We start from the raw sequence: 144,179 nt of genomic DNA, 5'->3' as shown, positions 1-144,179 counted from the left end.
GGACACAAGATTAAAATTTCAATTTTAATTACAAATACGTTGGTCTATACCAATTTGCCTCCTAAAGTTGTTTAACTTATACATTACATTTAAATTGTTGAGGTTCATTCTAAAGGAAACATGAAGTGGAAAATGAATTTGGAGAAACCAACCGCTCGATGGAGATATTGTAATTTTTTATGGTGATTGTAAAAATTTCAGCCAATTTGGTTCTCGTTTCGAATTCGATCAAGTATGTCAAACTTAGTTATTCAACCTAAATTTATATATCATACACTCTAAAGAGCAACCTCTATTAGTTCAAAAAAAATGGAAAAACCAACCGTTAGATATGATTATTACAATAAATTATGAGTGTGGTAAAAAATTTAGCCAATTTCACCATATTTTCGAATCCAATCGAAAATAAATATATTTCATGTCCAATATAGGTGGAAACCTCCAAACTACCTACAATTCAATCATTTGCTTCCTTGGTTATGATGTTTTAATGTTTGATATATAGGATTGATTACTAGCAGTCCATTTTCTCTTTAACACAAAGGTCCACATTTCTCTTTCAAAATGAAAACACAGAGCATAACTAAATCAAAGCTATAACCTCTAATCTTATTCCTTTTTCTATCAGTTGCATAGTTTGGTCATCAAGCAAATCAATTAACTGGAGATAAAAATGCGGAGATTATAAGAGCAAGTCCACTGGGCTTGTTTTTGCAATGGCACCAGCTCATTTCCTGACCCAGGTTAGTGAAAAATTGCATTTCAAGCTTCCACTGGGCTTGGGGCAAGAAAACAGTAGGTGATCGGGTCAATTCTCAGGTCATGCTGCTAACCCAGCTCTTGACCCACTGACCTGGGCTTCCAGCGTGGCCCAGCTGACGTGTCTTGTAGCCATTGCACTATGCCAAAAACATTAACACACTACACTTTTTGCACAACGAAAAAAAGAGTGTTGTGTGACGAAGGAAATTGCATCAGACAACATGTTTACTAAACTTACGTTGTATAAGGTGGTTAAAATTCTGAAGTTTTTATCTAGAAGATCATTGCTCAATGGTTACAAAAATAATCTATTGTGTGAATCAAAAAAAAATTGCGGCAGATTTCCTCCTATATAGACTCAAATTTGGCTCCAAATTGTATCCTAGATGCCACTAAATTCTACAACAGTTTAGTTACTTGTGTTGTAGGAGTATACTTGCAAATCATCATACAATGGTTTTTTAGTGTGCCGTTGTGCAAATGAGTGGCCAAATTTGGAGAAGTCTCCAAAATGGCATTCATTCCCCCCCAAAACGAGCAAATTCGGCTTCAATGGTTTGTCATGCTTGCAATTTCCTATAACATAATGAACTATTTCTGTTGTGTGAATGAGAAATGCCTAGCCTAAGCACCAAAACTAACATTTTGATTGCACAGGCGGAAAATTTCCATCTTTTGTTCCCTCAGCTATCTAGCAATTCAGACAACGTAAATGTATCTATATGTTGTCTGAGTAAGTTAAAAAAAAAAAAAAAGAGTTAATGCTTAATGCCTTAAGAGTCTTAGGCAACTCGAGGGCACACTCAAACAAAGTTTTCCTTCGCCGTTTTTCATGTCTGAGAGAAAAAACAAGAGTGTTTCTTCATTTCAAGGCTTCGAGCCAAACCTGGAGCTTTTCTTCACCATCTTCTCACCATCTTTCAAGTATGGATTAGGGTTCAATTTGGGGTTTTTCGTTCTGCTGAAAAGGGGGATTGGTTTCTCACCAATCGAGTTGGGTTCTACTCGATTTGGGGGTTTTTCGTTCTGCTGAAAAGGGGGATTGAGTTATCACCAATCGAGTTGGGTTCAATTTGAAGGATGAGGAAATGGGATTTAATGGGCTTAGGGATTGGTGCTCAAATCCTTTCGATTGGTGAGTTAAATTTGGGATTTCATTGCTCTTCTTCATTGTCTTCATTTGTTTGGTGCTCAAATCCACTTTGAGTTTTAAATTTTGTGAAGAAGTTCATTGTCTTTGTTCGTTTGGTGCTCAAGAGCATTCGATTGGCTTAAGTTTATAACCACTTGTTTGTGTTACCTTTTTCGAGAGCAATTAAGAAGAAGAAGAAGAAGAACAGATAGCTGCGAAGGTGGAATGAAACCCTTGATTTCATAGCTCCTCACAGTGCTCTCTATGGTTGCATTAGTTTCCAAAGCCCTAAAGCCAAGAAGAAGAACAAGATGGTGTTCTACTTCAAAGGTCAGCGATTTCACTGTCTTCATGGGCCTCAACAAGTTCTAGAACGAGGAGCTCATCAAATATAGCTTCCTCGAAGACATTTAGTAACCTCTAATTTTCCCTAAATCAATTACAATTCTATCTCAAAATCAAGGATTTATTGCTTAAGTTCTTAGATTTGCTGCTGAAAAATTAACTTTAGGGAATAGATTAGGGTAAATTGCAGTCTTTGTATTAACATGGAGTGTAATTGTGGTTGGTTAATTTGATCTATGCTCTTTTTGACAGGTTGCATGTGCATTTGAATGAAAAGATCAATTGAGAATGTTATGCTGTTATTGTAAATGTTGAGTAGAAGGTTAAGATTTTCGTGCTATGGGGTTGGTGGTGTAATACCTCTCTAGATCTGGTTTTTCTTTTGGTGAGTATGTGGAAATTTAACTTCTTCTTTTTTTCTTTCTGTTTTGCTGAAAAATTGCAAGTCATACTTAGGATTGGACTTTTTATACTCTTTCCCATATGCTCGTTTCAGGTATACAGTCCCTTGCTCATGCAAATAACTGATCTCTATGAATGACTTTTATGTGTCTTGCTTAACCTTATAGCTGTGCCATCACTAATCGGAAGTTATATTTATTTCATAGAACTTAGTTTAAGTTGTTCAAAGTGAATGTTGTTAACATTAGTTAGCTGTGTCACAATGTGGAATGTCAAAGGAAAGACACTGAAAGTTGAACGAGGTGTAAAGAAACTCAATGGAGGTGGGTAATTTGGGGCAAATATATATGTAAGGTGTGAATTCGCATGTTACTAATTAGTTTTCTCAGCAAATGTGCTTTGTTTAAATTTCTTTTCATTAATAGTCCTAGTTTGAATTGGTCAGATCTGATAATAAGGATAAGAGAACTTGGGTATTCCAAGCACCTGGAATAAATAGTGGTGTACTCTTCTGCAAGAGCAATTTCAAGCTGAATTTGATAAATTGATTGTTTTAGTGATTTGTTATATACTCAGATGGATATTTCAGTGAACTTTTGGTTTATTTTAATTAGGTCCTGTGGTGGTGGCGGTGGCGGCGGCTTTGGCAAAGATAGAGTTGGTGCACTCGATATATTATTGTAAGTGCTATAATATTCTCATGTTCCTTCCTTTGTTTTGTATTTTTTAATTATGAATTGAGGTATTGGATGTGCATGAAACAGTATGGAGGTTTATTAAGTTAAATGGACCTAACATTAAATATTTCCAGTAGATCATATTGTGCGAATTCAATTCTTTTATGTGGTTTTGGAAAAAAAAACCATGGGAATATAGGAATATTCATTTGGAAATGTGTTACATTGTAGATGCATATATAATGTGTATGGGAAGGGTAATGCACCTGATCGGCATAGGTTTTTTTTTTTATATTTTACATTGTCCTCTGCTAATCCTTTCCTTTATGTCCAGGTAATTGCTCTTCTTTTTGTTGAAATTTATTGGCTGTTGTGCAGATACTATGACTTGATTAATCCTTTATGTTCAGATACTATGACTTGATTTAATCCTATAATATATGCACTAATTGAAATCATGAGATTATACATTTCAACAGGAACATCTTACAAGTATCCAGCTGCACAAATGGTATTGTTGTTATAGCTTTTTTCTTTTTTCTTTTTTCTTTTTTTCTTTTTGTATGAGATTGGAAGGGTTCTATTATTCAATAGACTAGATTACATATATTCCAAGCCAAATCTAAATATCAATGTCTAAGTATTTACAGTGTAGCAAACTACTAACTGCATTTTTCAGAAACTTTCATAAGAGCAACATTTTTCTAGTATATATTTGTATATAAAAGGAAAGCAGAATCTTGTTTCACTTCTCCTGGGATACTTTGACTTATTAATTAAGGTGTGCTGTCAAAGCGTGACTATATTGTTATGTTTTGAAAGATCACCTGTCTTCCAAACTGGGGTTTGCATTACCAGATGTAAATATAAGTCTTTTTATTTTGTCTTTCTCTGAAACAAGTTGATGTGGTGGCAAAAACAGAAGAAAAAAAGAGGAGCAGCAGGAGCAAGCATTAGTCGTGGTCGAAGTGGGCAAGCAATCATAAATAGTCCAATAATCACTGATCCATTTCTAGCACACTAATGTTTTTGTCCCTGATGCAATGTTAAACAATAACTTGTCACCGATTCATGATTTTGTGAAACAATGACCAATACGAATTGTATCTTGGTGGATCCAATGTATTTTGAAGTTTAAAATATTGGTTGGGGTACTATTAGTTCATTTGATTGTTTGCATCAAATTTTATTTCATTTAATCACTACTGTTCATTAGGAAAAATGGATGTTTAAATTATCATACAACAGATTTCTCATATATCAGACAATAGTTTTTTCAAAAAATAAGTCTTCTAATTTACTCTCACACAACAAAAAACACTCGAACTCCGTTGTCTGACAAGCTTAACAAACAACGGATTTAAACAAGTTCTGTTGTCTAAAGGCAGCGTCTCAACTGCTGCGCAGCCACGCCTGGCATCTACCGAGCCATCACACAACAGTTATAACACATACACGTTGCCTTTGTGTTTCTCAGACAATTGTGTTCCACCGTTGTTTGAATTTTCAACAGACAACAGCTCGCTCTACAACAATGGCACTCCAAATCACACAACACTTTTCTCCCGTTGTTTGATAAGGTTTTTGGCATAGTGTTGGGCTGCTTTGATTTTGAAACCAATGATAATTAATTTGGAAGGTTGGTTTTGATAACTAAACAGATTTGATGGTTTATAATTAATGTGGAAGTTTTTTTTTTTTGAATCGAAATAGGTCATCCAATTTTATAATATTGAGCAAGCAGTACCAGAAACACACCCTTGAGGGGCCGATAGAAAGAGCTGTCTTTTAGAACATACAAAGGACCTATTATAGAGAAAACAGAACCTCACACTCTCGGGTACACACACCTTTTAAAGAAGTTCACGCACCTTTATTCTAACAAAACCTAGAAAACTCAGAAGCAGTTTAAATAAATATAACAACCGAGCAACTAGATTTTGTGACCCAAATGAAAATTAAATATTGCTAATAGAGGAAGATGCTCCTACATCTCTCGCATAGCTCCACCACCTTTTGGTAACTCCTCCATCAGATCAGTTTCAGCATTCCCACCAACCAGAAAAGCCCTACTGGTCTTTTGGACTCGAAGCAGCCCAATCCAAAAACCAATAGAGAGGCCCACATCCACAGCAGCCCATTTGAAAGCCCAAATGGGAGAAACCTTAGTAGAAACCACCATAGCATAACCACCGCCAACCTTCTTGCTGCATCCACCATCGACAGCAACCTTGCCTCTGCGGGCGTCCAACGTACCCAGCCTCTAGATTAAGGCCTTCAACAGGCTTGCCTTCGCCTGTAACTACTTTATCAAAACGAGTTGAGCCTGTGGTATTCCAAATCTCCTCTTCACCACCAAAGCCAATAGGCGACGCGATAGAAAAGCAGAAGGTGAAACTTTCGCCTTGCTGAGTCCCACCCGAAGCCGGCAAGAAGGAAAGTGAGAAGCCTTGCTTTGTCGCCTCTACCACCTCATCAATTGAGACCCCTTCGAATTTCCAAGCCCGAGAGCCTAACACCGAAAGCTTCCGGTCCAAAACTAAGAGATTTTGATGATCAAAACCGCAGTCATCTCTGATGCATTTATAGACGAGAGAGAGATGAAACATCCTTCCTAGTCAAAGGTACAACGCCGCCGCCTACCGAGGTTTGCCGCCGCCACAAATTCTCTCTTGCGAGAGTCAGAGAAAGCATTTATTTATTTATTTTATTAATGAGGAAGCTTGCCAAGTTTGGGAAAGTGAAAAAAAAAATGTACAAATAATAATTGTTAGATTACAACGATAGGAAAAAAAATATACACAATTTTCTATAAATACTTCACTTTCTATTTTACCTCCCACACCCAAAATGTTCATCCCTACTATTTATTTACATAATATATTTCTCATTTACACTAAATAAATTAATAGAATATTCAATAAATAGTAACTGACCCAGTGACCCAGACAAAACGGTTGGAAACAGATGTCCAGTGGAAGTGAACAGTATATTGACCCAATGACCTAGTGACCTTGACCTATTAACCCAAAGGGTGAACTTGCTCTAATAAAAGGAGGAAGGGTCGTTGCATATGATCGACCTCATTACATCTTTGTCCAAATAAAAGTCAATGGGAATAGAAACTATATTAAATGTATTGATGGTGTAGGATTTTTGATTTTCAATTTTATAAATTTATTTATTTATTTATTAAAAAAAGATTTGAAAATTTACTGATGATGTAAATACCGTACAATGCATTTTGAAATACATGCATGTATCAAGTACTGTAAGATATCAGAGAAGAATAATTCTGTACTAGCATTATGTGTGCAATTAATAATAGATATCAAAGGACTCCAATTGTATTGTCCAAGTACTCTCATCCCAAAGAGAGATCATAATATTATTGAGAGATCATAATATTACTGAGCCTCCTTCTTGGCTAATTAACCTTATAGAAGAACAGAATCTAGTCATCAAGCAAATTGGAGAGAAAATGACTCATATTTGCTTCTTGGAGCCTGCTCATCTTACAGTTACATGTTCTACTTGTTTTATTGATAACTAAGCTATATATTGTTTTCCTTCGGTTTTCCTCAAACTGATCTATTTTGACATACTTGGTGGACTTGAGCATTAATTTGCATGCAACTTGCTTACTATTTTTAAAAAAAGAAAAAAAAAATCATGCCTTTGATTTGTGTTTTACTAGTTGTGTTATTGCAAAATGGGGGGTCGTTTAGGGTACCTTGATGTATGTCATACCCTTATTTTTGATTTTTTTTTAAATATTTTTAATAAATTAATGTAGTGGAAACCTATTGAACTGAATAACAGATTATGTGGCGACCCGAAGACCGGACTACCACAGCGCCGCCTCCCCAACGAACCGTATACCCGCGACACTTAGGGAGTAAGTGCTTTGGACTTATAATTCCTTAAAGAGACAAGGCCTTTAGGTTGAAAAACAAGAAATCTATAAGCCCAAAGTTCTTAGGCTTGCATAGTGGGCTTGGCTCGTAACCAAAGATTACGAACTAGGCAAGGAAGAGGAAAGGAAGGTGGTGTTGTGTTGAATTTAGAACCTACGTCATTTTTTTGTTCTTAGCCCAAGTTTACTTTAGGTTCATTGAATGGTAATTTGTGCGAGTCTTCTACGTTTAGCCCACTAGGACCTAAACTCAAGTGGAGGTTCTAACCCTAGGGTTCCACTTTGGTGGTAAGCAATCACACGCATCATCAACCATACATATCTTTACAAAAATCTGACGGGATCAAACATGCCAAATAAAGAGAAAAATAAACTTTAAATAAAACAATTTGTGGCCTCCAAGAATAATCCTCTGTACCCAAGCTTCGACAGCAACGGCCTGCAAAACAAACTAAAGTAGGGGTTAGGCTCCTATATCCAGTCATTGCCCATGCCCGCCCCCATATCTAAGTTTGAAAACATAATTTATCTTTTTGACAAAAAGGGTAGTAGATAAAACCGGTTTGCGATTCCACGTGATCGTCACCATGTAATTATAATTCCACAGCAATTGATCTCCTTCAACAAATTCCATCATAACCGTCAATCTAGCCAATCAATTTCCGAAATTCAATCATTATCACAAGACTAGAGACAAATGAGATAATCAAGAACAAGGGCATGGTGCACACTGCCCACCACCGTTGGCTCGGGATTTTCAATCCCCAAGGAGGAACAAACCATCTCTTTATATCCCCATCAATTGTCAACACATCATTTCAACCACGCAAACCATTTCAAGTGTAAAAACAGATAATTTCCCAAAAACATGCAAGAGGCCTCATATAAAACATAGTATATGCAAGAAAAGCATAGATGGAGTTAAAGACATCCCCTACCTGGAACTCGAGCTTTCTCTTGCAGCACTTGGCCTCAATATAACCTTGTAGCAACCACCAACTTCACAAGAACCTACCAAGATATCAAGCCTAAATCAAATAAGCGACATAATTTACTCTCAATACTCTCTGACGAAAACCCCTTCTTTAATCTAATTTACTAACTAATAACCAGACCATTTGGGTTCTAAGAAGGAGTTGGTTTTCAGGAAAAAAAGAAGGTAAGAACACCTTTAAAAGACAAGTAGTTAAAAGCTGGAAATAGAGTTTAAAAAGGAACTGTCAAGGGTCCAGGAAAATTGTTTAAAATACTGGAGGTAAATTCTTGGAATTTTTTTTAAAGGAGGATGGTTTAACAACCAACTCAGTAAGATTGAAATGGTAAGTGAAGCCATTTAAAGAGTAAAGGTTTTAAAGGCTAAAGTAAAACAATGTGCAGATTCTTTCCAGAAATATCAGCTTCTGTACACATATTTCAAAATTCCAAAACTAATTCTAGAAAAATGATTTTTGAGCGATTCAAATTCTGAAACGTTCATCTTTGTGTCTATTATCTTTCTATAGAAGGAACTAATCCTAAATTCTCAGTGGTTCGGCACCAGTTTTGAAATGAATACAGCTGGGTCAGATTATACTGAAAACTGAAAAACTGCAGAAAGTTGTTCCTTTTTTTATAGCTGTTTTGGTACCCAATATGGCTAGTTAAGTAGACTCTAAGACACTTACAGAATTTATCTAAAGCTTCTAAAGACCTAGAATTTTAGTCAACCTCTAATATTATAAAGGAAGGTCTTGTAGCTCAATAACATGATGTTTTGAAACATGATGTTTGGACAACCGTAAAACAAATAAACTCTTGGACCAAGCACGATTTTAATGTTCAAGATATAACCATGGTCTAGCGTAATTCCAACCCATCAGAATGAATGAGAAGATCAAAGTTAAAGCAATAAGGTACCAACAACAATAGTGACAAGTTGTAATCTACAAGGATTCGTAATAACAACCAAATCAAACATAGTATTAAGGAAAGCATGATACTCACCAAAGACCAACCAAAAAGGTGAGTTTTCTTGAGGGCTTCAACTGGAAAGAGAGCTAAGGGAGTTTGATTTGATCGAGTCCAGTTGCAGGCCAAGAAGTTTACTCGATCTCAGACACGTAGAGTGAAACAGAAATTTCTCAATATGTAGAAGAGTTGTTTGAACGTATTGAGCCTAAAAATTGAAGAAAGTGTTGAGAATCGGTCAATATGTGAAGTCGAAAACCACAAATAGGCACAGCACACCAAGAGAAACAACCACAGAGATACGAGCACAAGAACACAGATTTAAGGTGGTTCAGCAAAACTTTTGCCTACATCCACCGGGCAAAAAAACAACCTTCCACTATATTTATAATGGGTACAACCAGAAAGAATAAGAAAACAAGGACTCTCTCTTCTCTTCCTATCTCTCCCTTCTTTGCCCTCTCTCACTCTCTAACTCCGAGAATGGAATACACTTTGCTCTCTATGTTTGTGATGAAAAACCTAGAGCAGAACCCCTCCTTATATAGCCATAAGGATATCAGCTTTCTTCACCGATTAGGAAACCTATTCCTATTGGTGGTAGGCAATTATGCCTTCCCCTTCTCAATAATAAAAAAGGATTACAGGTAATCCTACATCAATAAGGATTTTCATTCCTCATTGGAACTCCATTCATCAGTAGGAATCCATGCCAAAACCTACTGGGTAAACAATTTTCATACTCTAAGACAATTGTCTTAAAGACTCATGGGCTGGAGACCCAACAGAAAGAGATAGGAACTTGATAGTTCGAGGATCTTACCAACTATTGGTATCAGTCTCAAACAAGATGTGGGGGATTCGGGTAGAGCAAGAGAAGGAATTCAAGCAGAAATCCGGAGCAGGCTCGCTTCTGAATAGCTCCCACTTCGATTGGTGTATAGGTCTCAAAACTACTCCAATAGAGCTAAAATTTGGAGATTAGACAGAAGAGACAGAGGTGAACAACTTTGATGAAGAAAGAATTTTGATCGGAGGTCCCGAACTAAGCGTTTAGGGGCACGGAAGGGGACTGATATGCACAAGAACAAGAGGAAGGGTGAGAAGAGAGAGGTGAATGACAATCTCTGGCTTGGATACTCCCTTTTGAATGTCTTGGATGGTTTTATAGGAGAGGTTACCCTTTGCATGGTGGCAAATGGAATGGAGGAGCTGAACGAGGTTCTCCTTTCTCTCTGCCCAATTTTGACGTGAACAAGAAAAGAAGAAGGCTGGGCTTTGCATGTGAGGTAGGAGGCTCAACTTGGGGAAAGTAAAAGAATTGAATCAGATAAATCATGGGGTAAGAAAATAGGTTGTAAAAATCAAAATGATGGGGAAATAAATGTAGAATAGATAAATACTAGAGAACTCAAAATTAAAATGTTGGCAAGACTAAATAAGAATTGGGCCTTACCAAACTTGTATTTAGATAGAAAAATGCAAGATAAGTTTTGTCGGAAGTTTGCTCGAGTTTGAAAAATATATTGAGTAAATAAATAGTATTTTTTGAAAGACAGAGGGATGGTTGAGGAGTAAGCGTCGGGTAAGGGAAGTAGAAATTCCACAAATTGTTAAGAAATAAGGTAAAATAAGAAAATCGTAAATGCATGCACAAGTAGATTTCAAGATTATGCAAGGGTGTTGTCATGAGCTACAAGAATCTTATTGGATCAAGGGGGATGTTCGGGTCAAAGGTCAACTAACCTATTGGGCTAGGTTCACTAGCATACCCGTTTATTGGGTGTCCAAAGTAAACTATGGACTCTAACATTAAGCTATGTTTGAGCCTAAGGCCCAAAACCAAGCTATTACCAAAAGTCTTTAGCTAAACAGAGGTCGCAAAAAATTATCTCGTCCAAAAGTGATGTTTGGAATTTCACGGGGCCTACAGGTTATCTACTTAAATATTGACATGTGTTATTTTTAAAAATAAAATTTACCCTATTAACAACACATTCTATTTTGATATGCAATATTGTTCAGAAATATGTAACAAATATTGTCAAAATAATAACTTACAACTAGTAGAACTAAAATTAAGACTTATGACCACACTTATTGCGATTATTGTAATCGAGTAGTCAAACATGTAAATATCATAGTTGGACACTATTATCAAGGAGAACATTGATTATCAAATAGAGAACCTCCTTACAATATTGAGTACTTACATATCTTTTGGTCTAATATTAATTTTATCATATATGTTCACCACTACAAGAGAAAATGTTATCGGCAACAACCCAAAGTTGTCGTAAAAAGTCAAAATTTCTCGCTGAATTGAAAATGCGACGATTTTGGGTTATCGCAACCAGTTGTCCCCTTATGTGTTTTACTGATTGTCAAAAGCGACGAAATTACACGGTTGTCGCTTTTTCAATATGCGACGTATTTGGTTCCTCGCATATAACAAATTGTGAGACACATAAGTATTAAGTACTTATGTGTCAAAATAGTATTAACAACACATTCTATTTTGATATGCAATATTGTTCAGAAATATGTAACAAATATTGTCAAAATAATAACTTACAACTAGTAGAACTAAAATTACTACTTATGACCACACTTGTTGCGGTTATTGTAATTGAGTAGTCAAACATGTAAATATCATAGTTGGACACTATTATCAAGGAGAACATTGATTATCAAATAGAGAACCTCCTTACAATATTAAGTCAAAATTTCTCGCTGAATTGAAAATGCGACGACTTTGGGTTGTCGCAACCAGTTGTCCCCTTATGTGTTTTACTAATTGTCAAAAGCGACGAAATTACACGGTTGTCTCTTTTTCAATATGCGACGCATTTGGTTCCTCGCATATAACAAATTGTGAGACACATAAGTGTGTTACTAAAAACTATATGCGAGACTTTATATTTGTTGCTATTTTTAATATATGAAACTTCATTTATGTCGCATATTCCATATGCAGGGCTTGGATGTTTGTTGCATTTTCAATAAGCGACACAATTTGTTCCTTGCATATGACATATAGTGAGACAAGTGAGTGCGTTACAGAATGCTATAAGCGAGACTTTATGTTTGTTATAATTTCTAATATACGAGACCTCATTTACGTTGCATATTCCGTCTGCGAGGCTTATATATTTGATCAAAAATTTATATGGGGGACTTTTTTTTGTTGCAAAAAGTAAGTGCGAGGTTTCATTGTTGTTGCATATATTAATATGTACGTGACACATATGTTTTTGTTGTAGAAACTTCTAAGCGAGGCTTCTTGTTTGTCTCATATAATTTCGTTGAGGAACTAATTGTGTTGCATATTGAAAAAATGACAAGCCTGTAATTTTGTCACTTTTGACAATCAGTAAAACACATAAGGCGACAATTTGTTGCGACGACCCAGAGTCGTCGCATTTTCAATTTAGCGAGAAACTTAGACATTTTACGACAACTCCGGATTGTTGCCAATATCTTTATAAAGATATGTCAAATCAGCATAGTTGTCGAAAATATAAAATGCAAGATTAAATATTTGTTGGAAAAAATAATAGGCGAGATCGCATATAATGATTTGCAACATATGCAAAATAATCATTGTTTGTTGCAAATGACTTTAAATGAGGCTGGATTGTTTGTCTCATTTGATAATTATTTATTTAAAAATTTAAAAATAATTTGAATATTAAAAAAATTTAATTTATTAATAATAATCAAAGACTTATTAAATTATAAATCAAATAGAGTTTACAAAATTCAACTCAAAAATAATAATAGCTAATAAAAAGAAAAATTGTTTGCCATGACTAGCTAAATCCTAAACTAAAAATTACTGAAAAATGAAAATGACTTTATGAATCACAAGTCTTCCTCCAAATCCTCTGTTTCCGAATTATCTCCATTGTTTTGGACACCGTCTTCATCTCTTCCAAAGACATCATCTTCTTCACTGTTGGGTACCGCGATGTTCATGTCAATGTGCACAACACAAATATTGTCAAAATTGTAAAATGGTTGTCACACTTGTTAAATTATCCATAAACTAGTACATTAGTTTAGGTGGAGTAATTACTACAAATAGAACAAAATTTTCCGCTTTTACATCAATTGACGTGGATTGTGGTAAAATGAATGGTCATTGAATTAATCATTTCATTAATGACTTAAACATAAAGATTTACCACTCCTACAACAAATTGGTTGTCACACATGTTAAATTGTCCATAAACTAGTACATATGTTATAGACTTATAGGTGGAGTAATTACTACAATAAGAACAAAAATTATCGTTTTTACATCTCTTGTTGTAGTTTGTGGTAAATTATGTCAATTGAAAGTAATTACGATTTCGACGATGAAAATTACACAATATATTACTTTAGTTACGCAAGGGAGAACTTCATTACACCAGTGAGGACATATGTGGTTTTAGTCCAAATATAATGGTTTACCTATATGATAACACATTGTGATAATATTTGTAAATTAGTTCAAAAATCAGTAATAACAAGTTGTACGTGAAGTAGTTACTACATCTAAAACAAAAATTATATATTTTTACATTAATTGTTGTGGTTGTCGTAAAGAATTATATTTGGTTAAGAAAACTACTAATGATATAACTAATTAGTAATAAAGACTATTTAACTAATACTAATTTCGTGAGCTTAGGTTAGAAGGTTTTTGTTTTTAATAAGGAAATAATGTAATTGTCAATTGATAATCAAGCATTAATCAAACAGTAATTGGCTAATGATAAATTAATTAGTAATAAAAACTATTTAACTAATAGTAATTCGGTGAGGCTAGGTTAGAAGGTTTTTTTTTAATTTTTTTTAAAGGAAAAAAATGTAATTGTCAATTTATCATTAACAATCAAATAATAATTGGCTAATGGCTAAATAGATTACCAAATTTTAAATATTTTGGACCATTAGATATATTATTAATCCAATTGTCCAAAATATTTAACAAAATAGGTGTATGGCAAACACCCGGGTATCAAAGAAAATTCCTTGCAAAATGTATGTGCATGTTCTCTAATAATAATTTTAGCTTTGTCTCTGTCTCTGTTCGAGTTCTGTATATTTTTTTTCCTTTCCATTCTGAATGATTAGAGTTTGAATCAAAGACGATCAGATTGCAGAAGGGAATAGTGCCAGGAAGATCAATTATGGAAATGGGGATGGAACATCTACTCCTATCAACCCATGATCATGATCATGATAACTCATCAATAATCATCATCTTCATGACTCACATGGACCCTAAATGTTTTCTTCAAACCAGAACATCTCAGGCTGCGAAAAACAATGCCCATATATTTCAAAAAGAGACCCGGCCCTTCTTATCCTCCCAAGATACTTCCTAAACAAGAAGCTGATTCCATACCATTTCTCAATCTCAAACCTTCCATACCTTCTTGAATTCTTCTCATTCCCCCAGGATTCCCCCCAAGCCAAAGCCATTGAATACACACTAACCCAATGTGACCTTGAACCCATCAAAGGAGAGTCCAAGTTCTGTGCCACATCCCTAGAATCCATGCTTGATTTTGCAACTACCCTATTTGGATCAAGCACCCAACTGAAGGTCCTGACCACCCCCCCTCTCTCAAACCCTGCGACTCTTCTGCAAAACTACACCGTTTGGAAACACCCAATGAGATCCTTGCTCCCAGGATGATTGCCTGCCACACCATGCCTTACCTTACGCAGTTTTCTCCTGCCATAGCAAGAAAGCGAGAACAGGCTGTATCAGGCTTTGCTTGGCGGGGAGAACGGAGAGAGAATTCATGCTGATGCTTACAGCCACATGGATACTTCTCAGGGGGACACTGGGACAGGAGCCACGTGGTGTTCCAAGTGCTTAGGGCTGAGCCTGAAATATATTTCTCCGGTCTGCTATTTCTTTCCTACAGATATCAAGATATCTGAATTTATGTATCTTTTTTACGTGATTGTGTGTACGTTTCTATATGCGAATGACTATGCAAGTATGTTTTCTCGATATAGTCAAGTAAAGTAGTAAACCCATACCTGCATCATATACATGCATGTGAATGTTGTATTCTGAAATTAATTTTAAATATTGGCTAAGTAGACACTTTGTTAGGATTTGTGATGCTAACTAGATGGATTGACCGTAACATAACATGTACGTATCTTTCCTACTTATAAAGAATAGCTATGGATTGCTTATTTTACTTTAAATTGTAAAGAAATCCATACTACATGACAAGCACAGTTTTAATTAAAATTTTGGTTTTTTTTTTTTTTTTTGGCAAAGAGCAATCTAATAACATTAAAGTGAAGAAAGGTTACAGAACCCAGAAACTGGGTTGGAACAACAAACAAACAGGAACAAGAAAGAACAAAGCAACATAAAGCAAACCCAGACTACAACACAAACACATAACACAGAGACAAAGACAACAACAACAACAACAACAAGGACTCAAACTAGGGGAGCCCAATCCATCCAAACCACAATCTAGCCAAGCAACGGACGCTGCCACAGCGATAGCGCCACCACGAACAGAATTCGCACCAATTTTGAAGAACATCATCGGGCCAGAGTTGAAAAGCTTGGAAAGAGCCAACAACGAACTCGAACGAGAGCACCGGAACAACCCAATTCCAAACACACAAGGAGCCACAAATCTCAGATCATCTCCGGAACGGAGAACATCTTCCATCGCCAAAGTAGAAACCACAAGAACCGAAGCAAGACAAAAAGTAAACAGATCCACAAAGGGATCTACTAGACAGCCACCCAAAGGATGAACAATCCTGTGTTGCACAATTGGGATCCAACCCATGTGCGATAACGGGCACACCCTGTTTAAAAGGGCGACTAAAGGCATCAGAGGAGAGTCACTGGAAACGGCAACACCCGAACAAGGAATTGGATCTGAGCGGTAATTGAATTTTGGATCGGAAAAGGGAGGTACCGAAGTTGAAGAGAACAGACCATAACGAAAGGGAAACACAAAATTGAAGAACAGAATTGAAAAAAGAAGGCAAGAAGCCTCAGAAACAGGCCATCGCCTGAGCAAAAGCGCCCATAAAGGGCGGAAGTTCTCGCCACCGACTCTCACGAGAGGAGAGAGGAAACCCAGAGGAAGAGGAAAGGAAAACCAAGAAGCATTTATCTAAAAAAAAAAATAAGTAATTAAAATTTTGGTTTGAACTTGAACGTTTTGCTAGCTAGCTTTTTAATTATATATATCAAGCAATTCAATTCATAAACCAAGTCATGGCTTGCCTGCGATTACATACTCAGCTTACATACATAAATTTCAGCGTGGTCGCTGTGCTAGGTCTTAAATTTTGTGAAGTCTATCAGGTTTTGCATTAGATTTCGTAGTGTTACAATCTGTTGGCATTTCCAGGATGCAATTTTCTCTCAAATATTGATCCCCTAGATCTACACTGTCTACACAGGAATATGAATTCTTCTATTCAGTGGGTCTATATCACTTTTGCCGATAGTAATAATCGACAGCAACAAATAGAAATTAGCAAACAACAGAAATGAAAATAGCCAAGAACGCGAGTCCAAGTAGAACTTTTGGAGTTTTGGTTTTACTAATTAAACATAGTGGAATAGTACATGACAGAAATAAACAGAAACTACAAATGACTGAATGAGCACCAATTAACCTGACAACTACTATAACTACAAATGCAAGCTTTGCTCGCACGCAAGCAAGCTACGATGTGATTTTCTATAAATAACAAGTTAACAACCACCATAACTTTGTTAGTCAAACCTGAAAATTTTGACAGATTTAATCCTGAAATATTAAAAAACGTTAAGAATAAATTAAATCACAAGGATAAATAAGAAAATTATAAAATAAATTTTTATTAAGAAAATTAAAAAAAATGATTCTACAACCTCCACTTTTCTGTCCAACTATTTTCTCTCTGCAATAACTACCACTGAATCTATTTCTTCTGCAATAATTACCCACTTTTTTTTTTTTTTTAACAATGAAATTTTTTGCAAAGCATGTGATTGCAGACTAGTATAATTAAACATATATACTTACTATTCTGAGAGTATTTAATATACTATTACACTTATACTTTAACTAGGTCCGGGTCTAAATTTTAGCCCTCAAAATATAATTGTTTAATAAATGGTCTCCAGCAATGCAAGACCAAATTTTAGCTCTTTCTAGTTTCTAATATTTTATTATTGTTTGATTTTTTTTTTAATTTATGATCTTATTAGTTGTAATTATTCTAAACTAGATTATATTTTGAGATGTAAATATTTTTTCTAACGTGCAAAATTTCGACAAGATAAAATATCTATGTTGAGGTGAATGATAAAAGGAAAATAGAAGGTGTGAAATAATAGAGAAATGATGTATGTATTTATAGGAAAAATGAGATTTTGAAAAATTTTACTGTTTTGATATTTAAAAAAAAAAAAAAACTAGTTGTTGTATGTAATCCTAGCCATTCATTTGGTCCTTTTAAATTTGGCATGGGCTAGCCAAAGAGCTACATTTGGCCCTCTTCTAAGCCTTTTGGTCCTTTTATGGCCCTTTAGCCATTTTCTTGGTTGTTGTTGGAGATCAAAAAAGGGCTACAATTTAGGGAATTGCCTTTTAGACCCAATTACTGGAGAGCCTAAGGGGTTCCAATGCTTCCTAACTTGTGCAAGTCTATTATCATTAAAATGTATAAGGAAAAGCACATTATGTGCCTTTGTCAAAGCAACTGACGAGAAGGGAATCAAGGAATTACAATTACAGCTCAATCAGCATTTAGTATCATTAATGTAATCGATATTTCCGTTGTAATTCTCTCCCTATATAAAGGAGCTATGAAATGAAATGAGTAGACCAATTCCAATTGTCATTTTACTTTTATACGTTATCAGCACGCTCAAAGCCAATAGCCAATAGTCAAAAAAAAAAAAAAAAACCTAGCTTCGGGAAAAAAATTTCTTCTCCCTGCCGTCAACCCAACAGCGCCTCCATGTCCTCACGCTAGCATAGCAGCACCATGCCCAGCACGCACAACCCACACGTGCCACCAGAGATCGGATACCTGTGACCTTGAATCTGATTCTTCTTCATCCAGCCCTTGCCTTGGTGCCCCCGTCAACCTACTCGGGCACTCCAGCCCAGTCCACCTGACCTCGGCGCTTCCTTAGTCAGCTGGCATCCATCACCACATGCGTTAGCCGGCATCCTTACCCTCCGCTACTACCCCCGCATCCACTGGCTTCCCAGATCACCGGCGCCGCCCTTGAGACCCACCAATCTCGACCTAGACTCACCTTCACCATTTGTAAAGCAGAAAAAAAAAAAAAAAAAAAAAAAAGGAAGACAGAAAACTAGAAAGGAAGAAGAAGACGAGAAGAAGAAAGAAAAAAGAGAAAAAAAAAAAAAGAATCCCGATTCGTGTCCATTTTGGGTTGTTGACCCAATCTAAAAAAAAAGGCCCAGCAAAAGAAAAAACAGGCCCTGTGGCCCAAGAAAAAAGAAGAAGCAAAGAACAGAAAAATAAACAAACAAACAGGCCCTGAGGCCCAAGAAAAAAAAGCAAAGAAAAAGAAACAGGCCTTGGGGCCTAGAAAAGAAAAAAAGCAGGCCAAGAAAAAAAACAAAAAAAAGGTCTCGTGGCCCACTATTGCAAAGAGGGAGGAAGCGGCCGAGTTTTTTTTTTTCTCAAGTACAAAAACATCGCTACGCACGTATGCATCAACACGTGCGTGAGTTTGGATTGTTTTATTTTCTCGAAACCAAGTATGTTCTCTTTTATTTATTTTCATACTATGGTATATTTCATTATTTATAATTAGAACTTTTGAGCATGTTTAGTTAGATAAATTTGATCCTTTTAAGCATGTTTTGTTATTTATGTTTTACATAATTATGTTTAAGCATGTTTTAATTATGCTATAGTTTATACTTTATTTGAACATGCCATATATATATATCTTGTTATATATTATTTATATAATTTTGAGATTGTTTTGTGAATTTTATTTACGCCTATATGATTATTCCTAAGCATACCTTTATACTATGCTATCGTTTGTATTTTATTTTACGCATGATATATTATTGCTACAATTATGTGTAACATATATTTTGGTATATATTTGTGAATTTGAGCATGCCATGTAGTTTATTTTTATATATGCTATGTTTAAATGTGCTATGGTTATTTTAAGAATGCCACATATATAATCCGCTTTGCCATGATAATGAAAATTCATGCGCATTATACACACACTTACTGTGATAAAGTATTTTCACATAGCATCGAAAAAAATATGACCATTACGAATTTTGGTCTTGAAATCTAATTCATATGTTTGGAAAATAATTCACGTGGACGTCTTTATGACTGTGTAATTTATATCTTCCCTCTTGTTTATGTAGATAGCTGATCCAACTCGACCTGAATTTGACATCTTGGACTCAGAAGAACTTAAGTGCCATCGTTGGGTTTCCGATGTGGAAACTGCCTTTGTAGCAAAAGACTACACTACCACCATTACCAACCCCAAAGATGATGAACTATCTAATAAGGTGAAAGCAGATGCCTTAATGTTTCTGAGGCGACATATTGATCCTAGCCTACGCTGGGAGTACCTTCAGTTGAAGACACCCAAAGAACTGTGTGATGCCCTTAAGGGACGTTTTGGGAACATTCATGACATTTTGCTCCCAGAACTGGCCCTTCAGTGGAATGGAATCCGCTTACTTGACTACAAAAGGGTCAATGATTTCAACAAGGACATGTTGCGCCTAAAGTCACGTCTCAATTTATGTGGAAGAAAAATCACAGAAGATGATATGATCTACAAGACTCTTTCCACCTTTCCTACTTCAGTGCTTATACTAGCAGACCAGTATAGGCTGGAGTATGACAAAAAAAGAATCACAACCTTCAATAAGCTGATCAGCCTACTGCAAGTGGCTGAGAGACATAATGAGGTTCTCTTGAACAATAATGCCAGGCTAATTATGGAAAAATGAAAGGTGGAAAGAACTCCAATGCAAGGGGGTTTAGACGTGCTGATCCCTACCCACGTGGCAACAATGCACCATGTGGAAAGGGACGTGGGGATCGTGGAAACAAGATGCAAAAGGAAAGAGTTGACAATGAACCATGCTATAGGTGTGGATTCATTGGACATTGGTACAAGAACTGCCAAGCAAACAATAGAGTAGCAGCCAATTACAAGAGGTATAGAGAGTCTAAAGAACAAGAGCCTCACTATATGGAAGAAGGAGGTCATGACCTAGACGTCAACCTTACAATTGCAGACTTCAATGGAAAAGAAGAACTTGCTAAGTCAATGGATGCTCTCAATCTTGACTGATCTGCTTTATTCATTTTATTTTCCAAAGACAATTGTGAAGGCATAATGCCTCATTTTTAATTAGACTACTACTTGGTCTTAAAGTTTATTTCAATAATGGTTTGATAAATTAGATTTCTGAACAAGACCTTATTGGATTATCGTTGGCTTACTAATAAATTTCAGATTTTATTCTGAAGCATTGAATTTATTCGATTTTATTTACTACATACATGGTTCAAAATAGCACTATAAAGATGTAAAGCAATACATCTAGAAAAAAGAAAAATTATTAGAATGAAAAGAATACCATTCTACGCAAATAGAAATACTCTAAAGAATATGAGTTATATTTTCTAAATACCTCCCATTTATTTGTAGAAATGAATGGAGGAGAACTTGAGTGCTTAGTTGATAGTGGGACTACCCACACAATATTAAGAAATAGGCAATTATTCATTGAATTAATAGCCTATAATTTCTCTGTGACTACAATGATTGGATCATCACAAGTAAAAAAAGGGCAAGGAACTGCCAAATTTTTTGCTGCCTAATGGCACAACATTTCAAGTCACAGACGCTCTATATGCACCAAGAGCTAATCGAACCTTATTAAAGTTTCAAAGATATTCATGCCAACGGTTATCATGTAAAAACACTGTGAGAATGGAACTGAATACTTTTATATTACCTCTAATAAATGTGGAAGGAAACACATTTTAGAGAAACTTATGAGTCAATCTAGTGGACTGTACCACACTACTATTCGGATCATTGGATCCTATGCTATCACCAATAATGAAATGTGGGACACTGACTCATATAGGCTTTGGCATGACCGCCTAGGGCACCCCGATCATGACATGATGATCTGTATTTTAAAGAACTTAGATGGACATCCCTTCTTTCGAGTGAAAAATAAAATGGGACCAAAATCCGTCACGCTGCAAGGTGTCGGTCCTAGTACTACTCAAATGCAGTCATTGCATTCTGAAGTACCAGAAGCACTACCTCCCTCCCATTATGCCTCATTGACTATTTCAAAGGCACATCACTCGTTTTGCAAAGCCTGCTCTTTAGCAAAAACAGGATCGAGAACTTCCTATGCTAAAGATACAAAACAAAACATTCCATTCTTACAAAGAATACAAAGAGATATCTGTGGACCTATCCATCGAGAATGCGGACCATTCAAGTACTTTATGGTTCTGGTGGATGCCTCGGCACACTGGTCACATGTCGTTTTATTGTCCACAAGAATGCTGCATTTGCAAAACTCCTAGCACAGATTATACGTTTAAGGGCTCACCACCCTGATCACCCTATCAAGTCTATAAGGAATGATAATGCTGGAGAGTTTACATCAAAAGCATTTAATGATTATTGCATGTCTATCGAGATCGATGTAGAGCATCCTGTACCCCATGTGCATACACAAAATGGTCTCGCAGAAGCCACCATCAAAAGGCTACAAATGGTGGCTAGGGCATTGGTTATGCGCACCAACCTGCCTATATCTGCCTGGGGTTATGCAATATTACACGCAACTTTACTTATTCGTTTCAGACCCACTGCTAGACAACCATTTTCTGGTACCAGTTGGTAACTGGATAAGAGCCTGACATTTCACACTTACGCATATTTGGTTGCGCAGTATATGTGCCTATTGCGCCCCCACATTACACCAAAAAGGGTCATCAGAGACAATTAAGTATTTATGTTGGATACGAATCCCCAACAATTATCCGCTATTTGGAACCCTTGACAGGTGATCTCTTTACCGCTGGATTTACGGATTGTCACTTTGATGAGACAGTCTTCCCGTTGTTAGGGGGAGATAGGAAAAAGGATTTTCCAAGGGAACGACATGAATTGTCATGGTTTGTCCCCACTCTATCTCATTTTGATCCCCGCACTTCACAATGTGAAAGTGAAGTGAAAAGAATAATCGATCTTCAGAACATAGCAGATTCGATGCTTGATGCGTTTACTGATATTGCAAAAGTGACGATATCACATATACCAGCTACAAATGTGCCTGCAAGGTTAGAAGTCCCCAACAAGGGGCACGGTGCTGCAGATAGAGGCACTGCAACCACACTTAGTGGAGGTGTGGTTGAGGCCGTGTCTCCCCAAAGGAAGAGGGGGAGGCCACTTGGTTTGATTGACACTCACCCAAGGAAGAAGAGGGCGAGTAAAGCACAAACCGATCCATTAATCATCAATGTAGAGAATCTCGCTCATGAGATTGTCTCTGATTACAGTTATGTCCATGAATCAATACTGGAGGACGCTCCAATGTTTTGAAATGATTCCAGAGAACAAAGAAATCTCAATGGATTATGAGAGTGCGTATGAGTTGATAGAAAGATCTTCCATACACATTGATGATAAATTTGCATACACTGTTGCTCAAGAAATCATAGAGCATGATGATATCGAACCATGGCCTATTGCAGAATGTTAACAAAGAGCAGATCGGCCTAAATGGAAAGAAGCAATCCAGGAACAATTAGATTCTCTGATAAAGAGACAGGTATTTGGTCAGGTAGTGCTAACCCCACCAAGTGTAAAGCCTGTAGGACATAAATCAGTCTTTGTCAAAAAGCGTAATGAGAAGAATGAAGTCTTAAGGTACAAGGCTTGCCTTGTGGCGCAAGGTTTCTCACAACGCCCTGCAATTGACTACGAGGATACTCTCCTGTAATGGACGTTATAACGTTCCGCTACTTAGTTAGCTTAGTAGTTTTCGAAGGACTGGAAATGCAGCTCATGGATGTGGTTACTGCATATCTCCCTGGGATCTAGATTCAGAGATATATATGAAAGTGTCTGATGGCCTTGCATTACCCAAGTCAAGTGACTCTAAACCACGGAGTGCGTTTGCAATTAGGTTGAAACGCTCACTTTACGGATTGAAACAATCCGAGCGGATGTGGTATACCCGTCTAAGTGACTACTTGATTGGGAAGGGATATAAGAACGATGAATTATACCCCTGCGTATTCATAAAGAAAACAAGTTCCGGATTTGCAATTGTAGCAGTATATGTCGATGATATGAACATAATAGGTACTCTTGATGAAATAAGAGAAACCGCGAGCTATTTGAAATCCGAATTTGAAATGAAGGATTTTGGGAAAACTCGATTCTGTCTAGCCCTTGAACTAGAACACCGAGTTTGTGGAATACTATTCCACCAGTCTGCATATGTCCAAAAGTCAGGCAATTTAACATGGACAAAGCGCATCCTTCTAGCACTCCCATGATCGGTCGAAGCTTCGATGCAAAGAAAGATCCATTTCGTCCAAAGGAAGATGACGAAGAGGTGTTGGGAGCTGAAATTCCCTATCTAACTGCAATAGGCGCATTATTGTACTTAGCCCAATGTACTCGACCAGACATTGCATTCTCAGTGAACTTGTTAGCTAGATTTAGCTCAGTGCCAACGCAGCATCACTGGAATGGTATCAAGAACATTTTCGATACCTAAAAGGAACCATTGACTTGGGACTATTCTTTCCCTACAGAGAAATAAGAGGAACCGCAGATGGAACTGCAATCCCTAAAGGAATGTTGATGGCGAAAGCGCCACTCACTACACTGAAACGCCAAATAACGTGTTGGTTGGTTTTGCTGATGCTGTGCACCTCTCTGACCCACATAACGGTCATTCCCAAACTGGTTATGTATTTACCATTGGGAACATGGCGATATCTTGGAGATCAACCAAGCAAACCCTTGTGGCTTCCTCCTCGAACCACTCAGAGATCATTACTCTACATGAGGCGGTTCGTGAGTGTATATGGTTAAGAGCTATCATTACACATATTCGAGGGACTAGTGGTTTGAGTTCTACCACTAAAGAGCCTACTTGCATTTATGAAGATAATGCAGCTGGCATCAAACAGATGAAGCTAGGTTATATTAAGGGTGATAACACAAAACACATATCGCCAAAGTTGTTCTACAATCAGCAACAACAGGCTCTCCTCAAGATTCAAGTGAATCAAGTAAGGTCTGAGGAGAATGTGGCAGATTTGTTCACCAAATCATTGTCCAAGGCCACATTTGAGAAACATGTGAAAAACATAGGAATGCGAAGTCTTTCCAAACTCCGTTGATTAATGCAAGTATCAGGGGGAGGTGTAGACGTCAGGGGAAGTCTAACACACACATGTCATCCTCAAATGTAGAAGGTGCGTTGTGATCTTTTCCTTCAACTAATGTGTATTTTTTGTCCTACAGGATTTTTATTGTTACTTGGCAAGGTTTTTAGTGGGGCAACAACTCATGCACCATTTCGTCTTTGACTTGGCATAAGGGGGAGTGTTAAAGGAAAAGCACATTATGTGCCTTCGTCAAAGCAATTGACGAGGAGGGAATCAAGGAATTACAATCATAGCTCAATCAGCATTTAGTATCATTAATGTAATCGATATTTTTGTTGTAATTCTCTCCCTATATAAAGGAGCTATGAAATGAAATGAGTAGACCAATTCCAATTGTCATTTTACTTTTACATAAAATATAATATAGTATTGGTAATTTATGTCTACATATGTCTATATAATACTAATAAAAGGGGTTTTGAGCTAATTTTTTTTGTATAGTCATAGCTGTTTTTTCTTTTTTCTTCACTGCACCTATTTTCTTCATTCATGTATAAAAATATAGTTCTCCTAAAATGAGTATTTGCTTGATTTTATATATTAAGAAAGACGCTTTTACTAGTATAGATGATGAGACTAATATGAAACGATTTCCAAATATAAAATCTCGTCAAGGACATTTACTTATGTATTTTTTTTCCATTTCTATAATGACCAAAAGCACTTGCAATTCTCTATTGCAAGGTCAAACACATCTGAAGACAGTTTTTCTAAGCGCCGCTAGGTTTTTGGACCACCTTAAAACTCTTTTTTGCTCCTATATTCATCGGGATATGATGATTCAAAGGAATGTGTTAGTCTGGAATTGCAGGGGAATTGTCTGTAATGAAACTTAGTGAGCGTTGGTTGACTTGGTTAAGTTAAAGAAGCCTAACTTGATCTTCTTGGCTAAAACCCTAGCACAACCAAAGCATATCACGTCTCTGGTCAACAAGCTTGGATTTGCTGGTCATATATGCTTCTCACATGAAGAGGGTTCTCAAGGTCTTGCTCTGTTGTGGAATAGTGAGATTCATGTTGATACTCGCTCAAAGTCTCCTCACCATATTGATGTTGAGGTTCGTGAACCAAGGGAATCTACCTCGTACCGCTTTACTGGTGTCTATGGATATGCTACACGGGGAGATAGAAACCAAACATGGGACTTGATTCGTGCCCTAGCTGCTGAGAACTGCAGGTTGCCATGGCTCATGGCTGGAGATTTCAATGAGATTATGTGCCAAGTTGATAAGTCTGGGGGTGCCCCTAGGGCTTATGCACCCATGAATGCATTTAGGTAAACAATGATGTCTTGTGGATTGCATGATATGGGATTCATTGGATGCAAATACACGTGGTCTAACAAATTTACTAAAGAAAGACTGGATAGGAGTTTCCAGTCTAAGGAATGGCGAAATCTCTTCCCTTATAGCAGAGCTCTTACTCTCCAGCCAAATGAATCAGATCATTGCCCTGTTCTTGTGGAGGTGAGAACAAATAGAACTAGAGGAAACAAGCCTACTTGCAGGTTTCATTTTGAGATGTGGCATGGCAAGATAGAATGTATTGCGATAATCCAACAACAGTGGGCTTTTCCAACTACTGGTAATATGCTCCATCAGGTTAGTCGAAAGATTTCTGCCATTGGTAAGCAATTGCTTCAATGGCATATCACAGAGTTTAACAAGCAGAATTCTGAATTACGAGCAATTAGGGCAAAGTTGGAGGACATTATACGTCTGCCTTTCTCTCCATAACAATATGAGGAACATCGTTTACTGCATATAAAGCATAGCCAAATTCTCTCCCAGCAAGAGATTTATTGGAGACAACGCTCTAGTGCGGTTTGGTTAAAAGATGGTGATAGGAATTCTGCATTCTTTCATCGTAAGGCCTCAAATCGAAGAAGTAGGAACTGCATCAAGGGACTTCCTGATGATCAAGGTGTATGGCAGGTTGATCTTGACATGGTTAAAAGCATGCTGCTGGAGTATTACCAAAAGATTTTTGCCTTAGAGGAAACAGATGATTATGCATTATCTACTATATTTCGAGCAACTCCTATGAAAGTTTTGCCTCATATGAATAGAGAGTTGTTGCTGCCCTATACTGATGGAGAGTTCAAAGATGCACTTTTTCAAATTCACCCTTCTAAAAGCCCAGGGCCTGATGGTATGTCACCCTTCTTCTATCAAAAGTATTGGGACATTGTTGGTATGGATGTCTGCATAGCTATTCGAAACTTTCTTGAAACGGGAGAGATTTGGGAAGCATCTAATTTTACTCATCTTTGTCTTATACCTAAAATCAAGAATCCCACAGCAGCTGCTCACTTTAGACCTATAGCACTATGCAATGTTCTTTACAGGATTAGTTCCAAAGTGATTGCAAATAGGCTCAAAAGATGGCTCCCCGAAATTATCTCTCCACTACAGAGTGTGTATTTACCTGGAAGATTGATATCTGACAATACTCTAGTGGTTACCGAAGTAGCCCATTTTATGTATAAACTGAAAACTCAAGCGGAAGGCTTCCTTTCTCTTTAGCTTGACATCTCCATAGCCTATGATAGGCTTGAGTGGTCATTCCTGCAGATGATGCTCACCAAGTTGGGTTTTGATGTACAATTGGTAAATATGATCATGAACTGTGTCAAGTCTGTTACATATGGCATTCTTGTTAATGGTGAGCAAACTGAAGTAATTACTCCAACTCGAGGAATCAGGCAAGGGGATCCACTCTCACCATATTTATTCATATTATGTGCAGAGGGCCTCTCTGCTCTCTTATCTCAAGCAGTTGCAGCAGGGACCATTCAGGGTTTAAAAATGTGTCCAGGAGCTCCCACATTGCATCATCTATTCTTTGCTGATGACAGTTTTCTTTTTGGAGCAGATACTATAGAAGAGTGTCAAACTATTTGAGGAATTCTCAATATTTATGAAAAAGCTTCTGGTTAGAAAATTAATTTTCAGAAAAGCAGTGTGGTTTTCAGCAGGAGTGTGTCTATGGATGTTCAAACCCATCTGGCCAGCATCCTTGAGGTTCAAAGAGTGGATGAGCACGATCTCTATTTGGGTCTCCCATTGAGAGTGGGCAAGTCCAAAACTGCCAATTTTCAACACATAAAGGAAAAGATCGATGACTAAGAAGCTAGTCAATTGGAAATCCAAAATCCTGAGTAGTGCTGGGAAGGAGACTCTCATCAAGGCTATGGGTCAAACCATGCCTCTCTATACTATGAACTGTTATCTGTTACCAAAGGGCTTGTGTGATGATATGCATCAACTGTGTGCTTCTTTTTTCTGGGGAGACACAGATGACAAAAGAAGATTCATTGGAGAAGTTGGGAACGGTTATGCTTCACCAAGCAGGAAGGAGGTATGGGTTTTAAAAATTTATACGCTTACAATTTAGCTATGTTAGCTAAACAATGTTGGAGAATTGTATCCCATCCCCAGTCCCTTATTGCTCAATTGTTTAAAGCTAAATACTTTCCCAACTGCTCTTTTTGGGAGGCGGAGCTAGGTGATGCTCCATCTTTATCCTAGAGAAGCATCCTTGAGGCTAGGCCGGTTCTTAAGGCGGGAGTTAGGTGGAGAGTTGGAGATGAAATGAAGATTAATGTGTGGAACTCTAATTGGATTTGTAACTGTCCTCAATATTTGATTCGTCATCCTCCTCAAACTATTATTGAGAGGGTAGCAGATCTTATAAACCAACAAGATAGGTCTTGGATCCCAGCCTCTATACATCATCGATCTCTTCCCCCCAGAGATAGCTTCACATATTCTAGTCATACCACTGAGTAGACAGACCACTGATGATAGACTTTGTTGGAAGCCAGAACCGAGAGGTACTTTGACCATCAAAACAACATATTGGATTGCCCAAGAACATGTATTAGGTAGTGACTTGGCTACCCCGTCAACTGGAGACCCTTTTCGCCCATTATGGAGTAGATTGTGGAAAGCCAAGATACCGGGGAAAGTTCAAATATGTGTGTGGAGAGCGTGCCAAAATTTGCTGCCTACTAGGGAACGATTAACCCTCAAGGGATATACAGGTAGGGCTGGATTCGGTAAGAAACCGACCAACAATTCCGTCGACCGGCTACCGACCGATTTTGGTCGGTTTACTAAATCTGTAACCAAAGCCGAACCGCCGCCGTCGGTTACCGACAGATCGGAATACCGAAATTTCGGCTTGAATTTCGGTTACAACCAGAGATTATGGATCTGGAAATCAATGATGATGCTGATGGAGATGAGGAAGATCTGATTATGCTAATTATGCTAATTTGATGATTTGATGACAGAAGATCTGGGAACCAAAGTGGATCACTAATAGCTATTCGTGGATTGATATTCATTTCCTGCTTCATGTCAATTCATGCATTCATGGTGTCCCAATCAATGAATCACACCCTTCACTCCTCCGGCCTACTATGCCTTCATGGTCCCATCACAAAGTTACAATCTTTGTAAAAGAATTCTGAGAAAACAAAACCCAATCATTAAATTACTTTAATTGTTGAACCACCCAATCATTCTTATCAACAATTTGAAAGAAAACCCAGATAAATCTAGAGCTAAAAACTGAGACAAACCTTTACAAAGTTGAGCTAAAATGTGGGGCTCTTCATTCTGTTCTTCTACCCGAAATCCCAAAGAACTAGAGCCAAATTGGGGTTTTACAGAATCTTCTAAACATTAAGACTAAGGCTGAGAAACTATTAGAAGATGTATATGAGAAATGGGAACCCCTTTTCGGGTGTGGATTTCATGAATATATAGGGGCATGAATCTGGGATTGGTGATTTTGAGGAAGGAGGCGCGAGAGAGGAGACTGGAAACGAAGATGAGGTTCAATTGGGAAATGCCGAATCCCTATCTCACTAATTGGTTTTGTCCAAATCTGATAGTAAGAAGTAAGATGGAATAAATATAAAATTTGTATATAATATAGTAAGAGCTTCTCGTGCTCAGGTGGTTGGGAGCCGAGATTGTGTGTGAGAGGATTAAGGTTCAATCCTCATCTCTTCCCAATTTTTATGTATATTCGGTGTATATCCGGATGTACGGTCGGTACGATATATCGACGGTATGCGAATATCCATACCGTAGCCGAGCCGAGTATACATATTCGGTAAGGCTCAGCCAAGCCGAAGTGGCGGTAAACTGGTTTTTTGGCCCATTCCGGTTCGGGCCGGTTCGATAGTCGGTTGGTCCGGTTGCTTCGGCCCAAATTGCCAGCCCTATATACAGGGGATCTCAATTGCTTGTTTTGCCAACACAGAATTGAGGACACAACTCACCTTTTCTGTAAGTGTCCAGTAGCAGTTGACATCTTCTCTAAGTCACCTTTTCATTTGCAAAACTCTCTACAAACTGCTATGCATTTCAAAGAGTGGATGCTTGAGAGAGCTTGTCATCTCAAGACTGATGTCTTTGACAAGTTACTGATCACTATTTGGTCCTTATGGAAAAACCGGAATTCAAAGTTGTGGGACAATCACTCAAGACCTGCTGCAGATCTCTTTCTTAGTTCAATGGCTTGGCTTGAAGAATTTCAAAAAGCCCAAGTGTCGAATACTACTAAACAGTCTTCGGTCAAACCACGCTGGACACTGACGTCGAGCCCCTTCCTAAAGCTAAATGTTGATGGGGCTTTTCTACCATTAGTCAACCATGGTGGAGTTGGGAGCATCATTCATAATTTAGAGGGACAATTTGTAGCTGCCTTTGCATAGCCCATGCACCATGTATCTTCTGCCAAACAGGTTGAGTTATTAGCCATCCGAGCTGGGCTAGATTGTTGCAGCGATTTCAACTGCCTCCAACAGTGATTGAAACCAACTGCCTAAGTGCTGTGCAAGACATCCAACATCAGGCCTCTGATCATTTTGTTTTTGGTACTATAATTGATGACATTATTGTGGGAATGAGTAAATGCCCGGGTGTCCAAATCACTTATTCTTCCAAGAACTGCAATCAGGTTGCACACCTATTAGCCAACATTGGCTTTGAAGCTAGTTAGCCAACATTGGCTTTGAAGCTAGTTGTAATGAAACCTGGACTATGTAGGTTCCAGATTGTATTTCGGATGTAGTCAACTATGATTGTAATCTCTTAAATTCTTAATGAAGTTCTGCTCTTTAGTTAAAAAAACAAAAGGACATTTACTTATGTAATTGATATACCCTTTATTTAAGAAAATTTATGTTTTGATATTATTATTATTATTATTATTCTTTTTTTTTTATGCCTCAGTATATTCAAAATCCTGGCTCCGCCACTGCTTCTAATCGATACTAACCACAACTCGGCCAGAAATTTACAACATTATAGCCACTGTTGTGGCCTAATCTATCTCTAATATGCAAGCCCTTCCGAGGTACGTAGTTTCAGAAAAGAAAAGCCAAGGTTTCTGAAGACAGCAAATGTCGTTTAAATGTTGGATCCTTTTTTTTTTTTTTTTTTTTTTTTTTTGACTTTGTCAAGGAGAACCCAAAGGCTTCCTAGGCCTAAGATAAACCCCTTCGGCGCATGTGAAATACTCCAACTATGCATTGCATCACAGTGCCTGACCACTTTGACAACTTCGGGATTCGAACCTAGGTTTGGGAGCACACCCAACTAGATAACAACTACTAGGCCACTTGCAGGGGAGTCCGGTACTAGTAGGCTATCTCAAGCATGGGTTTGGGCTTTGTTTAGAGTATGGGAACAAAACTGGGAAGTATTTAACTATCTACCTAGTATACATGCATAACAACTATCTACCTAGCTTAATTGAAATTCTAAATGACAATTAATGATCAACCAAAACTAGGTTTCGAATAGGACAATTTTGAGCGTATTGTTATTAACACACCTTAAATCTCTATTCACACATCCCTCCCATTTTTTCTTCTTTAAATTCATAATTATTTTGGTAAAATGTCATAACTAACATTCTTTTACATTTTCTTTCACATTCTAATACAAATTCAACTGATCTTCAAACCAAAATTCCTCAAATCCAGAAAACATGCAATGCTATTGCACTTGTTCATTTTTGGTTTTGACCTCGTTCATTTTTTATTCTACCCTAATCCTTTTGCTCCAACAAAATTCAATCAATTATTTTCTAAATCTAAGCCCATAATTGGACCCCCCCCCCCCTCCAAAAAAAAAAAAATCCCTCAGGACTCTATATGTCCCAAGTTTGTTCTGACAAATAGAGGTTTAAAAGAATAGAAGAGAAAGAGGTGGTAAAAGAATAGAAGAGAAACAATGGTTGTCCAATTATGGGCTTAGATTTAAAAATTAATTGATCAAAATTTGTTGAAGCAAAAGGATTAGGGTAAAATAAAAAATGAATGAGTGATTAACCAAAACCAAAAATGAACAAGTGCGATAGCATTGGATGTCTTCTGGACTTGAGGGATTTTGGTGTGAAGAACAATTGAATTGGTATTAGAGAATGGGAAAGAAAATTGCAAAAGAAGGTTAGTTAAGACATTTTACCAAAATAAATGTGAATTTAAAGAATAAAAAATGGGAAAGGGTGTGTGAATAGAGATTTAAGGTGTGTTAATAACAACACACAGAGTCGTTCTGAAGAGAATGTCCGCACTATTGCTAAAGTGCGGACTTGTGGGATTTCTGCTCGATCAAGCGTCGACAACGCATCGCCTCTTGCCGGACAGAGGCCAAGGGCATCCCGGACCAGTCTGCAGTCGGGTGGAGTCACCGGCGACCAGTTTGCAGCGCTGCCTAGAACCTTGAAGTTGCAAGTGAGATCGCTACCCAGAACCTTTGACCTCGATCTCCTTCGACCTGGATCGCTGCCCAGAAATGGTCTGAGATGCCTCCGGCCTTCGTCTGGCAAGATTCGCGCCACCATAGTCGCTTGAACCCTGCTGCAGCATTGACATCCGCACTTTAGCGACGGTGAGGACGTCCGCCCCAGAACCCGCTTGTTATATATATATATATATATATATATATAGAGCTTCTCCACTGCGGACGTCCGCAGTTTTTCTTAGGTACGGATTTTAGGTTTTGACCCACTTTTCAATCATATTTTCACATATTAACCGTTCAGTTTTTAGGTCCTAATCTATAGATCACCTCTGCAAAATTTCAGCCAAATTGCTGATCGTTAAGGCTTCCAAAACTCCAATTTACAACAATGTACACGAACGGTTCCGATTCGGCAGATTTGGTTCGTTCGTGTAAATTGCAGTTTTTGATGCCTTATTGATCACCAATTTTGCTGAAATTTTGTAGAGGTGATCTATACATTAGGACCTAAAAACTGAACGGTTAACATGTGAAAATATGATCGAAAAGTGGGTCAAAACTGGAAATCCGTACATTTTTTCTTAGGTGCGGATATCCGCATATGAGCAAAGTTATATATATATATATATATATATATATATATAGGATTTTTCTCAGGTAAGGATGTCCTTAGTTTTTCTTATGGAACGGATTTACTGTTTTCACCCACTTTCCGATCACATTTTTACATCTTAACCGTTCAGTTTTTAGGTCCTAATGTATGGATCACCTCTGCAAAATTTCAGCCAATTTGGTGATCGTTAAGGCGTCCAAAACTGCAATTTACACGAACGAACCGAATCTGTCGAACCGGAACCGTTCGTTTACATTGTTGTAATTTGCAGTTTTGGATGCCTTAATGATCACCAATTTGGCTGAAATTTTGCAGAGGTGATCTATACATTAGGACCTAAAAACTGAACGGTTAAGATGTGAAAATGTGATCGGAAAGTGGGTGAAAACCGGAAATCCGTACCTAAGAAAAACTAAGGACGTCCTTAGTGTAGCCGGACTGTATATATATATATATATATATATATATATATATATATATATATATATATAAAGGGAATCTATCTGGGTAGGTATTAACTAAACTTTACATTATCAGACTAATTCGAGAAGCTGCTAGAAAAAAAAAAAACCCTCTAGTCCCCTTTGCTCCCTTGTTTTTCTTTCGGTCGTGCCTCTTTGCACCTTCGGACGAGCTGCTTTCTTTAGTTTTCTTTATTTTATTTTTATATATCTTCAAAGGTTTCTTTTTCAAAAATTTTCGTTTGTGAATGTGCTCTCCCTCATTTTACGGTTGTCCTCGGAATTTTTGATAAATTGTCAAGAGGTTGGTGACGGATTCTTAGAGGTAGGGTGCAGGTGATAGCAGCATAGATACATTTTTTTAGTTTCTTTAGGTTGGAATTTTAAGGTTTTTTCTTGGTTCATATAAGTTCCTACTATGTTAAGTTAGGGGTTGGGGTCTTGGCCTTGATGATGTGCCATGTTATGGCATAACTTCTGGCTGGGACTATCTGGTTTTATTCTCAGGAAGCGTCATTTTAGGGGCGCAAAGGTTGACTTTTTATATGTTGGTTTTTTTTTTTGAAAACTTCCTTCACAAAAGTCATAGAGCGTGTTGATACGAGTTTGTAGACATATGACACGCATAAATCAGAGTTCGTATGAAGAAGTTATGGTTAGCAGAAGTTTCTACCATTTTTGAAAATTACTATAAATAGAAGTTACTATTTTGGAAATTCATAATCTGATATTTTTGGAAACCTTCCATTTTCAGAAAGTCAGAAACCTCCGTTCTCTCTCCAAAAACGCAATCGACCCGAGTTTTCCGGCAAATTCCTGCGATCTCTGACGACGGCGCCAACCCAGATCATTTCGCCTCCTCAGTGCGCACCTCCCTATGGCATCCTCTAGTGGCAATTCGCACTCACGGCGGCACTGCAAGGCAGCAAAGTTAGAGGCAGTCAGACCCAACTGGTTCTCTAGATTTCCGGCGACGGCGAAGGGTGAAACCAACCTTTTTGAGTTCAAGGCAGCCTCCACTATCGATCCCTGGTGGTGGTTTTGCTCGATTCTCATTGTGGAGTAGAAACTCACTGTGAACAGTAAATATTGGACTTTGGACGGCTATCTAGGCCGAGTTGGCTTGAACCCTCAGTATTAAACTTGCTCTACTTAGTATTCTTGACATTTTGGATGGTTGGATTAAGGTGGTTTTGAGTTTGGTTCAGCGGTGGTTGTGCAACCACCTATGGCGGCACTGTGATGGTCTTTCGGCCATGTAAAGAGCAGTTTCTTGTGTTATTTATCATCTACTCATCGATACAAGCATTTCGATATATAATATGTAATTTTTGGAGATCGTATGAGCATGTTAGGGTTTTTGTGATTTCGAACTGTTCGGTTTTCGATCCGTGGGGATTCAATTGTCCGATCGACATGAGGTTTTGATATATAGATCGTACAAGTATTTCGGAGACTTTGGATGGTCTCGGACGAGGTTTCGCCTCGATTGGCGTTACTTTTGGGGATTTTAGTTCAAAAATGGGGTTTTGGACTTTAATCGCTTGTGATTTGTGTACTAAGTTGAGACTGTATGTGATTAGGTAATTGATGAAGTATTCTTGGACGGATATTTTGTAGTTGTGCTACTCTGTTCTGTATAGAAGAAGCAGTGGGATTCTAAGGTGAGTAATCTCACAATGTTCATTTACGAACGGAGTTACCTTTATCGATTTGAGAGTTATTTAGTTAACTGCAAACTATAGTTGGTATTAGTGGCATTCCTGAGTGAATGACTACGTGTGTGTGTGTGTGTGTATTTACGTGAAGTATGTATATCTTTATGGGTTGAAGGGTGATTTAAACAATATGGATTAATGAGTTTCATTCTATTGTTTTGAGGTGTGACTTTTCAGGAAACAATTATTGTGGGAAATGAGATTTTCTATTGTTTTGAAAAGTGTTTGGGGTTTTGGGAGTCACAGGTGGTGATTTCTCTTTTCGAGAGTGTTTTTCAGGTCTGGATGACCATTTTAAAAATTTTGATCTGACTATCGGGGGTCGGAAGATCTGAGAGTCACAGGTTGTGATTTCTCCTTTTGTTTTTATTTAACATTTTGGGTCCAGAGTGACTTGCTTAATGTTTTGAATCTGACTACCGGGGAAGTCGGATGATTCGATGGTCACGGGGTGACATCTCCTATTGATTTGTTTTGATCTGACGACCGGGGAGGTCAGATGATTCGGAGGTCACGGGGTGACATCTCCTTGAGAGTTAAGTAACATTTTGGTCATGAGTGACCGCTTTTAAATATACGTTTTGATCTGACGATCCTGGAGTATGAGGATTCGGGGTCGTTGGGAGCGACCTTAGGCATATATATCGGGACTTCACTCCTTTGGCCGGGTGAGTGGATACGGTCAGTTAGAGCTCTAGTCTGTTGCCATTGTACATCATGGGGAGTAGCAGGGAGCTACTTGATGCTCATCAGTACGTGTTTTAAAATGGAGTTTTGGGGATTCTTTCTTTTAAATATCCAGGGTGGGACTTATGGTCATATTTAATTGTCAAAGTTTCAGTTAATATGATTTTGTCACGAGATGACTTTGACTTTTATTGTTTCTTTGGGGAAAGACATATTTAATTATTAGAATTTCAATTAATATGACGTTGTCACGGGGTGACTTTCGTTGTTTTGAATATGCATTTTAAAAGGGAGTTTCGGGGATTCTTTCTTTTAAATTTCCAGGGTGGACTTGTTTATCATATTTAAATTGTCAAAGTTTCAATTTATATGATTTGTCACCGAGTTGACTTTTATTGTCCAGGTTGGACCGAAGTATCATATTCGATGTGTTAGGTTAACAATAGATATGATTTGTTGTGTTGTTGATTTTCATTATCCAGGTTGGATTGATTTATCATATTTTAATTGTCGGAGGTTCAATTAATATGATTTTGACACGGGGTGGCTTTTGTTGTTTTCTTTTGGGAAAAAAATATTGTTTGGGAAGCATGGTATGTGTTCTTTTTTCTTGAGTTGAAAGGTTTTCCTCGTTCTGGTGTAAGTTGTGTGGAGTTTTGTTTTGAGTTACTCATACGAGCTTTCATAAGCTTACCAGGTTTGTTGTATGGCAACCCAGTGTACTATTCGATGGTGTAGGGGTTAATCCTGCAGGTCAGGGTAATCGTGGCTGAAGCTGGTTCTGATAGTTGCAGCTTTACTGTAGGAAGCTGATTTTGTGACTTTACCGTTGTTAAGACTTCTGCTTGTTGTATGAACTAAGAAGCATTTACTAATTATTTTGTTGTGGCAATTTAATTTGTAAACTTGTGTAATATATGACTCTGCGGAGCGAGTATATATTGACATTGTGGGTTCAGAGCATCAGTATGTACTTAGTTTAAAAGTAAAAAAAATTTCCAACTATTTTGTATTCGTGGCTAAACCATCACGCATGTATAATTATGAAATTATATATTAATTTTTATTTGTGTGTAAAAATCGGGGCGTGACAAGTTTTACCTTTATTGGGGGCAATAACAGCTTGGGTCAATAAACTAAAACTTTCAAAATCAAGAACATCTTCATCTTTTCACTGATTATTGACCCTCAATAAAACTTTTATTGGGGGTCAATAAACCTCCTATAACTTTCAAAATCACGGTTATCTTCATTTCTCACTGATTATTAACTCTCAATAAAACTTTTATTGGGGGCAATAAAACTTTTATTGGGGGCAATAAAACATAATAAAACTTTTATTAGAGGACGATAACAACTTTTATTGGGGGTCAATAATGACAGGGTCCGCCCCGGATTCCACCCTGGAACCCGGAGTGGCCCTGCGGGACCCACCTTTAAAGAAGGTTTACCAAAAATTTCGGCATAACCTCCCTTAAAAAATGGGTAACCCAAAACCTGTAGCATTTCAATTTCACTTCAAAACAACCCTCCCAAAACTCCTGGAGCCACCCTGCTCCCAAAACCGCACGATTCCACAATTTAGAGTAACAAATTATCCAATTAACTCAAATTACAACCAAGTCAAAGGTTACAATATTAATACAAAAATCTCAAGGTCATCAGAGCAGTCTAACACCAAAAGAACAATGATAAACAAAGTAGGTTAGCAAGTAACCTACGAGGGATAGATGACAGCGGTGGTGCTAAGCCTCAACTCCTAAAGCCGAACAGCTACACTGCGAACTGGGCATTTGAAACCGAAGGGCCCAGGGGAAAGTAAGTAAAAACGTTAGCGTGAGTGGACAAAAATAAATAACTTAAACAAAAAAGATTTTATACTTTCCCACATTTATTTCTTTAAAACTCCCGATGCATGCAATAATTAAGAAAAGACCGACTAGCCCCGCTAGTCAAGAACAACAACAAAAGAACATGGGGAAAAAAATGGGTTCACCATACGGGAATGGAGCCCCTCAGGCTCAACCTACCCTCGACTGCCACTCACACATAGATTGTGCGAAGAGGAGAACTAATAACCTCAACTTCCATTCACACATAGATTGTGTGAGGAGGAGAATATCACCTCTACTACCACCCACGTGAGGAGGAGAAAGCTACCTCACTGCCACTCACAAACACAAAGTAAGTGAGGAGGAGACCTATTCACATGACCCGCGTATGGTGAGGAAGAAGATCGTAGAAAGCCAATAAATCTATATAGTTTCCCCACATATCTCACGAAATAAGAATCCAAGTGTATAAAGACGTGACCCCGCACGCCAAGATCATCTCAAGTTCTAAAATAAGTAGGGTATAAAGAAGTATAAAGTTTTGCTTCCTCGAATTCTTATTTCGTAAATCTCTTAAAAAGCTCCAAAAGCTGAATATAAATATCAAATCAATAGTATAAATTTTCCGAATCCGCATAAAACAAAATCCTCAAATCGAGCATAACGAATCTTAATTCAAAAGTTCAAACCAATAAAACATTCAATAATCCAAACCAAAATAAAATGCTCGATAAATAAGTTGATAAATCAATAACTTAAAACTTGCGGAATTTAATTTGCATGCATCAATTAAAATCAAAGGTCCACTCACAGAGTACGGCTAATCCTGCCGTCGATCCGAACCCTCCTCGAGGGAATCCTCCTCACGTCCTGTACGATATAACGTTCGTAAATCAATAATTACAGGACGGAAATTAATTTTACGTATATTATAAATTGAAATTTAAAGCGTCCCCCGTCAACATCCACCTCCTTAATTCACATCGAATTCATCCTTCACCATTAATAATCATTCGTCGGTATACATATTCTAGAGTGAATTCGAAGGGAATTCGGCGATCGAATTCACGTAAATCAATAATCAACAATTCATGCTCAATCGTAACTTCCTCCAATTTCCATCAAACTTCATGTATAAGCTTCTAATATCATTAAAGAATTTATGGAACTAAAATGGTAATTAAAACGTAGTTCTACGCGCCACCACGCGCTACCTACAGTGGCGGCGCGTGGGGACCACGCGCCGGCAGCCACTTCCTCCGATGACCACCAAACTCCGGCACTAGCATCTACACAACAAGCCCAACCAACTTCCCAACTACAACATCATCCAATTTTACCTCGAAGTGGTCGAATCAAGCCGGTGAAGAAAAGCTCGAAACTTCAAGAACCCTAAAAATGGAAAATTGTCAATTCGATATCTACACTGCAAATTGGATTGAACTACCTTAGGGGAAATGATCACCATCAAAAACCGAACCTTCGATGCTAACCTGATGGCCGGAGGTGGCCGGAATGGCCGGAAATCGGCGAAACCCCAAAACTGCAACCGGAGCAAACCTTGCTTTGATCCGAGCTTTTCCGGCCAAATCGTCGAAAACTAAGGGACCAGCGTGACCAGGGGGAGGAGGCGACCCTGTGGTGGCCGGCTTTCTGCCGGGTGATGGCCGGACGGCGGCCAATCGAAGGGAAGAAGGATTTCCCGAAGAAGAAAGAGGGGAAAATCGGGGGAGAGGAGAGAGAAAGGTGGGTTTCCGGTTTTGGAAACCTACCAAAGTAATTTTCCTTATATAATTTTCTTACCATGAACAGTAACCATGAACAGTAACTTTAATCTTTCGCTTATAACTTTCACATACGAACTCCAATTTTTACACACCACATATACACGCGCTCGGTTTAACGTCCTCTACAATTTTCGTGAAGGAAGTTTCCTCAAATTTTGATCCGAACGAAAAGTCAACTTTTAGGGCCACTAAAAGTATCTGAACAAGTAAAAAGTAAAAGAAATTGTCGTTTCCCGTCCATATGACTAATAAACGGTAAAATTTAGGTCCAGGACGTTACAAATAAACCTTCTAAAAATTTTATGACATCTCCGATGACCAACCCGTGGACCTCCAAAGACATCTCCAGTGACATCTGACGACAGGTGAGGGTCCCACGATCTTCGGTGATGTTTTGACAAAGTCCAGCAACCTCCTGCAAGGTTCTGACAAACTCTTCGGTGTTCTCACTCTCTCTCTGTCTCTCTCTCTCTCTCTCTCTCCCACCTTATCTCTATGTGACAAAGAGGAGAGGGCAAAAATAGTCACAAAAATAAATAATAATAAAAAACAAAAAAAATGAGCTTAATTGGGTAATAGGGAACAAAATCAATTAGTTGGACATAGCCCCAAGATAAAAATAGTATGAAAATTTGTAGGAAAAATTATTTGTTTGGTGTCGAGTCACTAACATGAATAAAAAAGGCCCCATATATTAAAATCAAAACAATATATATATATATAACTTTTTTAAAAAAATAAAGAGAATACTATTATTAATATAGGCTAGAGAACGGTATATTACATCAACTCCATGGGTTGGATCATGTCTCTAGATGAAGCAAAACAAAAGACCGATTAATACCGCTCATTAACTCCATTAAGCTCATTTATTCAAATGAGCCAACCAATAAGAAAAACAACTTAATGTCTAGAAAGTAGAAATTCAATCTTGCAGGCTACAAAAATTAAACCCTAAATTAGGGAAAAGGTCAGACACAAAAAGACCCAATCCAATGCAGCAGATCTAGAAGGCCCTAGCTCAATAAAAAATCCTAGCACCCTAGCAAACCAGTCGCTGCCACTATCATCAATACCTGTGACACCTTCCCTTGCTAGCAACCACCGCCACCGTCACAGTCTCCCGGGATTGGTCACTAAACAAACCACCAACCAAGAAAGAAGTTGCAAGAAAAAGTCCCTCCCCACCGATTGTGACAATGACAGAGCCACCATCAATAGCAAACTCAGTATAAGCAATCCAGTCCTTCAATGTGTATATCCTCAAGTATTGCAACACTATTTGTCAAAAACCTTTCAAACTCCATTGAAATCCAACCGTGAACAGGTGCAAGATTGCGGAAGTGAAGTGAGAGGGTAGAGAAGATTGATGTGATTGACCTGATGATAAAGAATAGCCTGAAAATGCATCATTTTACCAATTTCAAGAGAAATCAGGCTTATAAGTAGCACCAGAAATAGGGCGGCACTAGAGAAAGAGCAAGAGCTCTACCTAGGGTTCATTCCATTGGAGTTATGAAAACCCCAAATGTTGATAATTAATGTTTTTGCTCGTTTAGTGAAAGAAGAAGAAAGGGAGATATACAATATATTAAAAACACTTATAAAAGGACAAAACTTAAACTACTTGTGAACATATATAAAAAGATGAAAACAATATTTCCAATGAACACTGAAATGATTGTTTTTTTTTTTTTTCTTCTTTATAAAAGAGGATCAAAGGATTTCACTCCTACCGCCATGGTGACTCGAACCCATGAACACTGAAATGATTGTTAATAACAAATTAAAAAAAGCCTAAACAATAAGGGTACTAACAAAATAATTAGCGAGTAGATATGCATGGTATGAACGTCTTATATGATTGTTATTATAAAATTCCCTTTCCCAAAGGTTTATTATTATTTTTTTTTTTGGGACTTTTGGTTTTCCTTGGCATGGGTTAATCTCTTTACATTTAGCACATTATATACAACCATCAACTATTATACAGTAGTTTTTTTGAGAAATTAGGAGATCATACAAAAAGTATGCCCTTGGTTCATTGATCAAAAGAGTACAGAAGACTACTTTGTTTCAATAGTTTTAGCTTAGAGTAGCCATGCCAAATAAAATACCTCGTCTTGCAGGCAATCTAAACTACCTAACCTCGCACGCGGAGCACGCAATTGTGGTACGTTAAAGCTAAGCACTTCCACAAGACTCGTAGAGATACTTTACCTAACATAGACATTATTGTAATACTCCGGAAATTCATTATTAATTTATGATGATTTTTCAGAAATTATTAAATAGGTTGTTAGTACGTTTATGTGGCTCGGGAGTGGAGTGAAAGTTTTTTGGACGAATAGATTCTTGAAATGTTTTATTTTCGAGGGGTCAAAGGATTGCCTTTTTATTCATTGGGTTTCTCCAAAAATTTCCTTCACGAAAGTCGTAGAGCGCGTTGATACTAGTTCGTGGACATGCAGCATGCATAAATCAAACATCGTAAAAATTTCCCTATAAATAGAAATATTCCAGATTTTTTTCTCATAAATTCCCAAATTTCTATTTTTGGAAACTCTCTCCTTCCATTCTCTCTCTTTCTGGAAACCCTAACCTGACAGTTTTGCTCCCGACCCGACTCGGTTCCAGGTCCACTTTCCAGTCTTCTTTGATAGCCCCACCGCCCCAGAACCACTCAGACTCACCTCGGCGTCCTCCCCTAGCAGTTCACCTTCCTCGAAAACCACCACAGACGACAGATCGAAGTCAAGAAACTTGGTGGAGGTGAACCCGATCGGTTCTCGGATCTCCGGCGACAGCTTGGCCAGAAACCGGTCTTGTTTTTCTCATGGAAGACTCCTCTTTCGATCCTTGGTTGTGGTTTTGATCGATTCTTTGTGTAGCGCTACAACTCATGGTGGACAGTGTATCTTGGCTTGCGGTGGCGATCTAGGCCAAGTTGGGCTTTGCTCCAGGTATTAAAGTTGATCCTCGTGGTGTAAACTCCATTTTGGACGGTTGGATCAAGCTGGCTTGGAGTTTGGCACGGGGCGGGTGATGTGCACGTGCATCCGCTTGTGGTAGTGCGTTGGCCATGTTTTAGACAGTTTTTCACTTCATTATCATCTACTCGTCGATACGAGCATTTTGATATATGATTTGTAACTTTTGGAGATCGTTTGATTGTGTTAGGATTTTTCGTGGTTTCGATTATCTCGGTTTTCTATCCGTGAGGATCCGACCATTGGATTGACTTGTCATTCTGTCATATTGATCCTAAGAGTATTCCGGAGATATTGGATGGTCTCAGATGAAGTTTTGCCTTGATTGGAGTAATCTTCAGTTTTACTTGAAGTTCATATCCGAACTTTAAATAACTTTGTGATTTGACGTGCTGAGTTGTGACCTTATTTTCCTTAGGTGCTTGACATAGAGTGTTCTGTAATTCTTATTGTTTCGTTGAAGACGCAACTGTATTTTAGGTGAGTAAATCTCACGTGTGTACGGTTGATAAGTTAGATATATGTTTTACTTTAGTAGAATTATTTATTAGCATGCGAAGTCTTATTTATCTAAATAAAAATTTATTTTTGAAATATATGAACTTGATCGCCAACGGTTCATGGGTAAGATAAAACGAGGTTTATTTATAAAATGATTTTCGGATTTAGCTATTTGTGATTTATAGTTGGTATTAGAGGCATTCCTGAGAGGATGACTACGTGTGTGTGTGTGTCTATATATATATATATATATATATATATATATATATATATATAAATTAGGTGATGCATATGTTTAAGAAGAATTGAGCTTTGGTGTGGAATTGGTATGGTTGTAATTGTGATTTCTTATAAATGTGTGCGGTTTCGTATAGTATATAACCAAGGTGGTGATAACCAAAGTGGTGATTATTATTAATATTACTGATTGGTTATGGTGCTATTGATGATTTTGATGAGCTTTATAGTGATTCATGTTTCATTAAGTGCTTGAAATAGATTGTTTAGTGAATTAGGTTATGTGTTATTTAAGCATTTCGATTTCCACGTAATCTCCTGAACTAAATCATACGTAGGGATTACCATTTTCCTGTACTGTTTTAATTGCATATAATCTTCTTAACTAAACCATACGTAGGGATTACCATTTTCCTGTATTGTTTTAATTGCATATAATCTTCTGAACTAAACCATACGTAGGGATTATCTTTTTGTTTTGTCTTCATGCAATTGCCTGAACTAAATCATATGCATTTTGTGTGATTTATTTAATTTCTTTATTTTGGTACATCTTCTATGTTGTTTGTTGGAGTTTACTCATACATTTTGTCAAAAACTTACCAAATTTGTTGTTGAAACCCGATGCACTATTCAATTGTGTAGGGGTTGATCCTGCAGGTCAGGGAAATCTTGGCTGAAGTAGGAATCGTGCGACCGTAACTATAGGTGTTCGGAAGCTAATTTTGTTGCTTGGCTTTATTTAGACTTCAGTTTCGTAGTAAACTCTAAGGGAGCGTTTACTTATTAATTTGTTAACGCAACTTAATTTGTAAATTATGTGAAATATAATATATGACTCTATAGAACGAGTCTATATTGACATTGTGGGTTCTAGACATTATCATGTATTTGTTTTAAGAAGAAAAATGTTACAGGTATTAGTGTTTATGTCTGAACCATCACACTCTGTATATTTATATTTGTTTATTATTTGTGCTTAAAAATCGGAGCGTGACAATTATACAGTAGTGTTAACTCTTCACCAAATAACTAAAAAGTTGATAGTGTCTACCATTAGATTTAAATTCAATGATTACAATTAATACACTTAGAATACTATCAGTAAATCTAATAGGTGAGCAGATGAACATCTCTGCCATACACAATATGCAATTGTCCCCTTGATTGAATTATGGCGCACGTCGCTGAAGCAACAATTGGGCAGGAATCTGGGGTCTATAAAATCCGAGGCATTTCTATATACACATGTCTCTAAGTTTGAGGATACTTGAAGTCTGGCTAAAGGCTAGAATAAGGCTTGCGCACAATATGAGTTAATTTTAGGGCAATTTGATATATCATGCGAGGACTAATTATTTGCATCTCTAAGCAACGACTAAATTTAGGGACATTAAATTACTCCAACCTCTTAAAACTCTAAAATTAAAATGAAAGTCTACCCTAAACCCTAAATTAAAATGAGAGTCTACTCTAAAATTAACATAATAGAGTACAATGCGCAGGCTCAATTAGGTAGAGGTATCATTGATGAAGGGTTGAAATTGAACCAAAGAAGCTGGGATGTTATTTTCAATGCATAAGCATGAGTTTATGACGTATAACTTAAGTACTATGTAAGTCACTCGTATATTGTAATGTTACGCAAGAATCAAGACTTCAATATTTAGCTGCCTTTTCTTAAAATGCAACTTACAGTTGTATGTTAAGGAATCTTGCCCTGCTAAGGAGATCCTTAACTTAGCTTAAGGAACAGAAATCCATATTTTGATCACTTTTCGATCACATATTTATATCCTAACCGTTCAGGTTTTAGGTATATATGAGTAGATCACTTCCGCAAATTTTCAGCCAAATTGATGATCGTTTAGATATCTAAAACTGCAATTTACAAGAATGAACTGAATCTGTCCAACCTGAACCGTTCATGTAAATTGCAGTTTTTGATGCCTTAACGATCATCAATTTGGCTAAAAATTTGCAGAAGTGCTCTACTCATATATACCTAAAAACTGAACGGTTAAGATATGAATATGTGATCGAAAAGTGATCAAAATATAGACGTCCGTTCCTTAAGCTAAGTTAAAGATCTCCTTAGCGGGGCAAGATTTCTTAACATACAACCGTAAGTTGCATTTTAAGAAAAGGCAGCTAAATATTGAAGTCTTGATTCTTGCGTAACATTACAATATACGAGTGACATACATAGCACTTAAGTTATATGTCATAAACTCATGCTTATGCATTGAAAATAACATCCCAGCTTCTTTGGTTCAATTTCAACCCTTCATCAATGATACCTCTACCTAACCGAGCCTGCGCATTGTACTCTATTATGTTAATTTTAGAGTAGACTTTCATTTTAATTTAGGGTTTAGGGCAGACTTTCATTTTAATTTTAGAGTTTTAAGAGGTTGGAGTACTTTAAGGAACAGAAGTCCATATTTTGATCACTTTTCGATCACATATTTATATCATAAATTCAGTTTTTAGTTATATATGAGTAGATCACTTCTGCAAATTTTCAGCCAAATTGATGATCATTAAGACATCCAAAACTGCAATTTGCAAGAATGAACTGAATCTGTCCAGCTTGAACTGTTCGTGTAAATTGCAGTTTTGGATGCCTTAACGATCATCAATTTGGCTAAAAATTTGCAGAAGTAATCTACTCATATATACCTAAAAACTGAATGGTTAAAATGTGAATATGCGATATAAAAGTTGTCAAAATACGGAAATCCTTCCTTAAATTAAGTTAAGGACTTCCTTAGCATAAAAGACCTGGTATGTTAAGGGCTAAGTCTCTTTGTTGTTAATTAAGCGTGAAATGGATTTGCGACCTAAAAATATCTAAAATTTAATTCTCTTTAGGCTTCTTTATGTGTTGTTAATTAATTAATTATTAGGCTTAGAATGTATAGTATTGTTTTGATATCATGTAGATCGAAGACTTGAAATTAAAATATCACTCTTAGAATCAATTGGTAATAGGGTGTACACCGAATATCTAATACACACACACACACACACACACATATATATATATATATATATAAATACTAATCAAATGGAAACGTCATTTGAGTTTCATTACAAACTCAAACCATAAATATACTGAAAATGTTCTTTTCACATGATCGATATGCAAGTTCATGAATGGATCATAGTTAAATCAAATCTGACTCCTTTGGAGTGAAGAGCCCGTGAAGTTTTGTACAATTCATTAAATCGTCGTCTTCCATGTAATCTAGAGCTTAATAAACAGACAATTTAACTAATAACGTTTTTTTTTTCTTTGGCAGCTCTCACAGAATTGGTTCAGTTAAATTTGAACTTGATAAAAACCTTCCTATGTGTGGATTCGAAAGATATGTTGAATTTGAGATCGATGATGAACAAAAAGGTTATCCCTTATTTCTGAAATAAAACTCTTCGTGTAGACGTTCTCTTGGTGGTAATTAATTATAACATGAAACAAGTACATGGAGGGCAAACAAAATTCACTTTCAAATTTTGAATCCAAAAACCCTCTGATTTGTTGATGAGAGAAGTTGAGGAAGGAAAAAAGAGAACTAAGCATTCATTTACCAGTTGAAATGAATTTTTAGGCCATGTTTGGTTCACGGATTTGAGGAATCAGGAAAGAAAAATCATTCCTTTTCTTTGTTTGGTAGGCACAAACTTGGGAACAATTTTCCTAACAAAAGGGAAAATAGGGTGGAAGATGGTTCCTTTCAGGCCGCGTTTGGTTCGCGAAAAGGAAAGGAAAGGAAATCAATTCCTTGCTCTTTCCATAGGCATGGGAAATTGCAATTTCCAGCAATTTTCCTTTCCAGTGTTTGGAAAGACTATGAATGTATTCAGAATACACATTTTAGTTTTCATTGCAGGGGTAGTGCAAATAATGATTCTGAGCAGGGAAAATTTAGTCATAAAATTTTGCAAGTGGGTGGGGTCGTGGGGGGAACCAGTTTCCTCCTCTTTTTCCTTTCCTATGAGAATCATTTTCCCTTCCTTGGCCATCCCAAACACAGGAAAACATAGGAAAGGAAAGACTTTCATTTCCCAATACTCAGATTCCGCGAAACAAACACAGCCTTAGAGCCCATGGGATTGGTTTTCCCTTCATCTTTTCCAACATTTATTATGAAAATTTAAGACTGCAATATCCCTACTCAAATGTGTTATTGCCAATTTCACCAATGATGCTAAATTTTAAAATACAAGGATATTATTAGAACATTAATATTTTTTTTCCTTTCCTTTCCTTTCCTAAACCAACCAAACACTGGAAGGAAAATCAAATATTATTTCTTGAATATTTTCTCTGCTTTACCAAACACCGGAAAAGAAACCTGATAGGAATTTTAATTTTCTATCCTCATAGGAAAGACAAGAGAATTGATTTCCTTTCCGTAAACCAAACGATGCCTTAAATCTCTTTTTTGTTGTACATGAGATGGATCATAAATGCCAGTTTTTTGTCCTTCGTTCGCATAAATTTTTTCTCTCTTTTTTTTAATCATTATTTGTTTAAATAGACATAACATCAAAAAGGAAAGTTCAAAAATTAAAATTAGCTTATGTCACTCTATCTTGACTATCAAATTACATGAAGATGTGAATTTATGAAATTTGTATAACTTCACCGTTTCTGACTTTAGAGAAATTTTGAGGGAAATGGAATCAGGTTCCATTATATTAACAACGTCACTCCGTCAAGCTAGAAGGATTCAAAAATCCTTCAAAACAAAAAAAACAAAAAACCAAACTAGGCTCACCCCCAACTGGCCCAAACCAAGCCAGACCCAAAGAGTAGAGAAGGAGACAAGGACCAGCCCAAGGCCCAGCCCACCAGACAGCAGCCCAGGGAAGCTGGGGCCCAAGGCCAGTCCTACACCCCACAACTCAGCCCCAAAGATCCAGCCGGAAGGACCAACTGGTGGACAGCCCAACCTCAGCGTTCCGGTGGCCTCCCTCTGACCTCCACCATCGTTGAAGACGAGAGAAGAGCTCCTGACCTCCGACTTGGAATCAACAAGTGATGCTCAAAGGCGTCTCCTCGGAGCCTCCGCTGTAAATCAGTAAACCTGCTAGAACCAGCACCGCACCACCACTGATCCGATCTGTCGAACCCGAAGCCTTAAACCACCACCCTCACCGCCACAACCTTGAGCCGCCGCTATCGAAGCCCGTCACCACCGGATCGAACACGCCATAGCCGAAAGTCTCAACGAATCGGAGCCGCAAGGCCTCGAAATGGACCTTCGAACAATCCCCAGAACCAGACGTCGTCAAAAGAGGACCTGCCGCTCCCTCTTCTCGCCGTCGCCCTGGTCTAGATACCCACGGTAGCCGCCGCCACACGAAACCCTAGGTTTCGCACTCTCAAGGTCGCTCTGTATTACTAGGAGGCCTCCTCAAGACCAAATGTCAACTATTATTTAAATTTTTCTGACTTTAGAGAAATTGGATCACAATCACTACGCAAAATGCACATGAAATTCTAGAGTATAATTAAAATTATTAATTTTTATGTACTATGGCCCTTTCTTACTGTCACAGGCCGACTTTATACGCAGCGGAATTAGCCCGTGAGGCGCCAAGGTTCCTCTTGAACCGAGGCCAGCCTACTTCCTTACTTCCTTGATACTCCATTTTTCTTTTTCTTTCTGTGTGCTTCACTTGTCAACTTGACCCTTTCGACATCGTCCCCTTGTTGGGGTTTACCAACGAAAGCTACTCACGCAAGAGTCTCACAACTTGTGACTAATCGATCGCTTCCTTGTGTCATGGTTGTCTTCCAAGACACTCGCCCAACCGATAGGCTTTCATGTCATCTCGGCTTCCGTCAGCCCATTACTGACCCCCGTGCATCCCGCACGCCGATAGCAAGTAGCATGACCGTGTACCGAGACTAAGTTGGCATTCACATCTCTTCCTTTAGTCATTCCTTCGTAGCTTGCACACCTTCCTCACTTCGTGGGCATCTCTCGCACCACCCACACAGCTCCAAGACAACACATGTCTTGCATATTTCACCTCATGGGCATCACTTATGCGCCCCACTCGATCTTCAGCTCATGGACAACCCATGCCCGCATACTTTAACCTTGTGCGCGTCACTTGCGCACCTTGCTTGACAGCACGTGCCCGCTTACTTCGTCTTGTGCATCCTTGGCACAACCCTATGAACTCATAGGCAACACTTGTTCTCATCCTGCACCTCATGAGCACCACTTGTGCAACTCACTCGGCTCGCGGACACCACCTGTCGTTGTATCTTGCCTCGTGAGTATCTCTTGTACAACCCACTTGGCTATTGGGCAACACATGCCATCATACTTCGCCCCATGGGCATCACCTAGACAGCCCACTCGGCTCATGGGAAACCCATGCCTTCATACTTCGCCTCATGGACATCACCTAGACAGCCCACTCGGCTCATGGGTAACACTTGCCCGTCTACTCAAGCCTTCAGTACCAACCAGACAAGCCATCGCGGCCTTGTGGCCTTTCCCATCTAACAAGGCTACCATGTTCTCTTCTTGATGACTGACATGGCTCCACGGCATATTCTCGCCCGCAGGCCAATCCTCAAGAAAGCATACCGTCTTGCTTGTTGGCACGACGCTTGAGTGAGCAACTCATCATTGATGCCCCTCTTAAGCTTCCTTCAGTCTAGCACAAGGTCGCCCTTCCCGTGCTTGTTGGCATCACTTTGCTTTGGGCAAGGTCGAACCCTAACACATGCCCACGTCGCTTGCTCCGTGGCCAATGAGCACCACGAGGTCCCGACATATCTTTCGTAAGCCCACATGTTTGTCTAACGTCGATGGCATAAGGATCGCCCTCATACGAACCTCGTCCCCGACGTCGACCCGCAATAACGGCCTTTCGGCCAATACCGTCCACGAGACTTCCTGACTCGTGAAAACATATGCCGCCCCTTTTTGACGACACATGCCCGGTCCCCTAGGCCCCCACGGGTATCCGGGAGAAGCTCACTTAGTGCCCCAAGAAGGCCAGCACCGGGGGTGGTGGAGAGCTTGACACCATGTCTCCCCCTATAGAGCATATCTTGCTTACTTGAACCTGGCAGGAGGAAACATCAAAATAGCCGAGGAGACTAATTGTCCATAACTAATTCACAGAAAATCCAAATGACATGCCGTCAAGTGCGTTGAACTCGTTTCGAGGTCCCGGACATTTCTCGTGTTTTGAGTTTTCCCAAATTCCAAGCCGAAGTACCTCGAACCCGAACTTCCACTTAATTACGAAAATGCCACTCGTCCTCACTTTAGCTTCAAGCTCGCCCTTGGGCTTCCAAGGCTCGACCCTCTTGGCTTCTCCTTGTCCCAAGGCTCGCCCCTCTTGGCATCTCCTCGCCTCAAGGTTCGCCCCTCTCGGCATCTCCTCGCCTCAAGGTTCGCCCCTCTCGGCATCTCCCTTACAAAGTGTCACGATAGCACTACTTCTAAGTGCGGCTCGTGACACTTAGCATAAAATTGATAGCAAGTTAACACTAAATACAAATGTTGGAAACCACAAACCACGTGAAGAGTTTGTCTTTTCTGAAGTCCTTGTAGTACATGTAATTAACCGCCGAATCCTCTGTCCTAATTTTCATGTCTCTCTCCCGGTCTCCCACTAGTATATTGACACTTGTCCTTCCACATCACCACCCTTACCAACTACTTGACGGAGTTAAGCATTTAAATTGTTTATTATTTTTTAATTAAAATATAGACTAATATTAACACCTCTAAGGACGAACCAAGATGATGAACCTCATCATCTCCTTTCCTCCAAGGGATCAAAGACAGGAGATCTAGTTCAAGAAGCTCTCATTCCTTAGCAACATAATTTCTCAGAGAAAAGAACTTTCTACTCTTTGTACCAGCAAGAATTTGCCAAATGCAAATTCCCAATTCACAATCCCCAATTCAATCATTGTCATGGAGCACTATGCATATCATCCTCAATCAAAACTTATGTGACCATGAAATCCAAACAAACCCATCAGTTATGATCTTCTCCTTGCCAAAAAAAAAAAGAAAATTATGATCTTCTTTTTCATTTGATAGAACACGGATTTGGGTATTAACAAGCCAAACTAAATTTCATGTTGGACATTATTCCAACGCACACTTGGAGACCTGATTAATCAATGGTCTTTGCTCCGAAAAGTCAACGAGCTCGCCTTCTTTTCCAACTAAGAAAGTAGGATTTGATCTGGCTTTGTTTCAAAGAAGAAATTTGGATCTGATCTGGGTTCCATTCGATCTGTATTCGTTGGTTAATGTGGTGACGTGGTAATACAAGTGTCAATACACTAGTGGGAGATAAGGAGAGAGACAGAGAAATTGGGACAGACGATTTCAAGCCATTAACCAGTTTAAGATCTTGGTTTTAGTGACCTTAGATTGTGTTTTAGGAGAAAAGATTTCTATTTTCATAAAATGAAGTTGAAATTAATATGAAAGTGGTAAGGTGAGTAGGAGCGAACTGGTATATCAGGACAGTTGAGTGGTATTTTCAAAAATTTACAGGAGTTGCACTGTCCTTTTGTTTCTTGAGGTTAAGAGACTGGGTACCGTAACTAGCATTATTAAAATAAAATAAAAGGTATTTTTGCGGAATCCATTGCAAAGGGGTAAAAAAAATTAACTGAATGACCAATAAAAACAAATAAATTCTAGGGCTAAATACAAATTACTACCCTGTGATTTAGGTCCGAAATCAATTCAGTCCCTAAACTTCTAATTTCATCAAAAAAAACCCCTGCACTTTCAATTTTGATCTAATAGGTCTAATTTGTTAGTTTTCCAATAATTGAGTTATTTAACTTGTTAATGTGGCTCATATATGGCCTATATTTTATGATGTTGTGTCGAGGTGGTCTGCATAGTCAATTTAGGAGTGAGTCCTACTAATAAAAATAAATAGTTTTTCAACAAATAATCCAACTATAACTTGAACCCATAACAGAATATTAACGAATTGGACCTAGCTATTAGATCAAAATTAAAAGTGCAGGGATTAGAAATTCAGAGACTAAATTGATTTTGGACCTAAACCACAGGGTACTAACTAGTATTTAGCCCTAAATTCTATGTGAAAACCAATCACATTAGTCTAGACTACAGTTAACGACTTAACGTGGTGGTTACTGGAGTCGTACAATAAATTTTCACGCGCATGAAAAAAATATTGTCAATTATAGTTTGATAAACACTCTTCCGATTAGATTTATTTCATGGAATCTCTTTAGTATAAACAAAATAATGAAACCATAACTTACGGTATCTTGCCTAATTTTATCCAAGTCGTAGTTGCATTAGAAAATGAAAATTGATCTAATAAATAAAGTCTAATGAAACCTCCCAAATGCTTATAAAAAGCCCCTAACACCATCACTAAGAGCCGCACAAATACCCTAAAGCACAAACAGAAAACATGGGCTTTCAATTCATCATCTTCTGCCTTCTGTTCTTAGTGGTAACTTTTACTTCTCACAAAGAAAATTAACGTTCTACACTTTAATTCTTAATTAGCAGCTATTTTAAAAGGAAATTCAGCTGGCTTTTTTCACACTATATCAGTTCTCTACATTTGCACTTTTGTGACCACTGGTTTTCTTTTTTATATAAAATTACTAATTTAGAATACGAAAAGTGCTCATATCCAAAATGCGCATTTGAGCATTGCCTCTATAATCATTTTGCTTTGAATGTAGTATTGTTTTACGGCAATTGCAATTACAATTAGTGCAGTTTTGCTTTTTGACAGAGAATTCATTTCCTTTTTAATTTTTTGTCTCATTCCCTTTGGCCAAATAATCATTCATTACCTAGTAGGACATTGATCTCGTCATAGTTTCTAATATCATATTTTTACCACCTGGTGATTGTTTTATAATGAATCCAATATATGGTTGTTTGGAGTGGGACAAATATTATGATTTGAAATTAGGGTTAGATTCATTGGGATATATATTTGGCTATTTGCGAGGGGGGCACAACAGCAAATACACCACTTAACCTCACAGTGTGTGATTATTCGCATGCTAAGCTCTTATCAAGGATACATTGTTGTACGAGTTAAGGCCATTTCTTAAAATAGAACCTCAAATGTTTGTTTGTTAATTGCAGTGTCCTTATGCCAGTGGAGCATGGGACGTAAGCACAAAACAAGTGGAGATCAATAGCGAGCCCTACGTCACAAATTATGGAGCCAGGAAAATTGTCAAAGAGTTGGAGGTGAGTGAGCCTTATATGGCCAATTATGGTGGCAGAAAAATTGTGAAAGAGGTGGAGATAAGTGTGCCTTACATGACCAACTATGGTGCTAGAGAAAGTGTGAAAGAAGTGGAGAAAAGCGAGCCTTACATGACCAATTATGGAGCTAGAAAAATTGTGAAAGAAGTGGAGGTAAGCGAGCCATACATGACCAACTACGGAGCTAGAGAAAGTGTGGAAGCAGTGGAGGTAAGAGAGCCTTACATGACCAACTATGGAGTTAGAGAAAGTGCAGTTGAGGAAAGCGAGCCTTCCATGACCAACTATGGAGCTACAGAAAGTGTGAAAGAAGCTGAGAAACCTTACATGACGAACTATGGAGCTAGAAAAAGTGTGAAAGAAGTGAAGGCAAGAGAGCCTTACATGACCAACTATGGAGCTACAGAAAGTGTGAAAGAAGCTGAGGAGCCTTACATGACCAATTATGGAAATAAAGAGGCTTCTTACATTACCCAATATGGAAACAAAGAAGACATAAAAGAAACAGAGGCTTCTTACATAACCCAGTACGGAGACAAAGAAGCTGAGACTACTTACATAAATCAGTACGGAAACAAAGAAACTGAGGCTTCTTACATAACCCAGTATGGCAAACAAGGAGGAGAAAACAAGGTACAGAAGCCAGTTCCATCCGCCCATGAGCACCATGATCATATGCATGCACATTCATCATCTCGCAATGAGGCACACGAGCAAGGCTTTTTCACTTTGGTTGATTTCCATAAGGGGAGTACAATGCCACTCAACTTCCCAAACCAAGACCATTCTCCTTTCTTGCCTAAGAAAACAGCTGATTCCCTTCCATTCTCAACATCACAACTCCCACACCTTCTCCAACTCTTCTCGATCCCACGCGATTCTCGTGACTCCAAACACATGGCGTACACACTTGATCAATGCGAGCAAAAACCCATCAAGGGTGAGACCAAGTTTTGTGCTACTTCACTAGAATCAATGAATGATTTCGTTCACAAAATCATTGGTTCTGGGATCAAATTCAATATTCTCTCCACGACCCACCCCTCAACCTCAACCTCCATTACACAGAAGTACACGATTCTGGAAGAACCTAAACAAGTCATAGCTTCCAAAATGGTCTTTTGCCATCCGGTCCCTTATCCTTACGCTGTTTTCTTTTGCCACCACTTTGAGAGCGACACCAGGTTCTTCCAGGTCTCACTAGGAGGTGAGAATGGAGATAAGGTGGAAGCCGTAGCGGTTTGCCACATGGACACTTCTGATTGGGATTCTAAGCTCAGTCTGTTCCGCAACTTGGGTATCAAAGCTAGTGCCTCCTCTCCGGTGTGCCATTTCTTCCCGGAAAATCATCTTGTTTGGATTCCATTCCCAGCAACAGCTACTGCTTGACCATTTTATTTGTCTTGATCACTAGTCTAAGTCGTGTATCATATGTACTGTCGTGTAGGTGTCGAATAATGAGTACTTACCAATTACCATGCATATGCTCTGGTAATGTAGTCAAGAATTCTGGCTAATGATCCATCTACCTTTTAATTTGTTGTTTGTATGAGCAATTCAGTGCCATGTTAAGATGATGACCTCAAGCACCTGGAGGTTTCTCGTGTACAAAGAAATCCCGAACTTGTGCACCCTTTTCAATGCATTTCTCAAATCTTTTCTTTGCACGTTTATGTTTTAACTAGGCTATACCATGGGCCTTCAAAGATACGTTAGCACTCCCATTGATGTTCTCACTACTAGAAATTTCCCCATTCCACACTAACTTCAATTAGTCCATATTGGGACAAATTAAGTACACTGATAACAGTTGCTAATGGAATTAGCCACTATGCAGCCACTATTGCTACATCAGTCCCCTCTATAGCAGGTGCCATTGGGGCAATAGGCACTGATAAAACGATAGTGGAATAATGGAGTCCAACGTAAAGTCAGCATCTAAATTCACACTGATAATAGTGGCTTTAGAATGCCACTGATATCAGTGGCAAATTTATGAGGTTGTATTAAAAAAAATAAGGTGCCAAATGGCACCTTTACATTCTTGTACTGTACTTTATATTGTATAATACAATAAATGTACTAACTATAAATTTACAGATGCACCCATCAATATATAAACATCAAGACTTCATCCCACGTACAGCTACAACGCTTCTTTTGATACAGACAACCTGCACATTATATCAGGTTAGTTAGTTCTTATTCTAACAATTTACACAGACCAACTTAACATATAAAAAACATTAGAGTGAAGCTAGAGGTCTCTTTGGTTCTGAACATGTAGTATACAAGGATATACTATATCAGCTATTATAGAAATTTAGCATTCGAATAAACATAACTACAGAACAATAAGTATAAAAAACTGACAGACATGACAATGAAAAAGGATAGCAGTGCACATCTGCACATACACTCTCAATTTCAAACCCTTTTGGTCATGAAAACAATTTTAGAAAACATAGGAAAATATCTCAGAGCCACACAATATTTCTGACCCAACTTCTCAAGCTCTGCCATTACATAATATGTGATACCAGAAGTGCCTGTATATTTAAAACACATAAACAATTAGAGAAAAATAAACAAGATCAATGGAACATTACCATGCATTAACACTACCAGAAAAATGGTCTTTTACGGCCCGCAAAGAGCGCCGTAAAAGATATTTTACGGCACACAAAAATGCGCCGTAAATGGACATGCCGTAAAAGATAACTATCATTTACGGCGCACATGAAATGCGCCGTAAATGACTCCCAATGTGCGTCGCAAATGAGTCAAAAGTGTGTCGTAAAAGAGGGGTATATTTATGGCACACATACCATGCACGCCGTAAATGATTCAAATGTGTGCCGTAAAAGAGGCCACATTTACGGCACACATCCCATGCACGCAGTAAATGAGGGTTGAACAAAAAAAAAAATTAAAAGCCAAAAATCAGCAATTTATATATTATTTCATGTTTCTATATTTTTGTTGGTAAATAAACTTCATTTATATAATTATTGTACATCATATAAAATAGGCTTACAAGAGCAAAGAAAAATCCATAGAAGCAAAAAAGAAACTTTTACAACGCTACTTTACATCTATTTCCTACACTACTTTATCTTCATTTCTCTCATCCACCATGCAAGATAAGCATGTACTACACCGGCTGAAAGGGGCTTATTTGAATTACCTTCTTGTGTTTGATCAGAAGAAAAACATACCATCTGCCCTTACTTAGCACTTTTCTTAACCTCGAACCAGTTTCTTCTCTTGCCCTCAGAAAGCTTGTCCTATATTTCTCTTATAGATTACTGTCCATCATCCTCTTGTTCTCCAGCTAGAGTTGTCACACCCAAAAATTCTACACATAATAAATTCCAGCTTATAAATGATACATAATCTTAACAGGAAATTGGAACAGCTAACTTAATTATGTGCTTGAACAGCTAACTTCATTACAATCCCTTGACTGCATGCTCAGGAACCATCTTCCATGTTGGAGTCAAATAATTAAATCTAGATTGTATGTTCTTTGCAGAGTGTATATGTGGCTTTTGAACCAAGCATTCTATGAAGTGCAAACTATTCTTAAAAGAGCCAAAAAAACCTAGACTTAACTGAAGTCATCGATTTCTTACAAGTATAATTCATCTTCATATACACTACATCTTGCAACTAATCATCACAACAAAGAGCAACTCGAAGCTATACAAAAAGCTTAATCAGAACTCTAACTCTTTTCCCTTACTGATTCATAATTAAACTTGAACTTCAGACACTCCATTTAATAACACATATGATAAGCTGGGCTTGAACCACTAACTCATTTTTATCGTTCACACTTCAGTACAAGTGCATCACGTACATGATCTCAATTCAGTTTACAGTACTGGAAGTAATAGTTTAGCATTTGTAGCATTTTAGACTCCAGAAAAAGCATTTGGAAAATGGTGAAAATCATGTGTTTGGCAATGCTTTCAGAAACTGCCAGAAGTGCGTAGACAATTAAAGACGCATTTGGTAGCATTTAGCAGAATTAACTTAAACTTGCTTTGCATTTTGGAAACACTTGTATCATTTAACAATGATATGTGTTTCTAACAGAAACGATTCCAGCTTAATTACTACCTAGTAAAAGTGCTTGAACTGAGTATACGAGAAAAACAACTAATTGATCAATGAACCTAATTGGTACATCTCATATATCACACACATTATTAGAGACTCAAATTGACCAACCAAAAAAAAAAAAATAGAAATTGATCAACCCTGTTCAGCAATTAACAAAACTGGGATTGAAGTACTAAGTTATTGAATGATCATGAGAAATGAAAGCCAAAGCGGGTTTCTTTTACTTTTCAGTTTGTGTTTGACTTTGATTCTAACTTGCAATTTACTTATCAAAGCTCTAAAATTTAAGAAAATTAAAGCAAATACGAAAAATAGAGAGAACCCAAATTACATACATATCCAAGTCTCTGAGGCTGTAAGCATAGCAAAGCAGACGAGCGGTGGAGTCATCATCCATCTTCCAACCAGCAAAGTTCAATCTCTCTATCCGTCCCAGACTTTGCTTCACCCCCTGTTTCCATTTTCTACACACACCGCTTGCTTTTCACAAATTCACCAAAACCAAAATTAGCAGCAACAAAAACAAACCACCAAAAAACCCAGAAAGAAAATTCAAAGACAACAATCAGATGATGATGAAATGAATTTGAAAACCCAGGAAGTGTCCATATCTAGGTTCCCAGAGCTCAGGAAATTTTCAGTTTCTGGAATTTTCAGTTCAAGATGGGATGGGTTTCGGCGGCATAGAAACAGTATAATCACAAACCCTGAAAACCCAAAAAGAAAACCGAATCAAAACTAGATCTTGAGCTCTTTACAGACACAATCTGACTATCAATCACAATGAAACCATTCAATTATCGTTCTGAAATTCAATTTCATCTGTCTATATGTATATATTGGGAGTTTAGGGGCTTACACTGAACAGTGGATTAAGTGGCATGAGAGAGAATTAGAACTCCAAAGATGCCGACCGAGAATCCTAAACTGAAACCCATCTTAGCTCCGATCTCCAGCCAGCTAGAGCTCCCCGGAATCGGACTCGCCGACGTCTTTTACGATATGCGACCCAATTGACTCTTTTGCAGGTGAGGGATCTAGATCTGAACGATACCCCCAAAAGATTTCCCCAATCTGGTTTGCCGATAAAGGAAGAGCTTAGACAGAAGTATTGGAGAGAGAGGGAGGACAAGAGAGACGAAGAGATCGGCCTCCGTTTTGAGAGAGTTTTTTTTTTGTTTTGAGCAGAGGGCGACTGTCGTGGTTTTCATAGCAAACTTCAAAGAGGGAAATTAGAATTTGAGCCCAAAAATAATAGCGGGGATCGTAAATTTTTTTGCCATTGTCGACGCACATAAAAAAGTGCCGTAAAAGATTAAATTGGAAAGTGTTTTACGGCGCACATAAAAAAACGCCGTAAATATAACGTATCATTTACAGCGCATATGAAAAGCACGCCGTAAAAGAGCAGAAAGGGTAGTCTTTTACGGTGCACATGAAAGTACGCCGTAAAAGACAATCTTTTACGGCGCGCAAAAAATGCACGCCGTAATTTGCGCGTCGTAAAAGACTGATTTTCTGGTAGTGTAACTATCAAAACTTTTGGCGACCATCATAAGTTAACCAATTTCTCTGAATCATTCCTGTTATATATAAAACTGAACATTCAAAACCAATTCCTAAGAAACACTAAACATTAATACAAGCTAATTAGCATATTCCAATAAATATATATACAGAAAAAAAAAAAAAAAAAAAAAAAAAAAAGGTATAAAAAATTGACGGACAGGACAATGAAAAGTGCTATCCCATCTAATACTTAATTCGCACATTTACACTGAGCTGTAATTATAATCAGTCAGAATTAGAAGATAATTTAAGTACCTTCCAAACACTGATAAATTCTCCTAAGGTGATAACTAAGAGAACAACTGAGCAGACAATTCCAATGGGACTAAACAGTGACACCAAAACCGGCCCTCTCTTCTCCATTGCCCACCCATTGAAACTAATACAAGATCGACTCAATGTACCTCCCTGTGAATTAGAAAGTTACAGAAGAAAAATCAAACCAATTAGCGATTCAATTGTGCAAAAATTCTGTTCATAAAGAGCGACATACTAATCTCCTAAACCTAACCCAAATAGCAATTGTTAGCTTGATATATGTTTTTCGCCTATTAGTATCAAAGCCTTAGTCGCAAGAGGCTTTAGGTAATTTGGAACCTCAAATCCCTATATCCCTAATTAATCTCATAATCTTAGGACTGACTCTCTAAAATAAGGACAACAAGCAGGGGCGTAGCTACAGTAGGGCGAGAAGGGTCAATTGACCCTTCTCGATTTTCCAAACTGAGCCATGGTTGGTCGAAATATGTGATAGTGACTTTTTAATCCAATAATTGACCCTTCTGACGAAGAAAAAAAACGTTTGCTTTTAATTATTTTATCATGACCAACTTGGATGGTTCTCCTACAGTCCTACTCCTAGTATCCAACAATCTCCAATATTTTAATATATTTTCCTAATCAAAATTGTCCCAATTTGGACAGAAAACGGTCTCCCACATTCTTTTAATATTTTAATATATTTTCCTAATTAATGATTATTTTCTCCTATGTATGGCTATATATATTTAGACTTCAAGGTCTGCTCACCTAAGGGACAGTTTTTAAGGGACTGTGAGAGACAAGTGAATCTGACGGCTGAAAATAAATGTACAGTTTTAAGTTGTTATAATTTCTGCTTTTATATTTAATACATGTGGTTGAGATGCATTTGTCCCTCACAGTCCCTTAAAACTGTCCCTTAGGTGAGCAAATCTGTAGACTTGTATAGCTTTTTTTGGTCTCCTGCTCATTCTCTTAAGTCGTTTCCTCTTATAATTTCGTCTTTTGTCTCTCTCAGATTTTGTCTCTCCGAACAGCAAGTTGAAATCTTCGTAATTGAAAATTTGGAATATGAAAGCCTTTTTAGAGAGGTTTTATAAGAGAAAAGCAACAAAACAGTTGACACCACCCGAAGCTCCTCAAATATGAAATACATCAAATGATCAAATGATGATATTTCATAAATGAGTAATCGTCGTGGACAACTATAATTATTTTAGATAGACTTGTTATTTTTAAGTATTGTGATGATTTATAATTTTTATATTATTTGTTGAAGTTTATGTTTATTTAATATTATAATTTAAATTTTGACCCTCCTAACTAAGATTTCTAGCTACGCCATTGACAACAAGTCATACTTACCAGTAAAGAAAAGCCAATCAAGTCTCGAGCACTGACAAGGAGCCAACCAATTTCGATTTTGTGATCTTGAATTAACTGTACAGCTACAGTTATAAACAACCCTATGAAAGATGTTATGGAACATAAGAACATAGGTGCAACAAAATCACCCAATGTTGTAGCCTGTAGTAATAAAATGAACACAAATACTACTGATTAATACTTCTGTAGTGAAGCAAGTGTATAAGCGAAGATGACAGTTCTATTTATTTATAAACATGTTATGGATGATCATCACCTGTAAGACAACATTGCTGAACAAAACAAACACCGCAGCAAGGAGATACAAGCAATTGATAATCTTTTGCTTATCGAAGATTACATCAGGAGAATGAGCTTGATATTGAATCTTTGTTGCTGGGGCGGAAGTGGTGCTTTGCATTATGCTCATTGTGAAAGCGCTTACCACACACAACAATGTGCCTAGAATCTTCACTTTGCTGTATACACAACTAAGTTTTACTCTCTCCAATCTGCATAACCATCATAACTAAGGTATGTTCTGTTAAATATTCTAATGATTCATAAAAAAGTAGAGATGAAAATTAAACTATAGATACCTAACAGTACAAGCGATAACACAAATACTTCCCGGAGCAAGATTAGGCATGGCTGTTGCCATTGCTGGTAAAGTGAGCATGATCCACTACTACAGAAATTGAATCAGACGACAGTTAAAAACTGTTGTCTGATATAGAGAGTGGCTGTCGTCTATCTCGGTGACGTCTGATGAAGGTGCATTTTGAAAACTGTCGTCTGAAGGACTCGGCATCCATGTCGACAGTATGTCGACAGGCTCTCGACAGCATTAACTGTTGTGTGAACTTTACTCAGACAACGGGCAACTTAAGCATCCGTTGTATGATTCCAATTAAGAAGTCGCTTTTTCCTATAGCCGTTGTGTGACTTACATTCAGACAACTATTTTTTTATAGCATCAGTGATCTGTTTTGATATCAGACGACAGTTTTGTGTTTTGTGGATGTTGTGAACATTCTGTACTCGACACAGTTGTGGTGTAACGCTTTGGACAATGCTTTTGATTCATTCATGTTGTCAGAATTGATATCCAACAATGATATGAGTAACAAATCTACTCAGACGAGATTTTTTTCTTTTTGTTATCCTGATTGTATGATACACATTTAATAATGAAATCAAAAATCACCAAATAAACAGTAATTATCAATATATATTATATCTAATATTGTTATAATCCACATAATTGTACCTAAATGGATTAGACAATGCAAAATAAGGAGAATATCTATAATACTCCAATACCAAAAGATGGAGCACATTTATACTACACCACTAACAAAATAGGTCCAGAAATGTACTTTAAATTGTCACTTCAGAGCACAAAAACACATTTCCTCCCTATTTCACTTCAGAGCTTCTACGGCATGAGTAACTACATACTTTACAGCTTGAGGATGTTCTTCACCACATAATTTGCGATCTCATTACGCACTTCATCAATTTCCACTTGACCATAAACATGGTTGGCTCTCCTAGCCCACTGCACGTAACAGTTTAAAAGTCACAATGAATTAAACTACTCATGCCATTTGATAAACTTAAACAAGACTATTCTTTAAAGCTAATGGCAAACATGCAGACTTGTCATTTTGAAAGTGAGAACTTTCAATTACCTTATCTGCAAATGACAGGTCTGTATCATGGATGATATCCCTCATATATCTCATCACAAAATAACCGCATTGTTTGTCATTTGGCTGTGATGGAATACCCTAAAAAAGTAGACAACACACCATCATTCAACAACATACATATACTAATAATTATTGACTAAATTATTATTCGAAAGGAAATAACTATATTGAACACATACTGCCATGTTCTTCCATTGAACAGAACTTCGTCCTTTCTTGTTACGTTCCCTTTTAAACATTGATATGGCACTATATATAAGTAGAACAACATAAGAACCAACAATATATAAGCTCTCTGACCAATATTAGACAGGACCAACAATGTATAAGAAAACTTCCAGTGAACCAAGGAGTTTTGAGCAACTTACATGTCAACAATACCTTTCCATTCTCCGCCTACAGGCGTCTTCTCAATGGATCCATAAAATAGACAATTTCATTGTCCGGATCGATCACAGTCAACATCCAATGAACACTACAATTCATTTAAATCAATTTAGAGAAATATCCATGTGCATGTAATAGCGGCAATCATATGATAACAAAGGTTTAGTTTAAGCATACACATACGATGCATTGTAAGGCAATAAGGAAATCTGATTTGGAGAAGCACTTATGAGGCAATCTTTTACACTTCGGGACCTCGATGTTGCACTCCCACACCCTTTCTCACCAGTCATTGCAGGGTCAATGAAACCAACCATGTCTAGCATTTTGGACTCTTTTAATACATCATACAAGTACCTACAACATAAGGAAAATGCACATACATATCACATACTAATAAATAACCAAGAAAGTTCCTGAATTTGGGATAAACATGCATAAATATAATTGAATTTCATGTTAAAAAGCACAAATTTACCTCATGTACAGCACTATGAGGGTTCCTGTTACCTCTGCCATGTTTGCAAGCCTCATCACATCTAAGTCAAGTAGATAGCTCTTAGCATTAATACCAAACACAGGCTCTTCTTTATAAAAGCAAACAGCTTTTCCATCTTTGAACCCTTCTTTTCCCCCATTAACATAACCTCTGCAATGCGGCTGGCAACTGTGATTCGAGTGACTGCAAGTCAAACTCTTCTTCTGAATCTTGCGTAATTAAGCTGATTCCTTTTCTGCTTCCTACTTGCTTTAGCACCCGCTTTTTTCTAAATAAAAAAATAAGCACAATTAACAATAGGATAATCCTCACAATACCCAACTAAAAATATATTAATCATATACAAATATATGTACCTTTTCATTAAATATGATCAGGTTTCTCGGCCACATTACCCAGCTCCCCATAGCTTGTTTCACTGTCGTGATCTCATCTTCTACAGAAACACGCATAAAAAATTCGTCCAACCCAGTAAAAGTTTTTCAAGCAAACAATTTTAGATCCATATTAGTAACATAAAAAATTAGGCTATTTTCTATAGTCTTTTACTGCATAAACCCATCAGTAACAAATATCATGACAAATCGAGTAGAGATCTAAGTCTTGCAAAGTTATGATATTCAAGTTAGAACGTAACATTCCCCAAAAAAAAAAAAAAAAAAAAAGGTGCGGGAGCGGTAGTATCATAAGAATATAATAAATTATTTTTACTGAGCTCTTTACAGTTACAAACTAACTTTCAATCAGTCTGTAAGTTTAAAGAATATAAGTTTAGAGCTTTAAGCTTCTTCGCGCAGAAAGACAATAGTTTTAAGCCTTAGAATCCAATAGTATAGTACTTTCAAAATCCAATACTAGACTAGCATCATGTGCATGATACATTGATTCTCCCAGTAAGTTACATCTGGAGCACTACTGTAAAAAGAAAAAAAAAACACAACTATATATAAAAAAATAAAAATAAAAAACACTACTGTAAAATTTTATTCTGTATTAGAAGGTGATACAAGGGTACTATGTACCATGTACAAAGAGCCACTTAAACTTTGAAGCAGACTGGCACAAACTTTACCAAAGGCTCTTGAGATTTTTCAAAAATAAAATAAGTAAAACATTGAGTTAAGGGCAAAAAAAAGATAATTTTTTTTCCAGTATTTGATAAACTGCCCCTTTTTCTTCCTCGATTCTGCTGTGTTCGAACAGTTTCTTAGCTGAGATCATTTTAGGATCTTCAAAAGTTGCACCCTAAAACTTCTCCATCTATACAATAGTATAAATGCAAAACTCTATAGATATATAACTTCTCCATTATACGCAACAAGAAATTTTTACCAATAAAATCAGATCCAAAGACAAAGAAATCGAAAAATCATCAATTACCATGATATGTTGTAAGAACAGAAAATACCAGGTATGAACACATTACATGTGAACAACAGCAAACAAATAGTTTGTACACTTTTGATTATGTACCTTTTCAGAACACCAAATTATGAAAGAAGGAAACGAAATGGCTACCATCAGCCTCACACCTAACTAAATGGATTTAGGATTGCTGACGCAATAATCAACAATGTTGTTATACATAAAAGTGCAAGGCTTGTTCACAAAGGATGGGAAGAATCTCTACAATGGTGGGCACAAAATATAGGATTCAAAAGCCAATCACATTATACTTGCTTCACACTATACGCTGAATTCTTAAAACAAAATATAAGGAAGCAGTATCATTTCATTATTAGGGAATTTCAAATCAAATGTTATAATGAAAATAAAACAATAAAACTATCCACTAACTTTTGAATAAAATAATTTCAAAGTAATGCACCTACTCCTCAAATGGCTACACAGACAAAACATGCTATCATCATGCAGCTTGGAAAGCACTAGTACCACAATACCACCAACAATTACTATTAAAACTGGAGGAGGAACAAACACACCACAAAATGTCTACCAGGCACTTAAGACTTTTCAAATATAAATGTGATCCATAAACACAAGGAAACAAGCACAAGAAAGAAAAACAAACCAAAAAACACCACAGAAACAAACTCTGCACCAGATATCCTATTATTTCCTCCCATCCATACCACCCACCTCACAGCTCACACCACAACCTCAAAGGATTTTTCCCTTTTTCAAGGTAGTTTTAAGAGATAGCTTGCTCTTTGTTTGAGTTCCTGCACTGTACCTACATGTGCTAGAACGAGCATAATTAGCTATAATGAGCCACGCTCATTGTACCGCCGGAGGTACCGAATCTCACCAAGGGGATGACCTGCGAAGTCACGGCCAGGCGGGCTACCGCTCGAGCCCCGGATCGCCCCCAGATCACCGCTGACGTGCCGCGTCAAGATAGCATCAGAAGCCCCTGACGTTGGGAATCGAAGCACATCAGTCCCACATCGGAAACAAGAAGAAGATCAACCTCTTCCTCACCTATAAAAGGTTCTCTCCTCTCTCCTCATTAATTACGCAATTACTACTCATTTATTGTTATGCTACGCATATACAGTGACTGACTTAGGCATCGGAGAAGTGAAGACCGCCCAACGCGGTCTCCCTCTGACGCATAACATTGGCGCCGCCCTGTCTATCGTGTTGCAGTAACAGGAATCACCTAATCCTAGGAGTAGCGCTCCACCCACCGGACCCGCGTTAAGTAAGGAATCGGCTACCGCCAGACTTGAGCATTAACATTGGCGCCGTCTGTGGGAACCCTTGAACAAAAGGTCATCCCGCCACAATCACCATGACTAACGACAGCGGGGGAAACGCTGAAGAGTAGGCAGATCAATCCGCCAGTCCCCAACCCACCAACCCAGCGGTAGGCGTCAACCGCACGTTATTCACCACCCCGGTCAACCCCGGCGATGAGACAAACCCAGGTAGCAGCCGCCCGCCAGGCCAAGACCTCGCCTCCCTGTACGAGCTGGCACTGGCGGATCTTCACAAGGCAAACAGAGAACGTGAACAAGAGCACAAGGAAAAGGCCGAGGCCCAGAGGCAGGTGGCCACGCTGGTGTCCCGCTTCGACGAGCTAAAGAAGGCGCTGGAGGCAACCGCCAACCCAGCACGAAGTGAACAATCACGAAGCACCAGGCATAGCCTACCCGGCACGGGAGCATTGATCCCAGCACCGGTCGTACACATGCAAGTCCCGCTACACCCACCAGAGCTAGCGGCAATGGGACCACCCCCTACACCCCAGCCAATGTTGGAACAGGAGGCGGAGTCATCAATGCGCACCTACCGCTCGAGACCTAGGGCGAGAACAGAGGGAGACCCGCCCGCTCCCGGGCGAGGATCAGTTCAGCAGAGTACCCGCCCAAGCCCCGCCGGCGACGCAACCGCTCAAATACTGGAGAGGATGCAGCAGTTGGAACAAAAGTTAATCCGGGCGGAATCGGGAACCCCGGCACCAGCTTCAAACCCGCTTTTGGCGGCCAGGCCAGGACCATTTACCGCTGCAATTTTGCTAGCCGTCAGACCGGCGTATGCAAAGACCCCTAAAATGTCACATTACAGCGGTAAGACTGATCCCTTCGTCCATATGGACACCTTCAAGAAGGTCACCAACAACAAGGGATTCGATGACGCCACCCTGTGCCACTTGTTCAGTGAAACGCTGGACAATGAGGTAATGAATTGGTTCTTCGAGTGCCCGCCGGGATCCATTGACTCATTTCAGGCATTATCGCATGCTTTCCTTTCTCGGTTCATCCTACTGTCCGCCGGGCACCACAACACAAGCCAACTGTTCAACGTCAAGCAGGGTGCAGAGGAGACACTGAAGGCATTCGTCACAAGATGGCGAGCGGCAGCATCTCAGTGCCGTGATCTCGATAAAACAATGGCTTCGGCGGCTTTTAAGCAGGGACTCCTCAAAGGGCCATTTCTCTATCACCTCAACTACAATCATCCAAATGCGGTATACGACCACCTCATGAGCGAGGCGGTCATTCATGCCCAAGCAAAATTCATCACATATGGGGAGGCCCCTCCGCCAACAGCGGCATTGGCAAAGTCGACACAACCCTCCTCCAGTCAGCAAGGGACCTCTAATAAAACCTCCACACCGCCAACTGACAAGAAGAGGGAGTGGCAGCAGGGTCAGTACCAAAACAAGCAGCAAAAGGATCAGCACTACAAGGGAAACCGCCCATCCCATGGGGACAACCGCAACAAACATGCGGAGTCTTCCCAGCAGTATGCGGTATTTACAATCCTCACTGCTTCACATGAAGAAATATACAATCAGTGCAAGGATCAGATCCCGCCGCCGCCCCCGGGAAAATACCCAAAAACAGGAAAGCCAAGGAATACCGGCAGGTGGTGCAAATACCACGAGGACAGCGGTCACAATACCAACAGCTGCAACGCCCTCAAAACGGCCATCTAGACCTTGTACCGAGACGGCAAGCTTGAGCAGTTCAAGGTACGCCAGCCGCCACCTGTGATTGCCGATATTGAGCCCATGGGCCGCATCAACACAATCGACGGAGGTGCTTCAATCACCAGCATGTCTCACAGAGCTAGAAAGCGTTATGCTCGAGCTAATCACCCAAAGGAAGTCTGCAACATCCGCTACGAAAGATCCGCCAAACTCCCAAGGTCTGGTTGGGAACCCATTACCTTCTCGGAGGAGGAGGAACGCGGAGTACATCTGCCCCATGACTATCCTTTCTTGATTGACGCTATTCTGGGCAAAATGTCAGTGGGAAGAATCCTGGTTGATAGCGGCTCCGCTGTCAACGTTATATTCGGCGGTTGTTACAACAACCTTAAGAGGAACAGAAAATTGCTCCAAGACCATGAACCACTGCTCAGCTTCTCCGGCGACGTCACGCAACCGCTGGGTTCTGACTATATGCGGCTCGTTATGGGCACTAGTCCATGTATGGCTGAGATACATACGGAGTTCATAGTTGTCGATTGTTCGAGTTCATACAACGCCATCATTGGTCGGCCAGCGCTCAACAAACTCAAGTGCATCATCGCCGGGTACATGCTGCTCATGAAATTCCCCACACCCAACGGCACAGGATGTGTCAAGGGAAGTCAGCAATTGGCATGCGAGTGTTATTCTACTACCATGGCACAATCGGCCCGCCGCCACGAGATCCTAGCGGTAGGCAGTCGGGCACCGCCACCAAACATTTTTGAGGACCCCAGGGAGGATGAAAAGAAGTACGTAAGGAAGGAGTCGGTCAACCCAGAAACATCACTGAGGGTTGTCAGCATCTCGGACGAGCACCCTGAGCGGACGGTCCGCATAGGGGCTCAATTGGACCCAGAGCTGGCGACGGAGCTCACCCAGTTCCTACGTGACAACGCTACGGTCTTTGCCTGGTCATATGCAGACATGCCAGGTATCTCCCCTGAAATCATCTCACACAAGTTGAGCATCAAACCATCCTTCTACCCTATCAAACAGAAGCGCAGAGCCTTCGACGAAGAAAAGTACCGCGCTATCAGAGAGGAGGTTGCCAAGCTCCAGGGCATTGGGTTCATCCGCCAGGTCATCTATCCCCAGTGGATTTCCAATCTGGTTATGGTCAAGAAGGCTAGCGGCAAGTGAAGGATGGGCGTCGACTTCAAAAACCTCAACAAGGCATGCCCGAAAGATAGCTTCCCGTTACCTCGCATCAATCAACTCGTCGACGCAACCGCTGGACAAGAGCTTCTCAGCATGATGGATGCTTTCTCCGGTTATAACCAGATCAGGATGCATCCCGACGACCAGGAATGTACCACCTTCACCACCGACAAAGGCCTGTATTGTTACAATGTGATGCCTTTCGGTTTGAAGAACGCAGGGGCAACTTATCAGCGGCTGATGAACGCCATGTTCGCGGAACATCTGGGCAAGATAATTGAGGTCTACGTAGACGACATGTTGGTCAAAAGTATAAAAGCCAGCGGACATGTGGCAAATCTGAAAATCATAATAACCATCCTCTTGGCCTACGGCATGCGCCTCAACCCGGAGAAATGTTTCTTTGGCGTCACCGCCAGCAAATTTCTGGGATATATTGTGAGTGAACGGGGCATCGAGGCCAACCCTGACAAGGTACAGGCCATCCTTAACCTGAAGGACCCGGAATGGAAGGTGCACGTCCAATGCCTCCAGGGCAAGCTAACCGCCCTGTCTCGATTCATCTCCAGACTGACCGACAGGTGTGCCCCATTTTTCAAAGTCCTCAAAACAACCCACAAGAAGGTCATCGACTGGAACCCAGAGTGCCAGGCGGCATTCCAAGGCCTGAAGGAATACCTGGCGGTAGTACCGCTCCTCTCCATCCCTGTCCAAGGAGAAACACTGTACATTTACCTAGCGGTATCTCAGTCAGCGGTTAGCTGCGCCATCGTCCGGCGGGAGGGCCAGGACGAGCTCCCAGTTTTCTATGCCTGAAGAGGCATGAATGGAGTGGAGGCACGGTATCCTCCATTGGAGCAGCTTGCTCTCGCACTCATCATTGCCGCCAGACGCCTCTGCCAGTACTTCCAAGCCCATACAATACATGTGCTAACCAATCAACCGCTGAGACAAGTTCTGCAGAACCCTGAACATTCGGGGCGCCTCAGCAAGTGGGCCATTGAGCTCAGCGAGTTTGACATTGATTACAAACCACGAACCACCATGAAGGGTCAAGCGATGGCAGACTTCATTGCTGAGCTCACCGAGCGTCAGCCTGAAACCAAGATCGATATACCGCTCGGAACGGAAATTGCTATGGCTGTGGAGCCGGCACCCCAACAATCAGACTGGAACCTACATGTCGATGGTTCAGCTTCCGCCAAGGCCAGCGGAGCCGGAATTATCTTGACAGGACCAGGGGGCTTAGCGTCGAGTATGCGTTGAAATTCAACTTCAAAGCTTCTAACAACATGGCGGAATATGAGGCACTCATTGCCGGCCTACTCCTCGCCATTGATTCAGGAGCTGACAGTGTCAACATCTTCAGCGACTCTCAATTGGTCGTTAACCAGGTCAACGACACCTTCCAGGCCAAGGATCAGCAGTTAGCGGCATACTTAGGGTACACCAAAACGCTGCTAAAAAAATTCAAGTTCCACACCATCACACAAATACCCAGGGAAAAGAACGCCAAGGCTGATTCACTGGCAAGACTGGCAACCGCCCAACCACACCAGAGCCTAGCAGACACAAGGGTAGAATCCCTGGACAGGCCAAGTATTACCAAAACCCTGGCGGAGATCTTTGGCATTGAGGCCAATCCTAGTTGGATGGACGAGATTATCCAATACAAGCGCAACGGGACATTGCCAGAGGACAAGATCAAGGCGCGGCAGCTCCAGCGGAGAGCAACCCGTTACAACATGCAGAGCGGCAAACTTTACCGCCAGGGATTCACACACCCCAACCTTCGTTGTCTAACCCCAGAGGAGGGAAAGGTCGTGCTGGCAACAATACATGGCGGGGAATGCGGAAATCACTCAGGCGCCAGGTCTTTGGCCAATCGCACAATGCGGCAAGGCTACTTTTGGCCTACGCTTGGTGATGACACCCGACGGATAGCAAGATCCTGTCACAAATGCCAACAATTTGCAGACTTTCCACACGCTCCGCCGGGACCTCTGTCGGATTCAAAAATAAAGATGATCCAACGGTCTGATTCAAAAATAAAGGTGATCCAATGGTCGGATTCGAAAATAAAGACGATCCAACGGTCGGATCGAAATTATATGATGATCCAACAGTCGGATCCTCACGGATCGCCCTTAGGATCATCCTCTAAAATTATCACGAAGATCCAACGGTCGGATCTTCCTGAATCGTCCTTATAAACATCTCCACAAAATTTCATGAAAATCCGAAGGTCGGATTCTCACGAATCGCCTTCCGAATCACTATTTCACAATTATACGAAGATCCAACGGTCGGATCTTCGCCCGTGACCTCACAAAGTCATCGGGACAGTCATACGATCAACATATTAAAATTTGAAGTAAAACCGATGGTCTGATCTTCACAGATCGAAAACCGAAGATAAACGTAAAAACGTAAATCCACTATTTATCAACTTTTTCTAAAATAATCATATAATATATCAAAACGCTCGTATGGATGCATAGATGAATAAACTGAAAACAGAACACAAAAATACGACTGGACGCGCCGCCACGGGCCACTACAAGCGGCGGTCAAACCGATGGTCAACGGCGGCGGTCAACGGCGGGTCAACCACCTCCGATGCAAAAGTCGTCAACTACAAACTTCTTCAAAATAAAAGGGTGATCAACTTTCATACCTGGAGCTAAGCGAGATTCGGTCTAGATCGCCCTAGATCAAGCTTTGAAGTTTGGATTAATCACGGCCGTCGATCACGTTTCCAGATTGAATCAGGGACGTCCAAACTTCAACTTGTGATCTTTCACTCCACACTCAAAATCGTCGAGCAAGGAGGATATGAGGATGATCAGGGGGAGGAGGAGATCACGAAAATGGGAAGGATCGGCCCATGCATCGCCGGAAAAGTAGTTTTCCGGCCGGGTCCGATCGCACGACTGAGCTTCTTCGATCCGGCTTTCGGGGCAGCGGCGGAGCAAGGCGACACCAGAGGGAGCCTCAGCGTGGAGCGGCGATCATGGGGATGGCCGGGTCGTTGCCGGAGGACGCCGGAGGAGGAAGATAGGGCCGGGTCGGGTCGGCGGAAACCGCCGGGTCTGAAGGGAAACAGAGAGAGAGAATCGGAGAGGGCTGGGGACTATTCCGCAAAAACTCAATTTTTTCGTCCTTAATGAAAAATCAGAAATTTTCCTCTATTTATAGAAAATTCCCAAATTTCAAATATTCATAACTTATTCATACGAACTCCGAATATTGCGTTCCACATATGCACGCGATCGTATCGACGAGCTCTACAACTTTCATGAAGGAAGTTTTCCCAAATTCCATACGTATAAAAAGTCACTTTTTGATGCCCCCCCTAAATAACGTTCGATTTCGAAAATCTTCGTACTCACTCCTAATACCGAGAAATCAATTCTAAAAATCCACAGAATTTAATTTGAATTTTTCGGGGTATTACAGCCAGGGTCAAAGCCCGCAACCTCCAACTGGGGGACTGGGTAATGAAAGAAGTCATACCACCACCAACAAAACTCCGCCCAACTTGGGAAGGTCCATACAAAATTGTAGAGGTCGTTAGCCCAGGCACCTTCTACTTAATGGACAAGGATGGCGTCACAACGACCCACCCTTGGAATACCGAACACCTTCGGTATTACTACAAATAGTCATACCGCTACCCAAGAGCATCTTGACTTAGCTAAATTTTTGTTCAATATTTAGCTAAGGGAAGCTACCCAACGGGTACGACCCCGCTTTTGTAAACGCTGTTCAGACAGCTATCAATGAAACGAGGAATTATTCAAACCATTGTTACCAAGTCTAGCACTGAGGGCAATTGGCAACGCCAGTCAGCAGACTACGTCGGCTACATTGTGCACTTGGACCAATTTTAATTCCTTTAATGTTTCATTCATGACCAAAAGCAAGTATCAAGACCTTTAGCGGCACACACATTATCACACAAACAAACATTTGGAATTTGGGTGCCAACAAATTTCATTCATCTCAAAACAGAATTACATCATTATGCCTCAGCGGCTATACAAAACTTTCCTACTATTTAGGGGTTGACGGGGTTGGCGGGATCAGCAGGGTTGGTTGGGTCGACCCCGCTACCTTCAGCAGTTCCACCGGCAGCCTACGGAGGATGGGAGCGGCTCGTCTGGTCGGACCCTTGGGCTGTGGGACTGGGAGTCTCTATCGTGCCATCCGCCCGGGTGTGGGCCGCCAAGAACCCAGCGCGGGACGCCTCGGACTGCGTAGGCATCCGCTGGGAGTCACCTTCTGGAGGCTCGCCACTCTCCCCGCTACCCGCGAGAACTCCGGGACCAGGTGCGGCAGTGGGAGCGGTACTTGTTGTCGGCGGCGCTTCCTTACTTGGCTGCACGACTGGCATGGCCGCTTTCTCCCAGTCAATGGCGCCCTTCTGCCACAACATCTCCACATTGGCTAGGGCACCGGCCTTGGCTGCGTCATTCAGCGCCTTCTTGTGCTCCGCCGACTGCGTATATGATTCAACAGCGGCAGCCGCAGCACGGTTTCCCTCAGACTCCAGGCGAGCGACCTCACCCTCCAGCCGCTTGATTTCAGCTTGTTTAGCGGCGGACTCCCGCTGAAGGATCTTAATTTTTTTCTCCTTCGCGGTCACCTGGTCCTGCACCAGAGACATATTCTGCTCCAGCTTGGCATACCGCTCATTCTGGTCCAGGTGCCGCTCAATGGCAACGTTCAGCTTGCCCCTGGCATCCGCCGCATCGCAGTCGGCCTTTGTCAGACGACGCTCGACGTCAGCCAACTTCTCCTGGGTCTTCCCCAAGTCCCTCTGGAGGCCCGCCACTTCCTCCCTCAGCTCCCGCTCAACCAGGGGCTGCTTGGACGCCGCCTGGAACATCTCATGAAACCCAACGGCAACGTGCCCAAAGGCTGTGCTGAAGGGCGACTCGCTGACGGCGGTCGACCGAACGATCCCCTCCAGACCGCCGAACCCCAGCCACTCGCAGAGGTGGTACAGGAAGTCCCGCTCACTATCGTTGAGGAACTCGGCGTAGGCAGCGAATGAGTCTAGGCCGCTCGCACCCACCTCTTTCGCCACGTCCGCAACAGCCCAGGGCGGAGCCTGCCTCGACTTCTTGGGCTGCTCTCGGGCCCCCGTTACCTCCACTTCCTCTTCTTCCCCACCGGAGTCCGGCTGGCGGCGTTTTCGATGGAGCACCCGCGTGCTCCCAGCAACAGCTGGCCTCGAACCCCCCGCCAGCGGCGCCAACCCCGCTATGGTGACACCCTCAGTGGGGTGCACCGCTTTTTTCGCCACGCCTCGCTGAAGGGCCGGCACCCTCTCTTTCCTCAGCGCCGCTTCACTCGCCCCGCCGGTCCCCGCCTGGACGGCGGGCAGCCCATCACCACCAAGATGGGAGTGGTGTGGCATTGGCAGCACCACGGGAACTTCTGACTGGCTCAGCGCGAGTGTCTCTGGATCCACCACCGTCTTTTGTACCGCCATCCCGGAAGCATACATGGCTTCAAGGAAGTTGTCGATTTCAGCGCGGTCCATGGCTTTTGAAAAGGCGTCGCGGCTAGCCTTGTTTCCCGGCGGAGTCTCTGCAAAAGTTAGTGGCAGGCCAGTTAGCATGGGATAACCTCACCAAAGGTACGGTATAGCTAAGATTACTTACCAACGGCGCGCGTCAATTGTTGAGCTACCAGCAACTCCCACCCGCTAAGTAGACAGAAGTCCAGCAAGTTGCGGTTCCGCCAGCAACCTCTGATGCGTGCTACCCGGCACTCTTCCTCACGAGTTAAGTTGTACCGCAACCCCGCTGCACAAACAGGTCATCATCAGTAGAGTACACACAAAAAAAAAAAAAAAAAACAGAAACCACGCCAGTCGTGTTCAGCGGAAACAACAAACAACCTCGGATGGGCTGAAATTCTGACTTAATTCTAAATGACGGCTCCCCCTCGTTAGCCCCCGCCTGGTACTCCCATCCCGCTGTGGCAACGCAAAACGAGCCCCGCCAGTACGACATAGAGTCCTGCAGGTTTTCGATCAGCTTGGGCGCTCCTTGCCGACGGCTGAGGTTTACTTGCCCTCTACAACCCTGGCCCTTCACGTACACCAGTTCATAGAAATACAACACCTCCGCCATGGTCCGTCCTTCGCAACCAGACAACCGCCACAATGAGTTCAGCGACAGCAGTAACCACCACATGTTGGGGCACACTTGCCCAAAGGCGATGCCGAACTCGCACAGCAGAATCTGAAGGTTGGGCACTAGCGGGAGGGTTACTCCCTCACGGAATATGGCCTCGTGCACCGCGGCATGGCCCACAGGCAAAATCGAAGCTCTCTCCTCTGCCGACGGTGGACGTAGCTTCACTGCCCCGGGCAACCGGAACACCCGCTTCATTCGGTTGACGGCAACCGCTGTCATCCTACCTCCCGCCTCGTCAACGGGAGTGCCGTCCTCGAACACCCACGCAGACTCGGTATCCTCCCCCGTGTCACCTCCCCCGCCAGCGGAACCGCTGGCGGCACTATTACTTTCTAGCCACTCTTCATGCAAAGTATGCGCAGCGGCAGCCTCCCCAGCCCTAGAACTCTCCGGACGCGACGCACGACCCATATCTACGTCCCATGGAATGGTCTGTAGCGGCTCGACTTCTAGCGGTTCTGGCAGTGAGGTTCCTGCACGGGCAGACGGACGCAACGAATCAATAAAATTTCTATCCGCCGCGCTGAACGACACTTCAGATCCGGAATCCTCACTACTCGAGATCTCTATGACGTCGGCCATCCCAAAAACCCTAAAACCCAAATCAGTTAGCTCACACAGGATCTAACCTATCCCTATAACAGTTAGTGCCCAAGAACATCAACAACACTCAACCCAGAAAATGCCAAAACAAGAACAAACCGACTAAAACCCAGATTCGACCATCTAGAAAAGCCCTAACAACCCCAATTGTCAATCACAACCACCCTTCCCCAAACCCACTCACACCCTCACAGTACGTTGACATAACATATCACAGAAAAACCCAGAAATCCAACTACGCAGACACCCAATCAAACAGGAAAAAGACCAGATTACCAACCTTGACAGTGGAGCCTCTGACAGCAGTGTGCACACTACTCTTCGCAGCCGGAGATCGTCTGTTCGTCCACGCGCAAGAACTCGCCGATATCGCCTCGCCTTTCTTCTCCGATCTCAAACATAGAACACTTGAAGACGACGAGGGCACTGTTCGAAGTTTAGAGCAGTGCCAAATATGCGCCCTTCCCCCCCCTTTTATGTCAACGTCAAACAATCCCACGCCGTCCGTTTAAAAAACGACATCGACTGCCAGCCGTACGCGTGTCCAACAGCTGCAGTTACTCTCCGGATTAACCGAGGCGTCGCCTCGGTTACGAAATCCATCATTACTCGACATTAATGACGAGGAGACGGCTCGACGAAGGAGACACGCCTCCGCACGCTAACCCTTTAGGGGCTTGCCACGTGTCCACCACCATCAGGCGAAGCGTCCGACAGAAGCCACAACTTTTGGGTAAAAGGCTCCAAGTATCGAAGTCCGCTGAGCGAAACTGATTATACGCATTTATATGCGTGTAATTATATCTAAAACACTAGAATTAAGCTAATCCTCATGTCAATTAATATGTAATTAATCTATTTTTATTTACTTTGTAGAAAATAAGCGGAATTGCGGAAACGAGAGAAAATGGTGCGAAATTGGAGCAAATTGGAGTTTCCGACAAAAGAACGAAAAAGTCAACGCGGGTCAACCGTAGTCAACACCATCAAGGGAGCGGAATCAAACCATCTCTGATAATGTGTGGAAGTGCGTTGAGGAAGAAGAGAAGAAAGAAAAAAATGGGGAAAAGAAAAGAAAAGAAAAGAAAATAATGCAGCTTAATTAATTAAGTTAATTAATCACTTGATTAATTAGCTTAATTAATCAAGCTTTGGTTGAACTGTAGAAGCCATGCACGTGTAGGGGGAGGGGAGCCACAGCCGCTTAATTATGGTTCAATTAATCAATAGGTGCAGCCATTCAATTTTTGACACGTAGCAACCTTAGCTCCTCTCTTCTCTGCAAAGATGACTCTCACCTCACATGCTTTCACGTGCCTATTTAACCCTCAGACTGCAGCACCATATATAATGATCCCTTCACTCTTCCACAGAGAACCCTATTCCCAGGGAGGACGACTCTCTTTCTCTCAGACACCAACAACAGTAGCCGCACCCTCTCTCTCTCACTCCACACCATTTTCCTCTACACCAAGAACTTCCTCACCAAGATCCACTCCACCTCACCAAGATCCATTTTCCTCCTCACTAAGATTATTTTTCTCCTCACCAAGATCCACCATCACCTCAACAAGATTCACCACACCAAAATTCCATCAAATCCTCATCAATTTCTCAAGGGATTTCAAGAGGCATCAAGATTTGAGATTGGGTATAGTGGGAAGCCATCAATCAAGGCTTGTCATAATTGCTCCATAGCAATTTGTGACTTGTTCTTGTTACTTCTCACTCTTCTTCACCTTTACCTATTTAATTGATGAATATTGTTGTTGATTTGTGGATGGGTTGTGAGTAGTCTATTTAGGAAGCTAGGGTTTGAGCCCTATCATGGATTTAATGTAATAAATATGTTTTGATTTAATGGTTTTCAATTTCGTGTTTGGCGTATGTTCTATTCTATAATATTTGGCTTAGATGCATGCTTAGGAGCTTGATTAACTCTTGAATGTGTAGATGATGAGCATGTCTAGAACAAATTAGGGGACCTAATCACTTCTCTAATTTATGGCTAGGACACTTGTTTAGAACATGGTTAGATACAATACCAATTTCGATTGCCGTATTGGCTAGTTTGGGAACCTTGATTTTAGGACTCTTCGCCTTTTGGTGCAACTAGAGGCCCTAACAAGGCTCTAGATTGTCCCAATTGAGTTTCTACGACCCTTGATCCGGAGTAGAAATACCCTTTAAGGAATCTATTGACCCATGAGCCTTGAAAAGCCTTGGGTACGGTTCTTGATGCCACTATGAATTGAACGACCATTGTCGGAATATGTTTATGCATTAGATTTGGCTAGGAGGATACCCTAGTGACCTAATTTCCATTTCTTGATTAGTTTCTATTATCTCAAGTTTTATTAGCTACTTTAATTTTCAATTGTCAATTTATTTTTCAAAATCAAAAATCAAATTTCACAAACCACTTTCATTGTCAATACCATTTGGTTGTGGGTTTCCGCATTCACTTGTGATTCTCTTGACCCATGTTAGGCTTGGTTGTTCTGAGCCGGGCATGTAAATAGCTTGGTGCTATTTTTAGGTTTTGTTTGTTAAGTTGTTGGTGACTTAGTAATCGGCATAACCAAGGATTGAAGTTAGCTTTTCAATCCCCGTGGTACGATAATTTCGGGTTCAAATATTTCCCACTTCTTTGATGACCGTGCCCTTATTGCGCGTAAATTGCATTTAAGCACACAAATCAGAAACCCCGCTAGCGGAACTTCTCACTTGTCAAACTCCAAGTATCGAAGTCCGCTGAGCGAAACCCCGCTAGCGGAACTTCTCACTTGTCAGGCTCCAAGTATCGAAGTCCGCTGAGCGAAACCCCGCTAGCGGAACTTCTCACTTGTCAGGCTCCAAGTATCGAAGTCCGCTGAGCGAAACTGATTATACGCATTTATATGCGTGTAATTATATCTAAAACACTAGCTAGCGGAACTTCTCACTTGTCAGGCTCCAAGTATCGAAGTCCGCTGAGCGAAACCCCGCTAGCGGAACTTCTCACTTGTCACCCTCCAAGTATCGAAGTCCGCTGAGCGAAACCCCGCTAGCGGAACTTCTCGCTTGTCATCCTCCAAGTGTCGAAGTCCGCTGAGCGAATTCCCGCTAGACTTCCACTTGACAAAAACAGCCCCGGCTATACATGGCACTGCCGGCAGAGCCCTCTCCATCTTGCAAACCCCGTGCGTTGCTGAGCACAGTTCCGCTCAGTAACCACGGCCGAACAGATCTACCCGACGCTGTTTTCCTGCTGCATCCAGCGGGGGGTATCCGCCAGCGGCAGATCCCGAGGCTACGCCTCATTCTGACAACGACCGCCACGCGGCGTCACTGTCAGATCGTCCCTACGGGACACGGGGACTTGTCAACAGTCTACGATGACCCTGATCAGGTACGTTGACCCCCGCCACTTGGGTACTAAGATTGGGCTCGCTACCCAACACCTTCTGCTCCGCGCAGCTTCTCCTCAACAAACAATTTGCCGACCATCCGGAGGTCTGTCTTGGCTAGGGAGTGGGGGACTCCCTGGCGGGCCTAGCAGGGGCCCACCCGAAAGGGTATAAAGCGTTTGCTCAGTAAATCCATGGTTGACAACGCACTGACGCTAATTATGCTGTTGCAAGTCTAGCGGAAGTAACGCTTCACACCGCTGATCAACTCCCCAACCAAGATTGCCCTCCTTGACTGGGGACTTGGGGAACTTGTACCTACATGTGCTAGAACGAGCATAATTAGCTATAATGAGCCACGCTCATTGTACCGCCGGAGGTACCGAATCTCACCAAGGGGATGACCTGCGAAGTCACGGCCAGGCGGGCTACCGCTCGAGCCCCGGACCGCCCCCAGATCACCGCTGACGCGCCGCCACGCGCCGCGTCAAGATAGCATCAGAAGCCCCTGACGCTGGGAATCGAAGCACATCAGTCCCACATCGGAAACAAGAAGAAGATCAACCTCTTCCTCACCCATAAAAGGTTCTCTCCTCTCTCCTCATTAATTACGCAATTACTACTCATTTATTGTTATGCTGCGCATATACAGTGACTGACTTAGGCATCGGAAAAGTGAAGACCCCCCAACGCGGTCTCCCTCTGATGCCCTGTCTATCGTGTTGCAGTAACAGGAATCACCTAATCCTAGGAGTAGCGGTCCGCCCACCGGACCCGCGTTAAACAAGGAATCGGCTACCGCCGAACTTGAGCATTAACATGCACTATCATTAATACCCACCCAGATTATCAATCTTCTAATTCCTCTTTCTTTGTCTCGTTTCCTCTATATCTTTTCCTTCCCCCTCGTAATCCACCCTTCTACTCTATAATCAGAGCTATACCATGTTTTCCCTCAAAACCACCCACACTCTTAAACAATGGATCAATGAGAAGTGTCCATTGAAAATCTACTAAACTACACAATCAAATCAAACAACCGGCCCCTTCACAATTCCTTAGTACCTAGCTAAGAGCAATTAAGAAACAAAGATTTCAGAAACCCAATCATATGATCATATTAGACACCCAATAAAGAAAAAGAAATAACACAGAACAAGAACGAAACCCAATCATATGATCACCAGATTACCTTAAGATCGAGAGAGAGTGAGAGAGAATATATATAATCAAACCTTCCTAGCACCGCTCAATTGCCCAAATACCCAATAATCAGATTCACATGCAACCCAACATTCACTAGCCATATCCATAGAATATCAACTATCCGAACACTTCAGAATGAAGAGAGATTGAGAGTTAAGTGGAAAGAGAGGTGATTACCTGAGTGATCCTTTCAATGACCCAAGGCAGGAACCCGAACCCTTATCTTCCCAAGTACTCGAACCGAATCCCTTAATAACAACGAAAAAGGATTAGAGATAGGGTTTCAATTCAATAAGCAAAAGAATCAATCTAATCTGCAAGATGTATCATACATTTATCAATTCTTGTCGGACCCCCAATTCTTCTCGACATTTCCTTCAGCATTCCCAAAATTTTCAAATCCAAGTGAAACTGGCGAAGAACATCATCAGCAACAATTTGGGTATTGGGTATTGTTTCTGAGAATGAAAGATGAGATTTCGGGTTTAGGGCTATCTACCATCAAACTTTCAATTGGATTTGATTTTGGTTTGGGTTTTGGTGAGGCATGAGTGAAGATGAGCTAAGTTTTGGTTTTGTGAGACGCGACTGAATAGGTCAGGTTTCAAGAGGAGTGATGAGGTCGGGTTTGTGTCGGGAGAGGAAGCTATCGATCAAGAGGAGTGATGAGCTAGGTCGGGTTTGTGTGAGGAAGCTATCGAGAGGAGTGATGAGCTAGGTCGGGTTTGTGTCGAGAGAGGATTTGGTTTTGGTTTTGTTTTGTTATTTTTTTTGTTTAAGTGTTAGGGTTTCAAGCCCATTTGGACATGCCCTATCAATTTAGACAAGGACTCACACAACAGAAATTAAAAGTAATGAGGTATGAATGCACGAGTTTTAAATTTGGGATTTGTCCAAGTTAACTTGACTTCCCCATTTGGGGAGTTGGGGATAAATGGTGGTGGGAAATCTCCCTCCCTTTTGTCAAATATTTGATCAGACCACAGTTATATTATTTCTCATCGTCTGATCAATACAAGTTGGAGAAAATTTTGGGTTTCATATGGGGTCTAGCACCACTAACAAGGTGGGAAACTTGCCGCTCAATTTTTTGAGCATCACACAACAGTTTTTATCTTAAACATCGTATGAACTAATTTTTAAGTCCCTATCACACAACAACTCTTACAGAAATGACGTCTGAAAAAAAAAAATTCAATCACACGACAGAAAATTGCATACTGTCGTGTGAAAGGTGTTGTCTGATTCAATTTATGTAGTAATGATCCCCTTTAAAAATAATACCTGAAACAAAATAGTGTTGTATTTAAAGAGCAGCGCCGAAGAAACATTTGGCCTAAAATACAAACACAATGTAAAATCCAACAATATATATTAACCCCAATAAGTAGTCTTTTTCATGCATGGTAATTTGTCCAATAAAAATCAATGTGTCATGTACTACTCAATTGAAAATTTCCAAATTAATCTCAAGATGGGACAAAAGCAGCAAAACTAATTAACCAGATAATTAGTCCGACATATCCGAATTAATTACGTTCTTGTATGATCTCTCTAAGGGTGTTCAAGGCATTTAGCATTCAAAACTACCTAGATATATCACAAAACCAAGTTGAATCCCAATAGGTTCAAAGCAACCAAATTCATCCAAACAAATCCTTCCACAATTGCAAAATTCAGATCTTTCATTGGGTTCTTTACTCATTGAACTTGTTCACAAGATATATTGAAAGAAATTAACACGCAATCACATATATTCAATCTCTACATAATTTGGATTATGAACTGTTTGCGGGTAATAGTTGGTTGTAAACTTGTAATCAAGATTTACATTATAAATTAAACAGCTTTAACTCCTTAAAAATGGTGTTAATTAGTAAAGTATGTTCGATGAAAATGACATTCAAAGTTGACAGATTTTCAAATAGATGAACACAATATTTCCAATCTTTTTACTTTGATCATTTTATTTTTACAAAAGGAAGTTACAAATAATAAAATACTCATAAAAACATGATAGAAAGATGGTAGATATCTCACATAATTTTTTTTTTGAGTTAAATAATGGTTTCATTCATAGTAACACAGGCCAGAATGGCACAGTACATAGCTCCCACTAGGGAGGATATGTGTCATTACACTTAAAACAATTCCGCTCCTTTTCAGAAGCCTAGTAGAATAACATAATTCTAAACTAAAAATAATAACAGACAAAGTTCCTGGTGCCAATACGTTCAATTGCGGTACACCAAAGAATTTTGCACCTAGATGTGTAGAATCAACGATCATTCTGTAGGCAAAATAGGAAAGCTATGGTCCCTAAAAAAAATTAGGGAATTATTGAAAGTAAACAAAACTACTAACATAGGATCGTGAAAAAAAAAACGAGAAATAATCTCACATACTCATACCGCTGATAGCACTAGAAACAGAAACCAAAAAAAAAAATACACACTCTAAAACTATGGCAATAAAATATGTAAACACGGAACTTATACAAACTGACTCAGAGGCACTTCAAAAAAAGATTAAATAAAAGAGGATAAATGATCTCTACTTTGACTAATTTTTTTTTTCTTCCATAAATTATCTTTGATACAAATCAAGTCATTGAAAAAAGACTTATATGTGCCGTTAAATTCAGATCACATGCATTTCACTGTGACTATATTTATATATCCAGGTTGTTACTCCACAAATCATTATATTAAGTGCGTACACCACACATGATTTACAATGAGACATTAATACATTTACAGCACACATACACCAAGAGGAAGGAGCGGCCATTCCAAAGAATTAATTAAGAACCCAGTAAACAACCCAAGGAAGAAGGAAAAAAACAACATACTGGGAAGGAGAAACTCCAGAACCCAGAAACTGAAAATATATAAGCTAAACAAGCACACTAACAGGGGAACCACCACAGGTGGTTGAGTTGATAAGTGTAACAACCGGGGTAAAAAAAAAAAAAAGCTTGTTTAAGGGCTTTTTGGTATTTGGCCGCTAGGTAGGAGGGTTTATTGCCATCGTGATTTTCTGATTTCACTGTTGGGGTTTTTGATAGACACAGAAGACGGAGTTAGGGATTTGGGGGAAAGAAGAGGAACTTCAAGATTGGGTGCCAAAGGTAAATTCGTGCTCAAATCCCCTTAATAAGGCTTCATTGTGTATTTTAGACGCATTCGATTAATTCTACGTTTGGATATATGGAATTGCCATCATTTTAAGGTCTTTCAATGAAATCCAAATCTGGGTATTCTAGTGATGAATTCTGGGAGATGACATTAATTACTCATGGAATTCATATAATTGTCTTAGGCTGAGAAGGTTGGTGGGGATTTGAGGGGGGTGCTTAGCCTACATTACAGTAAGTGATCTTTACCTTAGCTGGTGTTTCCTTTCAGTTGTTAAATTTGGGTTTATTGAAATGCTTCCGCTCAGCTTGAGGTAGGGAATCAAGTTAATTGTTTGATTTCTGGAAGTGTGGGATATTTGAGTTATGCTGGAAATTCTAATATGGATCAAGCATGCCGTTTTTTTTTTTTTTTGTGTTCGATGCAAGTCATGATATACAATTTTGTTCTATTGAATTTTCAGACTACTGTCTTCTTGGCAATGAAGCACTGTTCTGCATAATTACAAGTATAGAGGTGTTTTCCTTATTTTACAGGCACTGCACTATACTAAAATCATAGTTAGCACTCATGTATAATCATATAATTATCATAAGGAAGCATGCCGTTAGCTAAACTTCTATGCTCTGCACAATTTACTTACACACACACACACATATTTATTTACATAGACACACGCCTACTCCATACATGTCTGTATATTCAATATTTGCAGCTCGGCAAGACTCCTGTTGCTCTATTCTTGAAGTACTGTTAAGGTTGACTATGTTGTTTTAGACACCTAACCACAGGGTAAGTGTGGGTTATGGACCCGACCACGGGGGTAAACGTGGGTAAGAAATGTCTGGCGCCAGAATCAATCTTTGGTATTACTTTGGACCCGACCACGGGGTGTTATGTGGGTATTGGACCTAACCACCGGGGTTAAGGGTGGTCATAGTTTAACCATTGTCAATTTGAGATCACTTGTCACACTATATATATATAGTAAGAATTCTATGAGACTTTTAAGCTTTCATTTATGCTTTCTACCTTACAGCCTTCGTTTTTATCTTAATTGGTGGAGTCTTTCCTTCTTTTATTCCTTGCCATGCTTGATCCAGCTAGTTAAGATAAAGTTTGCTTACTGGGCTCCTGAGCTCATCGACGTATATTTCTTTCTCTTATTATTCTTAGATATAGGGCTGGGCACGGGCCGGGACGAGCCGGTTACTGAGTGATACCGAACCCGATCCCGAAAATATATTTCGGTATGGGTCGGGACGGGATTTTGATTTTCCAAAGGTGGTACCGACGGTACCGAAACCGAACAGGTTCGGTACGGGCCCGGGTCGGGTTCGGTACTTAAGCTTCTTTTTTTTTTTTAATGAAAAAATGATCATGCTCTCATTTGGAACTGGAAGGCAGTCTAGGTTGGCTCTAGCCATGAATTACAGCCAACTGAACAACATGAAAAGTAGAAAAGTAGGCGTGTGTCTCCATGAAAACTATAAAAGAAACTGAGAGGAATAAAGGGCCACAAAGAGGGAGGGAGTGATGCGAAAAGGGGGAGCTGCACGTGGTCTCCATGACCCATATTCCAAGATAAGACAGACAAGATATATATATATATATATATAATATATATATATATATATAAATCGGTCCGGGCCGGGGCTATTCGGTATTTAAAACATTAATACTGATCCCGTCCCGTTTTATTCAGTTCGGTACGGGCCGGGCCGAATAGTGATTTTCATATTTTTGATACCGTCCCGTCCCACCTATTTTCGGTACGGGTTCGGTATTTCGGTTTTACCTGCCCAGCCCTACTTAGATATAGAGGAAGAGGACGTAGCAGGTGACAAAAAGTATCGGCATAGAGCGGCTAGTCGGTCTGAGGAATTAGAATAATACCTTGCCAAGCTATAGCTGCGTGGAAGGGTGCGTGAGAATAGCTAATTGCACGTTTTTGCCAATTTGTGACATGGAGAGTTTATTTATTTATTTTTAGGATTTCCCTTCCATACGAAGTTTCGTGGCTATGTTTCTATTGCAAGGATTATTTATTAAGGAGATTACTTACTGTGTCGTTTTTGTTAAGGGTGTAGTTTAAAGAATTTCTTATGCAAATTCATTGGTTAGGCCTAGCTTGCTTCTGTCATTCATTAAGTTTATAGCAAGCGGTCGTTGTCTCATCCGGTTTGGGGCGTGACAATAAGAGCCTACAGGTGTGGAATCCCCAAACCCGGGATCGAATTCCGCCAACGCTGATTGGATTTAAATCACAATCTATTCTTGATGGCCAGGAAAGCAAAAACGTTCGAACGTGATCTCACCGCACGGATTAGTATTTAGGCCTAAGAACCTTTTGAGGAACCTTGTAATCTCGATAAAAAGCACACTAACAAGGGAGGACATTCCATGCTTGAGCAACTTTTACCCTGGCTTCAGTAGTCAATGGATTTGACAGACAGAGCATAATCTACTTCTGACAGTAGTAAATATACCCTTCAAAATAACAGAAGGAGCTAGCGTTTCGTTTGCTAGCAAACTACGATTGTTACTGCTCATTTGATAGTTTTCTCAAGGGCCTTTGACGGCTCATTTCTCGATCAGTTCTCACAGTGCAACAATCATAAGTCCTATTCATTTAAGCATCGCAAGAGAACCTTTAGTAAATAAGCTCCCACCTAGTGCACAATCATCTGACTGGTAATGGTCAAATTAATCTACGGTACTAATTAATCACGTCTATCAAATGCTGAGTTTCATACACTACGAACGTGCTAGCTGACACACTTGATTAGCTTTCATTTTTAACCGATTATCCGAATTATGATTAATTAAGATCTGATGCATCTCCATATATAATTATATTGTGCCTGCATTGTGTTAGAGTTTCAGAATACAATACTTAGCGAGTGGGTGGGGAGTGGTGAGTGGCTTAAGTCTTAAGTCACGTACGATTACGAGTCAATTACAACACATTTAATCTTGTGTGCGCTACTTTTGATGCGCATATTTTTACAGATGAAGTTTAGTCTCGTTTGACTAGCGGATGTGAGGTCTTGAGAAAGGAAATTTATTAATTTTTTATATTTGTACGCACAAAGGAGAAATTTTAAATATACACCTAAATTACTTTAGTACACGTTCCATACTCAATACACCACTCATTTAATTTTTTATCCTAATATTTACTAAATACACAACTCAAAATACTAAAAATATCTTTAATCTCTAAAACAATGATATATTCGATTATTTGACTATATTGAGGCTAACAATGCAAAAGTGAAAATGATAACTCATAAGATATGAATATAATGAAGTACCACTTCAACTAAATTCATGGAGTAGCTAACTTCTGGAATCCAATGGCATCGACATTAGTTAAAAGAACTTTTTTTTATTTTCTTCTGTTTTCTGCTTATTTTGAAAATTTCGGTCTATTATTGTCCAATTTATAATCAAATGTATTGGTCCTCTATTTGTATAGAGCTACTGCTGTATCCTAACTCCATCACGACATCAATCAATTGGAATTTGAAAAAAAAAATTGAACATTTGCAAGTTCTTTAAAATTCACAAGCTAGTAGCAGTGTGTGTGTGTGTGCGCACGAGCATATGCATAGGAATGTTATTTATTCAATATAGCATGCGAAATGAACATGCACTACTTGTTCAATATGGTCTGCAAGATGAAAACTACTTATTCAAAAAAATTAATACAAAACAAAACCTAAATAAATACAATAAATGTCTGTTGTAGAATAGAACATAGACGCGATTTAATTTTAATTTTTTTTCTAATACATAAATGTCTGCTTTGATCATTTAACCTACTTATAAAATCTAATTTGAAATAGAAAATAATAGGGATGTGTATTAAGTAGTTAGAGAGGGTGTATTTAAAATTTCTCAGCGCAAAGATATGAACAAGTTTCGTTGAGTAAATAAAATAGTTGGGGCAAAATAACTCTTCTTGTACCCTCAAGTGATTCAATTTTTTCCTACATAAATTAAAAATTTTCCAAATTTATAATGTCCAGCATTACTAAACATGAGAATTTTAATAGGAAAGCGAAATCCACACTCCGATCCATATATGTTTCTTTTTTTAGTATCTTAACATCATATTTTTACAATCACACTACAAAATGACAAAACTTAAGATACTAATAAAGAAAACATGGAGTATGGAGTGTGGACTGAAAATGGAAAGTGTGAGTTTCACTTCCCTACTAGAATTTTTAATATGTCCATAGAAAATGCAAAAAAAATATTTGATTTTCTTTTATGGAATCAAACGAGATCCATGCCAAGAGCAACAACATTCGAGCCGTAAAGTAAAATACTTCCGGCCTCTGAAAAGGAATATTAATAATATAAACAAATAATTCTTTAGTATAAAATATGGTTTATAACTGATAAGAACTACTTAATTTCTAACATCTAGCAATGCAGTAGGTATTATTCTTTTATATATGTTTTGGTCGAAGAGTAGAGCCTTATTTGGGTAGAGGCATTATTGATAAAGAGTACATTGGGAGATTGTTTTCTATGCACAAGCATGAGTAGCTGAAACCTCACGTCATAAAACTGCAGTATCATTCATGGCTTTAATTATGTTCCCACGTCGAAAATTAGTCTTCGTTTCACAATTTGAAATTTTATGTTAATTTTAAAATCAAATAAACGTAGACGTACGTTTATGATAATCAGCATTTGATGTATGAATTATTCTTTTTAACTCTACGAAGAAGTTAAAGTTCAACTCCTGCCTTCCCTAAAAGAGATGTAGATTTTAGTTACTATAATATTCATGAAGTTAAAAAATAAATAAAGAGTAATGTTAGGTGAACTACTTTTTAGGTATCAGCTGATATAGCATAAAATTTAATCTATTAGAGAATTTCGTTAATTGACATGATTGTGCTACATTAGTTATATGTAAGTGATATTCAAAAAATGGTTCACCTAATACTATTCATGACTAAAGACTATAGTATGGAGTAATATTATGTAAACTACTTTTATCACCTGCATCACCCTTTATGTGCACAAAGCCTAACCTATCTTGATGTGATTGTGTCATATCTCTATTGCTATATTGATGGGATCCAAGTGGTACTAAAAAATGTGATAGATGCGATCCATTACTCCAATTTTCTCTTGATCCTAGGAAACTTGTCATATCCGTCATGGATAACATTCTAATAATTTACGTTTTTTTGGATCTACCATCTTGTTTCCTTTTCATGAGCTTCCACCCGTGGTTTAAGTCCAAAGCAAACGACTTCTTAATTATGGGATTAGTACTTTACTGGTGATGTGTGTTCTGGGGATACGGATTAGGAATAAGTTTTTGTATATATTTAAAAAATAAGTACTTAATCCTAATTGGTATTTACGCTCAATTTTTATAGATAAACATGTATACTCGTAGTTACGTACGTACACCTATTTCTACATGCAGAGATGCAGACTAGCATGCCTACATAGTTTCTATTCTTAACGTTTGTAAACTCCTCTCGGGCTCTTCTTCTTTATTTTTTTTTTTTTTTCATTTGGTGAATAATAGCAAACTATTAGTTTTTTTTTTTTTGGTTCAGTAAACAATGTTAGTTCATTCTTCAAGTAATATAATAATATCAGCTTCTATAGTTCTGTTAGAGTACCCATTACATAAAGTAATGTAACCCAGATAGGGTTGCACCGCTCCATTTAGCCGCAACCAACGACTCTATGTCCTCCACAACATGGTCGTGCCAACCGGCTTTGCTTAGATCGACAGTTAACTCCCGCCACAGCCTATTACCATCCCTAATCTTTTGGATTGACATCCAAATCCCTACTAAGAGAGGTCCATATATATGGCTCAAAAGCTTTGTCGCCAATAGTCAAGACAATTAGATTTAGGTGACATGGAAGTGATGGAACCAGATGCTACAATTTTTGTTCCAAACTAAGAAACGACTAACCTAGACATGCAAATCAATGGGAGATACGAAGAAACAACGAACTTAATACCCCGACTTTGAAAGGAGGTACGATGAAAAGTGTCGCAATCCAGAGCACAAAGAGATAAAGAGTAACCACAAATCTCAGACGGGGCAATTCCCCTCTTCAACAATCGGAGTGGATGACTCTACGAACAAAGCACATTAGGACATGTCAAATTTAGTAATACCTTTTATAATTTTTCACCACTTAAGTTTTAGAGTATTGGAGGCGTGAAACTCCGTTGTTTAACAAGCTTTATTAGCAAGGCAATGTAATATTTTAGGTCAGACTCTTTAAAAACTTTTCTATTTTATATGATATTTCACACATCAAGTGCTGCTTTGAATTTTTCAAACGTTAATTTTGATAATAAAGGACACTTACTAATTGAAAAATACAGAACATAGCAGTAAAATTTCTCTTATTTTCATTTTTATTATATCTCGAATTGACAATGAAGGTACTGATGATGGAATAAAAGAGGTTGAACATAGTATTATTAGAATCTACTTTGAAATAATCTCTATGATCTGATAAAGAGAGTCAAGTGATCTTAGAATAATAACCAAATGATTCTTATATATTGAAATTCTTTTTAACCAATTTTTCATCCACCATCATTTATTCTACCATAAATTACGGGCATATTGCATAATTGTATCCAAAGAAAAGTCTTGCATAGTCGCATTATTTTTTTGCTTTCACATCGATAAGAACAATTATCCAATAAATTAATACCAATGAAACATCTTGGATGCCTATAAAAAGCCCTTAAACTATGACAAAGAGCCACACAGAAAAAGCCTAAAGCAGAAAACAAAAGATGGGCGTTCGATTCATCATCAGCTTCTACCTTCTGTTAGTAGTGGTAATCATCAGTTATCTCACTAATTTAGACTACTAGCTGCTTTTATATCATAAGCTTAACAGCAATTAGTAGCAACTATGCATGCACATTACTTTCCATTCAATATCTGCCTTAGTTAGCAACTACTATTTAATCTACACTAATGTAGTAGTGCATAGTGCATGTACATTCATGTATAGATTTTTTTGTGGAAAATAAATGTACGTTCTTAATATTTTACCCGTTCAAAAGAAAAATAGGATTCATTGGGAGGGATGTACTTCATTGAATTAATTTGAACTATTTGTACTAGTTTTGTTTGAGTATGTAAATCTATAAAAGAAGTGAGACCTATAACCTTGTGTACCACTTAAATAGGTTTCCAATATAATAGAAGTGAGACCACATTAAAAGTTTAACATAAGATGCATGGCACCTTTTTTTCTTCTTTTTCTTGAGAATTTGACATCAAGAGGTTACATCCATATATAATTCGGGTCATATCATAAAGAAGATGAGGTAGTAAAAACCACTTACACATATATATTAATACATAGTATATATATTAAGGCATGCAACTCATTCAGCTGCGAAACCAGCTTCTCTATTACAAGTTCATGTAATGCACTAATTTATTTATAAAAACTTTGTTCATTAATTACTTGAGTTTATATATCCAGCACTACTGATATGCCTCTGAATAGATTTATAATAATATTTCAGGGTCGAAAGAACTTGAACTTTGATAACCATGTATTAAACATTGCTATTTCTTTCTTTGAAATATTAGTGTCGTGAGGCCAATGGAGCAAGGAATGTACTCAAGCAGGAGCCAAAAGAAGAAGATGCACCATACATTACTAGTTATGGAATCGAAGAAGACATGAAAGAGGTCGGAGCACCTTACATAACTCAGTATGGTACAAAAGAAGGCAAAGTGGAACAGGTCGAAGCTCCTTACATAACTCAGTATGGTACAGAAGAAGGCAAAGTGGAAGTGGTCGAAGCTCCTTACATAACCGGGTACATTTCTGCGGAAGGCAACACCAAGGAAGTAGAGACGCCATACATAACAGGATATATTTCCGCACAAGACAAGAAGGGCACAAAGGAAGTGGAGGCGCCTTACATCACTGGATACATTTCCAAACGAGACACCAAGAGCACAAAAGATGTAGAGGCACCTTACATAACACAATATCAAAACAAAGAGGCTTCCTACAATACCCAGTATGGAACGAAAGAAGGAAAGAATAAGGTAGAGGAGCCTTACCTAACTGGTTACAAGACCACAAGGGAGTCGAAAGAGGTAGAAGCGCCTTACGTAACAGGGTACATTTCCGCACAAGGCACAAAGCTCAAGAAGGAGGTAGAGGCGCCTTACATAACCGGATACATTTCCGCACAAGGCAGCAAGCTCAAGAAAGAGGTAGAGGCACCTTACATAACCGGATACATTTCTACACAAGGCACAAATGGCAAGGAGGTAGAGGCGCCTTACATAACTGGATACATTTCCGCACAAGGCACAAAGCTCAAGAAGGAGGTAGAGGCGCCTTACATCACCGGATACATTTCCGCACAAGGAACAAAGGGCAAGAAAGAGGTAGAGGCGCCTTATATAACCGGATACATTTCCGCACAAGGCAGCAAGCTCAAGAAAGAGGTAGAGGCACCTTACATAACCGGATACATTTCTGCACAAGGCACAAATGGCAAGGAGGTAGAGGCGCCTTACATAACTGGATACATTTCCGCACAAGGCACAAAGCTCAAGAATGAGGTAGAGGCGCCTTACATCACCGGATACATTTCCGCACAAGGAACAAAGGGCAAGAAAGAGGTAGAGGCGCCTTATATAACTGGATATATTTCCGCACAAGGCACAAAGGGCAAGAAGGAAGTAGAGGCGCCTTATATAACCGGATATATTTCTGCACAAGGCGCGAAAAACTGCGAACATCAGAAGCATGCACATCCACCTTCCCAAAATGGAGCAAAGGATGTGGTTTCGGGTAAGGAGTTACCTATGGAACATCAACATCATGATCATATGCATGCACATTCATCATCCTCCCTGGATCATACTGAGGCACTCAAGCAAGGATTTTTTACTTTTGAGGATTTCTACAAAGGGAATGCACTGCCACTCAACTTCCCCAAACAAGACCATTCTCGTTTCTTGCCTAAAGCAACAGCCGATTCTATTCCATTTTCAACATCACAGCTCCCACACCTTCTCCAACTCTTCTCAACCCCACGCGACTCTCGTGATGCAAAACACATGGCCTGGACACTCGACCAGTGCGAACTGAAACCCATTAAGGGGGAGACGAAGTTCTGTGCTACTTCTCTAGAATCCATGATAGATTTTGTTCAAAAAATCATTGGTTCAGGGGTCAACTTCAATATTCTCTCTACCACCCACCCAGAAACCTCAACTGCCATCACACAAAAGTACACTATCTTGGATGAGCCCAAACAAGTCTTAGCTTCCAAAATGGTCTTTTGCCACCCGGTCCCTTATCCTTATGCTGTTTTCTTCTGCCACCACTTTGAGAACGATACCAAGTTCTTCAAGGTTTCACTGGGAGGCGAGAACGGAGATAAGGTGGAAGCCGTAGCTGTTTGCCACATGGACACTTCTGATTGGGACCCTAACCACAGTTTGTTTAGCTTATTGGGAATCAAGGCTGGTGCTTCTTCACCAGTGTGCCATTTCTTCCCTGGAAATCATCTAGTTTGGATTCCATCATCACCAACAACAGCTACCTTTTAAGCAGGTGGTAATTGCGCGCCTTGATCACCAGTCCTAGTTGTGTGTCTCGTATCATCTCCGTGTCGAATAATGATTACTCACCATGCATGTTCTGGTAATGTAATCAATTAGAATTCTGGTTTAGTGTTTTCAATTATTAGTAGATCTTGCTTTGGATTTGCTGTTTGTAAGAGATCGAGTACTGTTGTGTGTAAAATGACCTCAAGTACCTCGGCGTAGTCGTCTTTATGTACAAAGAAGTTGGAGCTTGTAATGATTTCATTTCTCAAATTTCTTTCTTCTTCTTTTTGCCCCCTTCAATTTCATCTTTTAATAGTTCTTTCTCAATTAACATGCGCATCGAAAACAATGATCACATGCATGGCCAACACAAAGATAAACTTCAGGAAGAAATAATCACATTAAAAGAGAACCAGCGCTTTCTCTTTAATTAGCTATGTTCATATTACATAATCCATATAACGCATATCAAACAGGCCTTAGATCCCCTGTCAAAAATAGAAAAAATGCCTTAGATCAGTGACAAAGGGCATTGAGAAATTTATATTATATTATATTATATATATATATATATATATAGACACACACACAAACTTTGACTAGGTTTAGACGTTTACATGAAACCCGTGATATGCAGAAAACAATGTCGACCTCTCGATTCATCCTCTTCTATCTTCTCTTAGTGGTACTGTAATGATCGATTTTCATCACTTCCTTAGCCTTGTAGCTTTTACCTCATCATAAATCTCACACCTCCATACACAGTTTGCAATTTTGCAACTTCTTTTCATCTTTATCCCTGCAAGCTTCTTTGAATTAATATCTCTACAAGTAGTTTTAAGACAAATTAACCTCTACAACGTCTTAATTATTATATGTTACAGAGCTCAGGTTTGTACAGAACTCCTTTTCAATCCTAAGCAAGGACTGAATGCAATCTTAAATGTGGACCATAACTAATTAGGATTCCAATCTAAATGCAACCTTCCTATAGGAATAAACTCTTTTTGTCGTACTAATTTTGTTTTTCCGTTTATTGTTGGCCTACCGACTCAGTCTCATTAGTCTGATCGATAATACAACTATTTCAATTATTCCATAATCATTCTGTAATATTAATTGTATATCTGAATTAAGATTATTACGGACATTTGTTTATTTTTAACAAATTAGATATGAACTCAACTCGTTAGACTACTAGGATTAATATAGTTATACATGCATGTTTGTGCTGATGAGTCTCCTTTATTGGGGGACTCTGTTAAACAACTGCTAGCTTTATATAAGTTGAGCACATCCCATGGGTTAAACTCCTGTATAAAAGTTGAGAGCCTCGTAACTCTTTTAACACAAGTTTTGTTTTTTTGTTTTTCTTTTTTGGTTTTTTTCCTTGTCCCTCTGAAGAGGTCACAATATGTTAAGATATCTAGTATTAGTAAGACTTCTATGTACCTTTAGGCCTGTTTTAAAATTAATTACCAATGTTCAGAATTGAATTTAAGGTGTATTGAATTAATGTTATTTTTTACAACGATTACAATGTCAAGCATCATAAATAGGTTGCAAGTTGTTCCGTAAAAATTTTCCTCATTTATGGGGAGTGCAAAGTATGCCATAAAAAATAGTTAAATTCCATTTTACGACATGCTTTTGCTTAATCTACGATACACAAATGGCAGACCGCAGAAGAGAAATATCTTTTGCGGCCGTATTCTGTGCGTTGTAAAATGACCTACGTATGGTTTGTTGGCTCTTTGGTTCCAACCCTGTTTCATGGCAAAGTGGCAATTAAAGAAGCAGGTCTTAATATGTAGACTATTACATAGGGCATTGTCCAACTTAGCTTCCTCGTTGATTCAACATGTCTAATTTGCTACACTTCCATTGCTAAAATGTGACAACTTATTACTTTATCTTTCATTTCACACCGAGTTTTACATTCAATTCAAGGTCGGAAAGATAATGTTCATGGGTTTTAAACTTGACAGTTACTTACTATGATCTCATGCATTTCTGATTTCGTCATTGAATAGGTTCCCACTACTGAGCAAACGGCGAATGCACTTATCACACCCCATCTTCCGGCGACCTTGTCCCAATCTCTAGCCGGGAAGCCAGTTGAGCATGCAGGTGATGTTGACAACACAAAACAAAATGTAAGAAAGCGGAAACAATAGAAGCACCGTAAAAGTGATTTGATATGGATGACAAACTTAGCTCATAATGTGGACGTTACACATCATTTTATCGTTTAATTTGCATTTATTTTTTCAAGAAGGATTTCTTTGGTAACAATCAATGAGAATTACATTAATAAATAATCACTACAAACTGTATTTTTACAAACCTCACGAGGAATCCTATCCTAGAATACAATGATTCTCGATCTGATGCCGATTAAATGCTACAAAGTAGAGAATCCCTCGGGAAAAAAATTGCAGCTATAAGACACTAGTAATTACTATAAATTACAGGGAATCATGTACATTAGTTGTCTCTGGAAAAAAAGTTTCCTCTTTTACTTTTCAATACCTTGTTGCAGATACTGTATCAAGTCATAGCCAGCAGTGGTCCATTTGTTGTAGGCATCTGTGCAGACACGGATCATAAAATTAGCCGCTTCACGCTCACTCATCTCGGGATGAAATCTCTTGCGAAGATTTCCAATAGGGTCTCCCCTGCTGAAGCAAGGCAGTCCACTGTCTAGCATTAACGCCACCGTGCTAATGATCCCATCCATGTGGCGACGGGCAGCAAGGTACCCCTTCACGCACAAGCTGTTGACATACAGACCAAAAGAAGAGTGCAGTCAGCAGAAATATCATCCAGAAACATTGGGGAGGGGAAAAGCAAAATAAATTTCAAAGCTCTCGCTACCTCACAAACTGGTTCCAGGTATCACTCTTCATAACCCCAGAAGGGTCTAGCAATTGTGTCATCTCATGGCTAAGCTTAAAGTGTGCACTTTCGAAACGCATATTTCCACCCGGAGAAGTTTCCAAGATGAAACCAAAATCAATATGCACGAGCCTTCCCACACTGCATTATCAGGCATGTCAGCATTAGTTTTGCACTATCCTTGTTCCAACTATTCCGTTATAAATACACTTTCTTGCTAATAAGGAGGAGAATATACACAATAGTGGATAAGTAATCCACAGGAACAGAAGCTTGAGGGAAACCAAAAGCTTCACACACAATACAAAGCTAAGAAAACTAGTAAACCAACTAGAACGAGTAAAACTTAAATCCTAGATGTCCTAGTGTGCTGCAGCCTTCAAGCCATAAGAATAGCTGAGAAATAAATGCCTGAATCAAAAAGTGACCGAAGCCCAAAGGGATGTCCAAAACTTTAAGTCTGTCCCATAAATCTTCCCTTGTGGTTTGTCAAGTGGTCAGAAGCAATCAAAGCTTATACATTTCAGTAGACTACCAAGTGGATTCGTTAGAGGATAAAGATTTTGGTTTGGCATGTTAGGTCCTCATATAGATCCTGAATCTACTTTTGGGTGAATTCTCTCAAGTCATTTAAAGTACTGACCAAAAGAAGAATTAAGGGGGAGGAGGGAGAGAGATAGATCATACTTGTCAAACAAAAGATTGCCATTGTGCCTATCCTTTGGTTGAAGTAAAAGGCTGGCAACTGCATAACCAGCACTGCTAACGATGAAGTTTTCACGCGCCGCTTCGAAGCTGGGAGAGCCAACAGTTCCATAGTCCTGTTGGAAAATCTCATACAAACCACCATCAGTAGTTTCACCCATCTGACTTCTACTCCGTGTATTTGGTACAACCTGCAAAACAAAGATATATTGAGAGATAAGAAAGCCAATATGCAGTGGCCAGTCATTTAGCTCAAAGATTATAAGAGGCTTGGCTAAAACATGTCACTCAATAAGGGCTGATAAATCCATTGGAATTGCATTTACGACAGTGTGTAACTGTTAGTGGTATTCCAACATAATTACAGCTGAACATATCTATTTTGCGGACAAATTTTAAGGTAAAACTGAAGCATTTATTTTTAACTGCTTTCTCCAACTACTTGAGTCTTAAACATTGATACAGTTAGAAGAAAGAAGTTGAACATAGCCTCAAGATTGCGTAGTATAGTATCGCAAGTAAGGTATGTGGAAGAAAGCTTCAATTTTAAAACACAAAAGGCGTACAAGTTTGTGGAATTCAATGAAAAAAGCTCAGTATAAGAACCATCAGAGTACCACACTACCACTTAGGCAAAGGAAGCACACATGCACAATCACTAAGTGAATTTAAAGATATTCAAACCTCGATTATTCCTCTTTCTGGGCCAGTTGGGAGCACACCATATGGAAATAAATAAAGATTAATTCCAACGGCTTCAAATATGTCTCTAAGAAGTGAAATCACTTGAAGAGCAAGAACATCTTGGCGGCAATCATCTCCAACCTTGAAGAAAGAGTTTGGTTAATTCGTGAACCAAAATATTAAAAAAAAATAAGGATGCTATATTGTATCTTTGATTTTGTCGCAAAGTATTGCTCCAACTGCCTACCTATCGTGTTGCCTCCCAATTTATGATGAGAGGGGTTTCTCATTTTTAGTTACCTAGATCTAGGACAGGATACAGAGATTTAGCTATAGATAATGGCAGAATAAGACTGACGTGTGGTCGATGACCATTAGCATCTTCATATTACTTTCTTTGTAATGAATAACTAACAAAATAAATGTTAGCTAGAATAGAGAACATGGTTGGAGTGAAATTTAAATTTTGTGATCATTGCCCATTAGCATGTACAGATTACTTTTTTCAACAATAAACAAAAACTAGTGAAATATTCAAAGTCGCTAGAATGGAAAACATTGTGGGAGTTGAATTTCAAATGATATTACTAGAGTAGTTATGTGATTAATTTAGCGAGAATCTAGCTAGATAGTGGGTGAAAATTATGAAGAAGTTTTAATGTGTATCACAATTAAAATTCAAAATCAAAGATTGCAACTTTGTAATAAATAAAAAAACAGACAGGAAAAAAAAATGTTCGCATAATGTATATTCCATTGTATTTCATGGGTTAAGCCAAACTGGACATGCAAACTAGCTCCTGAATGAGAAGCATGGGTTTTTGTGTGAAGGTTAAAAAAAATAGCAAGGGGAAGTAGAACAAGTTTTCAATAAGTGCTTTGCAACCAATATCTGATCAATGAGGCAAATTATGAAAGTCAAGTGGATAGCTAGGCATACCTTAAAAATACAAGCTTGTGGCTTTACATCATTGCGGTCCCCACCCCGATCGACAACATTAAATGTTATCATTATAGGGACTTTTGCTGCTGATTGCAGTGGTATTCCACTATCTACCTGAATCCCCCTGACAAGCTTGTTAGGAGCAGTTGGTAAATAGAGATCCTCTCCCATCACTTCAATTTGCTCCAACTCTCTGTTAAAACACATTGCATATTAGGTTCAACTTCAAACTTGTGCTTAATGTATATATCATTCACAATCTTTTTTTATGGGAAACATAATATAGATCAGGAGTACCTCCGAATGCCAGCTCGACGCTCATCCTTCGGCAGTGGGAAAAGTACACCAGAAATAGATGTAACCTTGTCAAAGAAATCAAATTCTCTCTGAAACACGTCTAGTGCCTTGGGATTAAAACCGTCAACAATATGCTGTCTAACTTGCGGCAACAATGCTTGAAATGCAGCATTCTGAAATGACAGCATCAACATATACAAGTTAGAGAACGTAATTATGTAATCTAACCCACTAGTTTATACAAAAGTTTGTGTTATTGATAAAGATACATGCAAGCATATCTTAACTTCTACCATTCTATTGAAGATCCCAAATGGAAACACACATTTTGATGGTTATGTAATAGGTGTTTGTTAATGACCACTGCATTTTTGCTCTGCAAATTTCGCATGCCACAACTAAGTAGATCTAATCTCAGAGAAGTTTATTGGGAGCTGCCCAGATTATAATCTTGCCCATTCCAACGGAATAAATGCATTTAAGGTCATGATGTCTATCTGACCAAAAGTAAGAATACAAAACAAACATCTCGACCAAATACAAGCGTCTGGCCCCTTGACTAACATTGACGAGCTTCAATGAAGTGCAAGTAGTATGATCCTTGGTGAGAACATGCCCTAGGTATCATCACAAATATCACATATTAATGGCATCCCATGTGTCCCCGTTTGATATGTTAGATTGGATATCCTAACTTTTTTATGCCCCATGTTTCCAAAGCTCCCAACATGGTGGGACATCAACTTCTAATAACTAATCCATCTATTTCCATTTGATTCATTAATACACCCTGGACCTAAGGAATTTACATATCCAATCCAATCTAATAAAGGACAGGAAAGGAGGACTAACTCTCTTAATTTATACTCTTACAGAAAAAAGAAAAAAAATTGTTTAATTACGAACATGAAGGAATAAGTAGATTGTGTAAAACAATGCAATGCTGACCTGTCTTTAGCATAATGTGATTCAATACTTACGGTTTGACATGAAGGAATACGTAGATTATGTGAACAATACGCAATAACATTCTATATGGCGTCAGCAATTGCAGTGACATCAAGAGAATAAGTGTGCATTAGAGCTAAACTATTGTGTCCCAATCAACTTCACAGAAAGTAGTCATTCCCAGATTTTGGGCATACCTTAGCAGACACAGCCTCTTGTCCTGATTCTGGAACTTCTGTCTCACCCTGTCATTAATGAACACACTACTGATAAGAATAGAAACTACAACTTAATTATAGACTGAAAGCACATAGGAAATACTTGCAATCAAAATTCACAGAAGTATCTGCTTGTGTGCATTCTTTGTATCTCTATGTGCGTGCTTGCATGTGCGTGTGTAGTGTAAAGCTAGGTATATTAGTTCCAAAAAAAGTAGAATTGGGCTTCACCTGTAAGTGCCAGATTAAAATATGGGCAAATATATCACTTCGTTGGGTGGCTCTAAGCAGATATCCTTCCACTAATTTCTACAAAAAGAACAAGTAGAAATCAGAAACATAAAGAATATATAAACAGTGCAAAATGGAGTTTGCAAAATGATATCGCATGGAGTTTGCAGACTAGAAAGTGTGGTCAAATTAAGCACCCTCAAACCAGTGCTCGAACACCAATGTCCAATCCATCTGGTTATGAAAGTATGATTTCATTGTATACTATCTGATTGTGCGTACATAAAAAGAATTATAACTAGAAATAAAATCGGTGTAACAAAGTTGAGTTCAATTTTCTACTTATAAGTGTTCAAAATAAAATATACAGTAAAGCAAACAAGTCTACCCTGCACTATAATTTTATACTAATTCAATCAAGTAGATAACATATAGGTATGCGCTTCAGGAAGCTAGACAGAAAAAAAGATAATTAAAGACAAGAAACGAAAAGAACGGTTAGCCTATAAATACTTTTCCCAATATCTATTTGTTTCACATAATGTGGTGGTTAACAGTTAACCCAATGCAAGCTCAGTATTTTTGTACTTGTGTGTCTAATTATGTGTATTGTACTATTGTGTATATACAATATGTTTAAATTGACATACACATGCAATCATACTCACAGATTAACAGCAATCGTACTCAGACGAAAATTGATGGATGAGAAGAATTTGACCAAAAGTACAAGTGCGAAAAGTGAAAAGGAGTTCTTTCAAGATCGGAATATGTAATTTGATCTTTAAAAAGATAAAAATAAAAAGTCTTTCAAAAGTGTGTTTCAAGTTCTAACTACCAATCACTAATAACAACTTTTCACAAAAACGTGTTACCATTGCCAGCTTGCGTTTGAATCCTTCTTCCATACATTTTATCTTAGGGTTTTGGAAGTTGCAGTGCTCATAGAGTTCCCATCTATTCTAGAAAATGTAGCTCTGGACCCAAGGATAAAAGAGCAGGGAAGGTGGATTCTTTGGTTTATTTTGTAAATCCTATTCAAAGCAGCTAATGGAAAACCGTTCTCTTGCTTCTTTGGTCCCTCCCTTGCAATTTGGATGGCTAAAGAACACATGGGATGGTAAATACGTATGATGTGGTGGGAGATAATGAAAGCAACTTTGTTGACTACAAGACTGAATACTAAACCCTAAACATAATTTTATCATTCACCTAAAATCAACTGTACCTAAAGGGACTGTGATATGATTCACAATAAATCGATAATTTGTAGTTTAAGTAGGAGCCAAGATATGAAATTGAAATTTAAGGATTCTAAAATTTTAAACGGAGTAAATATGAATGAGATACAGTTAACGCAAAAAGAAAGGAATCTCCACTTTAACTTATCCAATTCACTTTCTAACACATACCTAATACAACATTGAATGAACATGCACACAGTCAAAAAAGAAAATTACAATTGACAGCTTTTATTAAGTAACTCACCTCTTCATCATACCGCAGAGCCTGCACTAGCTGTGGCATGAAGAAAGTTACTCGTTCAGGAGGATAAGACTCCAGTACTCTAAGAACATATGCCATGACTCGAGGATGTCCCTTATATGCTGGAGTAAGAAACTCAAGAGCTTGTGTGATTGAACAGGCAGCCCAGTGTGGCAACTGTTGCATAAGTGCCGAATTTTCATCAACAGCCTTTGGGGTAACAAAATATGGCAATGCTTCAGGAATGGAGCGGATGTCCAATATATGTGACTGCAAAAAGAAATATAAGAATCTGTAAGATCCAACAAGTAAATTGCAGTAAGGCTGGAACAAATAGACATTTGCATTTAGATTATACATGAAGATAAAAAAATGACAATGAATGCATAAACTTTTCTTAGGAGGTGTAAGAAAATAGATTACAATAAATAGATAAGATTAATTTCTGTTGATTTTGTAGAGCCATTAAATTCAAAATAGATTTATTTGACTAAAATACATAGGATGGTAATGACTGGTTTCAACTTTCTTACATAACAAACCGAGGCTGTATCTTTTCTGGTTTCATTTACAAATTGAGACTTATGAGAAGCAACCAACTTTGCAGTATTGTTCTTGCAATCAGGCAGGATACCAAGGGACAAGAGTTAATGATGAACTACAGGAATATTTATGCAAAATACATGGTACTCATTGCTCCCACAACTTAAGAAAATAAGTATGCGCCAACAGGAGCAGATTACTAAAATTAAACATGTCAGTAGATTCCAAACCAAAAAAGATATGTTAAGTTTAATAAAGCCCGTGCAGAATGTAATAACGTCATATATGAACTAAAGCCAAAAATTACGAATGTTTGGAATATTAAATTTCCACTCTTGACCTTCCAAGGACTGTGCCGATCTGAGCAGATAAATGCAATCACAAAATCCAGGCATTATATAAGTTCAAGAGAGTTAAGCCTAAGCCACTCAGTTCTCTGAATCATCCTAGCTAACAACCCATGCAAATTATCAGCTTATGCATTAGATTAAAGAAAAACTCTCAAAGGTCACAAGTATCCAATGTCATTTGATGGAACAGAAACTTCTAAGAAGTTCTAGGTTAGGGAAAATGAGACGGCATGATCAATAGTTTTTCTCCAATATCATAGTTTTCCCCTCCCTCCCATATTATTTGCAGCAACCAGAGCTTTCCACAATGCACCACTTCTTTTGTGCTTCTTTTTCAGCAGCTTGTTTCCCATATTCCAGCCTCAGTGCAGAATACACATACCATGTCCCAAAAATATTTCTTACAGCATAGATCAGTTGTTGAATTCCAAGTATAAAAAATGGGTGAACAGGTCCAAGAACTCTCTTATATTCCTATGCAAGGCTTAGAACTCCCAATGAGGGATTTTATACTCTCAATTCCCGTATGATGAAGTTGCTACTATTTCCATAAACTAAATCTACTAGGACATGAGGGACCAACAATAATTCTTTGATACTCTAACACCGCGTTGTGTGTCTCTGTCCACTATTAATGCCCAGCATGTAGAATAAACTTATAATTGGGAGACTGCCCTTGCAAGGAATTGAAATATCTCCCACTCTGATTCCATGCTAGAGTAAGAGAATTTCCAAATTCCAAGATCTTATAATTATTTCTAAAAGACTAACAATACCCAGTGTAATATTCTGTACTCAGTTATAATACATAAATCTCTTAACGTTCTCAGATATTGCAAGCATTTTGAATCGCCAAAGCATATGCTCGTTTGCATAAATCAAAGTCCAAACATTTGCTACTCTAGCTCTTGATTAAGGAAAGACATACCTGAACCAGCTGAGTTACTTCAGCCTTCAAGAATGTGTTTGTTGGGAACCTCTTTGCCAAAGATAAAGCAATTCGAGGATCTACAGAAAAGGCAGTCCTAGCATATTCAATCCATTTCTCCGAACTAATTTTTTGCTTAGAAGTTGAAGTCTCCCTGAAAGCAAATGGAATTCAAAACGCAAGAAATTAACATTCAAAATTTCACATGGAACCATGGACGTTGAGAAAAGTGTCTGTTCACTTAAACACTGATGAATAGATATAAAAATAAAAGATTACTTAGTATTAGTGGGTTGCGCCCAGACTTCAAGCCTGTCAGCCTCATACTGGCATAGCATCAAAAGTAGCTGTTTTCGTTTTTCTCTTCCTGCAGCATAGTTCTCCATCTGACCCCAGACAGGGTGATATTGATCATTCTGCAAGAATTATTACTTGATTTCATGATTAAGAGTGTAGAAAAGCCTCAGAGTCACATAAATAGAGAAAATATACAACAAGAATGCAACAGACATCCTCTTCAAGTAGAGGAATCATTTATTAAAACTATATGGCTGTACTGCAACAATATTAATCATACACATCTCACCGCATCAACCAAACGGTTCCCATTTTCATGTCCTCTTCCTTTTAAATCCGATTGGACAGCTGCATCTGCCCGCTCATTTGAAAGGTAGTGGACAAATACAGAGACGGATTGAGCTTCACTTTGAGTAAAATTCATATAGCTTGTGTCATACCATTCAGGCTCAAAAGCAAACCATCCCAAAGAGGCCCTGTAACATGCAACACAATAAACTTTCAACCAAATTTCAGAATGTGCATCAGTCAACATAAGTCACATAGAAATCCACTTGCGTGACCACAACACTGTACCCAAATCAGAAATGCATACACGGGACAACAATACAGATTGAGCTATGCATTTGGGAGTCCGTCTTTCAATCAGATTCAGCTACTAATTTCTTAATTATGCAGTTGAAGGTCCAAACTAACAAGTAAAGAATGAATGCGAATATACAGAATTCAAGAAAATGTGAGAAAATTGAAAAATGCTTAGTAAAATTGACAGTAAAAGACCTAATTTCAGTCACCTATAAATCCGGTCTTCCAGCAACTGAAGACCTGTTTTAAAGTTCTGCAAATTGCGCTGCGATTGACATGAGCAGAACTTGAGCCCAAGAAGCATGACAGTGAAAAATGTACCAGTAGCAGCAGGATGGTGTGAAAAATTCCAGGGAAGCTTTGTCGTCCCTTGTAACATTCGACCAAGAAGCAAGAGTTGCTCAATACTATTGTGTCGAACTACCTAGTACAGCCAAACATAATGACAATGATAAATATAAAAGCAAGCACACAAATTCCTTGTGAACAGTCACAATTTGCAACATAAACATAATGAAAAACCATATTTTAAACATTAATTTGCTTCTCACAGGGAGGGCAATCATACTCATAATCATGCCACCATTAATTTTGATTCTCATACTCAACTTTGAACAAATTACCCAGTTAAACTTGCATAGGTGAATAGTACTACCAAATACTACCTACTTTTTCTGTAGAAGAAACAGAAATTTTATTTGAAAAAGAGAAAATAGAGGACAAGAGGTCCTCATACGGGCCGAAAAGAACTCCATACAAACAGAAGCACCAGAACTTCAAGAAAAACAACATAATCATTTCACTGCAGCTTTCCTATCAAGGAATAAGGCTGAAAGGGAGTGATTTCTAAACTCCAGTCTTACAATCGTTGGACGTTATGTCTCCAGTAAGGATGGATGCACTTTCTATGGTAAGGTTAACCTTACTAAAGATAGCATATATATGTATATATAATTATATTATTAATATATAAACATACAGCAACAGGGAATGAGAGACAGGGAGATGTGATGTGATTCCTAACCTCAAAGCGGTCAATGAAAAATCCAAGCCATAATCTATGAGCCATTATTTGCTCAACAGGATCAAATTCAGGCGGCGCTTCTGGCTCACCAGGAGAAAGTTGAGGCCTTAACTTTGCAGCAGGCCCAGAATATTTTACGTCAGAAGCAAAGATACCACGTTTTGTATCAATGGTCCATAACCATGCATCAACAAGCTCCGCAAGGACTAGGGAGCCCAGTTCAGGAGCAGAAGAAACCAACCAAGTCCAAATGAATACACCAGTTTCCATTGCATCTGACGTAGAAATATAAGCAGGACACCAACAGAGAAGACGGAGAAGTTGTGAGAAGCCCTCCACATTTGATTTTGAATTAGAGCCCTGAAATGAAAGAACTAGTAAATCAGATAATGACACAAAGCCTTAAGAATTGAGCAAGCAAGAATTAAGAGAAGCAGCACAAGTTACCAGATTCGACAGAAGTAATGCAGTTGCCTGGGAACAAGTCTCACGGAATTGAGACTTCTCCACTTCCCATCCTTTCTCTGCAGCATTAACAAATTTTTGTAGTAAACGCACAAACTTTGTGAGCAACATCCCATTAAATTGGTCATCCTCGGCTTGTGTCTGCTGGGGAAATGCTCCCGAGATCAACCTTTGAAGCCCAGCACCGAGCCCAAATCCAGTTGGTGCAGTGCCAGATTGAAATCCACCCATGCTGTTATACAATCTTCTCATTCCAGCGATTTCTCCAGCATGGTTGCATTTCATTGTTGCACTGACGATACCAGTACTGAGCACTTCCAAATTGAAGGCCTCCGTTAATTTTAAGTTGCCTCCTGAAGCTGCAGCTGCGGCAGCCATAACTGCAGGAATATTTGCTGTTTGTATGCCATTCCAGCAATCAGTTTTACCTGTACCAATCCGTATCTCAGATAAAAGAGAAACCACATCAGGTGTATGCTGTGCTCTTTGCCACGTGTTTGCTTTACAAAGCTTTTCCTGCAGTGTATAAATAAAATAAAAAAATTATGAGCATGAATTAAATGATAGTTTTTGCCAATGTTACGCATACAACATAAATATTTTGCAGATTTGAAGCTAGCTTCATAATAGACAGTCTAGAGATCAACCTGTAGAAGACCCTGGCTAGAGCAAGGAGCATATGAAAGTGATTTAATGATCCACTCTCGAACAATCTTTTGGTATAAAGAACGAACAGTCACCACCCAAGCAGGATCATTGACAACAATAGAAGGCGAATCATTATGAATTGAGAATAACAGGGAATCAACACATGATGAATTCCACAAGACCTGCATTAGTAGTTAAATCTGTTTAAGATCTACTAGCTAAGTTCAATAGGAAAAAAAAAGCACCAGGTAATAATTAGAGAAGTGCATATAAATATACTAACAATCTTACCTGTGGAAACTTATCTCTAAGCTGAGTCAGCAAGTTCACAGAAACCTCCCGGATGTGTTCCTCTCTCTGTGACATACTTTTGATAAGAAAGCAAGCATGGGCAAAAAGAGTTGACTCCCTCACCTCAGCTTCATTTCCTGTTTCAGATATTCGATCTTCCTGAACCCAAATCAAAGAGGCTGTGATATTGACATGCCATACACATACACGCGTGGCATACGGAAGCAAAAACAACATTGTACTAGAACAAAAATGCTCAACTGCCCTTCTACTCATTTATACACAGTATCATTTATACTATTTATTTATATATTGGAACAAGACCATAGATGCAATATGATGCCCCTTATGCCTTTTTATTGCGGGAGTGAATGTGGCAGTCCACATTTCAACACAATTTAACACTTGCACTCCACTTTTCAGTAGTTAAAAGTGGAGTGTAAGTGTAAAAATAGGGTGCCAAAATTAGGGTGCCAAAATCACTCCCCTTTATTATCTGCCATAGAATACCAATGAGTAACGAGGGCTCACTTTGAATTGCTTCTAGAATTAGCAAAGTGCTTTCAGACAACCAAAAGCGCTTTTGGTAGTGTTTGACAAAACAAGTTAAAAGAGCTTACTGAACTATAGAAGCACTTTTACGCATTTGGCATGTGCATTTGGTAGTGTTTGGCAAAACAAGTTAAAATAGCTTACTGAATTATAAAAGCACTTTTACGCATTTGGCATGTGCATTTGGTAGTGTTTGGCAAAACAAGTTAAAAGAGCTTACTGAATTATAGAAGCACTTTTACGCATTTGGCATGTGCTTCCTAAAAGCATTTCAACTTTACAAAAAAAAAAACACTAAAATTTTTATAAAAGTCGTTTCATGTGCTTCTAACAAAGCCACTTCCGGTGGAAGTGCTATGTAACAGAAGCAATCCCAAATAAGCCCTCATGAGTCTACATTAAGAGAAAAATAAAAGAAAAAAGGTACAATCTCAAAGCTTTATATGAGATAAAAGGCATACCAGCCATAAAACTGCTGTTTCAAAAGCCCTATGGACAGTTGCCATCAAACATTGGAAGACGGCAGGCATGAGATTTGGAGTTTTCAGGTATTCAAATACGCAACTGAATGCACTTCTAGAAGCAGTTGAGCTAAAGTCACCATTCAGGATGCCACCGTTGCTGCTGAAACGTATAATCTCCAGGAATGCCACCGCAAGAAGATAGGTAGCCTTCACTCCTGCAAACCATTACCTAGATTAGCTTTTAAATTTTGGAAAGATTGAAATCAAGCAAGTACAAGGACCTATTCTTTCTCATATCGAAGCGCAGAAGAGATTCCAGACAATAAAAGAAGACAGATTATGTGCATTCAACGCCATGAATCACCAAGTAAAACAACCAAATTAAAAACCTGATATAGTGGTCATTGCTGCAACATCAACTCGCCCTCCTAGAGCAGTAGAAAGGGCAGCTCGTTGAGCTAAAGCAGCTTTCTCATTGCCATTCCCTCGACGGCTGCCAGGGTTGTGAAGAGCATTCAGTTCCAACTCATCTTCAAGCCACTTCACAGAGCTAACAACCTGGGAAAGTTATTGTCAGCTAATACATTCACATACAGAAGCTGAATTCAATAACAACCAGTCAGCTAGTAAAAGTGGGACCTGCAGGTAATCATCAGCCCGTACAAAGAGTTTCAGAGAGCTACAAGCCTACAACTGCCTAAGCATCATGAAGTATAAATTCATTTACCTACATAAAGTCCTTTTTATGATAGGGTTTCAGTCTTTCAGACTTCTCTTCAATTGATTGACTTGATTAAGAGACTTTATATACTAATCACGTTCTAGTTCTTTTTTCTATTCTTTTTCTTTGCTCACTATTTCTCACTTTGTCCTACAGAAAGAATTTTTATGTTGTTTGATTAATTGTTTGGGAAGTTGCTTCTCGATTTGAGATCATACCAAGTTTGCATATAGCAAAAATAAAGGATTGAAAAACTAAAAAGGTTTTGAATACAGCATGAAGATACTGAAGGCACCAACTCCATCAAGAAACATATATTTGAGCTTACAATCATACCATACCGTTACAAACTGGCACCGAAAATTGAGGAGCATAATAACGGGTATGAAACTATGAACTAAATTGACATTCAGACCATATAGCCGCACAAAGCAAAACAATGTTTTCGAGCAAAAATATTTCATACACAGAAGTCAAAAACCACATTGCATTATAATTTCCATGAGATAACAACAGCCCAAAGACATTCAATCCTAAATTGACATAAAATAAGCATCTCTCCAGGTCACAGTTTCTGTTCATAAGATGATCAGCAAAAGATCTAACATGCAAAATGCAGATAGCATACCCCATATATAGTTCTAATTACTACTTGACATAAAAAGGAATGAGAACTTACAAGTGGAGGAGTTCCTTGTGCAATTCTCTGAACAGCAAAAGACCATTGTGTATTCCACATATATGGTCCACCCACAGCTTGAAGAGGAATTGTACCCATGCTTCCCACACTGTTCAGTGTAGTTGATACTTGTTTCAGAGGTTGTTGAACCTTCTGTATGGGAGGTGCCAAGCCAAAAAGAGCAACATAGAACCACAAGTTGCGAAATAACTTTAAAAGTGAAGGCTCCACATCTACTGTAGGATCAAAATCAGAGCATATTTCAGCTACAGCAGGAAGTAATGGACCCAGAAAGTCTGCTCCACTCCTGCAATAGTTAGATATCAGATGAAACTTTGAATCAAAATATGCAATGGGACAAAGAAACATGTTGAACAAAGTATCAGAAAACAAAAATCTCCAGTGCATATTTGTAATGATTCAAATGAAAGTATTTGAAAGATATTATCACATACAATCAGAAGATACTATTTAACGAATTCTACCTTCCGCTTTTGGATTCAGCTGCTAGGCCTACATCTGAGCATAACGATAGCAAACGATGACGATAGTCTGAACGCAATTTAGTACTTGTAAGACCGCTAGCAATGAGTAGAAATCCTGCAGGAAGAGTCTAGAATGTGATTGAACCAGTGAGAATCCATTTCAAATATATCAGGTCAAGAAATTAACACTATCATAAGTAGTTCACAGTATAGACAGTACACGAACCTCAACACGTTCTGTTGTCGCTTCTTGTGGAACAGTTTTGCTATCAGCAGATCCCAAACTTGAAAGTTTATTCAAGTAACTCCTTGTCATTAGAACAACAGTCTCACGGTAGGATTTCTCAAAACCTAAACTTGCCATGCGTGATACAGCATCAAGGAGCTGCAATAGAGTATAAAAAAACCTGACAAACTTCTTCCCAGCATAATAATAGTAATAATTCACAAAACCATCTAGCTAATAGCTTGCTAGACAATCACAGTTATTGATCAAAATCGCTAGATAAATACGAGACAATAGAAACAGAACCCAACCTTAGACATACATGCTCTTCATACAAATATAACTTACCCGCAGTCGCAATAAACTAGGAGTTGTTGCATCACCCTCTTCTAAGCTTTCAATAAATAGAGGTAATATCATGTCTACAACTTCAGACTTCTTCACAGCAACATTCAGATCAGCTAGAAGACGTACAACATTAAGCTGCACTACAGGCACCGCCTCTTTGTCTTTATCACCCTGAAGTTGGTAAGACAACAAAAGAATGAAATCAAAATAGGTCAAGTTAGATGCACGGGAAAAGTTGACAGGATTTATTACTCATGGACATCAGCATTTGGCATACTAAGAAAATGCAGTGTACCACGGTCTCAAATGGAACATTAGACTTTGCAAAAACACTGAAACCCTTCCTCACAGAAAGGGTCCAAAAAGGAATAACCAACAATTCAACCCAAACAAAAAAATAGAAATTACTTAAAAACTCCTGAAAGCATCAATACTAATGCATCCAAATCTGCATGCATGTATGCATCTATTTGTGCATCGTGTTTAGGCTTGCATGTATGCATCCATATGTGCATCATGTATGAAAATCTATTAACTAGTAAAGGGAATCAGACAACCAACCTGTTCCTCATAATCATTTCGTTCACGAATGCTTGTAGCTAGTCCCATTATGAATGTATCGACTGGAGCTCGCTCCTTGGTCCAACATGACTCAATTATCTCACAACTTGTCTTCAATACACTCTCAAACATTGCTCCTTGGCTGCTCGCCCAAGTATCAGCCTGTTAAAATCAAATTGGGGAAATGTAAAATAACATTCACTTTTCACCACAAAGGTTTTGATTGATATTTAGAATTTAAAGCTATCAAAAACATGTACCTGAGTGCATACGGCTAACACAACGGGTTTGAGGCGGATGAGCAAAATGCGCAGGGCCTGGCCTCCCCGTTTGACAGCAATTTGGGAAAGTCCAGACAACAAACAACCAAAGAGCTCTTCACAAATTCGCATCTTCCGCCACACAGATTGTAAACATGCTTCAGCAGCTTCCATCAACAACGCAACAGTCTCATGTGCCAATTTCTTGGCTGATTTCCCATCGGTATCAAAGCAAGCAAGGCAATTAAGAGTCAACTTGACAGCAGCTTGATAAACTGACAGCTTCGTATTGATCCTGGCTTTTAAGAGAGCCCCATGTTCAGTCCAATCTCGCTTCCTAATCTGCCAAAATGTAACCAAACATTCCAACAAATTTCTTTCTTACATTTCTTTCCCAAATAAGCACATTCTCTAGATTTTCACATACACAAGACTATAATGCAGTAGCTATAATACGCAAACGACAATATAACCAAAATGAAAACTCTGAAAATCTTACCCTCAGGAACACGTTCATAGACTGCAGCTGCCTCTTTGAAATTAGTCTAACCTGCTCCAAAAGCCCAGTATCAATGTGAGCTTTTTCCAAAATATGAGCAATCAATTTGAAAGCAACTTCTTGCTTCTCCAAATTTTCCACAGACTCTTCCTCAAATTGAGCAACTTGCTGCCTAAGCATGGCAGCTCCGCCTCCGCCGCCTCCATCATTCAAACCAAAAGTCACTCCCAACTGATCAACCCCACTCTTCCACAAAATGCTGCTCCCATTCATCACCACTGACCCCCTAGAAGACGCACTGCCGGATGAACCCGACACATTACTGACCTCATTACTTTCATTCGGCAGCTGATGGTTACCATTATTCATCGGCGAGCTCTGCGTAGACGAAGTCTCCGAGTTCGCCGTATTTTGACCTCTAGGCGTCACCGGAGACTGAGCTACATTGCCGGAAACCACCGCAAACTGGTCCATTAGCATCGTGATCAGCTTCTCGGCATCCAGAGGCAAAATTGGAGGGAAATTCTGCGACAGAGCCATAAGAAAAGCCCTAGAAATCCCTAAATCTTCGCCTCCGTTGCTAATCGCTGAAACGACGACCTCTCCAGAGAAGCCGGCGATCTCGCCAGCGAATTCCGGCGACAATTCGGTGGCTTTCGACACATATCCAAGAAAATCGACGAAAAACGAAGCGACCAAGTCGGTTCCGAAGGACTGAGGCCAAAAGGAGCGGTCGAAGGAGGAGGGAATGGAGCGCAGAAACTCGACAACGACGGACTTGGGGCGGAGATCGGCCCAATCGGGGCATTTGGAGAGAAAGCGAGCGACGGCGAGCACGGCATTGAGCTGAGACCGAGTCACCCGAGGCGATCTGCCTAGGAGAGACTCCGGCGCGGGACACCGGTCGCATATCCACGAAAGCTTCTCGGAGAATTGGGCCGGGTGCTCCGCGATTAGGTCGCAGAGCTCCATCAGAGACTCCATTGCGTCGATCCGAATCCGACAAATTCAAATTTCGAAAATAATCAAGAGGAATTTTGGATTCCCCGCATAAACAATGCCGCCGAAGCCGAGGCCGTCCTCAGGATTTCCGCCGCGGATTGCAGACTGAGACTGCCATAATGTCCGTACCAACGAAGCGAGACTGAGAGAGAGAGGGAGGGAGGGAAATTAGGGTTTGCCAGAAAGGAAACAAATTTCAATTCTCTTCTTTGTAGGAAGGGTCGCTTTTCTCCTTTAGTTCCTCGATTCCTGCGTTTTTGGCTTTCTTTTTTGTTTTTGGCTTTCTGTTTCTTCTGCGAGTTTTTACTTTTTTTTTTTTTTTTTGAGATTCTATTTTTGGTTTTTTTTATTTCGGTCCTTGCGCCCCTCGGATCCTAGTCAGACTCTCTGTCTTCGCTCCCTCCTCTCTTCCGTGTCATCACCGTACCCGAACGCAACGCACGATTACTACTTACTACTTACTAGTGCTTCTTGCCGTGCGAGCGAGTCGACGCGGTGAGTTAAAACAGTGCACGTGATTTTGACTATTTTACAGGTCAAGTTGTTCTTAACGATTTTCTCGTTTGGTTCATGGAAGGGAATTGACTTCCCTTTTCTTTTCCATGAGGAATGAAAAACTAAAGTTCCTGTCAAGAAACCTCTGTTTGGTTTGTACAGGAAAGAAAAGTAAAAATATATCAATGTTTCAATAATACCATTGTTTTTTAAAATAAAACAACATTATAAAAATTCCAAAGTACACCAATTTTTTATGCAAGAGAGGGTATTGTTGTCCAAAACTTTTTTAATAAATGCTGGAAAATGGGAAGGGAAAATCAATCCCTCTCTCTCTCTCTAATGGTCTGAGTGGAATGATTTTCCTCTACTTTCCCCCCGGTTTAGGAAAGTATTTCCGGAGTTTGTAGTTACCAAACAAAGGAAAGGAAAGTACCTTTCCTGAGTCCTCAATTTTGCGAACCAAAAGTGAATCATCTTTTTAGATACTAGCTGTATTCCTCGTCAAGTGGTCGCTATTGTGGTAAAGTCACATCATTTAATAAAAATGTTATTTTTCTAAAAGCTATCAAAGATAAGACAATATTAACTTTTCTACGGCAGTTTGAGAGGAATGTCTAAGCACCTACAGAACTCCGAAGGTAAGCGCTACATCCGGGAGGCCATTATATGCCTCTCACCAAAGCTATTATTAAAAGAAAGTAATCAAGTACAAGAAGTGGACAGTGAGGGACTAGGCCAAGACCGCTCTCATAAAATAAGAAAGACCAAGAATAGCAAAAATAAAAAAATAAAAGGTGGGAAGATAAAGATAGAGAAATTCTATATACTCTTATGTAAAATGGAATGTGCGTCACGTGCGCTCCTCTAAATGCCAACCTAGGGTTGCCTCTAGCTATTGTGCATGGCAACATAACCTATGTGAAGATTAGTGAAGAAATTTATAAAAAACAACTTCAAGTTTGCAAAACTCACAATCTTTTGGGTCATCTTCTGTTGAACAAGGGTTCTTGATGACCTGTGAAGACTAATGTGCTTAAGACAATATTGTTTAATATTTGGCATCCCAAAGTTTCATGACCATTGGTTCTGTATGCAAATGATATTTTGATATCCACTGTACGTCATAATGAAGATGATATGAGGAGAGTTTTTTGTTTGAAAGGGATATGAAGAGAGTTTGGAGAAGTAGGAGTTGTTTGGAAGCTTGGTCGTTATCACGTGGTAATGACTCAGAAAATTAAGGAAAACATAAAACTCATAAAATTAGAACATTTCTCTATGTAGTAATGACTGTTTTTTGTTTTTATAATCAAATAAAGGATTATGCGATATTAGCTCCTCGGAGGCAAACGATATATGAAATGATTAGGCGATATTAGCTCCTCGGAGGCAAACGAGTCGTCTCACCCCCAATCCCAAAAAAGAGAGGTTTGCCATACTCTGAAAACCCACCGCCTATCCCTTTATTTTTATTTTATTAATAACATAAAAATAAAAATACAACTTAATTAAAGAAGGGGGGCACATAAACATTACCCGAGAGCTAAAAATAAAGACACAAGAGAAAGTGAAAAAAAAAAAAATTAAATTTGAACCACAAATTTTTCCAACTTCGAGATAAACAATTGGCAAAGCAACACAATGGAAAATAAAAAGTTGCACCATCAGTTAAGAGAAGCCATTGGCTCTAAGCTTTACAAGTAAACCAGATAACCCAATGCATTTTCAAGTCCAAGCAATAGTCACTATTTTTTGCATTAAGAGAAAAAGTGTAGAATATATAACAGCCTATGTGGATATAGTCCCAACACCAACCCATGCAGAAAAGGAAATTAAACATGACGAAGGTAAGGGAATCCCAAATCACACTAACTCAAACCTAGTTCTTGCAGGAAATGTCCTGCTAACATAGGAGTGCTCCGACTAAGAAATGGAAGAGCAAACTAGGTCAAAGGGCTATTACAAAATAAGTTATGGACTCATATATGACCTTCTAATCCATACAATGATAAGGAGGAATATTAGCGAGTAAACCGTGTTTGTCATTCTATCAGCCACCTTATCTTCATTCAGAAAAATATGGGAACAATACTGAAAGATCATTGCTCAAATACGTGCTAAGCAAGTGAGCCATGTGGTTTGAAGTGGCCAAGGTGGAACAAATGATGAAGAGTTAATGCATGCAATTACGTACACTAGTAAAATCACTTTCAAGCCAAAGGCATTGCCAACCATATTGGAAAGCATATTTGATCATGATGATCACACCCATAAGCTTCGAGTAAAAGATAGATTTGTGTCCTAAACTTTGTTTGACATTAATAGCAACCAATATAGCAACCATGGGTGTCTCGAAAAACACAATCACAAGTTGCAGGTCCTGGATTACCCTTCGTAAGACCATTAGTATTTAAATTAATCCAATGAAAAATTGGAGGGTGCTAGAAAACTAACTGAGGCGTTACTTGAGTTTTAAGAATAGGTTGCCTAACCAACAACTGAGAGTCTACCAAACCATTTGAATTTTCCAACATATAAGGAGCAGCAAAGTAAGTCAAGCCTTTAGAGAGCAAAATATTCACATGAGCGAAGGGCACTTGTCCTCAAATAGAAGCTTATTGCATGCTTTCCATATAGACATAAGAGTATACCGACTACTGGCAAGCCATGTACTTTTTACTTGGGGAGAGGAACACTTATTAATGATGGAGGTAAATAACTCACCAATAGTGTCACTTGTTGGTAAGATAGTCCCACAAGGCCACAACAACATACCAACCATTGTCAAACATGTTGTGCAAACAAGCAAGTGACGAATAACTGAGTATTCTATAGCCAGAAGTACAAAGCTAGCAAACATGTATTCTTGAGATACCCCATCTTTGAAGCTGTATATCAGTAGGTAACAAGTGACGAATAATTGAGTATTCTATAGCCAGAAGTACAAAGCTAGCAAACATGTATTTTTGAGATACCCCATCTTTGAAGCTGTATATCAGTAGGTAATTTATCATTAAAAAGACGCCACACAACTATAGATAATCGTGGTGGATGATTGTTGATTAATCTCATAATGTTACAAATTCTCTATGTCTTGATAAGCAATTCTCTCCTTTAACTTTCATGTCTTAAAAGGCATTGAGTCCATAAAACCCACATAAGCCAATTAGCCGATGTTAAGGAAGCACCATTAATAAAGTTGCTCCATGAATCAATCCCAATATGTTTCCTTATTGATAAGCTTTTCTGTATTGTCTACAAGTTCCATGGATATTTAGGTCCAAATGCCATAGATTAAGTCTTTTCCATAATCTCCTTAGCCTCGTTTGGTTCACAGAAGGGAAATTAATTCCCTTTGCTTTCCTGTGGGGAAGGGAAACTAAAGTTCCAGTCAGGTTTCCTTTCCTGTATTTGGTAAAGCAGGGAAATTATCCAGGAAAGACCATTTGATTTCCATTCCGATGTTTGGTTGGTGCAGGAAAGGAAAGTAAAAATATATCAATGTTTCAATAATACCCTTCTATATTAAAATAAAAACAACAACCTGGAATGAATTTTCAACACTTCTAAGGGTACTCAATCAATCAAACCCCGAAGAAACAGTACTGACTTGATAGTCAAGTTTCTGGAGCATTTTACTAGTCACAGTACTCTTGTTTACATTATCATGTATGTTACACGTTCATATTTGTATATTTGATTTGATTTGATTTGATTTGTTTAAGGGGGAAAAAAAGCAGTATAATCTGGATATTGTCTATCAAATTAATTCATAACCTGAAAAAGAAGCAAACAAATAAAATGACTTTGATTGGTTGCCAGAAAAAGAGTTAAAGAAAAAGTATAACCGATACCAATGAAGAGTCTAAAATGCATAATGTCCCATAGTTGACATGCTAACTGCTTCCCTGATATTTCTGATGCACTGATCTTTTAAATGGATGAGAAATGGAGTACAAATTTTTTTTTTGCAAATATGACAGGTTGTGGACTAAAAGTTACCCTTTAGCTTTTTCTCGATTTTTATAGCCACTATATTGCATTTTTAAAACAATATATCTTATGCTTTTTGATAAGTACTAAAACTAAACTATAAGAAGTGTGAGCCAAATAGGTAGGAAGTGTTCATTTGCAGAAAAAGAAGCTTTTGCTGTAGAATAAATTATTGTAGTGGAATAACCTTTTGCAGCCTCAAGGGCATTGGCTATTCAAATGCACTAGGGGTCATCATGGGCCGGGCTAGGGCCAGCCCTACCCTAAATTTTAGGGCTTAGGGTCGGGCCGGGCCGGGCCTAGTCAAAGTCAACAAAATTTAGGGCCGGGTAGGGTCGGGCCAGGGCTTAAATATGCTAACCCTTACCCGCCCGAAAAGCCCGATCCGTTAGGGCCGAAAGGGCCGGCCCTCAAATAGGGCCAAATAGGGCTGAAATGGGCCAAAAAGGGCCTTATTTTGTTTAACAAAAAAAAAAACATTATTTTTTTCTTCTCAAAATATGGCTTAATGGTATATATTGGTGATATAAGACTCATTGTTTTTTATTGAACATATTTTATATTAATATAATACTTGTAACTTATAACATTTATTAATATTACTTAAGGTGGTTATATTCAATTAACTATCTATATAAATCTCCCAATATTAATTGTTGTCTAACAAAGAAAATAGAAATTAAAGAAAACAAAACTTATGAAATCAATTACAAAGAAAGAGATAAATTGCATATTATAGAAAAAAGAGAAACGTAATTAAAAAATAGAAAAAAAAATATGGCTTATTCGGGCGGGCCAAAAATTTCGAAATGGTAATTGATCAATCTGACAATGCTCATGGAGGGTAACAAGCCTAATAAACTAGTTATACTACATTACGAGGCATATAAGGATTATGTGCGATTCAAAAATTTTAAAATGAAAATCGACCAATCTGAAAATTCTTATATGTTTATACAATAGTGATAGGTATTGTATAAAGAAATTAGGCCGATCCGCCGTGAATAAGGCGTCCAAAGTAGCGGTCAACGCTTTGCACAAGCAAACTTCCCTAAGGGGAGAGGCACCATGCGCGGACAAACGTTGCGGAATTTTGACATCCGTAAGTAGACCCCCTACCCATGAGAGTGTGGGAGCTGAAAGATCGAAAAAAATGAATTGCCAAGGACCGATTAAGAGCATATTTGTTTTATGTTCTATTTAGGGTATTGAGTTGACCGGGTAGATCGAGGTTCAACCGAAGGCGGAAATTGCTGAAATTTCTACTACTAACATATATTCATATGAAAACAACATCCAGCGGTTCATTTAAAAAAATTCCATTTCGTCCCCCATTTTGCTCATGGAGGGTAACAAGCCTAATAAACTAGTTATACTACATTACAAGGCATATAAGGATTATGTGAGATCCAAAAATTTTGAAATGAAAATCGACCAATCTGAAAATTCTCATATGTTTATACAACATTGATAGGTATTGTGTAAAGAAATTAGGCCGATCCGCCGTGAATAAGGCGTCCAATGTAGCGGTCAACGCTTTGCACAAGCAAACTTCCCTAAGGGGAGCGGCACCATGCGCGGACAAACGTTGCGGAATTTTGACATCCATAAATATACCCCCTACCCATGAGAGTGTGGGAGCTGAAAGATCGAAAAAAGTGAATTGCCAAGGACCGGTTAAGAGCATATTTGTTTTATGTTCTATTAAGGGTATTGAGTTGACCGGGTAGATCGAGATCCAACCGAATGCGGAAATTGTTGAAATTTCTACCACTAACATATATTCATATGAAAACAACATCCAGCGGTTCATTTTAAAAAAATTCCATTTCGTCCCCCATTTTGCTCATGGAGGGTAACAAGCCTAATAAACTAGTTATACAACATTACAAGACATATAAGGATTATGTGCGATCCAAAAATTTTGAAATGAAAATCGATCAATCGGAAAATTCTTATATGTTTATACAATAGTGATAGGTATTGTGTAAAGAAATTAGGCCGATCCGCCGTGAATAAGGCACCTAACGGAGCGGTCAACGCTTTGCACGAGCAAACTTCCCTAAGGGGAGCGGCACCATGCGCGGACAAACGTTGCGGAATTTTGACATCCATAAGTAGACCCCCTACCCATGAGAGTGTGGGAGCTGAAACATCGAAAAAAGTGAATTGCCAAGGACCGGTTAAGAGCATATTTGTTTTATGTTCTATTTAGGGTCTTGAGTTGACCGGGTAGATCGAGGTCCAACCGAATGCGGAAATTGTTGAAATTTCTACCACTAACATATATTCATATGAAAAAAACATCCAGCGGTTCATTTTAAAAAATTCCATTTCGTCCCTCATTTTGCTCATGGAGGGTAACAAGCCTAATAAACTAGTTATATATACTACATTACAAGACATATAAGGATTATATGCGATCCAAAAATTTTGAAACGAAAATCGATCAATCTGAAAATTCTTATATGTTTATACAATAGTGATAGGTATTGTGTAAAGAAATTAGGCCGATCCGCCGTGAATAAGGCACCTAATGGAGTGGTCAACGCTTTGCACAAGCAAACTTCCCTAAGAGGAGCGGCACTATACGCGGACAAACGTTGCGGAATTTTGACATCCATAAATAGACCCCCTACCCATGAGAGTGTGGGAGCTGAAAGATCGAAAAAAGTGAATTGCCAAGGACTGGTTAAGAACATATTTGTTTTATGTTCTATTTAGGGTATTGAGTTGACCGGGTAGATCGAGGTCCAACCGAATGCGGAAATTGTTGAAATTTCTACCACTAACATATATTCATATGCAAACAACATCCATCGGTTCATTTTAAAAAATTCCATTTCGTCCCCCATTTTGCTCATTAAGAAGTTAACATTACATTGGTAAAAAGGTTTCAACTCGACCAATTGATTATTTTTAGTTATGTTGATTACTTGATTTATTTCAAAATTGGTATTACATGAATATATTGTCCAATTTGAAATAATAGCTTTGTAATTATTACAGTTAATTAGTTAACAGTAATTATTGGTAAATATTAAAATACCCATAAGATTATATTAAAACGGCGGCGTTTTTGCCGAATTAACGGTTAATTCTTTAAAAAAAATTATATTTTTCTTCTCAAAATATGGCTCAATTTAAAAGACTCATTTCCTAATATGGTAGATTGAAATAATTTTCTACACTTCCATAGTTTTATTACTTTTATACATATAACACATGTAATAGAAAATAACAAAAATAAAATATAAATTTTAGGGCCGGGTTAGGGCCGGGCCGGGCCTAGCCCTTACGGGCTCAATCGGGCCGGGCCGTAGGGTAGGGCCGGGCTTTATTTGTGTGACCCATACCCTACCCTAAATAAAAAAGGGTCGGGCCGGCCCGCCCTAATGGAAGGGCCGGGCCGGGCTTCGGCCCTACGGGCCGGGCGGGCTTAGGGCCCAAGGGCCATATTATGTGGCCTAAAATGCACCATGAAAAGTAATGATAAACAACTAACACATACAACAACAAAGCTAACATAAATATCATATCACTCTTATGTTTTGCATTAGAGCATAGAATTCTAGGCTTCTAGCACCCATTGCAAATTGACTTGGTTTTTGGTTATATGATGCAACTTCAACTAAAGGAAAGAAGCAATGACAAGATTAAAGGTATTAAAACAGTCTTTATCATGCCTACAAGTACCATTATTTTAATCCTCTTAATTTAGAAATAGGTAACTGAAACATAGCCTACCCACCCCAACAAATCATCGACCAACAAAACCAGCACAAAAGTAGCAACTTCATGCATAATCAGTGAATAACTTACAATCATGAGAAGACCCAAGAAAGGCTTAGTAGACATGTTGCAGGAACAAGACCCCTAAAGTTGTATTATGTTAATTTGTTCCCCATTTTTGTATGAGCAAGACCAAAATGAAGTAACAACAAAATTATGGATCAATTAAGAAAAGAATTCTAAAGACGCTAATGTCATAAGATAATGACTCCCATACAACGCTCTGAGAACATACCAGAAATGGCTTTAAGCTCAAAGCAATATTTTTGCGAAGAACAAACAGAACAAATCAATAGCATATAATTATTGGATCAAAACCTAACATGAGTGGTATAGCACAAGAACAACCCTTGAACACCCTAAATGATCAAAATTGTAAGAGCTCGCAATCAAGCAGAACAAATTAGGGGAAAATTACAATGGAGCAGAACAGTTGAAGTAACCCAAAATTCATAATTTCAACTTACAGCATCCATCATACATAACCAAAATCAAGCACAAACAAAACAAACCCACAATCAAACAGAGAAAAGAATCTATTCTATTCTATTTCCATCAATTAGGTATTCCAGAAAACCAATCCTCTAGCTTGGGTCCACTTTACCTTTTCCATTACTTAACAAACCCCACCACAACACTCAAACAACATAATCAAAATTACCCTTTTCTAATCCTCATCAACCAAACAATTCTCAGTTCATACACAAATAGAAACACGCCAAAGTAAGCTAAGAGAACCCAATCATATTATGAACAAGATTAGAGAATTAGGGCCTGACCTTTGATTACTTAGGAGAGAAAAAGCTGATTGTAAAGGAAGAGTGAGCCGAATGAAAGCTGAAGAAGACGAAGAAACAAATCATACACCCAATCACAAAAAAAACATAGATAATGGATTTATATATCATACATACCTGAATGAAAGTTGTCGTGCGAGACTGATGAGAACATATGACTTCTTTGTGAGTGAAGATAATTCAGTTCGTCTCCTCTGATAAAGAACTTTTGGAATGAGTGAGTGTGTAAGTGATTAAAGAGGCGCGAATGCGTGAGCGTGAAAGAGGCTCAGAATTCGAAGACATTCCAATGAGTAAATTTGGCAATAGCATATTTGGGCAGGGGTATTGTTGTCCAAATTTTTTGTAATTAATGCTGGGAAATGGGATGAGAAAATCAATCCCATGGAGTTTGAGTGGAATGAGTTTAACCCCCAACTTTTTCCTATGTCAGGAAGCATTTCCGGACTCTGTAGTTACCAAACAAAGGAAAGGAATAACTTTCCTTTCCCAAGGCCTTAAATCTGTGAAACAAACGAGGTCTAAAAGTAAAAAGAGAATGCAAAGAAAAATAAACGAATTTTGTATTCATTTTAATGAACTCGATCATTTGAAGTACTCTAGTTCAAGCCCAAACACAAAATACTAAGATGTAGTACTTACCTAGGGGTGGGCATTTTGTATCAAAAATGCGGTTACCGACCCGACTGCACCGAAAAAACGGTTCGGTAACCACATCGAACTAAAACGGTGTCATTTTATGATCACACCGCACCGAACAGTATAAAAGGTGTTTCGTTGCGGTTTCGGGTCATAAACCGCCCGATTTAAACCGACCTACACCAAATTTATTTTAATTACATTTTATTTATTTATTATTTCTCTATTGATGGAAATGTTGGTTTTCAATATATAAGAAATCCATTTTTATTTGGTTTTCAGTTTGTAATAAGTTGTTATGTTTGCTTGATCATTGATATATATATATATATATATATATAAATCCATTTTTTATTAGGTTTTCAGTTTGTAATAAGTTGTTATGTTTGCTTGATCATTGATATATATATATATATATGTGTGTGTGTGTGTGTGTGTAATAAGTTGCTATGATCTTTCTGCAAGTTGATTGATATTTGGGTGACATTTGCCGATTTGTGTGGACTCTAAATGCATTCAAAATTTATTTATACCTTATTGAAATTGTTAGGTAAAAATAAACCTGATTTTGGCCCTCTCTTTCTAGTTGAAATTAATAAATCGCACCGAAAAATGGTGTAACCGAAATAATCGGTTCAGCCCTTTTGTAATGCGGTTGCGGTTTGATATATAGGCCAACCGAAAAAAGCAGTTTGGGCCTCAAACCGCACCGCGCCCACCCCTATACTTACCTAAACATTCTTCATGCATATATAGCAGTAACTAGACTTGAAAGCAGGCGGCACATAAAGACATGATTGAATAGAGCAGATTACGGAAGATTGAGAATTTTCAAATCTCATCATTGATATGCTTGCAATCAGGGGCAGAGCCACGTAGGCGCACTGTGGGTCCTGTGTCTCCACTGTGATTTTTATGTATTTTTTTAAATTTCAGTACTTAAAAAACATATAAATTTGAAAGAGTTTCTTAATAGCAGTAGTAGCCAATTTGGTGCAGTGGTCAGGCGTAACGCTTTCATATAGCTGGTCCTATGTTCGAACCCTGTTGCCAACATTGATTGATTTGAGTTTTTTTTTTTTTTTGTATGAAACATTTGTGTTTAGAAAAACTGATACTTTTTATTTGTTTTTAACATTATTTTTTTTAAACTAAATTTCATTAAGTCAATCAACGAGTACACTTGTTTATAGTGACATCCCTTATAAATTCTGGAGCAGTACCAAACCATGTTTAGCTAACACTATTACATGTTTTATTTGCTAACTTATGAACCACTACATTGGCCTCACACGGAGAAAAAGTTACTTTGAACTCCGCATGAGCACGCAATCTTTCTTTCACACCATCAAGAAAAAACTACACATAGAAAGGTCTCCTTCTTGGTATATTGCAGCTGCCAACACAGAGCAATCAGTTTCAAAGACAACCTTGTTATAATTCATACCTTCAGCTATCTGAATTGCCTCAAACAAATTAAAGCTTGTAATTCTGCATGGAAATGTGTGGTAATAGACTGCAAAGGCCGAACAACTGCTGCCCGGATTTGACCTCGAGCATTCCGAAACACAACACCAGCTCTACTTTTCCCAGTTTGTGCTACAAACACACCATCAATATTGCACTTTAGCCAGTGTTCCGCTGGCTTCGCCCAACCTTGATTCTTTGCTCTTTGTTGAGTTTGTGAGGCATTGGCTTTAACAAAATCTTCCAACCATCTAAAAGTCATCAATACTACATCACGGGGATGTTGTTTGCTGCCCTTCCATACTTAGGAATTTCGGTTCCTCCACATACCCTATATGAGCATCATCACTTTGGAAAGTTCCTCTTTACTAAGGATAGTCACCAGCTGGAGTAGCCATTCCTTCATATCAGCATGCCCACCTTAAGGTTGAGGTATGGCAGCTGTTGCCCACATTTCTTGTGCATATATGCATCTAGTAAACAAATGCACGTTGTCTTCTCCCTCATTTGTACAAATGGGACTTGCCAAATCACCCATAAAACCTTTCATGCTCAAACAAGTACGATTAGGTAAGATATTTACACATATCTGTAATGCTTCTTTGTTCGACACTTTGGCATTCCAGATGGCAGACCAAAGCTTATCATACGGATCCACCGCTCGTGGAAGAGCAAGAACCAACCCCAATGTCATATCTCGTGCAACATAATAGACACTTTTGATTGTGAATAAACCCTTATTGTTAAAGTGCCACACCAATCTATCTCTTGGAGCTCTTCTACTAATTGGAATACGTAAAATTAACTCCCTATCCACCGATGAGAACCATTGTTCGAGTTTACCAATCCCAACTTCTGGTGGCCGGATTGATCAGTTCACAGACTCATGTTGGGGCTTCTCGAGGCTGTGGTGAACTATAGTACCTTAGGGGTAACAATCTGGTAGCCAACAACCCTACCATATGTCAATGTGCTCTCCATTACCAACTTGCCACCATAACCCTTGTGCAAGCACTGCTCGACCTTCCCATATACTCCGCCAAGGAAAAGAAGGTTGTTCACCTAATTTTGCATGTAGGAAATCACTTCTAGGGAAATAGATAGCCTTGTAAAGCCTTGCAATCAAAGAATTAGGGTTTCTGACTAATCTCCAGCCTTGCTTTGCGAGCATACCCATGTTGAACCAATGTAAATTTTTAGTCCATACCAACCTCTTTCTTTGGAACACACAGTCTATCCCAAGACCTCCAGTGTATCCTTTGTTTCTCCTCTGAGTCCCCCCACCAGAAACATGCACACAATTGTTGTAAGTCCTCTCGCAAACCAATAGGCAGTTTGTAATAGTTCGTCACATTATTTCGTACTGTTTGGGCCACTGCTTTGATCATAATCTCTTTTCGGCTCCACTCAACAGTTTGGCTCACCAACTTACCTTGTGTTAAGTCTCGTATCTCAATTTATCAGTTTACTAGTTATTTAGACAGTAGATGACAATTTCTTTCAAGTTACCTGTATTCTGTGAGTGGATTTTTGATTTTTAGTGTTGCATGCGATTATTTTCCAGAATTAATGATTTATTTTAATTATCATTTTATTATAACTTGAGCATATGATTCGAGTTTGGAACTTGTTTTTGGTTTATCTCGTGAATTTGCTTTCAATGATGATTTTCAGAGATTGATTATGATTTATCTCGGTTATGATTTCGGAAATGAATTTGTCTTACTATTTTTATTTGATATTGAGTTTCCGATGACTTATCTCCCATAAATGGTTATCATTTTGATTTATGATTTGTTATTGAATTGAGAATATCTTGGCTTGTGGGACACGTCGATGAGTTATTTATTTTATCTTGAGAATTACAGAGTATGGTTGGGAATCGTACTACTGATTTTGATAGGAGCATAAAATGCGACAAATATAATGTGCAAACCTTTACACTTTTCTTAGCTATTTCCTTTAAAAAGTCAGTTTTAATTTTGTTTTCTTTTTAGGTAGTTCGTGAAGTGATTCAAGAGAAATAGGAGCTGAAATGGAGCAATGAAGCCATGGATCATGAAGTACTGATGCAAAGGACTAATTTTGATCAACCTTTTGGTGGGAATTTACAAGGGAAGTCCACGGAAATCGTTTTGCAAAACAGTTGTTGCAAAGCAGAAAAATGTAGTTTCAGAATCAACTTTTTGGGAATGGTTTTGAGGAGCAATTCTTGCATTCTTACAGCTGCAGCTTTTCAGAAAGGGCCAGTGATCCTTAAAGACATGATGTTATACTTCAACAAGAGTTAAAGAACTGGTCAGAAGAGTCAACGAGGCAGTAGGAAACCAAGCTCAAAGTAGGATTCCCGATAAGGCAGAAACTGTCAGTTTTTCACGAAGCTTTTTGGGAGATCTTTTCCGGCGACTTACTTGGAGTTTTTCGAGAAGGTTATTGATTATTCTAGAATATGTAATGTCATAGAACACGTCGGATTCGAGAATCATCAAGAATTGTGCCAAGAGGAAGTCGTTCCTTGTCCAAGAAGTAAGCTTCACAGACAAAAATTGAATCCCAGTCAAAACAGGACAGTTTGGCAAAAATCTTCTATGGACGGATTTTGGGTGGATTTTTGGAAGGTTATTGATGCTGCAAATACTAAGGAGAGTCCCATAATAATTCCTCAAGATTTTAGGAAGATTACCGAGGCTTGAAAGTCATTTAATTGTGCACCAATTAGAAGAAATCCTCAAGCAACTAGGGGAGGCTTTCAAAGCAGAGTTGGAGAAGGAAACTTAGGTTGTGCTCCTCATATATATAGAGAATTTGAACATGTTGAAAATGAACCATCTACTGCGCTATCTTCTGTCCTAAAATCCCTAGTTTACAAAGTCCTAAATTCCTCAACTTCAAGAAGCAAAAGCGGTGCACGCCATCATCCACCTTCATCAAGCTTCGCCGTGTTCTTCATCTTGAAGGAGTTCTTGCATCCAAGGCTGCCTAAAAGTGAATTCGTGGCTCTCATCTTCTTCCCTTTACGGTTTTTACTTTCTTGTAAATCAAACTCATATGTTTTTAGTTGTGAATTTTAAGACGATGTATGGCTAATATACTTTTGTTAGGGGCGAGGTTTGAAGCCCCTAAGACATGTTTTTGACAATATTTTGATTCCTAGTGTCGTGATTACTTTGTTGTGAAATTATTTATTTGGTTTTGGTTTACAGATAACTCTTGCATGTTTATGTTTTATGAATGCACACATAAAATATTATGATCATGTGAGTGAGGCTAGAAATAGGTATTTTAATCTCTTAAATGGTTAATAATGCTTGTTTCAATGGTAGTAAAACTTATAGGACAATAGGTGAAACCAAATAAAAAGGATTGCATGCTAGGTAGGCGTTCCACACTAGTATTGGATTCTTGTTTCGATCAAACTTCTACATGTGATCAGTCCTTAGGATAAATTGTTGATAGGATAGTGTTCTCTACCTTGATTGTTTATTCTAAAGGCTTAGTAATGGTGTGTTCATCTTGCTCAAGTACTGTAGGGAAGTAATAAGAACTTAATTATGCATGCATTCATGGTTTGTTCTTGATTAAAACCTTTTTCACTACCTAGTAATTGAAACTAGGATGATAAATTCGTCTCAAGCATGTTTTGGTGGTGGATTTCCGAGTTCCTAACATCTTCATCATTATCTTTCAAAACCCTAAATTCAAAATTGTTTTCTTTTCTTTGTTTTCTATTTATTTTCGTTAAAAAACCAAAAACCCCTAATTTAGTTCATTTTAGGATTGCAACGCCCTTTTCAATCCTCCTCTTTGTCCCTCCATCTTTCTTTCTCTTTTCTTTTTGTTGGGTGACGTTTTCTTTAGTGTTAGTTTTGTTTTGTGTGATTAATATAGTTACCCTCAATCTCTGACATCAAACGATCCTTGCTTATCCTTTATTACTAACGACTACATCATTGCAGGGTTAAATTGAGCGTCTATTTTGGGCGTATCAATTTTTGGCGCCGGGTCACCGGGGATTGAAAAATACTTATTTTTCACCATTTTAATTTTTAAATTGTCAAATTTGTTTTCTTTTAGTCTTTAAAAATTTCGTACTCTATATATATTTCATTGTATTTCGTTTTTCTTCTTTGATTATTAACGTTGCTTTTGTTTTCTCCTTAGGTACTTCAATTCGTGTATGAATACAAGGAGAAATCCAAAAGGCAAGCTTGTTCCTTTTGACCTTGAGTTACAAAAAACAATTCAAATCAACAAGACTTTTAAGGAAGCAAGCTCGTCTTCACCAAAAGAAGAAGAAGTGTACGACATCTCATCACTCTTCCAAGAGCAACCTTCAACGCCACCACAACCAACGGCTCTCACCAGTGGCGGAGCCAGAAAATAATCTCAACTGGGGCACTTCAAAAAAAAAAAACCTAAACTTAAAATATATCAAAATTGTAATAAAAATAATAATTATAATAAGGTTAGGGAAAAATCAATATCTATTTTTGTACTTAAAAAGATCAATAGTTTTTTTAAATTACATATTTTATTAATAAAACTTATAATTTTTAGATTTTTAGACAATTTTTTACAATGGAAATATAATTATATTTGAATTTTGAAACTATATGAAAGAATATTATTAATGTTTTTTTTTTTTTTTCTGAGAAGAAATACTAGTATTAATGTTAGAAAAAAGAAATAAATAAAAAAAATATTAGCACATTGCTGAGAGGAGATAATAGTATTAATGTTAGAAAAACAGAAAAAAGTCGAAAAAGATTAGCACATTGCTGCTACCAGCAATCGAACCAAGGACCACCCTTACATAAGTGTGTGCCCCAACCACTGCGATAAGGCAGTACTTTGTTCCTATGTTGAACAAAATTATATATATACTTAAAATCTCACTGGGGCACGGGACCCACCGTGCCCCAATGTGGCTCCGCCCCTGGCTCTCACCATTAGGCAACTTTCGTCCTCTACTGTTCCAGGTGGCATCCCTACTTGCATCACCTACCCTGATCCAGATGAAGAACTAACAGCTGATTTTGAATTGAAGTCTAGATTGCTCCATCGTGTTCCTACTTTCCATGGACTCTGGAAAGATCCCAACCAACATCTAATGGAGTTTCAGTTCATTTGCTCAAGCATGAAGCCACATTTAGCAGATGAGAACATTTTGAAGCTGAAGGCATTCCCTTTCTCATTTATTGACAAGGCAAAGCAATGGTTTTATGAGTTGCCAAGTGGACACATTACGTCTTGGGATGACATGATAAAGCATTTTCGGATAAGTACTTCCCCACATCTGGCATCATCATGCTTAGGAAGAAAATTAGTGGAATTCAACAAGGAGTTGATGAGTCATATGCGGATTATCATGAGAGGTTTAAGTCTCTTCTTGCTCAATGTTCTCAACATGGAATGAAGGATGAGACTTTGCTTACTTGTTTTTATGAAGGACTCACCAATTTGGAAAGAGATATGCTTGATGCTGCTTTTGGAAGTTCCTTCATGGACAAACAACCAGCTATTGGGATGGCTCTAATTCAAAGTAAAGCTTCAAACCATCAACAATATGGAGGAACGAGATCCACCACACGTGAAAGACATGGAGTTAATGAGGTAAGTACTATTGCTCATTTGGAAGATAAAATTAATAAGCTTACTTCCCTTGTGTCTCAGATTGTTACAACTAAAGGACAAGCTATGGAGTGTGGAATGTGCTCAATGCAAGGGCATGCAACTGATCAATGCCCTCAACTCATGAACAATGAAGAAGTTAACGCCATAGGCTTCCAACAAGGGCAGAATTGTCCTCGAAATGATCCTTTCTCGAACACATATAATGAAGGATGGAGAAATCACCCAAATTTCCATTGGAGAGACAATGACAACGTCTAAGGAGTTTCCCTAAACGCCAATTACAATCGTGCTCCACCTGGCTTCTACCTAAAACCTCATGCTCCTCTAAACTCTACTCCTTTAAATTCTTCATCTTCATCTTCTTCTAATAACTATGATGAGATTATCAAACTTTAACTACTTGTACTCAAACTTTGTTGTAGAACCAGAATCAAATGCAAAATCAAACTAACAATTTGATGCAAGGTCAGAATCTCATGCAAAAGAGGATGGAAGCAATGGAGAAACAGCTTGCCCAAGTGGTTGATTTCATGACAAAAGGCCCTGAAGGAGGAAAGCTTCTAAGTAATACCATTTCAAATCCAAAGGGAAGCTTTGAATCTGCCAATGCCATCACCACCAGAAGTGGAAAGGTCATCAATGATGTCCCCAAGCCACAAAAAACACCACTGTGCACATTGATGAAGAAGAAGAAACACCAACTTCAAAAAGGAAGGAAAAAAGTAACCCAGCGACATTCAGGATTGAAACTGACCTTGTAATCCCAGACCCTGCTACGTCTAGGATTGAAAGTTCACTGCAATCCCCAACGAACCCAGAAACAAAAGGTAAAACGTCTAACTCTTCCATTCCGGTTATTACTAAAACTTTTCCTTCTTCTATGCCCTTTCCAAGCAGATTTGAAAACTCCAAGAAAGATGAAAGTGAGAAAGCTATATTGGAAGTCTTTAAGAAAGTGCAAGTAAACATCCCTCTCCTTGATGCATTGAAGCAAGTACCAAAATATGCCAAATTTTTGAAGGAGCTTTGCACTACAAGGAGACACATTCGTGAGAAGGAAGTAATGAAAGTTGGCGCCAATGTTTCTACCATGATTGATAAAAAACTTCCTCCTAAATGCAAGGATCCTGGAAGCTTCACCGTTCCATGTGTGATTGGTAACATTAGATTTGAAAATGCTATGCTAGACTTAGGTGCATCCATAAATGTTATGCCATATTTTGTTTATACATATCTAGGTCTAGGTGAGCTTTAAAAGGATAATGTTATCATTCAATTAGCAAATAGATCTAATGCATATCCAAAAGGTCTTTTGGAAGATGTTCTTGTGCAGGTTGACAAACTAATTTTTCCTGTGGGTTTTTATGTTTTGGAGATGGAAGAGTCCTCTTTGACTCCAACGCCACTTTTGTTGGGACATCCTTTTATGAGGACCGCAAGGACTAAGATTGATGTCTACGCAGGCTCATTGACCATGGAATTTGATGGCGAAGTGATTGGCTTCAATATTGTTGAAGTCATGAGGTATCCTTTACATGAAATTAATTCTTGCTTTTCTATTGATGTTGTTGATACACTTGCGCATGAATTCTTAAAAGCAATGAATGAGGACATGTTGGAAACCACCATTGAGCAAGGATTGGATTCACAAGCAATGGCGCCCCAATTTCTACAAAGAGACTTAAGGAAACATTAGATGATGACATGATCAAAATTGTAGCTTCTCTTGAGACACTACCACGTCATGAAAGGTATACTCCTATGTCAATTCAGTTATCTACTAATAAACTTCTTCCTTCTGTGGTTCAGGCCCCATCACTTGAACTTAAACCTTTATCAGATCACTTGAAGCATGTTTATTTGGGAGATAATGAAACTTTGCCTGTGATCATTGTACATACCGCCTATATCACATACCGCCAAGCATAAGCAACGACCTCATAGGTGGGCCCCATGACATGGCTAGCCCTGCCTATGGCATGCATCCGGTAGACCGACACCTGAGCTACGTTGCCATGGTAGAGGTCAACCGGTATCTAGTCGGGAGGCCACCCTCCCATGCTATCCAAAAGGCTTCAAGAGAAGCAAATATGTGTATTATTGTCCCACATCGGAAATATAGAATAGAATGGGACTTCCTTAAGCTATAAGAGGAAGTCTTCCCCTTCTTGAAAAGGGATGGGATCCATGATCCCCACAATTGTATACTACAAAGGCTACCTTGGCCTCACTCATAGTGGAACATAAGTGGATGTAGCCTTATCTCAAGGGCAAGGTGAACCACTATACATACTTGTGTCATTTCCCTCTCCCTCTCTACCTTGCCTCATACTTGGTTCCCGTATTCTCACACAGAAACATTGGCGCTAGAAGGAGGGTGCCTAAGTATGGGTATGAACCTCCGACCTTGAGCAAGAGTCATGTACGGGTACCACGAGTCACCGGGTACATGCAAGACACCCTTCACCCTCAACCTCACCCAAACCTTCGAGGAGCCAGTGGGTACTTTGAGCCACCAGGTACTATGAGTCAGCGGGTACGTGCACACCCCGCACCATCCACTCCTATGCTCCACTCTTCTTCGAGAGTCATGAGTCAGCGGGTACAAACAAGACCCCACACCCTCAATCATACAAGCCAAGCCATCGAAATCATGCATGCATCATCCCATGCACTTGCCAAGCACCATCAATAACTTATACCCTCACCACCTTGCTGTCCAACGACACCGGAAACAGAATCACAAGCTGACACCTTAGGTACCCAAATCTTCTCTGGGCACCCTTTTTTTTTTTTCCTTTCCGGCAACAATTCTCGGTGACTTGGCTCGGCTACATCTTTACCCGCCAATCCTTCCACCCTGGCTGAGACATACAAGTCTAGAAGTTCAGGACACTAGATCCACCCATCTGAGTTCGAGGCCACCAACCTGGTCCTAATTCATTTCAACCCGTGACCTTTGCTCAATCATGGCATCCCGATGAAAGCAACACATCTCGACTGCACAATACCTTCTCCCGGTGACCAACACCTCCTCAAAATTGGTAATGTTACCTCCTCTCAACAGCTCATCCCGGCACCATATTTGCCGCACTCGCCAACCTCACCAAGTCCCGTTCTCAGTGACTCATTCCCACCAATCTCGGTGACACACACCTCTCGGTCCCGACAGCAACAACACTTCCTCTACTTCCTCTCGGTGACCAACCCGATACCTCCTCTCAGCAGCTCATCCCGGCAGCTTAAGCAAACCCGTGTGGTTTATAAAAAATAAAAAATAAAGGGGCCGTGACCACTTACCCAATTTTAGCCTAAAAATTGCTCACTTACTCCACCAAGAGTTTTTTAACCTCATTTACCTAATCTAACAGTGTTTGATAGTATTGCCCTTATTTTAATTAATAAATTACACTCATCTATCTCTCTCTTAGACTCTCTCTCTCCCCTCCCCTCTTCGATCTATTCTCTCTCTCTCTCTCCTCCCCCCTCATCGATTTCTTCACCGGAGACCGAATCAGGCAACGCAGTCATTCCGCCATCCCTGCCGCGCCAAATAAAAGCGTCGCCTCCTCCAAGCAAATCGATCCCCGACTTGGATCTGTGAAACCCAGTCCAGATCGGATCAGTTCGATCTGTTGCGATCCAGGCCGCCACAGATACGACGTCGCCCGACAACCCTCAAACCTGCACCTCCAAGCCATTCTGCCGATGAGTACAGCGAGGCAGCAATCCAAACCCAACTACCTACTCGATCTTCCCCCTCCAGACAGCCACCTTGATCCCAGCCCAATTCGACTCCGCTCCCCTTACACAACCACGCCCCTACCACCGGCTAGTTCTTCAACCTGACACGGTCGCATCTTCTCCCTCCCAATCCAGTCACGACCTCCAAACCACCGCAGAGGAAGCACCGGCGAAAAAACCATCAGGCCTCACACTCCGATGGGTGCCTAGAGCTTTTTTTTTTTTGGTATACTTTGAGCTGGGAGAATGAGGAAGGAAAAAAGAAAGTGAACGTATACAATTGAACATATAAATTGATCAATTATGTCTGTAGTATATTCATTTTGGTTTTGGGAGTTTATGCAATCACTTGAGGGCAATAATATGATTATTGGAGGGCAATAATAAGATTACCGAGGGGCAATAAAATGTTTATTGGGACAATAATAAGATTACTGGGGGCAATAATCTTATTATTTATTTGGATAAACCTCCGAAAGCTTTCAAAATTCAAAACACACTATTACAAAAATTGAATCAGACGACGCCTCTCAGACAACGCATTGTAGTTTTCCGTCGTCTGATTGATTTTTAGTTTTTTGGACATTGTTTTTATAAAATCCGTCGTCTGATATGGAATTGTTAATTAGTTCAGAAGACGTTTAAGGACAAAACCGTTGTATGACCTTAAAAAAATTGAGCGGCAAGTTTCCCACCATGTCTATGGTGCCAAACCCCATCTTAAACCCCAAAATTTTCCCCAACATGTATTAATCATACGACGATAAACAATAAAACTGTGGTCTGATAAATCTGTTTGGCAGAAAGGAGGGAGATTTCCCACCATGATTTTTCTTCAACTCCCCAAATAGGGAAGTCATATTGTCAATTTAGATAGAGCTTGTCCAAATTGATATAGGTCGGGCATGAAATCCCAACACTTAAAAAAAATAACAAAAAACCCAAAGTGGCAATGCCTTACTCACTCTCGACAGAGACCCAAGACCAAAACCCAAAGCTCCTCACTCTCTCGACAGTGTCTCCCCAAAATCAAAACTTCACTCTCCCAAACCCTCACTCTTCGCTTGCACCTCACCTTCAAACCAAAACCAATCTCTCTAACCAACTGACGACTTGACATTGTCATGGCGGAGGCTATTCACGATGACGGAGGCTATTCTCCCTCACCATCTCCGATACCTGCCACTCAAGGCCATTACCGACCATAATCTAAGCGGTTGTCATCCTCTCTGTCAATCTGAGGGCATGCCCGACAACCACTACTACACCGCCATGTTCCAGCATCATGGGCTCCCCTCCGGCGGTCACTTGACCCATGGTTACTACACCGCCAACGAGAAGAAGATCTTGGCTACCTTGATCTATTTTGAGAGTCTGCCCCACAAGGGGAATTCCTCCACTGGGTCATTGATTATGACAAGCTAGAGGAGAAGGCCTTGGATTTCAGGCCAAGATTGACACCTAGGTTTTGTGAGATTTTTTGAATCAGGGGAATTAAATTGGAGAATCGATGAGTAACCAGAAAAAGAGGAATTTCCAGATAGAGGCATTCTGGTGGATCTGAAATACGCCGACAAGACGTGGAAGGTTTTGGAGCATGCTAGTGGCCTCAGCTTTGAAGAGCTTTACAGGTTATTCAATCTTTGGCTACTGCCCACTGGCATGACAATATCAAATGACGAGAGCTTGGCTCAATACCTCGAAACGGAAGTGCTCTCTGTGGTCTCCGACCAGGGATCTACTTCATCTTTCTCTCAATTTTTGATTTCCCATAATCTGTTCAGTTTCAAAATCTGATTTATAGGGTTTGGTTTTCTTCAATTCATCTTGAATTTGCTTTTTGGATTTTGTGGGGATTGATTGGTTTCAGAGAGGTTGTGGTCGGAATCTGCTGAAACTAAAAGAGAAATTGATCACTATCTTTCAGCAATGATCTCTTTCAAGGAGGTAGTGTGAATGAAGGTTTCGGCCACTGTGAATAAGTTTTGTTCTTAAATTTTCAGGTGGACAACAGAAATTCATCAGCAGCCAAGCGTGCTAGAACCAACGATATGTTTTTTTTTTAAATTCTATTTGAATGTTTTCGGTGTATATTTTGGGGGTTTTGATGTTCGGAGTTGATTAGTACAAGTGGTGTTTGTAGGGAGTAGAAGGGAGGATGATTGGATGTTGTGTGTGTTGTGATTGGAGCTGCTTTTTTATGTTGTGGGTGTTGTATGTGTGTGTGTGTTTTTTTTTTGTTGAGAAAAGGGTGTTCTGTGTTTATTTACATTTGTGTCTTGCAATTTGTTAAGCTTGTAAGAACTTGTGAGTGATAGGGAAAAACTCCACCACAGAACTAAGATTGAGGGAAGATAGCGCACAAACTTCATCTATAGAGAAATTAATAACCAGTCTTGAGCCCATGGGAGTGAGAGTTTATGAAGTTGATGAACCCAATATGTGAGTTCTGCAATCAAAGATATTTCATGGGCTAATCTTGCTGGATATGATCTACAAAAGCAGTTAGTGAAGATATTTAGAAAAATCTATGATGTTTTTATTTGGGTTTTATTTTATATAACTGATCTATGTGTGGTGATATCCAATATGTTAAAATGAGTTCATTTCTTACCTGCTTTCTGTCTTGAACTCTTACTTGCTTATGTTTTAGTGTACTCATTTGGGTGCATGAGGGCTTAAGAATACATAATTACCTATATTGAACTACCACTGCTTATTGTGTAGACAGATATAAGAAATGACATTATTGGCTTTGCTTAGTCCTGAAACATATGATGATATTGCCCATGGAACTCGTCGCAAATTTGAGTCAAATAGATCTCGAGCTGTACTCTTCTAAGACCCACCAAGTGCACCCAATTAAACATCGTTGATTCAATATATTTGATATGATTCCTTTTCTAAACCGAGTTACTGACGTAGAGGATTCATGTATTTCTGATTCTTGATTGTGATTGTGTTAAGAGCATGTAATGATTCATTAGTGTGTCAAGAAACATGTAGTTCTTTTGGTGATTTAAAAAACTGTACTTGGAGCAGATATGTTCCAGGAGTATATATATATTGTACTTGATTCAATATATTTGAGATGATTCCTTGGATATTTTTCATTATGTATTTATATTAGTTTAGTCCTTCTATTTAAGGTGAACAGATAAAATTGTCATCAAAAGTTGGGTGTGCTGAGAAATCTTTATTTTTTATTTTTAATGCATGAATGTGTGATCTTTGTCCCACTTTTGTGCTTGCTTTTGAAATATGTCAGGAACATATAATTGCATTAGTTTTGATATCTATCAATGCCCGTCAAATTTCAGGTACAGGGAAAACTTCTTCTGCTCGTGTCATTGCTAATCAAGCGGTGAGTTACTATGCATTTCCTTTTTTCATCCAATACTTTACCTTACATCCATCCTGATCTCACGAGCTTTTTTCTATCAAAGACTTCCCATCTTACTTGTAACTTGTGATCTTATGTTAAAGAAGCTTTCTTTGGTCTATTATGCTATCATAACTGACTATATACTATCATAATTGTTCTAGAAACATGGTTTCCACTTGTATTTTCTAGGCGAGCCTAAATGTTCCAGTACTCAAATATGACTATTTACAGCTATGTTCCATGTTATGTCTTTTTCTCTTATTGTTATCCGGATACTCTATGTTATGACAGAAGTTGTTACAGTACTGAGGTGCATCTTTGAGGAATTGGCCTTTTTTGTTATCTTTTATGAATGATGTGTTATCCTTAGATTCATGATTTCAATGTTTTTTAGCCCTTGATCGGGCAAGGGTGGGCTTATATTTTAATCTAAGATGTATAATTGTCAATGCCTAAATGCTAGTAAGCTCATGAAATAAACAATCCATACCAGTAGCATAATCTTTGCTTCTTGTGTACATCTGATTTGACTTGCAAATGGTCAAGGGCTTGCTTAGTTTGATGATCTTTCTGGTAAATACTTGGACTACATGCAAGATAAGTAGCTGATCTCTAGGACCTTCAGACCTTCCAATACCAAAGTTTTTGGTCATTTTGTCAGCATGGGATTTTCTCAAAAAATGGTTGCCAAGCTATTTAGGAACATTATTCTGAGTGATATGTTTTTAAGTACTATGATGTTATCTGGCACATTAGATTATGAAATGACCTTCCTTTGTAGGGTTATTAGTGTTTTTGTCCACTTTGCTTAGTTGAAACTAGATCTCCTGACCACTGAACACTGGTCAGATGCTTACTGATGTTGAAATTAAAACTAGAGCCCTTAATTATATACTTGAGACTCTGTCCATCATTAATTCTCATTTTTCTCCTTTTTTTCTCTCTTGCCCCTTACAGGCTTTGGATAAATCGAAGTATATGGATGGCCTTCGAGCAATAAGGAAGCACTTTCAGAAGCTGGAACAGGACCTTGAGTTGCTTAAAGCACATGCTAAAAGAAAAGTTGAATTTAGTTCTGATGCTATTGAAGAAACTCCAGAAGATAGAGAGTGTAGAGTGTGGGAGCTCCTCAGACCCCAATGTGGCCATGAGAACAGCAAAGCTAGACACTTAAGTAAATTTTTGGATGTATTTTGCAAGGAGAGTACTATTAGATGTACTCCTTTTGTGGATAAAAGATTATCTTTGCACAATCCATTTTAGTGCATGATGTGGATTATAACAAATTCTTCTATATATATATATTGATCAATTACTGTTAATTTGGTAATTTTTGATTCCACATCCAGCAAATATAATGCATTGAATCATTCTATTAGGACAATAATAACGACAAAAAAAATTGTCGTATGTACACAATATTCACAAATCTCAAAATAAAAAATGTCGTCTGAACTCAAAACAGATGACGGATGCTATGAAAAAATAGTGTGAATAAAACTCACACAACGGCCATAAAATAAAGCGACGTCTGAATCGCAATCACACAACAGTTTCTAAAGTCGTCCGTTGTCTGAAGAACAGTCACACAACAGCTAATGCTGTCGACAGGCTGCTGGCATGCTGCCGACATGCTACCGAGCCCTTCACACGACGGTTCCCTATAATCAACCTTCATCAGACGGCGCCTCGATATAAGACGGCTAGCCACCATATCAGACGACGGTTTTTAGCCGTCATCTGATTCAATTTTTGTAGTAGTGATATCTTCATTTTTCACTAATTATTTATCCCCAATAACAAGTTTATTGGAGAGCAATAATATGTTTATTGGGGGGCAATTATATGATTATTGGGGGGCAATAATATGATTACTGGGTATTATTGGGGGGTAATAAAATCAAAAGCCGGAACTCGGTCACCGGTCTGGTAGCCGGATTCGAGATTCCGGTCACCGGTCGCCGGAGTCCGCGGCTGGCCACTGTCACCGGAGTCCGACAAGGTCTCCGATCCTTCTCTCTCTAAGTGACAAAGAATGAGAGGGCAAAATTGTGCCAAAAAAATAAAAAAATAAAGGGTTATTATCACAAATGGTACCTGAACTTATCTTATATTTTATCGATGGTACCTGAACTTCAATTTTGATCACAACCAGTACCCGAACTTTTCGATTTCATTTTAAATGGTACCTAAGGCCACCTTCGGTCACTATTCCGGCCAAAAAAGCCAAATCTAAAATTAAAAATTAAAAAAAACAAGTTCAAGGCAAGTCTATTACCAAAAAAATCATCACTATATATGATTGCAGCCCTTGAAATCATCAAAAATCATCACTATGATCGCCTCCCAAGCCGTTTTTAGTCAGAATAGTAACCAGAGGTGGCTCTAGGTACCATTTAAAATGAAATCGAAAAGTTCGGGTACTGTTTGTGATCAAAATTAAAGTTCAGGTACCATCGATAAGATTGAGGTATAGTTCAGGTACCATTTGTGATAATAACCCAAAAATAAAAATATATTTAATTGGGTATTACGGAAATAATCTCTTAGAGTGTTTGGGTAAGTGGGCAATCTTTTAGAGTGTTTGGGTAAGTGGGTAATTTTTAAGCTAAAATTGGGTAAATGATCATTTCCCCAAAAATAAAAGGGAAAGGGAATAGGGGATGATCTGCTCTATCCACCAAGGCATTTACTTTGGACACCCATGAACTCAAACCATCCCGGAGGCACAAACTTCTACTTGGAGCCGCTGCATTTCAACTCATCACGGAGCCGGCAACAACTTGGATCCATATCCGACCCAATCATGACCTCTCTCTCCTTGGTCAACAAATTCCTGTCAGTACCGAGCTTCCAAACCAGTTTACACCACCAAGTCTACATACCGATACCCGACATCCCATACCGCCAGCCCTTCACCAACGGGTACGGCTGTCCTTAATGAGTTCTTAAAGCCCACACCAGCACCCGGCATCACTGAGACCAAACCCGGCGACCCCTCCTGGTATCCACTGCATGTCCCGGAAGCTCTATCTCAGTACTTTGACCTATCTCGGTCTCAGAATCCTAAAAATACAAGGATAGAAAGTGTTTTCTGGAAGCGGGGATTGCAAGGCACGTATCAATCCTTACTGGGCAGAAACCAAGAATAACAAACAGAACACTAGATTTTTGTTACGCAGTGAAAACCTCAATCATGAAATTAAAAACACTGCGGGGATCTTACTCTTGAGAACCCAAAATAAGAATTAACTTATGATGAAGGATATGTTCTTTACAAACTTGAATAGCACTAGCTTGGCTACAATGATTAGACAAAAACTAATCCAAAGTTTGTCCTTCGTCTCGAACTCCTTCACTTGAACGATCACCAAATATTGCTCTCCTTTTTTCACAGCTTCTCTACTGATCTCAAGAGAATATATGCATATGAAAGATTATCAAGAACACTTAAACATGGACCAAGTGTTTTGACTCTTGTGAAGACTCAATCTCAAGCAAGCATGCAAGACTCTACCAATATTTTTGCTGTGATGCCCCGGAAATTAGTATTTATTTTGCGAGGATTTTTCAGAATTTAAATTGTGGGTATCGGACGGTTTCGTGGCTCGTGGATGGAGCGGAAGTGTTTCGAACGAATTTCTATTTGGAAAGTATGACTTTAGAAGGGGGCTTAGGGTTGACTTTTTATTCGTTGGGATTCTCCAAAAACTTCCTTCACGAAAGTTGTAGAGCGCGTCGATACGAGTTCGTGGATATGTGGAACGCGTAAATCGGAGTTTGTATGAGAAAGTTATGTATGATTGAAAATTGGGAAAATTATATAAATAGGAGAAAAGTCCGAAAATTGCAGAGAATGACAGAATTTTCAGAAAACCGAAACCGAGCTCTTTTCTCTCCTGAACCCAGATTTCTCCCTCTCTAGTTTTTCGTCCATATCTTCCTCATCCGGCCACCGATTGAAGTGAAATAAAGTGGGCTTTTCTCGTCTCGACCCCCTTTACGAGTTTGTAGAAGAAATCGAAGTGAAATATGAGCTGTAGGAGGCGCTATAAGGCCGAGAAGAGAACCTCGTTGGGGACGAAATTGCCTCCATCGGTTCTTCTTTTTCCGGCCACCATAGCCGGTGGTTCTTGAGGGCTTTTAAAGCCCATAGGACGTTGATGCTTCTCCCAAAGCGGCTTGGGATGATTTCACTTATGGAAGACGAATCGAATCTTTGAAATTCTAGGGTTCATCGAATTTCAGATATTGCGAGGTAAATTCCGGTCAAACGGCTATAATTTAGACTTTGTGTTAGTTATGAAAGTTTAAATTGGAGGTGAGATGAAGAACTTTGGTGTTGAGAGTTTTGTCAAATTCCGACTTTGGGCTTGCGGCAGCGTAGCCACTGTGTTGGTGTTTTCCGGCGGTTTCCGGCCACCTTAGGGATAGTTTATGTTCCTGAGTTCGATCTACTCGTCGATACGAGCATTTCGATATATTGTTTGTAATTTTTGGAGATCGTATGAACATGTTAGGGTTTTGACTGTTTCGGACCGTTCGATGTTTCGATCCGTGAGGATTCGAGTTTCCGATCGACTTGTGGTTTTGGGATATCGATCGTAGAAGTATTCCGGAGACATGGGGTGGTCTCGGATGTGGTTTCGCCTCGATTGGCGTCACTTTGGGGATTTTAGTTCAAAACATGGGTTTCGGACTTAAATCGTTTGTGGATTGTTGCTAAGTTGAAACCGTATGTGATTAAGTACTTGACGAGGTATCCTTGGACGGTTGTTTTGTGGTGTAGCTGCCTTGTTCTGTATTGAAGACGCAGCGGGAGTTTCGAGGTGAGTAATCTCACGAAGTTCATTCACGAACGGGCTTACCTTTATCGTTTTGATAGTTATTGATTTAACTACAAACTATAGTTGGTATTAGTAGGCATTCTTGAGTGGATGACTACATATATATATTTACGTGAAATATATATATTTCGGTGGTTTGTGGATTTATGAAAACAATATGCATGAAATGATGCTTTTTATTGTTTTGGGTTGTGGCTTTTGGAAAACAAATGATTGTGGAAATGTTGATTTCGATTTGTTTTGAAAAGCGTTGAGATTTGTGTATTTGTGGAACATTTTAGTTCTCGGTGGGTTATTTAAATATGGGTCTTATATTGGGAGAAATTGATAGGGGTCAATTAAGGGGAATCTTTCATTTTATATTCGTGTAACATTTTGGGTCCAGTGCGACTCCTTTAAATGTTTTGGTATTTATACCGTGGATCCAAAGACTGACAAGTTGAGGATCGTGGATCACGAAATGTGATTGTGGGTGGAAAAATCGGGACTTCACACCTTTGGCCGGGTTTGTGGATACGATCAGTTAGAGCTCTAGTCTATCCGCCGTGCTTTGTTTCTTGATTGAAACGTGAATCGTGTGAGTTTATCTCGTAATTTGTGTGGGTTTATCCCGTGCTTTGTTTCTTGATTGAAACGTGAATCGTGTGAGTTTATCTCGTGATTTGTGTGGGTTTATCCTGTGATTTGTTTATTGATTTAAACGTGATTTGGGTGAGTTTATCTCATGATTCGTGTGGGTTTATCCCGTGATTTGTTTCTTGATTTAAACGTGAATCATGTGAGTTTATCTTGTGATTCGTGCTGGTTTTTATCCCGTGATTTTGTGTGAGTTGTTTTGAGTTACTCATACGGGCTTGCAAAATCTTATCGGGTTTGTTGTGTGGCAACCTGGTGCACCATTCAAACGGTGTAGGGGTTAATCCTGCAGGGTAGGATAATCGTGGCTGAAGCTGAGGTAGCGTGTTTGCAGCAGAACAGGTAGGAAGCAAAATTTGGTTGGCTTTGCCATTGATATGACTTCTGCTATGTTGTAAACTCTGATGAGCATTTAAGTTTTATTTTGTTGTTGACAATTTAATTCGTAAGCTCGTATATTATGTGACTCTGTGAAGCGAGTCAATATTGGAATTGTGGGTTCAAGGCATCAATATGTACTTGGGTTAAAAGGGAAAAGGTTTCTAAGTATTTTGTATTGATGGCTGAAAGTTCACGCATATATAATTATGGGGTTATATATCGATTTTTATTGTATATAAAATCAGGGGCGTGACACTTGCGTTCCTGAGCGGCCTCTCTATCAACGTCTTTTCTTTTTATATATCCAAAGGGAGGCCGTGCAATGCACCAACAAAACAGATTTTTTACCCTAATTTCACTTCAACAAGGAAACTATCTTTTGTGTTAAAGATAACCAATTAAAGACACCAAACCCTAAAATACTTAGGAAATCAATTACACAATTTGGCAAACAGAAAAAATATCTTTAAATAAAGAATATTATACCCATTAAGCTGCAAAGATATTTTCCCATTTTGTATGGAATGCCAACACACCAAGTTGATCAAAACTTGTACCTACAATCTCCCCCTTTGGCATTCCTATACAAAACATAAATCAGGATAAACTCTCCCCCTCAACAAGTACAAGAGGATCATACGCTTAAACATGGATAAAGTGTTTTGACTCTTGTGAAGACTCAATCTCAAGCAAGCATGCAAGACTCTACCAATATTCTTGCGTTCCTGAGCAACCTCTCTATCAACGTCTTTTCTTTTTATATATCCAAAGGGAGGCTGTGCAATGCACCAACAAAACAGATTTTTTACCCTAATTTCACTTCAACAAGGAAACTATCTTTTGTGTTAAAGATAACCAATTAAAGACACCAAACCCTAAAATACTTAGGAAATCAATTACACAATTTGGCAAACAGAAAAAATATCTTTAAATAAAGAATATTATACCCATTAAGCTGCAAAGATATTTTCCCGTTTTGTATGGAATGCCAACACACCAAGTTGATCAAAACTTATACCTACAATACCCCCCCTTTGGCATTCCTATACAAAACATAAATCAGGACAAACTCTCCCCCTCAACAAGTACAAGAGGAGCATCACAACTCTTCATCCATTCATTCCTGAAACACTTATCATACATTGGTAAAATGCATAAGATAGAATAACGTTATCACAGTCACAGCTAATTTCTCCCCCTTTTTGAATAGGAATGACAAAGGTAACTTACGTAGCTGAAGCTATGTAGAAGGAGGATCACAAATAGATGTTGCACAGTAGACACTAGCCCAAGTCGAATCAATCAGAGGAAGATATTCCAAGTATTAATACTCCCCTTAAGTGTGATCATGTGATGAGAGATGCAAGAATGAAATGCAAACACACAATGAGTGGGTTGTATCCGAATGCTAAGAATAGAGTTAATTCACATAGTTTTCCAACAAGAGCAATACCACTTAACCATAAACAAGAGTGCAACAAAATAAGTTCACACGAGTGAATTGATTCCGACAATCACAAGGCAAGATAGAGGGTGACCGAGTATTCTATACCTCTTGTTGTGAAGAGTGAACATATCTCAAGATGGGCTGTGTAATATTTGTGGAAACCTGAAAAGCAAGGCTCACATACGAAACAAATTTAAGCACGTAAACTATATTCCTCCTTATAACACCGTGTGGGCATGATTTTGAATTTTTTCTTTTTGCCTTTCACACACATTAACATTTTTGCTCAAGAAAACTACGACCCATGTAACGAGTATTAT

At 39.0% G+C, this 144,179-nt stretch overlaps 3 protein-coding genes, 1 long non-coding RNA gene and 1 pseudogene across 5 annotated transcripts; 3 read left to right on the top strand and 2 right to left on the bottom strand.

Moving 5' to 3' along the window:
• Nucleotides 1-14,446: 14,446 nt before the first annotated feature.
• Nucleotides 14,447-25,977, top strand: LOC112170987 (annotated as a pseudogene).
• Nucleotides 25,978-52,742: 26,765 nt separating this feature from the next.
• LOC112174028 (BURP domain-containing protein 11) lies at nucleotides 52,743-55,053 on the top strand. The gene is made up of 2 exons (XM_024311722.2): nucleotides 52,743-52,796; nucleotides 53,450-55,053. Exons 1-2 carry the CDS (start codon nucleotides 52,755-52,757, stop codon nucleotides 54,962-54,964), a joined length of 1,557 nt encoding a protein of 518 aa, XP_024167490.1. The 5' UTR covers nucleotides 52,743-52,754; the 3' UTR covers nucleotides 54,965-55,053.
• Nucleotides 55,054-62,160: 7,107 nt separating this feature from the next.
• LOC121049805 lies at nucleotides 62,161-72,253 on the bottom strand. Its single transcript, XR_005801375.1, has 8 exons — nucleotides 71,779-72,253; nucleotides 63,856-63,935; nucleotides 63,479-63,767; nucleotides 63,184-63,357; nucleotides 62,982-63,088; nucleotides 62,793-62,862; nucleotides 62,593-62,691; nucleotides 62,161-62,459 (listed from the first exon to the last, which is right to left on the bottom strand). It is a non-coding gene; the product is annotated as an uncharacterized LOC121049805 (long non-coding RNA).
• Nucleotides 72,254-83,588: 11,335 nt separating this feature from the next.
• LOC112173742 lies at nucleotides 83,589-93,523 on the top strand. 2 transcript variants are annotated; one of them, XM_040508059.1, is made up of 3 exons: nucleotides 83,589-83,641; nucleotides 83,833-83,881; nucleotides 91,274-93,523. In XM_040508059.1, the coding sequence occupies exon 3, from the start codon at nucleotides 91,367-91,369 to the stop codon at nucleotides 93,260-93,262; it is 1,896 nt and encodes a 631-aa protein (XP_040363993.1). In that variant the 5' UTR covers nucleotides 83,589-83,641; nucleotides 83,833-83,881; nucleotides 91,274-91,366; the 3' UTR covers nucleotides 93,263-93,523. The 2 variants fall into 2 exon arrangements, with proteins under 2 accessions (XP_040363993.1, XP_024167194.1); XM_024311426.2 differs by lacking the exons at nucleotides 83,589-83,641; nucleotides 83,833-83,881 and adding an exon at nucleotides 90,425-90,504.
• Nucleotides 93,524-95,542: 2,019 nt separating this feature from the next.
• Nucleotides 95,543-112,894, bottom strand: LOC112168888 (phosphatidylinositol 4-kinase alpha 1). The gene is made up of 26 exons (XM_024305823.2): nucleotides 111,598-112,894; nucleotides 111,099-111,440; nucleotides 110,839-111,000; nucleotides 110,278-110,448; nucleotides 109,930-110,088; nucleotides 109,704-109,831; nucleotides 109,219-109,525; nucleotides 108,208-108,376; nucleotides 107,816-108,033; nucleotides 106,803-106,961; nucleotides 106,511-106,693; nucleotides 105,846-106,379; nucleotides 105,399-105,758; nucleotides 104,584-104,798; nucleotides 104,079-104,265; nucleotides 103,772-103,908; nucleotides 103,493-103,646; nucleotides 101,675-101,941; nucleotides 100,187-100,264; nucleotides 99,935-99,982; nucleotides 98,790-98,962; nucleotides 98,490-98,685; nucleotides 97,550-97,690; nucleotides 96,848-97,056; nucleotides 96,140-96,301; nucleotides 95,543-96,039 (listed from the first exon to the last, which is right to left on the bottom strand). The coding sequence occupies exons 1-26, from the start codon at nucleotides 112,579-112,581 to the stop codon at nucleotides 95,781-95,783; spliced, it is 6,102 nt and encodes a 2,033-aa protein (XP_024161591.1). The 5' UTR covers nucleotides 112,582-112,894; the 3' UTR covers nucleotides 95,543-95,780.
• Nucleotides 112,895-144,179: the final 31,285 nt, after the last annotated feature.

Source organism: Rosa chinensis, chromosome 6, assembly GCF_002994745.2.
Source record: "Rosa chinensis cultivar Old Blush chromosome 6, RchiOBHm-V2, whole genome shotgun sequence".
NCBI classification, from domain to species: Eukaryota; Viridiplantae; Streptophyta; class Magnoliopsida; order Rosales; family Rosaceae; genus Rosa; species Rosa chinensis.
Note: the sequence above shows the minus strand (reverse complement) of the source record. Positions and strands in the feature narration are given on the sequence as shown.

Coding starts and splice junctions, on each gene's coding strand:
- LOC112173742 (XM_024311426.2), top strand. CDS start 90,460: ATGGGCGTTCGATTCATCATCAGCTTCTACCTTCTGTTAGTAGTG. Junction 90,505..91,273: donor TCTACCTTCTGTTAGTAGTG/GTAATCATCAGT, acceptor TTGAAATATTAG/TGTCGTGAGGCCAATGGAGC.
- LOC112168888 (XM_024305823.2), bottom strand. CDS start 112,581: ATGGAGTCTCTGATGGAGCTCTGCGACCTAATCGCGGAGCACCCGGCC. Junction 110,089..110,277: donor CTAGTTTATTGCGACTGCGG/GTAAGTTATATT, acceptor ACTCTATTGCAG/CTCCTTGATGCTGTATCACG. Junction 97,057..97,549: donor CAGAAAGAGGAATAATCGAG/GTTTGAATATCT, acceptor TTTGTTTTGCAG/GTTGTACCAAATACACGGAG.
- LOC112174028 (XM_024311722.2), top strand. CDS start 52,755: ATGGGCTTTCAATTCATCATCTTCTGCCTTCTGTTCTTAGTG. Junction 52,797..53,449: donor TCTGCCTTCTGTTCTTAGTG/GTAACTTTTACT, acceptor TGTTAATTGCAG/TGTCCTTATGCCAGTGGAGC.